This window comes from Vombatus ursinus, unplaced genomic scaffold, assembly GCF_900497805.2.
Source record: "Vombatus ursinus unplaced genomic scaffold, bare-nosed wombat genome assembly UNPS02014798.1, whole genome shotgun sequence".
Taxonomy (NCBI): Eukaryota; Metazoa; Chordata; class Mammalia; order Diprotodontia; family Vombatidae; genus Vombatus; species Vombatus ursinus.
The window spans coordinates 65,989,760-66,121,205 of NW_020954576.1; the positions used below are offsets into that span (position 1 = coordinate 65,989,760).

At 38.3% G+C, this 131,446-nt stretch overlaps 2 protein-coding genes across 3 annotated transcripts in view; both read left to right on the forward strand.

Moving 5' to 3' along the window:
- The first annotated feature begins 12,761 nt into the window (after positions 1-12,761).
- On the forward strand, positions 12,762-97,181 carry LOC114049505 (ectodysplasin-A receptor-associated adapter protein-like). The gene is given in 7 exon segments (XM_027870746.1): positions 12,762-12,960; positions 12,963-13,079; positions 31,707-31,765; positions 42,891-42,930; positions 48,495-48,553; positions 86,874-86,919; positions 96,550-97,181. Coding segments are annotated over 7 exon segments (810 nt in total). The 5' UTR covers positions 12,762-12,851; the 3' UTR covers positions 96,930-97,181.
- A 30,560-nt stretch (positions 97,182-127,741) lies between these two features.
- The window catches only part of LOC114050163 (galectin-8-like), a 20,634-nt gene continuing 16,929 nt past the window's right edge, over positions 127,742-131,446 (forward strand). Inside the window, exons 1-2 of one of the 2 annotated variants that reach the window (XM_027871781.1) lie at positions 127,742-127,872; positions 130,550-130,651. In XM_027871781.1, the coding sequence (XP_027727582.1) occupies positions 130,610-130,651 (42 nt within the window). In that variant the 5' untranslated portion in view covers positions 127,742-127,872; positions 130,550-130,609. The remainder of the gene's footprint in view (positions 127,873-130,549; positions 130,652-131,446) is intronic. The other variant, XM_027871779.1, reaches the window with a different exon arrangement.

Genomic DNA, 131,446 nt, shown 5'->3' on the forward strand with positions numbered 1-131,446 from the left:
TACAGCACTTAGCAATTAAGCAAAAATACCACAGGCATTCATTGTAAAACAAATGCAGCAATAATAAAAACATAATCTACTCATAAACCCAAATCACACTTTCCCCACAATGTACTTAATATCTCTGGGGAAGCACATGAGCATGAAAAACCCACATTCTGAAGGTAATTCTGTACTTCAGGTTTTGATTTCATTGGTCCATTCAGGAAATTTTGTATGTTGATCCTCATTGCACTCCAGCTGGGCAAATTCTCTTCTATTCCTGAACATAGTATTTATAAGCTTTCATCTTACAATCTCCCTTAAAGGAACATTGGAAAATGTTACCTCATAATTTGCATAGCAGTTCACTTTAAACCAGAGAATGACAATGCTGGGTAACTGGTCAATACAGACTAGAGGAGTCAGCTATTCACTTCCCAGGATGCTGTGTTGTACAATCAAATTGCCTCAAACAGAGCTCATGGCAAAACAGCTCAGGTTAACTGTTGAACAAAGCAAACCAACCTATCTTGTCAGATTTTTACTCACCAGGGCACTGCTCTGTCAAGTATATAAATAAAGTAAACCAATGTCAAGAAAACAAATTACAAACATTGTTTGTCTAATTAGAACAGATTCAATCTAAGTATCTCAGGCTGGCTTTTTGGGCAAGGCAAACCAGCCTCATCAGCTCATCATTCACTAGGATTCTACTTCATCCAATTAAATCTCAGCATCTCTTCTCAGCATTTCTGAGAAGCCTCACCTATCTTAAGCTCTAGGGGGTGCTGAAGAGCAATATGTGGAAAAGAAGCTTATGTCCAGTGATGTGGAGCTTACCTCCAATTAAAGCCTTCTGTTAGCCGCTCTTAATTCTAACTACTTTCCTATTCCCAGTCTTTACTTTCCATGATTTTTACTTATCTCCTATGTCTTTCACTGGCTTAAATCATAGCCTCCTGGACTTCAGTGATTCACTTTTTATTTAAAAGATAACAAATTACCAAATTTCCCCTACAAAATCAACAAACCTTTTAAAATTACCCCTCAGTCTCCAAATAGTTATATGAGCAAAGCATTTCTTTTTGAGTTTTACTTTCTTGTCTTAAAATGGTTATATGCAAATGAATGGAGAGATCAAAATGCCCTGTAGCTCTAAGTTCTCAGCCCAGATCAACATCCCATTCTGAGTCTTTGAAACTGTTTCTTCACATTCACTTTTCCCCCAGTTTCTAATAAATAAAGAATTCTTTCTCTGTCATCTGCAAGCCATCAAACTGTTTGCATAGAAACAAAAAATAGCTCTATAGCTTTCACAAGGTGTTTGTCTTTATTTTATATGTGTATAATGCCACATTAGATCTTCTGCCCCAAACTGCTCAAATTCCATCTAACAACTGTTTCTTCTTCCACATATAATACAATTTTTATTAAACCAAACTTCTTTGCCTGTTCTTTTCTTCCCAGTTTTTCCTCTACTTCTCTTACTTGCTTCTCAAAATCCTCTTTGAGCTCTTCTAAGGCCTGGGGCCAATTCATATTTTTCTTGGAGGCTTTGGATATAGAACTTTGACTTTGTTGTCTTCTTCTGGTTGTATGTTTCGATCTTCTTTGACACCAAAGAAAGATTCTATGGTCTGACTTTTTTTGTGAGGTTTGCTCATAATCCCAGCCAATTACTCGAGTTATAAACTCTTTGCTAAAGTAGGGGTCTGCTTCCAGTGTGAAGAATGTACTGTCCCAAGCTTCAGGGGTTTTATGTAGCTGTTTTCAGAGATACTTCTAGGGACCTGTAAATTTTCAGTTCTTCCAAGGTGGTATGATAAGGGGTGAGGTGTTTACTCCTTTCCTGGCCTGTGCTCTGGTCTGTGAGTGACCACAGGCACTGTTTTCTGCCTTGGAACTGTGAGGAGGATTTCCTCTCCACCACCACAAGCTCCATCATGCCAACACTCCTCCTCGCCCTAGGACTGCCACCCAGAACTGTGACCCAGGTCCAAGCAGGGCAAAGCAAGAGAATCCTGCACCAGCAAAGAGATCCCTGCAATCCCCCTCTGATCAGCCACTCAATTCCCCCTTAGTTTGTGGGCCAGAAGCTCAGGAAGCAACTGCCGCCCCAGGGCCATGTGCAGGGACTGGGGCTAGGACCCAGCCTCTCTCTCACTGCAGTCACAGACCCTTCTAAGTTGTCCCTGGCATTCATGGATTGAGAAGTCTGGAAACCACCACAGCTGCCCATAATTCAGTCCTCTGAGGGCTGCTCCAGGTTCTCTGAGGCCTGTTTTGCCTGCGCACCCATGCCAAACTGTGTTCCTCTCCCTGCCTGGAGCAATATACTTTTCTGATCAACCATCTAAATTGTCTTGGGCTGGAAATTTGTTTCACTCTGTCTTTTTGTGGGTTCTGCTGCTTTAGAATTTGTTTAGAGCCATTTTTTACAGATATTTGGAGGGGTTTGGGGGAGAGCTCAAGCAAGTCACTGCTTTTACTCTGCCATCTTGGCTCTGCCCCCTGCCTATTCTTTTCAAGCATCAAAATGTTCATCCTTATAAAAGCAATGTCTTAAATCTATTACCAGTTGATATACTACTCTTCTTCTTTACTCAAAAGTATTTTCCTGCTCCTTTTAGCATAAAACTATTCTATGAGGAAAAGGCATCACCTTCAAGGGACAGTATCTTACACAAGAAATCAAAGGAAAATTGGAATATGATATTCTGAAGAGCAAAGAACTGGTTAGAACTCAAAAATAATATATTCTAAAAATCTGAGCCTAAATATAAAAAAGTAAACTGGAATCCAATAAAAGGGAAGAATTTGTATGATTCCTTTATGAGACCCCAAAAATAAGCAGAGTATTCAACTTGTTAAGTGACCAAAAAGCTAAAATGTTAAACATTTAGATAGTGATGAAAGATCAAAAAATGAAATGTTTATTTTCATGTCACTTGGGTAGGATACAGATATAAGCATAATGGAAAGGGGAGTATTTCTATTTGATTTTTTTTTAAAAGAAAAAAACACATACAATGTCTAAGTGACTATAAAAATGGCAAATAGAGCACCAATGGATTAAATAATCTGAAAAGTCAAAGGTATAATAGGAAAAATTAGGAGGAATGTAGCAGGAAGTGAATTAATATTTCAGAGGAATCAAAAAATTCATACCCTCATTACCGAATCAATATTATGTATCTCCATTTAATGAGAGAGCTCAGCTCAGACCTCTCCTCTTTCTCACTTGGCTATACTACGATGGAACTTCTCTGACCGAGTACTCCATTATGCCCCAGAAAGCTCATTATTGGGGTAACCCCAACAATCTGTAAGATATCATTAACCTGTATGATCTTATCAGCTGGTTGATTGATTGATCTGAATAAAAGAATTTATGTGCAATTCAGGGTCCAGTTAAGTTTATAGTTGAAATTGTGGTGGATCCAGTCTTTCATTTTGTGATTTACCCTATCAGTTTGCAGATGCTCAAAAGTGGGAGCTAAGAAAGAAAATGGTGGCAATGATCTAAGATAGAGGATCAGAAGGTCCTGAACAATGTTCAGATAAGGTATGAGTGATTTATAGATTAAGAACAGGGCCCTATTGAACTATCAAGTCACGACTGGGAGGAAAGTGAGGGCAGAATAGGAATAATGGCCTCGGAGAAGGAACGATTGAGGGATCAGATATCAGGTTTAAAAGGAGTAGAAGAAGGGGAGAAGTGAATGGACAGAATAATGTAATCAATAACGAAAATTTCAAGAGTTCAAGAACTTGGATGGGGAAGCAGTTTGGGCTGATGGTGAAGTATGACAATCCCTGTGGGTAGCTGAGTAAGATTACAAAGAGACTATAGGAGTTGTGTGGCGGTGGGGAATTGTGGAGTGGGGAAGGTGATAAACTGAGGGTAGCATCATCTATGTGAATAACAAATCAGCAAAGATAAATGTTGGGGTGGAAAATCAGAGTGTGAGATAAGTACTGAATTCATTGAGGAAGAAGGGAGAATGATTTGGAAGTCCATAGATAATGGCATTAAGAATCTGGACAGCATGACATAATTGGACAGTGCAAACTTCAGAAGAAGAGGGATAGAAAAAGAGAGAGTCTGGAAATGAAAGTGAGGAGAAAGGAGTATGCCAACTCTGCCCCTTTGCTTGGTGAGGAGGAGAGGAACCTGAAAAAAAGGAGCAGCTGGCACTGAAGCAGGTGTTAAGGGATGAGGAGAAAGCCAGGTTATCAGTAAGGGCCAGAAAGTTGAAGGAGTGTGAGAAAAAGAGATTGAGAATGAAGGAGAGTTCATTAAAGTAACCTGGGTCCCAAAGCCCACTGGTACAGGGCTCTCTCCTCACTGCGTATGGAAATCAGTGTCCCACACCTGCATAAAGGGCAGAGTGGAGCTGGTAAGAGCAGCAGGGAGAGAGGTTGCTCTCTCTCTCTTTCTCTCAGACTTTCTTTGGGTCTCAAGAGTCTCTTCAGGTTCATCAGGTTTTGTAGTTGCTTTGGGCGCTTCTGCGCACTTTTGAGAGAAAAGCTGGAAAATGCCAACCCCACTTCAGGTTGCTGAAGGGAGACTAAAACTATGGGAAGAAGCTGACTTGAGAGGAGCTAGTAGTCTCCATTATGTCCCTGTTCCCAGTTTACTACACTAGAGAGTTCAGGGAATTTTCCCTTGGGTGAGATCTAAGATTTTGTCTCTTGGTTGAGCTGAGTTAGCTTCATCCCAATGGGAGAGCTCCTTCACTCTGAATTGTCTGGTATATATTCTCTTATGTATACTTTTTCTGATTTCTGTTTTGCTATCAACTTGGATAAATGAGTTTCTTTGCTACCTGCTATGTGGGTTCACTGTGAAACATATTTGGCGGGAAAGGGGTCAAGCCTTGAATATAAAGCTTTGGTCTTCCTTTCCCCATTAAGAAACATCCGATCAGAAGTTTAGCTTGAACCTGAAAACAACATCCCTTAGACTAATGATATTTAAGGGACCAGATACATATAATCCTACCCTGGTATCCCCTCCCTCTGAGGAGAGCAGAGTGGTCAAGCAATTGACCCCAACTTCTTGCTTCCCCCCCGGAAGGAATTAAAGTCTCCCTTGGTGAAGGGTTGGGAGAGAACAGGTTAGAGAAGCCTATTCTGTTCCCTTGATGCCACAAGGACACCTCCATGATACATGTAGGAGGACAGTCTCGATACATTAACAATAATGGAGTTGAGGATTATGTAGAAGTTATAGTGGGAATAAAAAGCAGAGGAAAATAAGGATAGGAAGACGTAAAGCTGAGCTGGATAGGTATGAAGGTGTTTTGTAAAAAGATATCGAATAGGACATATCTTCAGGGACCAAAGACTGAGCCCAGTTACCCACCAATAGAGATGCCCTACTACCAGTTGAACAAAGGAACACATGGAGAATAACAACTCTGAGGTTTCTTTGGAAGTACTTTCTTAAGTCAACAAGCATTTAAACATAAGTGCTTAATAAGTACCCATTGACTTATAGTCTCTTCATGTCCCGGATCTTCTTCCTCTTCTTTCTTCCTACTGGCCATTCTTGGTTCTGAGTGTTTTAAATAATATGCTGTACTAAGAATCAACCACAGATTACCTTCCCCCTCTGTGGCAAAGGAAATGCAGGCACTGTGGTTTCCAATTTGACTGTGCCCCTGCAATGAGTAATTTAAAGTAAAAAGGTATGAGTAGGCATTGGAGATTTAATCTGCTATTACTTAGAAAGGTAGAAAGGCTCTTTAAGCCTTTCAGTATCTTTAGAGGAAAGTTACAAGCTTATCTAAGAAGAATCAAGTGGTAAAACTCTTGGCTTGTCAACTTAATGCTTGAAGAAAAAAACAGCCATTCCATTAAGTGTACTTAAAGTTTTCAGGAATATGAATTATCCCACATTTTAAAGACTAATGATATTAAGAATTCACAATTAAATAGCATTTAAAATTTTATGAACATGGCTATTTACTCCTAAGCCCAACTGCCATACTAATCTTCCTAAAAGATTGGTTTCATCAAGTCATTTCCCTTCTGAAAAATTTCAAGTATAGAATAAAGTCCAAACTCCTCAGGCTGGTAGTTAAGGCTTTCTATAATCTAGTCCTAACCTACTTATCTTTTGTGACTTTTGGCAAAATATTTAGTCTGTGGGCTTTCTTCAGTTTTCTTACTTGTAAAAAGAAAATTTTGAACCTTCACAATCCTGTCCTGTTCTAAATGTATGATCTATATATGATCCAGCCTCATTGCCCACTATTATCTGCCCCCAGCCCCTGTACTTCTTTGAAGCTGGGCACCTCACTGTGGCCAAAACACAGCTATGTTAATTTCTAACTCTAATCCTTTGCTTTTGCTCCTCCTTTCCCTTTTCACCTTGTTGCCCTTCCCCCCCCCCCCCAGCATCCCCATATCTACCTATTGGGATATTGTATAGGACAACACTCTGAATGTTTAATTCTTACCCATCCTTTAATGACCAGCTCAGGTTCCATCTCATCTCCAAGGTCTTTCTGGCTCCAGCCAAAACTAGTACCTGCCATCTTCAAACTCCTATTTTTAGTGTTGCTTCATTAGGAGTCACTGGGGCTTTCACCCATATGCTGCCTTGAACTATTACTTATCTGTTTCACATGCAAAGGACTTGTCTCTCTCTGAGACACTGGAAGAAACAGATGATATGTTTTTAAATTAACATGCTGTTGATGCTTTTTAGCCCATTCTGCTGATTGGTGACTCCAGATCATTTCATGAAAATCCCCAGCCATGGTCCCTTCCTTCCCAATTCAACCTACCCTCTGGACTTCTTCATCTTCTTGCCAACCACCTTGCCCTTGCCTAGGTATCCTGCTCCCTGATAAGTTCTTTTCAGTTAGCCTTTATATATTGTCTTCCCTCAGTAGAAGGTAAGATCCTTGAGAGTAGGGACTGTGTTGCATGCTAGTATTTATATCACCAGCCCTTAGCACAGGGTTTGGCATATAATAAGTGCTTAATAAATGTTTGATCTATCTATCTATGTATCTATCTATCTACCTACCTACCAAAATCATAGTCATTTTGAAATATTTCCCTCATCTCTGTCCAATGAACCTTCCCTTGTAACAACGAGAGAAAGTTAAGCAAAAGTCAACTAACACAAAGGCTGTATCCTATAGTATATACATCTATTCATATAGTCCTAAAAGGTGTACTATATAAGTACATTTATTTTATATCCCTCTCAGGGCCTCCCCTTTGAATATGTAGCCTATAGCCTTGAATATGTAGCTCAAAAGATACATATTGAATGAATGAATTATAGTACATTAATTTATTCCACAAGCGTTTATTCAGTATACTCTATGTACTCTAAGCACTGGACTTACAAAGACAAAAATGGAATAGGCCATGGCCTGAAGGATATTAAATTTTATGGGAGAAATCTTTATTTTACTTTCTAACAACTTCTTCAAATACTGTTTCACAAAGGCCTTTGAAAATGGTGCCAATGTGTAAAGCCATCCTGGGTGAAAATTAATTCTGGGATTTGGGTAACTTCACAGTCCCCAAGACCCCACAGCTACTCCTGCCACCAAGGTGTACTATACCAGTAGAAAAAATATGTGTTTGTTGAATAAATAGACAAACAAATACACCTAAACTAGCATTACATTCTAGTTTGACACCTCCTTTATCAAATGCATATTCACAAAAGTGCTTTTTGTGTTAGACGTAAATGAGATATAAAATTAGTCAGGCTTACCACTAGAAATTCCAAGTACCTAAATTTACCTAGTCTATGTGTGTTGCATACCACACTATCCCATCTGCTACTTTAAATTTCAACAGCTCTCAACAGAGCTATATTATTTGAGACTTCCCTAGTGTGTTTTAAAAATTTTTTTCTGCGAAATAACAATGCACTTCTAAGCCCTCTTTTTTTTTTTTTTTTTTTTTGCTGAGGCAATCGGGGTTAAGTGACTTGCCCAAGGTCACACAGCTAATAAGTGTCAAGTGTCTTAGGACAGATTTCAACTCAGGTTTTCCTGACTCCAAGGCCAGAGCTCTATCCACTGCACCACCTAGCTGCCCCTAAGCCCTTTTTTCCAGACGTGGGAAACTATGGATTTGGAACATTGCATATATTGTTGGATCAATCAATAAACAAGTATTTACTAATAACCTACTATGTACTAGGCACTGTGCGAGTAGGCAACAAGGAATATAAGAACAAAGAATGAAACAAGAAGTTTACTGATAATGGGAGAGACAACAAAGTATAAATATATAGCATAGAGTGAATAAATAAAATATATATACAAAGTAGTTAAATCTAGAATAGAATAGAACAAAAGCACAAGCAACTGGGAGAAAAAAGAGACTTCATGCAGAAAATGGTGCTTGAGCTTCATCTTAAAGGAAGAGAGAGACAGAGGGAGTGAACTCCAGGCATGTGACCTTGGTTGTTGGACTTGGTTGACATGTTGGTAGTTTTGCTGAACTTCGCCCCCCAAACTTTTCTGTTTATTCTTTATTATAAGAATATAACAGGGTAGAAGCAGGGAGAGAGTTATTGGAGAGTGAAGGTGATATAAAAACAAAAGATATCAATAATTTTTTTTAAAAAATAAGGTATTTCTTCTGTTTCCCATTATATTTTAGTCTTCTCCTTAAAAGTTATTTGGTGATCTTTTTATTCCTTCTTTGATGATTTTGTTATCCCCTCTCACTAAGTTGAGAAGTACTGTGATAAATATTGGTTCAATTCTAATAAAAGAATAAAACTAACATGTGATTGTTTCACTAGTCAACCAGTCAATAAACATTTATTAAGCACTTATTTTCCAGGCACTCAACTCTTACCTGTGGCTCTAAGGAGCAGTAGCATGCATAGCAGCTACAACCCAGTGAAACCATCACCATTGATAGGCTAAACCTGGCGGGGGGTAACAGGGCACAAACCTGTCCATGAATTAGGGGGTGCCTACCCAAAGCATATGAAGACTGCTTCCAGTGGAATGGGTGGATGAGAACAATTTGTTCCAAAAGCCACAAAGGCAGCTGAAACTGATGCTCTGGAGCCCTTAGAGTTTGGTCAGACATCAAAGACAACAAGGTCATCTGCTGCATCCACGGCCTTCACCGTTTGTCCTGACTTTTGTCTTGCCACTGGACTTCTATGACTTTGGAAGAGAGAGTGAGGCTGACAACTTTGTGCAACTCTGCTTCACTTAGATCCAATTCATGGGCAAGTCAAGACATCACAGTATACCCAGGGTTTCATAGAACCATGGTGCTATTCAAATGCAAAGGTAAACTATATCTAATGTCAAAGAGATGATGAACATCCCTGGTGAATCTATGAGGTATGTCTCAACTTATAGACTGAGCTCACTGGAGTTCCATTGACAAATTTTGAAGAATCAAATTCCATTTAGAAGAATCAAAATGCTTGACTAAACAATCAAGTTCTTTTAGTCAACAAGTCAATATTGATTCGACAGACATCTGTTAATTGTCTCTGCTTGCCAGGCAGTCAGCACAAAGGAGGTTCAAATGAAATTAGGCATAGGCTGTGCTAGGAAGAATCAATGGAAATAAAATGCTTAACATAGAAGAAATGGAGTGCCATCAACTTGAGTTTGTATAAAAAAACCAAATTCTTAGGGAACCCCAGTGGATCAGAAAGGTTAAATTCAAGGAAATTTTTTTTGCATTGACTGATCATTTTGTCCATTTTTAGTGTTCTCAAGGGAAAGTGAAGATAATTACAGTGTATCTGTATGCAGTATTTTATTTTTGCAATGATTTATATCACTGTTATTCTTTTTTAAAAACACCTAGTCTAAACTTGACAAATACTAACTTTTCCATATATAAAAAAATAGAAAGAAGATTGTATATGAAACCATGAATATTTGTGTAAGGCTCCCTAACCTTTTGTATGTCATGGACTTCTTTGGTGGTCTAGTAAAACCTATGGACTCCTCAGAATAATGTTTTTTAGTAATGTTATATAAAATGAATACAGAGGATTACAAAGGAAATAAATTATATTGAAATACAGTTATCAGAATATCTTTTTAAAAAAACAAGTCCAGGGACCCCAAGTTGAGAACCTTTGCACTATTACATATTTATTTATTTATTTATTTGTAAAATATATAATAAAGTCAACACATCAGTTTCATAGTTATCTTGCTCTTTTGTCCCCCCCCCCAACCTTTTCCTGTTGTGTGAATTTTTTAATTATTCCAATACTCAAGCCACTGTTAGTTTCCTCTTTCATAGTGACCCACATGGTGGTTTAATTATTATTATCCCTTTTAGCATTCTGTTTTATAAATGGTGGTACTGAGACCTGAGGAAGTTAACAGGAATCAGAGGGAATTGGAAATACTAAGGTTTATCCTTGATCCAATCTTCATTTAAAAAAAAAAATGGTCATACATTCCCTCCCCCCTTACTAGTTTCTACTTGACATAATAAGGCATCAGAGTTATCAATAAGTGAGTCCTAATCCAAAGTTTGGGATTCCGGTTATAAAATCTTTGTTTTTAGAGGTTTATAGTTGTGAGTCAAGGCAACCAAAAGAAGTTTCTGGGTGTCCACTGAGGTTGTATTGATGGCAAGATCTCCTGAGTTGATTAGAAGTAGTTTCAGCTGATTTATCTCAAAAATTAGCCACTTTATGAGAAAAGCAGAACCACAATACAAACTTTCCAACCAGTCAACAATAGAAAATACCTATTTCAAAAATTTCCCTTTCCATCATTGGGCAGAGGGAGAAGAAGTTTGCCTTCCCACCCACAGTTTCCCCAGAGACATTTCATCTAGGCTGTTTTATTTTCCCTACACAAAGGATTTTCTTCCATTTTTAAAGCCTCATCTCTTCGAGTAATGTATTGTTTCATCCATGGCACATTTCTGAGACTTAAGAAGACATCTTCAAGAGTGCTATGGGACTCAGGACTACAAAGCAGCCTGGGCTAAGGAGAGAGCCACTCCCTGGGCACCAAGCTAGTATGTCAGTCATTTGCTGGTTATTTTTAAGCAGATCAGACCAGGTGATTAGGTCAATGCCAAGCACATAGTAAGTGTATGAAAAATATTTGTCAAGTGATTGATGTTAAATATGTACTTAGTCTGTGATATTAACAATATCATACACTGCTGCAAAAATGGTACAAATCCCATTTTTAGGCAGTGTTCATCCTTTGTAAACAATTTCTTGTGGTAAAGGGCAAGAATTCAATTTCATCCTCTTTCTAAATATGAATGGCAGGGAATATTACAATCCCTCCAAACTTCTATTTACTTCAATGTCACCACATGTGTGTGGAAGCTTTGTGATTAATAATGGGTTTTATGAATACATGGAAATGTAACTAATTTAAGTATATCCTTTATATATACATACATATATACTAGTATAGCTTATATACATACATGCACATATGTATGTACTTATGCATAAATATGCATATGTCTATTTATCTGTATGTATATCTTTCTATCTATCTATGTCTTTCAGCATCATGGTTTAACTTAGGACTTAGGAAGACCTGAGTTCAAGTCTTGTCTGTGACCTTTGATGCATATTAGCTTTGTGACCCTGGGTAAATTACTTAACCTCTTACTACCTCTGGCAACTCTGAAAATGCAAGTTATGGGAAATTTTCACACCAAGAGTTCCCTATACCAACAAAATCATAGGTCCAGACCAAAATACACTGAGTTGATTCAATTCAGCAAACATTTATTAAATGCTATTTGCTAGGTATTGGGGATAAAAAGTTAATGATCAAGCAGTCCCTGACCTCCAAAAGCTTACATTTTATTGAACATGTTTGGAGAAAATTAAATACAAAATATATACAAGGTGATTTTCATCAGAAAGCTATTAGCAACTGGGGTCTGTATTGAGGAGATTAAGATAGGGTTCATGTAGGAGGTGACATTTGAACTGAACTTGGAAGGAAGCTAAAAAATTCCATGAGGTGAGGTGAGGAGGGAGGGCTTTCCCAGCTACTAAGGAATCCCTTTAAAGTCTCAGCTACCCTTTCTACCAGTGAGACTTTGGGTAAGTCTTTTAACCTCCCTGAGTCACAGTGTCTTCATCTGCAAAATGAAGGTTCTGAACTAGATCCCTCTGAAGTTGCTCCCAACTTTATATCTGTTCATCATTACAAATGAAATCCTAAGCTTTCTTATAAGAATTAAACATCTCCACACTAATTCACAGTAGCTACTTCAGTAAAAGGCCTAGGTACTGCTAATGAGTTTTGCACTGAGAATCATCTTTTCATTCTCTTTGTTGTAGTACTTCCCCGGGGGAGGTCAGGTAATGACTAATGCAAAAAAGAAAAAAAATCAAAATAGAAATTATTAGCATGTACTATCATGCATCAGAACCCCGTCTACATAAAGAGCAGGAAATTGCTTAAATATCAGACTACCGTATATATCACAAACCGTGCCTGCTGCACACAGGTAGCCCTGGGGTCCTAGCTAGGGTAGCATCCAGTAAAGTTCACTGCCGTCTGCCTAAATATAGTGGGACTACGGCTACCGTTGGCTGAGGTTAATCATCTGGTTCACGGTACAAATCGAGAAGCCCGGTCCTGAGCAGCAGCTGAGCCGAAGCAATCGAGGGATCAGTGCTCGCGGCTCCGGGCAGCGGCTGCGGCAGAAGGGGAGTGCGGAGCGGGCAGCCGACGCGCTGGGCTTCGGCGGGCGAAGGGGGAGGCAGGGGTAGCGGCCGGCGGGGCCGGGGCCGGGGCCGGAGCGCCAGCAGGCAGGGAGAGCCGCGAGGAGCCCCCTCGCCAGCCCCGAACCTGCCGGGGGGAGGGAGCTAGAGACGCGCACAGAGGGGGCTCCTCTTCATGCCCAAGCAGGAAGTGAGTACAAGGAAGAAGCCAGCGGAGACACAAGGAGGAGGAGGAGTTGGGGTGTTTTTATCAGACCGACCCGGGAAAGCCGGAGTTTCCATCCTTCTCCTTCCACTTTCCTTTCGCCCCCCTTTCCCCACGCTTCCCCATTTGCCCCGAGCTGGTTCTGGTGAGCCCCACACCCCGCCTCCATGGCTTCTGCGGAGGACCCTCTGCTTACAGGTAAGTTGACATCGAGGCGGGGCGTACCCTCACCTGCCGGGCGGGTAGCGGTGCCCTGAGGGCTGGCCGCTGGCTCTAGCTGAGGGGCGGGGAGAGGGAGGAGGACCGAGTCTCAGCTGCTGCCCGGACGTGGGGAGGCGCGGGATGGGCACCCAACGTGGCACCCCCACCCACATTCCCCACCCGGGGCCGCGTTTGGAGCTGTCCTTGCGGTGCAGGACGGGGCCCCGTGGTCGTTTGGGAACTCTCGGAAAACAAGGTTTAGGGGGTGCAGTTGCCAATTCCCCTCCACCTCCCAACCCCTCACTCCCGCACACACTCCTTGTCTCCTTTCCCCATCCCCGTCTTCTTTCCTCTTGAGCCTCTTGCCCTCTTTTCATTTCTTGGCCCCAATCGCTTTTGTTCTGGACCGGGAGATGCCAGGTTGAAACACGTCCAACCCATCTCCCTGGCATAAAGCAGTTTAAGTGTTTGATTCCTTCTCTTATTTCCACCTTCCCTACTTGCATACTGTGTAGGTCCTCTCCCCCCCCCCCATCTCCTTCTTACCTTAGTCCCACAGTGGGGGTTGGGTGGGGGGCGGAGAAAGCGATATGTGTCATTCCAAACTGTAGTTACTAGAAAGTTTTAAAAGTCAGGATCTGGTCAGTCAACAATCATTTATTAAGCGCTTACTATATGCGAGTCCCTGTGCTAAGGGCTGGGCATACAATGAAAAGCACAGAACCAAAATAAATTCAGTGCACCGTGAGTTCACATCCATGGTGGGTTTAACCAGGATATTTTCTACTATATACTGCCTCTGAGAGTGAAATCGAGTAAAAACCTTCAATTGAACTCACCCTGAACTCATCACCTCTCCCAACTACATAGCTACGGGGATGCTCTTGGTCTTGTACTCTAGCCCTATATAGAGTCCAGACTATATCGATACTTTTTCTCTGGAAGTTTCTGGGGTTGGCCCCTCTAGGGAGGGCCAAAAGTAATTACTTGAAATAAGTATGCTTCATATTTAGTTACTTGAACTTTGACATAAAAGAGATCTTACTACAGCTACCTTGAGGCAATCAATAAATCAATAAACATTTATTAAGTACCTACTATATAGCAGGGACTGTGTTAAATGCTAGGGATACAAAGAAAAAGGTAAAAGACATTAAGAAATGGAGATGATAGTTGACCAAAAGTTTAAATCAGAGTACTGACTTATTTTTGTTAATGTGCTGTTCCTTGAGGAGTTTCCTAGAGTAGCAAACAAGTCAACAAGTATTTAAGGGCCTTCCATTTGCCAGCCACTGTCAAAAAATGTCTGATTATTAAGAAGTGGAAAGTGATAAATGGAAGAAAATGGATAAACTTGCCTAGATATCTCTGTAAGAAGGACATGCCCACCTCCAATTCACCTCTTTCCTTTGGAAAGAGTCAGGAAATGGAGATAAAGCATTATGGAAACTCCTGGAGTGGAGACCTGATCTTTTGAATATCCAAATGTAGAATTTAGTATTCTTCTGGCACAAGTGCCATGTCCTGCTGGGTGATTTTTGCCTGGCAAATTATTCCCTGACCTGCTGTTAGGCTATTACTGCTCATACTGATACTTTAGGAGAACATATTTACTTACTAAATTCTTCCTTCTTATCTCTATACTTTTTCCACCTCTTTTTGTGCTTGATATTAGGATTACCATCAGAGAAATATAAGCATTCAACTCTTGGCAACCAGCCTCCATCCTTTTGGCCTCTGGTGAATTCTAAGGCTAGTCTTGATAATGGATCTAGCTTCTATGCCTGGTACCCCAAAAAGTGTGAATGTTAGTGGTGGGGCAGCTAGATGGTGCAGGGGCCCAGAAATCTGGAAGACTTGAGTTCAAATTTGGCCTCAGGCACTTACTAGCTTTGTGTTCCTGAGCAAATTACGTAATCCTGATTACCTAAAAAAATGTTAATGGTGATGACTTTTTCTGATATTTCATTAAAACTTTTGTGATTTTCAGGATTCCCCCATTTATACAATGAAATCACAGTATACTACTTTAGTATCATATAATGTGGTATTATAACTTGAATCTGAAGAATAAAGATAGAAAAGTTAAACACTAGCTCTACCAAGCTGACAGAACAAACATACTCTTTTGTTTTGTTCAACAGGATCAGTATTTTAACTGGATTCACCCCTTAAAGTAAATATATGTGTCTATGTATTTTATGACAGATATAGACACATATCTACATATACACATATACATGAGCAGTAGAATAAAAAACATACAACTTTTTCCTATTAAGAAAACCCATGACAATTTTGGGTTTTCCAAAATAAAAAATTTCAGGACACATATAACCATTAGAAAACTAATTTGTTTTTATATCTATCTTACTAACTCTGTTAGTAATATGCAGTATAACACTGACTAAATCAGAATTTTTCTTCTGGAGGGGGAGAATATGTAATTTTGATTTTCTCTAGCAGTTGAAAACTAAAGGTGAAGAAAGGGTCTGTGATTTATATAATGGTGATAACATTCACTGATCCATTTTCATTCCTATGAGAAATTATATTCTTTGTGTCATTTCAGTGTTAAAATTTAAGATTTAAATTTTAGTTTTCCTATATCTTTTCCCAGAAAATTGACAGTTTTAGTGTTGGCTGTACCTATTGTACCTACCACTCCAAACCTGGCATCAACATGAGGAAAAGTTTCCTGTACTGTTGTATTCACCATCCAGTTAGTTATTTTTGTCTATCATACCAGGGCATGCTACATAAGGGCAAAGCCAGCAGCCTTTATCTCAACAGTTTGGGTTTTTTTTTTCACTTGATAGTATTTCATTTTTTCCAATTACATGTAAAGATAGTTTTTAACATTCACTTTTATAAGGTTTTGAATTCCAAATTTTTCTTCCTCTTTCTCTTCCTTCCTCCCTCCCCAAGACAGCAAAGCAATCTGATATAGGTTATACATGTACAATCATGTTAAACATATTTTCACATTAGTCATATTGTGAAAGAAGAATCAGAACAAAAGGGAAAAACCATGAGAAAAAAAATGCAAAAAAAACCACAAAAAAAAAGTGAAAATAGTATGCTTCAATCTGCATAGTTCTCCATAGTTCTTTCCTTTGGATGTGGATAGTATTTTCCATAATGAGTCTTTTGGAATTGTCTTGGATCATTGTATTGCCGAGAAGAGCTAAGCCTGTCATAGTTGATCATCGAACAATGTTGCTGTGACTGTGTACAATGTACTCCTGGTTCTGCTTACTTCACTCAGCATCAGTCCAAACAAGTCTTTCCAGGTTTCTCTGAAGTCTGCCTGCTCATCATTTCTTATAGCACAATAGTATCCATTACATTCATATACCACACTTTGTTCAGCCATTCCCCAATTGATGGGCATCCCTCAATTTCCATTTCTTTGCCACCACAAAAAGAACTGCTATAAATATTTTTGCACATGGGTTCTTTTCCCTTTTTTATGATCTCTTTGGGATACAGACTTAGTAGTGGTATTGCTGGATCAAAAGGTATGCACAGTTTTATAGCCCTTTGAGCATAGTTTCAAATTATTCTCCAGAATGGTTGGATTAGTTCACAGCTCCATCAGCAATGCATTTAGTGTTCCAATTTTCCCAGCTCTTCTCCAACATTTATCATTTTTCTTTTCTGTCATATTAGTCAATATGATAGGTGTGAGGTGATACCTTAGAGTTTTAATTTGCATTTCCCTAATCAATAGTGATTTAGAGCATTTTTTCATATGACATAGGTAGCTTTTATTTCTTCATTTGAAAAGTGCCTGTTCATATTCTTTGACCATTTATTAGTTGGGAAATGACTTGTATTCTTATAAATTTGATTCAGTTCTCTATATATTTTAGAAATGAGGTCTTTATCAGAAACACTGGCTATAAAAAATTATTTCCCAGCCTTCTGTTTTCTTTCTCATCTTGGTTGCATTAGTTTTGTTTGTGCAAAACCTTTTAAATTTAATATAATAAAAATTATCCATTTTGCATTTTATAATGTTCTCTATCTCTTGTTTGGTCATAAATTCTTCCCTTCTCCATAGATCTGACAAGTAAACTATTCCTTGCTCTTCTAATTTGCTTATGGCATCACCCTTTTTGCCTAAATCATGTACCCATTTCATCCTTCTCTTGGTAAAAGGTATGAGATATTGGTCTGTCTATGCCTAGTTTCTGCCATACTGTTTTCCAGTTTTCCCAGCAGTTTTCGTCAAATGGTGAATTCTTATCCCTGAAGCTGGAGTTTTGGGGTTTATCAAACAGTAGATTACTATAGTTGTTTACTACTGTGTCTTGTATACTAAACCATTTCCACCATTCTATTTCTTAGCCAGTACCAAATAGTTTTGATCATTATCTCTTTATAATATAGTTTTAGATCTCGTATGGCTAGGCTACCTTCCTTTGCATTTTTTTTATGAATTCCCTTGATATTCTTGACATTTTGTTCTTCCAGATGAATTTTCTTATTATTTTATCTAGCTCTATAAAATAATTTTTGTTAGTTCGATGGTTATGACACTGAATAAGTAACTTAATTTAGGTAGAATTGTCATTTTTATTATATTAGCTCTGCCTATCCATGAGCAATTGATATTTTTCCAGTTGTTTAGATCTCACTTTATTTGTGTGAAAAGTGTTTGGTGATTGTGTTCCTGGGTTTGTCTTGGCAGGTAGACTCTGAAATATTTTATATTGTTTACAGTTATTTTAAGTGGAATTTCTCTTTCTATCTCTTGCTGCTGGGCTTTGTTGGTAATATACTAATGATTTATGTGGGTTTATTTTATATCTTGCAGCTTTGCTAAAGTTGTTAATTGTTTAAGTAGTTTTTTAGTTGACTCTCTGGGATTCTCTAAGTATATCATCATCTGCAGAGTTATATTTCTATTTCCTCATTGCCTATTTTTATTCCCTCAATTTCTTTTTTCTTTTGAGATACAAGTATCATCTTCCCGTGTGGGGATGTAAACAGTTTAACCTTATTGAATAACATTTCTTTTTGTTTTGCTGTTTACCTTTTTATGCTTCTCTTGAGTCTTGTATTTGAAGATTAAATTTTCTGTTTAACTCTGGTCTTTTCATCAGGAATGACTGAAAGGCCCCTATTTCATTGAATGCCCATCTTTTCCCCTGAAAAATTATGCTCAGTTTTGCTGGGTAGCTGATTTTTGATTGTAATCTAAACACCTTTGCCTTCTAGAATATCATATTCCAAGCCCTCTAGTCCTTTAATGTAGAAGTCAGAATGTAATCCTGACTGTGAATTGAATTGTTTCTTGCTGGCTGCTTGCAGTATTTTCTCCTTGACCTGATAATTCTGGAATTTGGCTGCCATATTCCTTGGAGTTTTCATTTTTGAGCTCTCTTTCAGAAGGTGATCAGTGGATTCTTTCAAGGACTCTTTTACCCTCTGGTTCTAGAATATCGGGGCAGCTTTTTTTTCATAATTTCTTGAAAGATGTTGTTCAGGCTCTCTTTTGCATCATGGCTTTCAGGTAGTTTAATAATTCTTTTATTATCTCTCCTGGATCTATTTTCCAGGTCAGTTGTTTTTCCAGTGAGGTATTTTATATTTTCTTCTATTTTTTCATTCTTTTGATTTTGTTTGACTGATTCTTCATGTTTCATAGAGTCATTAGTTTTCACTTGCCTAATTCTAATTTTTAAGGAATTATTTTTTTCAGTTAGCTTTTTTACCTCCTTTTCGATTTGGCCAATTCTACTTTTAAAGGAGTTGTTTCACTTTTTGTGCTTCCTTTTCCAAGGTGTTGATTCTTTTTTCATAATTCTCTTGTATAACTCTCATTTCTTTTCCCAATTTTTCTTCTACTTCTCTTATTTGATTTTTAAATCCTTTTTGAGCTCTTCCAAGAGGACTTTTTGGGCTTGAGACCAATTCATATTCCCCTTTGAGGCTTCACATGTAGGCATTTTGACATTATTGTCCTCTTCTGAGTGTTTCCATAATAGCTTTTAATGGTTAGGACTCTTTTTTGTTTTGCTCATTTTAAAAAGTTGAGCTCTGCTTCTGGGGTACAAGGGGCACTATCCTAAGCTTCTTGTGCTGGGGGCCAAGGGTCAGGTCCCTGGCTTTCCATGCTGGGGCCTCAGGGGCTGGTGGCTTGCCCACTGTGCTGGGGTGGCCTTACCTAGTCTCACCTGTTGTGCCAGGGTTCTGGGGCTGGCAATTTGCCTTCCGCACTGGGGCTGGAGGCCTCACACTTGGCCTGCTGAGCCAGAATTGAGGGGCCTCAGTTGCTATCTGTGTGATGGTTAAGAACCTCCCACCGGCTTGCCTGGACACTGCCAGAACTGGACTGTGCTCACCTTTTACTCAAGTGAGACAGACCTTTCCTGAAGTCCTTCTAAGTTATCTTAAGCTGGAAAATTGTTTTACTCCATCTTTTTGTGAATTCTGTCTCTCTAGAACCTGTTTAGAGGCTTAATTTAACATTGTTTCTGAGGGAAACCAGGGAGAGCTCAGGCAACTTCCTGGCCTCTCTCCACCATCTTGGCTCCGCCTCCACTACTCACTATTTTCACCAACCATTAGAGCAGAAAAAAAATTTATCCCTCCCAGAAGCTTCCCTCCTTTCCAGCCCCTTTCCCTAGCCAGTCAGACCCTTATTGTGGATCTTCTGGACAGAGAAAGCACTGTTAATTTTATGCCTTGTTACAATGCTTATTTCACCTTTTTTTCATCATATTCTGCCTCTGTTTTCTTTTCCTCACTTGAATGTGTTCCCTTTGTCTAGGTCTTCCTTTCATGTCTCTTTGTTTTGTGTCTCCTCCCTCTTTCTTCTCCTCCTCTCCCCTCAGTTTGATCCTCTTGAGTATTCAGCATACTACTGACTGACACCTTTAAATCTGTGAAATACTGGCTGGGTAGGTGCCGGAGAAATCAAAGTTAGAGTCCTATTTCTTTATCGCAATGCCTTTCTTTCTTTTATCCCTGCATCTAGTTCTGAGAATGACGGTGCAGGGCTATTTCAAGAGACTGCAACACACTTGCACTTAAGAGTGAGCTGAAAGAAAGATTGGGTCGGTGGCCATATCCATCTGTCCTTGGTTTGGAGACTTTTGTGGTCATGGATGTAGTTCAAGACTTCAGGAGTTCTTTAAAACCAATAATGAAACAGCTGTAGATCAAAAGAAAATTCATGGTGTCCAGAAAATAGATTCTACAATCACATGTTCAAAGAATCACCTTTAATTCTTCACTAGAAAGCACAAAGAGCCGTGATTTTGGCTTATGGCACAGTGAAGATTGAAATCATCTGGTACATTCTCCTGCTTATCTGCATTTGCTCAGAAAGAAGTGAGCTAAGAGTACTTCTTTGAACTTACTTTGAGCAATTTGCAGTCTATCATTTGCTGTGAGAATCACACATTTATATAGTGACTTGATGTATCTACTGTCTCCTCTCAGGTTTTTCTAGCTTCATATGGAGAAAGGCATCAGAATGTTTGATATGGAACGAATGACTCCACTTGAAAAACTCCTACTCTAATGCTTCCATTTCCTCATCACTGACTCCCCTTCGTGCCCTGTAATCTGGCTTCTGCCTCTACCCTTCTACTGAAACTGCTCTCTCAAATGCCACCACTGACTTTCTAAATCACCACATCCAGTGGCCCGTTTCCATCTTCATCCTCTTTAATCTCTCTGTAATGTTTGACACAATTGAGTGCCTTTTTCTACTGAATATTTTCTCTTCTCTTGGCTTCAGAGATAACCTAATGTTGCCCCCTCAAACTTGGTAATCCCCAAAACCTGTCCTTAGCTTTCTTCTCTATCTGTCTGTCTGTCTCTCCCATCCCCTTTGACATTCTCATGTACTCCCATATCTTCAGTTACTACCTCTATAAATTACTGCCAAATGTGTATCTTCAGCCCTAAACTCCAGGCTTGCATCTCCAACTGCCTAGAGGATAAGCCCACCCAGATAATCTAACTTAAATCCAACATATCCAAAACATATTATCTTTCCCCTAAATGTGGTTCTGACTTTGCTGTTTCTCTCAGCGGTACCACCATTCAGATCTCAGAATTTCAAGGTTCGTTGGGATTCCAGAAGTCATGCAGTCTAAACAATATCTGACTGAGAATCTCTTATGCAACATCATCCAACGAATGAATATCCAGTCTCTGCTTGAAGGTCACCAGTGATTACCTTTTGAGGCAACTCATTCTTCTTTTGGGCCTTTATTTCTTAGGAAGTTTTGCCTTACATCAAGCCAAAATCAGATTCTCTGCAACTTCTACCCATTCATCCTAACTGTCCACTGAAGCCCAATTTCTCTTCCACATACCCTTCAAATGCTAGAATGAAACTATGATGATTCTCCTAAGCCAATTTTCTCTGATCAGGGAAAACTCCAGTTCCTTCAACAAGTCATTGGGTGGCATGGTCTCTTGTCCCCTCACTATTATGGTCTGGAACACTACAGTGTGTCAATATCCTACTTGAAATATGGAGCACAGAACTGAACATAATCCTTCAAGATGCATTTCGACCAGGAAAGAATACAATAGGACTATCCCTTCATTGTGGACATTATGCCTTTGAATTTCAAAGCCTAAATTCACTTTAGCTTTTTTGGCTGTTATGTGAAACTGTTGACTTATATTGAATTTATAGTCTATTAAAACTGTTAGTATCATTTATTGCCTGGCCCCACTTTCCCCATATTGTACTTATGAGGTTTTTTTTTGTTTTGTTTTGTTTTTTTGGCTAGGCAATGGGGTTAAGTGACTTGCCCAAGGACACATAGCTAGTAAGTGTTATGTGTCTAAGGCCGGATTTGGACTCAGGCCCTCCTGACTCCAGGGCTGGTGTTTTATCCACTGCGCCACCTAGTTGCCCTTGTACTTAGGAGTTTTTGAACCCAAGAATAGGCCTTTGCATTTATTCCCACTAAATTGTATCTTATTAGGTTTGACTCCAGTTGGATGAGATCTTTCTGGAACCAGACCAGTCATCCAATAGATTTGCTATACTTCTCAGCGTCATGGAGATAAGGACTAGATGTGTGATTTCATTGTTTAGGGAACTTCTGGATGAGGAAACTCCCTCCATCAAAGCGGTTGTCAATTTCTCTGTAATTTTTAGTCTTAAAAGAGTTGCCTGTTGGGGCAGCTAGGTGGCGCAGTGGATAGAACACTGGCCCTGGAGTCAGGAGGACCTGAGTTCAAATCCAGCCTCAGATACTTACTAACTGTGTGACCCTGGGGTAAGTCATTTAACCCTGATTGCCTCAAAAAAAAAGTTGCGTAGAAGAATAAGAGGTTAAATTAAATACCTTGTCTAGTGTCACATCACTGATATATGGGAGAGGCAGGGCTTACATCAGGTCTTCCTGACTTTGAGACCAGTTCTTTATTCCCTTTGCCACACTGTCTCTCATCACATCTGCAAATGTGAGAAGAATAGGAAAGACAATGCATCTTAGACACAGAAGGATGGATTTAGGAAAGAAGACCTGAATTTGAATGCATCCTTTAAGCGCTTACCAGCTGTGTGACCATAGGGAAGTTACTTAATCTCTCTGATCCTTAGTTTTCTCATCTGTAAAAAAAATTTAATACCTGTAGAACCTAAATCACAGAGTTGCTATAAAGCTCAAATGATGTATGTAAAGTGCTTTGCAAACTTTAAAACACCATAAATATGCCACTTTTTACTAAATATGCCTTTCATACTTTCATCCAAGTCATTTGTTAAACAGCACAGGGCCAGAGGTGGAGGGAGCACACCATTAGACACTTCCTTCCAAATTGACATTAGCACATTCATGACTGTTGGGTGCAGGTGTTTAAACAAGTTAGACTCTAAATTATCTTTTTTTTTTAAGGGATCCTAGTGTTCATCTAGTCTAATACTGCCACCTTCCAATTTTATTTTATTTTTTTAAATATTGTATTTATTTTAGTCAGCCAAGACCTGCCTTCTCACCCTCCCACTTCAACTCCTCCCTCCCCCAACAATTGAGAACACAAGAAAAACAAACTCATTACAAACATGTATAGTTAATCAAAACAAATTTCTACACTGGCCATGCCTAAAAAACTTTGTCTCCTTCTGTATTCTGAGTCCTTTCACCCCTCTGTCAGGAGGTGAGTAATATGTTTCAGCATTAGCCCTCTGGAATCCTAGTTGGTCATTACTCTGGTAAGAGTTCTGCCCAGTAATACTCCATCACATTTATATACTGTAATTTGTTCATCCATTCCCCAATTTATGGGTATTCCCTCAGGTTCCCATTCTTTGCCATCTCAAAAAGAGTGTTAAATATTTTTTACATCCTTTGAGATTGTTTTGCTTAGCACTAATCTCTCCCTTAGTCTATCCTTCCTCTAATTCCCCCTTCACCTTTCCCTTCCATTTTTCTGTTGAGTGAAATGAAGTTTTGTACCCAACTCTGTGGCGTGTAGGCATGCATATGTGAGTGTGTGTGTGCGCTCACATTTGTGTGTGTTCTTCCTTCTTTTGCTCAATTCCAATGTCAGCCATTCCATTCCGCCCTGTCCTTGTTTGTATTTTGTGCTGATTATATGAGATAATTTTTCTTCTTGTGCGTCCTGATCATATGAGATAATTTTCTCTAACCTCCCTTTCCTTTCTCCCCATCTTCACCTCAACACTGGTGTATTCCTCTTTTTCTGTTTTTCCATTCTTTTCTAAAGATCACCAAGACATAACAGAACCATTCCCAGGTCTCATCTAATTGAACTCTCATTATGAACCCTAATGATGATAAGGGTTCAGAGGGGACACATGTATCATCTCCCCATATCTGAATGTAAGCTTGTCCTTGTTTAGTCCTTTATCATTGTTCATTCATGTTTACCTTTTCACTCCTGTGTTTAAATTTCAAAGTTTCTTTGCAGCTCTGGTTTTTTCATCTGCAATTCTTGGAATTTCTCTGTTTTGTTAAAGGTCCATTTTTTTCTCTGTTGTTTTTTTTTTTTTTTTTTTTTTGCTGGATAAGTTATTCTTGGCTTTAAACCTATGTCTTCTGCCTTCTGGATATTATATTCCAAATTCTCTGATGCTTTATAGTGATGGTTGCTAAATTGAGTGTGAGCCTTACTGTGGTTGCTCAGTACTTTCTCAGTTCTTTCTTTTGGGCTGCTTGCACTATTTTTCCTTTGACAGGGAAGCTCTAGATTTTGGTTATGATGTTCCTGGAGTTTTTTCATGAAGTCAGTGGTGGATTCTTTCTATTTCCACTTTCCTCTCTGGTTCTAAGAAATTTGGGCCTTTTATCATTTTCTTGAAATAGGATGTCTAGGCTCTTACTTTTGGTCGTGGTGTTCAGATAATCCAGTGATTCTTAAACTTTTCTTCTCAATCTGTTTTATAGGTCAGTTGTTTTTGCTTTGAATTATATTTTCTCCTATTTTTTCAGCCTTTTGATTTTGTTTTAATATTTCTTGTTGCCTCGTGGAGTCATTGGCTTCTGTTTGGTCCATTCAAATTTTCAGGGTGTTTGTTCCTTGGGAAATTGGGAAATATTTTGTTTTGTTTTGTTTTTAACTTTTATGCCAATAAAAAAATCCTGTTCCTCTACCTTCTCTCAAGCTTTGTTTTTGTTTTGTATCTGTCAAATGCAGGTATTATGTAATTTTAAAGATTATTGTTAGATATATGTCTCATTAGCTTCATGAGGGTAGGAGCTGTGTATTATGTAAACTTTACATCTCTCTCAATTCCTAGCAGTGGAAATTAGTTAATATTTCTCTAATTCCACTACATATTGGTGTCTCATGATATGCCGACATATTTTTAAAAAGTCAAATAGTTATTTATGGACCAGAAATGGTCCATAGCAACAGAATGACAGAAATGTGTCATAGCAACCATCAAATGGAAGAGCTTTTCCTCATCTTTGACTGAATATGACTCCAGATGAAAAGGACCTTAGAGATTATTTAGTCCAAATGATTCATATTATGGAGAAACAAACTGAAACCCAGAGAAGTGACCTTTTCAAGGTCATGCAAGTTGGGACTTGACTTCAGCTCTCCTTGACTTAGAAGCCAGTGGTCTTCATACCATGCCATACTAACAGCAGACACACATCCCTTAGAAATATGGGCAATGGAGCTGAAACCTGATCTCAGATAACTGAGAGCCAGTTTCATGAGCCATAGAGTTAAATATAAGAAAGCAGGAGTGTATTTTTCTGGGGATGCCCTTCCGTTCAAGTACCCCTACATCAATGGCCAGTGATCTCAAAAGACTAAAGTTACAACCTGTACGTCAATCTCTTAAAGCCTCTATTCCCTTTAGTTAATTATCCAGCCCCAAAGAACTTCATCATGAGGCCAAAAAAATTTTTATGTCCTAATGCTGAGATTTAGTATTCTTTAAGGTAAAGAATTATAGTCTTCCCTATGACCTGCCCACTTGTTATTCTCTTAGAATATCTGCCTAGGTAAAATGCTAACTACTGTTGTTTATATGTTTTCCTTTTTCCTTCCCAAATTCACTCTTCTCTCTTTCCCATTGCTCTTCTATTGTAGTTCTTCTCACCTCCCACACTTCTGCAGCCAATACTCATTTTCTCTTGGAATGCAGGATTGGTTTCATGCTTAGGGAAAAGAGAAAATTGCTTGATCCATATAATTTCATGCACTGAGAAGGTACTTATCTTTCACTGTTCCCAAAACTCCTCCTAAAACTTAAGGAATTCCTGAATCTCTACTCTTAAAACTATATTCTTTTAACGTTAAGTCTGATTTTCTATTAAAATAACATAACTCTGAAAGAGATAGTAGTTTATCATCAGTCAATTATATTTTAGAGCATGAACTCTTAAATTTTTTTGTGTTAAGGATCCCTTTTGGCAGTCTGATGAAGGCTATGCACTCTCTTCTTAGCATGATGTTTTTAAATGCATAAAACAAAATATGTAGGATTACAGAGGAAATAAATTATATTGAAATACTACTTTAGTATAAACAAATGAAGCTTCCAACAATGAATTTTGATAGGAGAGTGAGAAAGAATTGATTTTGAGAGCATTTTGTCACTGATTTGGGGAAGGGAAGGATGTTCTTAACAATAAGTGTTCATTGAGGGGCAGCTAGGTGGCTCAGTGGATAGAGCACTGGCTCTGGAGTCAGGAGGACCTGAGTTCAAATCAGGCCTCAGACATAAAAAAACTCAGTAGCTGCGTGACTCTGGGCAAATCACTTAACCTAATGCCTCACTTAAAAAACAGAAACAAAAACAAAACAAGTGTTCATTGAAAATGGTCAAGAACGGGGAGATTTGAAGCCCAAACACAGTCAAATCAATCAATCAGTAAACATTTATTAAGTGTAACATATAAGAAGACTGGAAAGGTAGGAGGGGGCTAGGTAATGAAGGGCTTTGAACGCCAAACAGGTTTTGTATGTGATCCTGGAGGTGATAGGGAGTCACTAGAGTTTATTAAGCAGAAGGGTGACATGTTTAGACTCATGATTTAGGAAAATCACTCTAGTGGTTGATGGAAGATCAACTGGAGTGGGGAGAGACAAGCCAGGCAGACCTGCGGGCAGGCTGTTGTAATAGTCCAGGGATGAGGTTTGATAAGGGCCTGCATTAGAGTGATTGCAGTGTCATAGGAGAAAAGGGGGTTCATTTGAAAAATGGTGCAAAGGTGAAATCAACAGGCCTTGGTGACAGATTGGATATGGGCAAGGGGTGTGTCAAAAATAGTGAGGAGTCAAGGATGACTCCCAGGTTTGAAGCCTGAGGGACTGAGAGGGTAGAATCGCCCTGTATAGGGAAGGTAGAAGGGGTCGAGGGTTTAGGGGGAAAATAATGTTTTTCTATTTGAACTTGTTGAGTTTAAGATGTCTATCTAACATCAAGTACTAGATATCTGAAAGGCAGTTGTAGATGAGAGATTGGATGTCAGCAGAATAGGGGCAACATGGGTAGATTTGGAATCCTCTGAGAGGAGCATAAAGATGGTAATTAAATCCATTGGAGCTGATGAGATCTCCAAGTAAAGCAGTATAGAGGGAGAAGGGAAGAGGGCCCAAGACAGAAGACTGTGGGACATCGATGGTTAGAGGGTGTGATCTAGATGAGGATCCAGCAAACGAGAGTGAGAAGGAATGGACAGATAGGTAGGAGGAGAACCAGGAGAAAGAAGTATCACCGAAACCTAGAGAGATGAGAGTATCAAAGAGGAGAGCGTGGTCAGCAGATCAACAAAGGCTGCAGAGAGGTCAAGGAGAAGGAAGATTGAGAAAAGGTCATTGGATTTGGCAACTAAGAGATCATCTGTAACTTTGGAGAGAGCAGTTTCAGTGGGACAGTAAAGTGAGAATTGTTTTGTAAGGGATTATGAAAAGACTGAGAGGAGAGAAAGTGGAAGCACTTAGATGGCATTTTCAAGGAGTTTAGCCAGAAAGGACAAAAGCATTATAGGACGATAATGGGAACAGAAGGATCGAGATCAAACATTAACTTAGGCTATATCCTAATTTTGCTTTGGGTTAGTCTGTCTTGATGCCTTGTCCATATCATTTCTTTCTTTCTATCATCATAACACATGTATCAGAGGAAAACACAAAATAATGTAAAGGAAAGCCAAAAAAAGAAAAAAAAATCACCCAGTACGGATCTCTTTGTATCTTTCAATATGTATCTGATCATGTGGTCTCTTCTCTTATAGATAATCTAGGACCACAAATCTAACTGTCACATAAAGTTCTTCCATCTGCCCCTTATGAAACCTTTAGTGACTAAATTTATCAAATTGAACAAACGCAGTTACCTACTGTTTTCAAGGGTGAAAATACAATAACAGACACTACCTTCAATGCCAGGAACAGTTAGGTGGCATGGTGGATAGAGCACTGGACTAGGAATCAGGAAGACATCTTCTTGAGTTCAAATCTGGCCTCAGACACTTACTAGCTGTGTGACCCTAGGCAAGTCACTTAACCCTGCTTGCCTCAGTTTCCTCATCTATAAAATAAGCTGGAGAAGGAGATGGAAAATCTCTGCCAAGAAAACCCTAAATGAGGTAAAAAAGAGTTGGACACAATTAAAATGACACAACCACAACAACCCTCACGGAGTTTACTTTCCATTGGAGGGACACAATATATACACCAATAAGTGGAATCAAAGGAAATTGAGGGGAAGAGAGCATGGACACCTGGGAGGATCTAAGAGGACTTCTCTGAGAAACAGAGCACTTGAGTTTTGAAGGAAGATAACACTTACCAGAAGGAGATAAGGAAGATTACTTCAAAAGGCTTTGCAAGCTTTAAAGATCTCTAGAAATGCGAGCTGTCATCACGCTTACCACAATCATCACCATTACTTTCATCACTGTTGTCGTCATCGTCGTCGTCATAGACAAGAGGGACATCCTAGGCAAAGGCACTGACAAAAGAGATGAAGCATTTAGTCCAAAGAACAGCTGGTTTTGCTGTAACACAGAGTTCACGAAGTGGATTAATATGAAATAACTCTGGAAGCATGGGAGCCAGAGAGAGAAGGCTTTAAATGCCACGCCTAGGAGTTTCCATTTTATCCCATAGGCATTAGGGAGCTATAGAAGGTTTTTTGAGCATGAGAGTAATAGTCAGGCCAGTGTTTTAGAAAAAATTATTTTGGTACCTGTATGGAAATGGGATGGGAGAGGAAAGACTTCACTTTTGCAAAATCTCTCAAACAAACCCCCTTCTCTCCTCTAACACTGCCACCACTCTAAGGCAGGCTGGACTACTGCAATATCCTGCTGGCGGATCTGCCTGCCTCAAATCTCTCCTCTCTAATCCGTCCTTCATTCAGCCACTAAAGTGATTTTCCTAAAGCTCAGGTCCAATTATGTCACCTCCCTGCCCCATTCAGTAAACTCCAGGGGCTCCCTATTTCCTCCAGGATCAAATACAAAATCCTCTGTTTGGTGCCTTCATAATCTACCCTGCTGCCGGCCAGTCTTCTGACACCTTACACCTGGCCACACACTCTTCCATTCAGTGACACTGCCACCAGGCTGTTGTACCAACAAGACATTCTATCTTTTGGCTCTGGGCATTTTCTTTGGTTGTCTCCCCCGTCTGGAATGCCCTGTCCCCTCCTTCCCCCCCCCAGTCCTGGGAGACTGGAAGGGTCATAGATTTAGAGTAGGAAAGGCCTAAGAGGCCATCAATTCCAGACCCTTCATTTTACAGAAGGAGAAGGTGAGACCCATGAAGGTTAATTGACTTGCCCAAGGTCACATGGGTAGTAAGTGTGAGAAGAGGGATTTGAACCCAAGTCCATAGCAAGTACTCTTTCCACTGTACCATGCTGCCTAGTTCAAACCCTATTTATTCTCTAGATAAGGAAACTAAGGCCCATAGAGGTTAAAATGACTTGCCCAAGACAAATAGTAAATATCAGAACTAGAATTTAAAGCAAGGCTCTCAGATCCCAAAGTTAGAACTTTTTCCACTGAACCACATTGGATGGTTGTGCCCTCAACAGAAATAGGGAAGTTTGTAGGAAGGGTAGATTTTGGGAGAGGATAATGAGTTATATTTTGGACATATTGAGATGCCTCCTGGGCCACCAGGAGGTTCAGTTTCTGATTCAAGACTAGAACTTAAAAATAAGTAGGGCTAGATGTATAGATTTATAAGTGATCCACATAGAGGTGATAGTGAATCTACAGGAGTTGCTGAAATCTCTGAGAGTATTGTTTAACTCTCCACATAACCATCTTAACTTAAACATAGCAGAGTTCCTAGATGCCTGCAGCATTTCGGTGGTATCAGACCACATGACAGGAGAGGGCCTGAATTAGACTGGTGACTGACTGGGTAGAGAAAAGAGGACAAATTTAAGAGATATTTATTGTCAATAAGATGACTAGTGATTAGAAGTGGAAGGCACAAGAGAGGAAGGAATAAAGGATGACTTTCTTGAAGTCCCAAATAAAATCTCATGTTCTGCCAGAAACCTTTCCAAACCCTTCTTAATTCTAGTGCCTTCCCGTTTAAAAATATTTCCTGTTTATCTTTTAGGCAGCTAGTTTGTAGATACTTGCTTGCTTGTCGTCTCCTCTGTCTGACTGTGAGCTCCTTGAGGTCGGGGACTATCTTTTGCCCCCTTTTTAGATCCCTAGCACTTAGCACCATGACTGGCATATAGTAGGCAATTAATAAATGTTTATTGACTGAGAGACGAGAAGAAGGTAGAATAGTCAAGAGGTTCTAACAAGATTTCGACTCAGGTCTCCCTGACTGTAGGCCCAGTACTCTATACACTGTGCAACTTAGCTGCCCAAACTCACATCTACCAGGATTTAAATCCATATCCAGCATGTAATCTGTCTTCAAACAGCAACATGTCTGTCTCTCTCGCTATAATATGTATACATCTATATATCCCAAAAATGTATGGTTATGTTTGATTATCTATAGACTTGTAGGTTTTTATCAGTAACCTGTCCTAAAATTTAATTTTTACCGATGTATTTTATCTAACTTAATGTTATGGGAATATTTTTTCCCCGTTGAGTTTGTATAATAGGTATTGCTGCCAAATAAACTTATCATAATGCAGAAATTATAGAGATTAAAAACCTAAGTTTTATAATGTTTAAAAACAGGTTCAGGAGGTAGAAAAATAACCCTAAACAAAGATTAGAGTTTCTGACAAAGTCTTTTTGGTGATAACTATGTCAGAGAGACTGAGAAACAATTTTTTAACATGTAACAGTTTTTATATCCATAAAGGTTACCCTGGCTAGTCAAACAGATTCATCATATCATGTTTCCTTCAATAAAGGTTGAACAAACTGAGTTAGACACATCAGTAAACAGACTAAAGTTACAGATTTAAACAGTGAGTTTGCAGAAATCCTTACAAAATTACAAGGCTACATTTTAAAGAAGTCACAGTGGGCTAATTGAGAGGAAGAGATTTACATGTCATGAAGATAAGCAAAAGTTCAGTGTAAGGGAAATTCTTCCACAAATAAAATGAGCTCAATCTCCTTGGGAAGGCTTAAAAATTTCATAAATGCTATATTTCCTTCTTCCTCTTTTTTAGCCTCTTACCTCAGGAATGTAAAAAGTCTTTTCTTAATACTATAATTCTATGAGTCAGATTTTAGCCAAGTGAGATTAATATTAACAGGAAACAGGCTTCAGTTAGCCAAATGTTCCAGGAGGAATGGCATAATAAAACTGAATAAAAGGAAATTTAAAATTCTTATAAAATAGTTTTTCAATTAATTTTAAGCCTATTTCTTCTGATCTCAGAAAAGATGGGAGAGGGACCTGTGATTTCATCAGTATAATAAATTCCTGGGTGAGGAAGTTCCCTCTACCAATGCAGGTTAGCACCATCTCTTCAATATATAGCCTTAGAAAGTTGCCTAGAGCCCTTAGAAGTTGAATGACTTGTCCTGGGTCACGGAGCCTGTACTTGTGAGAACCCTGGTCTTCCAGGCTTTATCTATGTACTATGCCATGCAGGCTCTCAAAAGGAAAAAAAGAAATTGTTAAAAAAAAAATGTGACTCAGGTCCTGCGTCAACTTGAAAATCATTATCAGAAAGTGAATTTCATTATGCTTATTTATTTTTTACAGATCATGCTACAAGAGAACCAGTAGAAGATACTGATCCTAGCACTTTATCTTTTAAAATGGTATGTTGTCATTTTTATTTAAATATGTCATTTGATTTCAACTGGCTCATTATTCAGTATTTACCAAATGTATCAGGAACCTTAAAGTGATATTTTTCTGAGATAAACATCTCATCAAATAGGATATACTTTGTGATATAGTAGACATTTTACCCCTCAAGACTTAAAACAGAATTGAGCCCACATGCAGGAAATAATTAACTATTATGTATGTAATTATATATATATATATATATACATATACACATATATACACACACACACACACATAAACTTTTAAACAGAGATGTATCTACAAATCCTATTGCCTAAGACAAATTCACTTGGGGGGGGGTGGGAAGGATAGCTATAATGATCCCTAGACAAGGGGTTCTTAACCTTTTTTGTGTCATGGACCCCTTTAGAAATCCTGCAAAACCTATGACCTCTCTTAGGATAATGTTCTTAAATACATAAGATTAAAAGAAATTATGGGATTATAAAGGAAACAAATTGTATTGAAATGGTTATTTTAAAAAAATTTTAAACAGCTTTACAGATCTCAGGTTAAGAATTCCTACCCTAGAGAATATGGTTTGTGTACTCAAGGATTTTGATGGGGAAGGAAAGTGTGCTTGAGGAGAGTCCAACTATAGATATATCTGTGAAACAAGCAGGGACAGCCTTTTTCTTTCCCTCTTCTCTCAAACTTCACTGGCCCAAGATCTCTTTCCCTCAATCCCTCTTGGTGCTTGCCTTCCTCTCCAGTCAACACAGAGGCAGGAAACAATGGAGGGACACTAGGCATGCTGACAGAAGTCTATAGTCCACTTCAAATCAAGGATGAAATCTACCTCTCCCAAGTTGATTCCTGTCAAAATCATCAGTCACCCTGCCCTAGTTATGGCTTTTTATTAAATTTTGCTTGTGACTTCTGTAGCTCATGATCTGGAACTACATTGAATGGATTGGTGTGATTTGATGGATTTATTCAGTCAACCCCTACCTTATAAATCCCGAACTGTTTTTTTTTCCCCCTAGGGACTGTAGAAGAAAATAACTTTTTATTGATAAATCCATGTTTTAATATTTGGATAATAATACTACTCTTACTTGGGTATGGAAAATGAAATGTTAACAAACATTAAAATTGCTTACATTTATTGACTCTTATTAGAATATAAGCTCTTTGAGAATGGGAGCAGCTTCGGTTTTGCCTTTGTATCCCCCAATACTTAGTACAGTACAAATAGTAAGCATTTAATCAATGCCTTTTGATTGAGAGTAACAAACATTTTGTTAGTTTTTAACATATTATCTCATTTGGACCTAACAACATTCTGAGGCAAGTAGTCTTGGTATAATTATCTCCATTTTACAAATGAGGAAAGAAATTAAGGCTTGGAAAAGTTAAGCAACTTCCCCAAGGTCACACAGCTAATATATGGCTGATGGGGAGCTTAAATTGCATGTTTTCTGACTCCAAATCTGATATTCTTTTGACTTTACTACACTGTCTCTAATACGTGGGCACGAAAAGAAGTATAACAAAATGCCTTTGAAAAAGTTAATTTGTTTCTTACTATGAGTATAATATGCAGCAAATATTAGCATTGGTTAAAGAATGGGGTATTCTGTTTAATTAACTGTGTGGTGAATTCTAGTTTACCATATGCCACACATGGATTGCCAATTTTCAGAAAATGTTTATACTATAAAATATCCTTAGCACTAAACTAAACCAAATATAGTTTAATCTTTCCTTGATTATTCAGAATGCATTTTAAGAATCTTGCCATTTCTAAGGCTTTTCAATTAAGATTATTTAGTAGTATAGATATAGAAGGGTAGGAGATGAGGTTGAATATAGACTGATCATATGATGTATCCAAGGAAATATTTTTATTTTATTTGAGGGTTTAGGAGGTGTTTAAAGATAAACCCTGATAGCATTTTGCTTGTTAGTTACTTGCCTCTTATAAAAAGTAGACTGCAGAATGAATGCTTATTTTAAAGAAAAAGAGACTACAAAATGTCAGTGGTATCACCATTCTTATAGTCTGCCAAGCTAGACAATTTGGATTCATCTCTGGTGAATTATTATTATGCTATCCGTGGTGTCAAACTTAAATGGAAACTAGGGCCACTAAATCATACATAAGGACCTCTGTGGGCTACATATTGACTTAGAAAACCACATGTTAACATTACCTATGTTTTATTGCATTTTTATTTATTTCATTAATTATTTTCCAGTTACATTTTAATCTGGTCTGAACTGCACTTATGAGTGTGGTGGGACTCATGCAGCCCATAGTCTTTGTGTTTGACATTTGTGATCCTACTTTTATCCAGTTTGTCAAAGTCCTGTTATATTTTAAAAATGTATCCCAGATCCTCTTTTCCTTCTTCATTCTCATTGCTACTACCTTTTGCTCTACTCCCACCATGATAATCTCCTACTTGGTCTTCCTCACATCATTCTCATCTATACAATATACCCTGCACACTTCTACCAGACTAATCTGTCTTTATTCTGTGATTCCTTCCTATGGAAATCTTCAGTGGCACATAAAGTTAAATTCCTATGGAGGACTTGACTTTTGAAAGCTATCCATGATTTTTCCTCTGCCTACCTATCTAACTTTATTTCCCATCTCTCTCTCTCTCTCTCTCTCTCTCTCACACACACACACACACACACACACACACACACACACACAAGCGCGCGCACGCGCATGTGTGCATGCACTAAAATAACCTATTGATGTCCTAGTCAGATCAGGCCACTTTCATCCCTATCTTTAATATACTCAATGCTCATTCCTCTCTACTTGTCTACTTACATATATTTTATGGTATTCCCTCTTCCCTTCTCTCTGCCTATCAAAATTCCAGGCTGTATTCAAATCTCACCTTTTCCATGAAAACTTTTCGTTCTATCTCAGTCACCCTGGTCCAATTAGCCTTCCCTTTCTTTAGATTAAAATCGCTCACACGCAGTTAATTAATGGATTGTTAGATCTCATTTATCTTCTATGCTTAAATGCTAGGCACACAGTAAGTGATAAATAAATGCTTACTCATTTGTTGATTGAGACTGGGCCTCACCAAATCTGGTTATTTAAAGCTTCTAGCAACTTATTTTCTAAATAAACATGTGCTTCTTATACTTTTTTAAAGGTCAAGAAAAATCCATTTAAATTAAATGGTTTGTTAAAAAAACTCAAAAGATTAATATAACTTTCTAATCTTTAAAAAATGTTATTATAACAAACATGGATAGAAAACAGGTCTTAGATCCAGGAAGGCCTCTGAAACATGCTAGCTATAACCCTGTGCAAAACACTTAACCTCTCAGTTCTTTGGAAAACTCTCTAAGATTATAAGAGGCAGCAAAGTGTCACAAAAGGGAGGTAGGTAACACAGTAGATAGGGCACCAGGCCTAGAGTAAGACAGACTCATCTTCCTGAGTTCAAATTTAGCCTCAGACACTTACTAGCTATGTGACCCTGGGCAAATCACTTAACCCTGTTTGCCTCTGCTTCCTCATCTGTAAAATGAGCTGGAGAAGAAAATGGCAAACTGCTTCAGTATCTTTGCCAAGACCTAAATGGGGTCACAGAGAGTCGGACACAACTCACATGACTCAACCACCACCACAGGTGTCATTATGGGGCAGCTAGGTGGCACAGTGAATGGAGTACCAGGCCTGGAGTCAGGAAGACCTGAGTTCAAATCTGGCCTCAGACACTAGTTGTATGATCCTGGGAAAATTGCTTAACCCCATTTGTCTCAGTTTCCTCATCAGTAAAATGAGCTGGAGAAGGAAATGGCAAACTACTCCAGTATCTTTGCCAAGAAAGTCCTAAATGGGATCACAAAGGGTCACATACAACTGAACAACAACAAGAAAGTTGTCACAATGGATGTAAACTGCTGGACTTGGAATCAGGAATACCTGAGTTCAGATCTTACCTTAGATACTTATTTAACCATGTGACCCTGGGCAAGTCACTTAACCTCTCTCTCAATTTCAGTTTTCTCATCCATGAAATGGGCAAAATAATAGCACCAACCTCATAGGGTTGTTGAGAGGATCAAATGATATAATGGATATAAAAGCACTTTGTAAGCCTTAAAGCACTATATAATTGCCGGCTATAATACTAATTACTATTCCAATCTAAATTAGTAGAGGGAATTTACTAATCCAGAGTTCTATATAATAATGAAATCATAGGTCTGGTCCCTATTCTTATTACAACAAAAGAATCTTAAGCCCCAGTTGATGGCAACGTTTGAAACAAAAATCCAAGTACAGCAAGAGAATCTGTGATGTAACTTGGAATTTGTTGTAATCAGATTTATAAATTAGAAGACCTTATTACAATTCTGCTACGTGTTAACTCTTCATGTATCCTTGTGATTAAGGCCCGCCTGTGGAACATGTTACATCAATATTCCTCTTGTTGTACTGACTCCTCATTTTCCATTATCCCATCATTCTACCGTAGGAGTAAATGACATTCTATTAACAGCATTTTCCTGAACTCCAATCCCTGTCAAAGATTGCTACCAACCGGTTTGTTTATCTTCACTGTGCCCTAACACTAATCTATTGCAAACACTCCTACATTCTTAGATATTTCAACCAACATTCCTTATACCTCTTTTCTTTAACTGAAATGGGCTCTCCTCCGAGAACATTAGATACTGTGTACCTTCTCTATCAAAAGCCATTCATTCTCCTAGTCCCCCTGACCCTAAGGGCCAGGAAGTTGTGTGATCATTATCTTATGCTCCTCTCCTGTTTCCCTACCATTCCTCTCCCACTGTCTTTCAATGACCTTTTATGTGTTGAAGGCCACAAAATCCTTGTATACCACAATCTGTACCCCACTACATTCCCATGGCATTGCTCTATAGTAGACCTTACCATCTCATGGAATTGCGTCACTGGTATCTGCAGCTTTGAAATTCTGTTTCCAAACAGAGCCTCTCCTAACCTTTCTTCTTTCCCAGTCTTACTCATTCTATACCTATCCTTTGATTTTATTGCAATTTTATGCCCCTCTGCCCTTCCCTAGTCTCTCCATCTAGCTGACCCATTCTGCCTTCTTTTACCTCCATACTTAGCCTGAAGACCATCTTTAACTACTTTGATAATTCACCAGATACTTCTTTAGAATTTTTTGTTTTTTGACCTTCCCTCATCCATCAACCTGCAAATCATCATCCCTGGATAACTTCAACAATCCATTCCTACTCTAGGAATAAGGAGCATTGGCAGAGAAAATCATGAGAGTGGACTAACTTTAACCATTACAAAATCATAATGATGATGATGGTAATGATGAGAGCTGACATTTATACAGAGTTTCAAGATTTACAAGCTATTTTTTCAATCATTCTCTCATTTGAGCCTCACAACAACCTTGTAAGATAGGTACTCCATGTATTTTTATCTTCATTTTACAGACAGGGAAACTGAGGTTCAGAGAAATTAAGTTCAGTTCAGCAAGCATACATTAAGTGCCTACTGTGTGCCAGGCACAGTGCTGGGTACTTGGGATAAGGAGACAAAAATGAAACATTCCTGTCCCAAAAGGACAGTCTGTGGGGGTAGTAGTGGGGGTGAGGAGAGGGTACAACACAGTTATAGAAGATGAAAGGCAAAATGAATAAAAATGAATTGCTAGTGGAGCAATTATTGAAGGAGTGGGATCCATATAGGTTTCCTACAGCTTTGAAGAAATCAAGGGAATCTGTGAGGTTGAGGTGAGTGGGGGGTGCGTGCAACATGGGGACAGACTGCAAAGGCAAGGAGGCAGAAAGTGTTCTGTTGTATGGAGAGGCAGCATAGTACAATGGAAAGAACACAAGCCTTAGAGTCAGAACATCTGGGTTCATATCCAGCCCATCACTTCTACACAGAGATGTGTCATACCATCTTCCTTCTCCCCAACCCTTCTGCACCTCTGTTTCCCTGTATGTCTCAGAGCCTCAGTCCCTTTACCTGTGAAATAATGGGCTTGGACTAGATGGGCCTTCCTGCTCTTGATCTGTGACCTGATCTTGGAGCAGTAAGCAGGCCAGTTTGGTTAGAATGTGCCATTCATGAAAAAAACAAAAACAAAACCAAAACATGAGTGTGCGGTATCCCAGGAAAGGCGAGTTAGCTACAGATTCTGAAAGGATCTTATAAGCCCAACAGAGGGATTTGTATTTTATTCTAAAGGCTAGAGGGAGTCACGGGAGTTCCTTGAGCATGGGAGTGACATGATCAGACCTGTGGTTTTCGAAGATCAATTTGGCAGCTTTATGGAGGATGGATTGGAAATGTGAGAGATAAAGACTAGGAAGCTATTAATTAAGAGCCTGTTGGCATTTGTCTACGTGAGAGGTGTGAGGACCTAAATTAAGATGGCGGCTATGTGAGGGAGAAAAGGAAAGACACAAGGTTTATTGTAGAGGTAGAATCAATAAAACTTATCAAGTGATTGGACTAAGGGGTGAAAGAGAGGGAAGTCAAAAATGGCTGTAAAAACAGTGGTGCCCTCTGTAGAAGTAGTGAAGTTAAGTAGAGGGAAAAATTCTACTTCATTATAGTCAAAAAGCCAGTAGATTTCTTTCACAGATTTTTGCCCTTAAAGCCCCCATTGCCTTATTTTCCCCTAATCTACTAGCATTTTCACCAACTGATTCATGTTACTTTCCAGGTCAGCGAGAATTAGAAGAAAAGTGTGGAGGTGGGAGTGGGAGGTGAGGTCACTACCTCCTTTCTCCTATCAGGGTTTAGCTATGAGGAAGGACCTTTTTAAAGAAAAACATGTATTATAATGCCTTCGTTTCAGCAAGTATTAAGGGAAGGTGTATGAGCTGGACACACGAGGAGCTCGGAGAAAGAAAGGCAGCTTTGCCTAAGCTGAAGTATAGTCTGAGGAAAAATACTTTTCATTCCAATCATGAAGTAAAGAACAGGGAATTGAAGCAATGGTGAGGATTTCTGGGGGAGAGTCTGGGATAGGGAAGCGCAGTAGATATTTAGCCCCTCCCAAGTGTGTCACAATTATTTATTCTGAAGTGTCTTAAATCCCCAGGTTGTTAGACCTGCCTGTATTCCAAATATCCGTCAGTGAGTGTGTGATCTCATCAGTGTGGGCATTTCATCAGTTGGTGTGAATTATGACCTATCCATACTTTCTTATTATGTGTAGTTTTCATCCATGTTCTTCCATAACACCCTCATGGAGGATATATCCAACCTACTTTCCTCTAGTTGAGTCTTTTGCTTGATGATGTTGTGAATATGACCCTGGAGAGAGGGCCTAGAGAGCCTAAACTTTGGCAGCTTCTCTCATGCCAGAAAGGTTTCAGTTATAGTATCTGAAGACTGACCTAGCTAAGAACTGAGACAGACAAATCACCAGGAGGTTAACCACTAGGGGATGAATTTTTGGACCGTGGTAAGTCAGTGCATGAAAGAAAAGTAAATTTCTAATATAAACATGAAATTTTATTCCAGAGGTAAATATAAGGGATTTTAAATTATTTGTTCTTTGAAATAAGTAGTGATTATAGGAGCACAGGTACTAGAGTCAGAAGACTTGGGTTTGACTTCCATCTCCTTTATTTACTTAATATGTGACCTTGAGCATGGGAGTGACATGATCAGACCTGTGGTTTTCGAAGATCAATTTGGCAGCTTTATGGAGGATGGATTGGAAATGTGAGAGATAAAGACTAGGAAGCTATTAATTAAGAGCCTGTTGGCATTTGTCTACGTGAGAGGTGTGAGGACCTAAATTAAGATGGCGGCTATGTGAGGGAGAAAAGGAAAGACACAAGGTTTATTGTAGAGGTAGAATCAATAAAACTTATCAAGTGATTGGACTAAGGGGTGAAAGAGAGGGAAGTCAAAAATGGCTGTAAAAACAGTGGTGCCCTCTGTAGAAGTAGTGAAGTTAAGTAGCAAGTCACCTAACTCAACTAGAGGAAAGTAGGTTGGATATATCCTCCATGAGGGTGTTATGGAAGAACATGGATGAAAACTACACATAATAAGAAAGTATGGATAGGTCATAATTCACACCAACTGATGAAATGCCCACACTGATGAGATCACACACTCACTGACGGATATTTGGAATACAGGCAGGTCTAACAACCTGGGGATTTAAGACACTTCAGAATAAATAATTGTGACACACTTGGGAGGGGCTAAATATCTACTGCGCTTCCCTATCCCAGACTCTCCCCCAGAAATCCTCACCTTGAGCAAGTCACCTAACCAGTCTAAATCTCAGTTTTCTCAATTAGGATTATAATATTCTCACTATCTACCTTACAGGGTGGTGGTGGGGAAAATACTTCATAACTATTAAAACACTATAAAAATGTGACTTGTTATGGAAATGAGTTATTTTATTAATTATTTTTATAATTCCTCTCTACTGCTATTGATAAGAGCTGATTATAAATCTTTAATTAGATAGAAACTTCTTTTTTAATTTTTTTTAAATTTTTTTAGATAGAAACTTATATGAATATATGTATAAGCACTCAAATGTTTGTCCAATATAGAATAAATTGCGCGCAGAAATCATGACATGAATAGCATCATAGATTTATAGCTGCGAGGAACCTTAGAGACCATTCAGTACAAACTTTTCATTTTACTCATGAGAAAGATACATCCCAGAGAGGTTAAATTATTTGATGTTTATTACCTGTCCTTTCCTCAACCCTTTTCAGTCTGACTTCTCACTTCATCACTTAGCTGAAGCTGCTCTCTCACAGACTGTCTCACACAGACCAAGTGTGATGGTCTGGTTTTGGGATTTTGTTTTTTGTTTTGTTTTGTTTTGCTTTGTCTTCACTCTTCCTGAAGCATTGAACCCTGACTGATGACTCTCTCCTCTTAGGTATTTTCCCCACTCTGAGTTTTCATGACACTGTTCTCTTTTGGTTTTGTCTTCCCACCCATCTGACCACTCCTTTGTTGATTTATCATCTGTACCATGATCTCTGACTATGGGTGTTCCCCAAGGCCCTCATCTTTCCTCTTTACGCTCTCCCACTTAATATCGTCACCGGTTCCAACCGGTTAAATTATTTTCTTTATGCAGATGAAAACTGGGTTATATCCTGGTCTTAGTATCTCTCCTGAGCTCCAGCCCTGAATCACCAATGGACATTTTGCCTGATGGGCATTTTGTACTGGATGTCCTGTAAACATTTTAAACTCAACACATCCAAAGTAGAACTCATTTCCACATATCCCTTACAGAATGTTCCTTCTATTGTGGTTACCATGATCCTTCTAGTCACCTAGTTTTATATCCTTTATTTCATCCCTGACTTCTCCCTCTCATTCACCCCACATATTCAGTCATTTACCAAAACTTGTTTGCCAGATTCACAGTTCTCTCCCATGTGTCCTTTCCTATCAACTCACATAGCCAGCACTGAGTCACCCTGCCTCAATTCTCTCCCACCTCCAATCCAAGCTTCCCAGAACTTCCAGAATAATTTTCCTAAAGCACAAGTCTGATTATGGCAACAATACAGTAAATTCCAGTGGCTCCTTATTAATCTAGAATAATGTGTGTGTCCATGGTTACACAAATAGTAAGTAATAGAGCCAAGATCAGAACTCTTTTACTCCAAATTGAGTCTCCTTCAAAATAGGATTGTAACATTACAGATAGGGAGCTAGAAGAGACTTCAGAAGTCATCTACTACAGTTCCCTCATTTTGCAGATGAAGAAACTGAGGTCCAGGGAGTTTAAGTAACTTCTCTGAGGTCACACAGATAATAAGAATTAAAGGCAAGATTCAAATCTAGGTCCTCCAACTCCACATTCTGTGTGTACTCTTTCCACTGTTCCACCATATTGCCTTCTGTATCTGTTTATATAGTGGAGAAATGTGTAATTACAATCTAATTTGAAAACAAGTGCCTCTCGAAAGGGAAGCAGACAGAGGTGAAGTCACAGGTCACGTAACTAGTGAGGGTCTGAGATCTGATATGAGTTCAGGTCTTCCTGACTCCAGGCCTAGTACTTTAACCACTGTGTGCCACCTAACTGCTTGGCACATAATAAGCACTTAATACATGCTTGTTTCTTTCTTTCCTCTTTGAGGAAACCAGTTTATATTTGCAATCTCATACCAAACTATATGTTATGTTGGCAGTTCTCAAAATGTGGTCCAGGAGCATGTGGGGGGTCCTGAGATCTTTTCAGGGGGTCTGCAATGTCAAAACTATTTTTATAATAATACTAAGGTGGCTATTAAATAGGTCCTCGCTTTTCCAATTATGTATCTGAGACTGGATTTTCTTCATATGTTTCAACCAAAACAACATATGGCAACAGATTGAATGTAGAAGCAGATACGAGACCTCAGCTATCTTCTATTAAGCAAAACATTAAAGAGATTTTATGTATATGTAAATATACATATGTATGTATAAAATATGTATGTATATGTCAAAATTTATATAATATCACTTCTCATGAATTTGTTACAGAAGATAAAGTTATTTTCCATTAAAATGTTATCTCAAGAAAAAAAAGAAAACAAGTGCCTCTCAAATGATATGTAGATACTTAAAATACAGGAAGTAAGATATGGAGAAAAATACTATATAGAAGAGGGGAAGTGTGGTTTAGTGGTCAGAGCCAAAGCTAAGAACTTAGGAGCATTTGTTTTACCAACATTGACTCCTTGTCACATTAGACAGATTCCATGGTTTATCTGAGCCTTAATTTCTTCTTTTTTTAAAATAATATTTTATTTTTTCCCCAATTACATGTTAAAACAATTTTTAACTTTTCTTTTTAGTTTTGAGTTCCAAATTCTATCTTTCTCTCCCTTTCCCCTTCTCTCTCCCTGAGACAGTAAGCAATTTGATATAGGTTATACATGTGGAATCATTTCATCATCTATAAAATGGGATTGATAACAATAACTAAACCAATGCTGCTGATAAATCCTTAAGCAAAATACTTGAAATATTATAATTTTAATATTTATTTCCCATAGCAGAAAATTCCAATTTACCTTAATCTGATCTGATTATCAAATATTTTCATATTGATACAACTTTTCTTTCCTTTTTTTGTTGTTGTCGTACAGTCAGAAAAATATCCTGTTCAAGATACAGGTCTCCCTAAAGGTATGTACAATAATAGTTATTTTAATTTTAATGCAACTATTTTTATTTAATTACGTTTGGTTAAATGATAAAACTGTTTTGAACCATAGTTCAGCCAAAATACAATCCTTTTTTCTGAATTTGATAATATATCATGGACAATTTACAGCTCCCATTTGATAAGCAGCAGCATAGTTTAGTGGATAGAGTGATGGCCTCAGAGCCAGAAGAGCTGGATTCAAAACTTACCTCTGATACATGACTGCTTGTGTGATACTAGGCATGTCATTTGATCTTTCCAGTGGCTTAGGGAGCTCTTGAAGAGAAGGTGTTGATCTGTTTTGGTAAACAACTTTTCTCATCAATAAATCCCTGTTACAATAAAGTTGAAGATCTGGTCCCAGTTATGTATGTGTGTATATTCAACATACATACCCATACATCTACATACACATACATAAATATATTATATACACGTGTATGTTTCCATGTAAATAATTTGACATATGACTTACTACACAAATATCTCTAAAATGGATTTTGTCATCAAAATCTCTAAAATATTTCTCATTTTGTCTTCATTAAAACTTAAATAAAGTTTTAATTAGTTGAATGACATTCCATCTGTGGCCTGCTTGTGCCAAACTATAAAGTGTTCCACTTGTTCATTTAAAGCTAATGAACCTGAGCACTCTCTACCTCCAGTGCCAATACACGGCATAGACCACTGAAATCACGTGGCCTATCTTCTATTGCTTATACTGCAGGGCATCTTGCAAAATTAGATTTTGTCATTGAAGCAAGCCAGGCGATTGTGAGATCACAGGCCTGAACATGTATGTGGAACATTTGAACCTGACACCATTGCCAAGTCAGAAATTTTGCTTTCGATCTGAGGTCTCCCTTGGGGGGGAGGAATGGGTTGGGAAGGGAGAGAGGAGGGGACAGGTAAACTCCCTGCAGTCAGATACAGCTGCAGATACCTGTAATTTCTGCAGAAATGTCAGAGGTAGAAAATCTCTCTCTCCTCTCTCAGCATTACCCAAGTGGGCAATTTTGTTAGGCTCTATCACTACCATGGAAACAGTGGGAATTCCCACCCAACTTGGGTTTCCCCAACAGTTTTCTTATACAGGCAAATGATCTCAAAGCTGCTTCTTTGGAGAACTGGGAGGTACTTTCTGGGCTAAGAGTAAGTACAGGCAAAGTAGTTATCAACTGCTTTCCCCTCCGATCTGATAAAAATAAAACATAAAACTTATACAGAGTGTCCCCCAAAGACTCAATACAATTTAAGCACTAAGACCTTTGGGGACACCATGTCTGTACATATTATTGCCTGATGTTAGAATTTCCATAATTAGAGATTCATTCTTATTCTTCACCTCCACTGCCCTCCTCACCCCCTACCCTACTAACAACTCTGGGAAAAGTAACATATGATATTATTTGCTTAAGGTAAGGAAACACATTGCCAGGTTTTTATATTAGTGAGGAGGGATAGAAGCAAGCACTGTGTACTTGAATTGGAGGGAAATTAAAAGATGGGGCAGCAGGGAGAACACAAAGAGTGGCAGAAAGGGAAGTCTAGGAATGCCTAGGGTAAGCCCTACCTACCCACTGTATTTAAAAGGATTTTTCAGGAGGTATCAGATTTTCTAAACTGCTTAGAGATTTCCCCTAGCCTTTTTTTTTAGTAACTCCATTTTGTAGTACTACTCAAGAAAAATTGAAAACACCTCAAAATAAGGGTGTTAAACCAAATAATCTTTAATGTCCTTTTCAGCTTTAATTTCCATGACAAAAATAGCAGCTATTTAAACATACAACCATTTACCTAGAGCTGTTAAATGTCCTGATTGCCTCCCCCACCTCTGTCTCTCTCTCTCTCTCTTTCCATAGTCTATCTATACATACACACATACATAGTATATCATTTTAAAACTTCTTTGAAATGAATCACAAATATATGATCCCATTCTCTCTTTATAGATATATATATATGATCATACCTCTCTCCCTCTTTTGTATATAAATATGTGTGTGATTCATTTCAAAGAATTTTATGTATTTATATATATGTATATATACACACACCAAGAAAGAATGTGATCATATATGTGTGTGTGTGATTCATTTCAAAGAAGTTTTTAAATTTTCACTAATAAAGTCATTTTTCATGCCTGATTTATTGCATCCCTTCCCCCCCATCTCCACCCTTTTGATATTCCATGCCATAATAGTTGTTTCTCAGCCAGCTTCAAGGAGATAGTCTCACCTCGATGTGCTAAATAGCCAAATACTTATTTCAGTAAAGCAATTAAAAGTACAAAGTTGGGTTTATCAGAGTTAGCCTCACAAGCCTAGAGGTTTAATGGATTTAAGGAAATGAGGAGTATTGTAAAAAGAAAATTGAGGGAGAGATCAAGGCACATGAAAATAGAGAATAATCAAAGATTTTATTGTAATAATGCAAAAGCCAACCATCAATGATACAAGTTGAAAACAGAGTTGGCCAAGAAAAAGCCAAAGACCTTATCATGCAAAATCATAGTTTGACTCTTCTAAAGATATTGTATCAAATGTAAAGATTTCCTGTTTTGAAGGCTAAAGCTTGGTGTTTAGCATGCAAATACTCTGTTAAATGAAAATTCTAGAATCTCCTGAGTTTTGTAAAATCTTAAATGATTTAAAATTAGAGTGATATGCATTTGCTTGCCTTTACATACTTGATTTGAAGAGAATATGTGATTTATATCCTTTAAAATATCACTTTACAAAAGCAACAAATTCTGTAAGTTAATAGAATGTGTTTCCATTTTGCATCTGGTGAAAAGTTTTAAATTGTTAACCTGTATTTATTATATAAATTAAACCAACAGGAGTCAATTTTTATTTCACATTTAAAATCAGACTTCACTAGTTCAAAATAATTGGTTTATAGAAAGAAAGGCCTAAATGAATTAGTAAAAACAAAGCTAAACAAAACAAAAAAACCTTATAGTTTGTGTTTAAAAAAAAAAAAGGTTAATTACTTTCACCTTCACTAAATTCACCCTTACATGTGAGATGACTCAGTGTTCTCAAAGAGTGTGTCAGTGGGTCACAAGCTCTGGCAAGTCCTAACATACTAAGTTCTAACAAAATAGAGATTTCTTTGGGCCTGCCTAAATTAATAGATGAGTAATTTGTAACTGTACATATTTGTATATAGTTAAAATAAACTTATTTAAAAGTTTACTCTGAGAGGTAGGTTAAACATATACCCTGTGGAATTTTGGCTAATTTACCTAACAAACCCTGTTTCCGTAGATAATACAAAGGTGGTCTGTGGCCCAGCTTAAATAGAGGACTTCAGGTTAATATGATTTTACTATATATGTCACAAATAGACCTGATGGACTTTCAATGATCAACATCTTCAATGAGAAGAAAGGGTTTATCATTCCCTTTTTACAGTTGTGTCACTGCTGTTGAGTAAATGCTGAAATTTCTCCTGTGGCAGCACTCAGCCTTATCTGATCTGCTAAACTTTTCCATAAAGTACATGAAAACTTTGTACGGGCACCATACTGAAGTTTGGAGCAAAAGTTCAGAGAATTAATTTATAGGATACTTTTACTGGCATCTCATGGGAATGGCTGGTTTCCATGCTTCCAGTTTCCATGGCAACTGATGGAAAATCTTCAATTATTGGCTTAATAAATAGAAACATTTTTTAAGAGAGTGGATCCCACATTGTTGGAGAAACCTCCTTTCTGAGCCCTACGACCCCACCACTATGAAAATGAATAGATGTGTGCCCTTCAGTTATGCACAACTACATTATTAAATATTTTATGACCTCCACTTTCCCTAACAAATTATTGCCCAGCCTGTACCCTTGCCATATTTTTATAGCATTCACTAAAAATTGTCTTGGTGCCAGGTCTCTGAATGAATTTATAGTGTGTTTAAAGTTACCTCACAATAACCCTGGGAGGTAGGCACTATTACTATCCCCATTTTACAGATGAGGAAACTGAGACTGAGGAAATTTAGGTGACTTAGGGTTGAATAGCTAGAAAGTGTCCAAAGGCAGGATTTGAACTCATGACTTCATGACTCCAAGTCCATTCCTCCATTATCCACAATACTATGTTTGTTGTAATAGTATTAAAAAAAAACCTAGAAAATCACACCTGTATAGATCTTAATCTTTTGAGTTTTTCCTCAGCCTCTAAAAAACATAGTAAACACTCCTTTATCCACTGCCACACCTAGCTGCCACCAAGTTAAGTCTACATTACAAATATGATGTACACTATAGTCTACATTTGGATCTGATAATACTTCTTGCCCACCAATTTCATAGCTACTGGTCCAGTCTTAGGATGAGCACTCTTTGCATTTACATAGACCCCCTAACCCATACTCTTTCCATGAACACTGCTTCTCACACAAATGTTGACTTCTTTAACTCTAGTACCAATTTTAGGTCAAAACAGATTGATTAGAAACAATAACAAAAAGCAGAACAATATAGTAGAAAATCACATTTGAGCCACCCCTCTCTGTTTGTTTTTAATGGTTTTTGGAGGGAGGAGGGAAGGCAGAGAAGAACAACTAGGAACCTATGAGAAGTACTTCAAATGCCTTATTTAAATAAAACCTCCCAAACTCAAGTTGTTATAAAAATTGACCTAGGAATTCAGGAAAATGAACAGAAAATGCTGTGGATTTGTTGAAATTACAGTGTCCACTGTTATGAGAATCAGGGCTTAAGTCATATATCTAGGACCTTTTGAAGGAAGGTGTAGGAGTTGCTAAGATTCATGCTTCCTGTTGGCATGGTTCAAAAGTCAACAGTAATGGAGGAAAGAGAACAAAAATCACAATTCTTATCCCTAGCTTATTTTTTTCAATTGACAAGGTTCTAACCTTAAATGTGAAAGGTAAAGCCTTTACCTTTTCTTTTTAGAAAATTATACGTGTAGAGAATTAGTATGTCTGTTTTGAACTTCCCAGCTTTTTTAAAAAGTAAAAATAAGTTGAAGATGTACACTCAGCCTCAGTTGCATGATGTAGAAGGAAAAAAATTATCTTTGAGTTACATGATTCAAGCTAAAAAGCTAGCTGAACCTCATTCTAATTTTTAATTTATATTATAACACATACACTGTGGGCCTTTTATCACAGGTTGGAAGCTGTGAAATGAGATTATGGGTGGCAGAAACCCAATAATGAACAAGTCAACTTGAAGCAATTTTTGAAAGGTGTTATAAATTGACTCCCTACGTCCTCCCCATCCCCCTCCCCTATTCTTTTCTATCTTTTAAGTGTTCAGAAGGAAACCACAACAAAATAGAAACTATATTGCTTTGATCCTTTAGGGGTGAGTCCTAAAGAAGACAAATCTGAATGTACTGTCTAGTTTGTAACACAAAAGTAAGATACTGAGTAGTGACCTAGTATGACTTGTTCGAACAGGATGTTTGGCAAGCAAATGACCAAGCTCACCAAGAGTACCATTTGTAGGAGGGATGAATGTGTGTCAATTATGTTGGTATTCCTTTATATCAAGTTTTGTGTCTTATCTTTCTTAGCTGAGGAATATAATTCAATTACACTGAAAGTTCCACCAAGTTCTGACATAATACATCAGGTAAGGAAAATACTTTAAACTATATTTTTGGAACATTGTATACACTTATGATGCTGAAAATTTTTGTCTCAACTGAGGAGGTTTGGGTTTTTTTTGTTTGTTTTTTCTCCCCTTTGGCCTCCTTTAAAAATAATTGTGAGCTAAATTCAGAAATGGTAAATCAGTTCAAATATAAGAGAAAATAGAAATGAACAATTGGAAAACCAATAAAAGAAGTAAAGAGTAAATATTCCTGAAGCAAAATAAGCTCAATTATATTAGAAGAAGGTACATTTAAACTAACCAAAATTTTTACGGCAATTTTCATCAGAAGCAATGAACAGACAATGAAAACAGACTTTCTAAATAAAAATCAGTGGAATTGTAATTTTGGTTTTTTAAATGGTTTTTTTTATTTTTTTATTTTTTTTCCAATTACATGTAAAAACAATTTTTTTTCTTTTTTTTGGCTAACCAAAACTTAACCGCAGGGTTAAGTGACTTGCCCAGGGTGACATAGCTAGCAAGTGTCAAGTGTCTGAGACCGCATTTGAACTCACGTCCTCCTGACTCCAGGGCCGGTGCTCTATCCACTGCGCCACCTAGCTGCCCCTAAAAACAATTTTTAACATTCATTTTTTTGAAAAATTGAGTTCTAGATTTTCTCCTTTCTCCTTTTTCTCCCCTCCCCGTTCCTTCCCTCTTCCCTAAAAAGGTGAGCGATTTGATGTAGATTATATATGTGCAATTATGTAAAATATATTGGAATTGTGATTTTGGAATGAGCTATTATATTGCATCTCAGTAAAACCAGCCATCTCTACAATTTGTCTTTCTTCTAATCATTGTGGTATTTTTAAGTTCATAATCCTGATTTTGAAATAAATGTTTGTCTACTCGATGAGGGTAAATGATTTATGCTCTGTGAGTTAGAAACCATAGTTGCTTTCATTCATTTTTCACTTGGTGTGATGGGAAAGGGAAAGTGTGGTGATGTTTTGTTTTTGTTTTTGATCTAGTAAAAATCGTTGTGATTATTTACAGTACTATATTCTAGGAACCAGAGTTTCATTATGATTAATAAAATAACAGATGATGCATGAAGAATTAAAAGCGAAAGACAGCAATAGAGAAAATTAAACATAATTTAAAGGTTGGTCTTTTTTTTAAATTAGTGGGGCTACTTGGAATACTGGGTAGCTTGCTGGCCTCAGAATCTGAAGAACCAGAATTCCACTTTTACCTCCGACACAGACTGGCTGTATGACCCTGGGCAAAGCATTTCATTTCTCAGTGCCTGTAGGCATCTCTCTAAAATGATCAGTTCTAGAACTAGTACTTGGTTCTTTAACCAAAAGTTCCCCCAACAGTTGAAATCTTGGGTCTAGTCGCAGAGAAAAAAAATATGCTATTAATGTAAAGGTAAAGGAAGCTCATGTGAGATGTATTTGATGGCAAGAATTCATTCCTTTTGTGAATCAAAATACCATTGGGGCAAACATTTCAAAATGCTTATTTTGGGGGAAAAAATCAGATACTAAGAAGTTCGTAAACCAGAGAGTGAGATTTTGAAGTTCTTGTCTTACTTGTTATATCATCCTACGCAGAATTAGATCTCAAGAATAGATTCTGTCTTTTTAGTGTAGTTTGTTTTTCAAAGAAACATCTACATTTGTTATCAACAAGGAAGTAAAATCTCAGGTTGAGGTTTTGGTTTTTGTTGCTGGTTTTGGTTCTTTTTACATGGGTTGCACATTACTCAACTTACATAACTTTTAACCATAAGCCACTCTTTATTATTTTGTTGTTTTTTAGTCATGTTTGATTCTTTATGACCACATTTGGGGTTTTCTTGGCAAAGATACTGGAGTAATTTGCCATTTCCTTCTCCAGCTTATTTTACAGATGAGGAAACTGAGGCACACATTAAGTGACTTGCTCAGGGTCACACAGCTAGAAAGTGTCTGAGCCTGGATTTGAACTCACAAAGAAGAGTCTTTCTGACCTCAGACCTGGTGTTCTATCGATTGTACCACCTAGCTGCCCTCTATTGGACAGTAAATACTTTATATTTTCAAAAGTTCTTAAGAGCTCCTAGAATTTCATTTTGGTAAAGGAGATGTTTTATGAAAAGAAATAATTCTTCTATACTATAACCTTGTGAAATAGGGAGAAATTAATTGGTTTAGGGATGTTCACATTGGTCTCTCAGCACCTCATCACACTTTTAGTGTTGTCCATTTCAGTAACTTAAAACTCATTAGCAAAATTGTGCAATGACTAGCATGTGCTAAAACTATATTTAGAGTATTAAATATTTCCAAAAGCATGTCTAGCCTCAAGGTATGCTGGTTCTGTCCTGCACCTTCCATAAACATGAAGTAACTGCAAGACAAATTTGTTGGTTTGTTTAGTCTTGCTTTTAAAAATTAGTCTGTAATAAATCTTTTATTATTAAATTGTGATATTCTCGGGCAGGCAAAGTACCTTGGTAATAAAATGAAACTGTATATTAGTTGTGGAATAGGACATTGTATCCCACTTACACTTAAAACCTACTGCAGTTAATTCTATCTATCCTCTGGAATCTGTCCCTTTCTCCTCTTCTTTCTTAAACTTTCCCTGTCTGTATAAAAAGAACAACATAAGATGGCATAAAAAGGAAAAGTAAATCATTTTTAAAAACTTCATTTAATGCCGTTGTCTCAGATTTATTGCCTTTTATTTTAATCAGGCTCTCAATCACCAAGTGCCAGGCATTGTGATAGATACTGGGAACAAAAAAAAAAATTAAACATTCCCTGTCCTTATGGAGCTGACATTCTATTTGCAAAATAAAGTGTTTTGCAAACCTTAACACACTATAAAAATGTGAGTTATTGTTATTATTTTGAAAATGTAGACTAGTAAGGAAGCTCACCTTATTAGGGCAAGTTTGGCCTCAAGCCAAGGGGTAGTTTGATAATAGGCAATCTTTAAATTTTAGATTTATTGTTATTCAGTTATTCAGTCATGTCTGACTTTTTGTGACCTTGTGGACCATACTGTCTGTTTCTTGGTAAAGATACAGGCATATTTTACCATTTCCTTCTCCAATAGATTAAGGCAAACAGAGATTAAGTGACTTGCCCAGAGTTTTACAGCTAATAAGTATCTGAGGCTGGATTTGAACTCAGGTCTTCTAGACTCTAGGACCAGTGCTGTATCCCCTGAGCCACCTAGCTGCCTCCTAAATGTTAGATAGCATCCAAAAAAATTGGTACCGTACCTTGCTTAAATTTAGCTTGATAACAGAGTGTTGGATTTAAATTGTTGCTTAATAAATATTATTAATTCAGGTTAATTTTGAAGGGAAATTTCAAACTGAAAAGGTGGGGAATTCTGTTCCAAATTAAAGGAAATTGAGTTCACTCCCACCTCCAGTACTTCCCAACCATATGACTGTAGGGAGGCCAACTCTGTGAGCTTCAGTTTCTTCATCTATAAAATAGGGAAAACAATACTGGAAGCACCTAGATCACCAGAGTTTGTTACAGGGATGCAATGAAATAATGTATCACCTGTGGATCATTATTGAGAGATATATGACTTTTTGGATATTGGCCTGTCCTTGAAATCAGAAAGACCTGTGTTCTTCAGATATATATTAGCTGTGTGACCATGATCAAGTCACTTATTTCTTAGCTTCTCCAGGCAAATCTCTTAATGTTGTTAAGTTACAGGTCAGTTGCTGACCTGCATCAGTGGAAATAATTTCCAATCTGGGAGTTCTCTACCTGGATAAAATTCAAGGTCTTAGACAACAATGACCCCTATCATCATTACCATTATTAATAAAGTAAAAGTTTCCAAAGTACAGACTCTTTTAATGGTATCTTCAAATCCTGTCCTCCCAAAATGTAATTTTTCATAATGTTTTTGCTTCAAACTGTAATGATCACTAAATGACAATATTAGAGAATAAAAACATCTATATTTGTCCTTTACATGAAGCGTTCTACCTCTCATGTCCTACTCCATCAGAATACCTTGGCCTGGAATTAGTGTGCCTGTTTAGGAACTGAAAACTGAAAACTTAAGCTCTTCAAAGAAGTGTTTCCTCATTGTACAGATCTAAACATGTTCAAACCTTGAGTAAAGACCATTTATAAGTTTCTGTGGCTGAAATAAATCTTGACCTGATGGCCAACCTTTAGGCCTTTGAACTTAGGCTGGGTGAGAGAGAGGACAGACACATAGTTTATCATGGGGCCGACACTTGAAACTTTTCCCTTTTAGTGGCACCTGCCAGGAATTGTAGCTTTATGTTCTGCTGTCATAACCTTTGAAAATCCAGGGTCATTTCTATGCTACAAAAAGGCATACGAGTATTACTTTAGTGGAAGGGTTGATATCATAATTAAGTTGAAAAATGAAAATTCACTGATACTCAGAGACTTCAGAAGCCATTTAGTTCAGCCTCTGTCTAAATAGGAATTCCTTGTCGACAGAGGTTCTTAACACTTTCTTTTGCCAAGCCTGTGGGCCCCTTCTCAGAATAATGTGTGAGATGCATAATGTAAAATACATAGGATTACAGAGGAAGCCAATTATATTGAAATGTGGTTATCATAACAGAAAAATCAGTAACAAGAACAACACAGATTAAGCTGCACTACAACAATCCTGAAAAGAGATTATAATGCAATGCTTTAAAATCCCTGGTGAGAAAGGAATTCACCACCTCCTGTAGCAACCTATTCCACCTTTAGATAGCTCTACTTATAGAAAGTTTTTCCTGAAATCAAGTCAAACATTTGGCAACATTGATGATAGTGGAGGGAGGGTAGCAAGAGACTAAGAAGCAGAGGGCTCAGAGAGTTGAACTGTAGAGATGAATTTGGAAATGGAGGAAAATGAAGTTAGATCAGGGATGGTAGCCTGGGATAGGTACTGATGGGTGTGAGAATTAGAGGTTACAGTTAGGAAGAATAGGTTTGGTAGGGATAAGGCAGGATGGCAGAATTAAAGAAGTTATCACGTGATAAAGGGATTTGGGAGTTTTTGATCATTGAAGTGGAACACTTTGAGTGATAGTGCAATCAAGAATGTGACCACCCTTGTGTATGACTAAAGGAGGAGTGGAGAATCAGACTATAGGAATTGAAGAGGCTACAGAAGTTGAATATGGAGAACAGAGTATTCTAGGGGATTTCAACATATATATTCAAGTTCTGCAAATGAGAGCAGGAGTTGGGGTAGAGAGGAAGATTCTGAGCCAGATACTGAACTTTTTTCTTTTAAATAATATTTTATTTTTTCCAGTTACATGTAAAGATAATTTTTAACATTCATTTTTTATACAATTTTGAGTTGATACTGAACTTCTTGAGAAAGGAGTTGATTGCTCTGATCCTCAGTTTCCCCACCTGTAAAATGGAGATAATAATAGCACTTGCATTGAGGAGTCATCGTGAGGATCATATGAGATAATACATGTAAAACACTTTGTAAACGTCAGCTGTTATTCTCCATGATTTGAAAAAAAACTCTATGTCTATAGGTTCTTTCACCATTACTGGATGCAACTCATCCCGGCTTAGTAACTTGAACTCATTGAGGGCAGCTAGGTGCTTAAATAACCATTTCCTCACTTATCTTGGGTTTCAGTTCTATTAAGTATTCTTATTCTAAAATTTCCAGTGCGAATATTGTTATTCTTAAATAACAAAGGTAAACGGCAAATCAGTTGTTCTGACCTTTCTCCATCATTATTTAAATTTGTCCTGCCCACCCTAAGTAGTGTTCTGATACCTTCTTTGATGTACCTTTAATACCTGTCTTAGCTGAGTAAACCCTTTTTGTCTTAGCATTCGTTGCTCATCCTAGCTTTACAGGTCCTACCAGACAAGCCTACTTCTTTTTCTGATTATACATTTCCTGGGATATATCTTGTATACCAGTCATCATTGGTAATGTGCTGCAGCTTACTTACTCACCATTTGTTCATTCCACTAGCCTCTGGCTCACCCATAATTTTCATTCTTTGGAAATTGTGGTGTTCCGTGATTTGTAGGCATGTAACATCACCAAGAAAATATTACTGTTAAAGAGATGAATCATTTTCAAATAACTATAAATCATTAAAAATGCTATATGGTTCATCAGATTCTCTCTACCTTCTTTAGTCAGTATGTGACTATGAATATATACTCTGCTATACAATATCATTTGCTTGAGCCTTCCTGTTCATTTCTCATATGCTTATAAAGTATAATTTGGATAATAGATTCAGATAATTTGGATAATAGGATTTTGAATTCCAAATGCTTTTTTTTTTAAAGGCAGTTGAGGTTAAGTGACTTGCCCAAGGTCACATAGCTAGTAAGTGTTATGTATCTGAGGTTGCATTTAAACTCAGGTCCTCCTGACTTTAAGGCCAGTGCTCTATCCACTGCGCCACCTAGCTGCCCCTTAAAGTATGCTTTTAACATGCATTTAAAAGTAGTCATAAGTTCATGGAACTATATGGGAAGAAGGAAGTCAAGTTCCTGCTGCTGTCATCAGTCACCAGAGGGAAGATATACGATCTGGAGAAGTTGGCAAATAAGAAGGTGCACGTAGCAGCAAAATTCATCATTCGTGCCCCAACTGAGAGCGTTTGATAAAGTATTCAATAACATTTGGTTACAGCTTCATAATGATAATTTCAGGGAAGGAGTAGCTCATATATTTGTACAGTATAATGTAGACCATTTTACTCCAGGGAAAATTTAAAAATTTAAAGAACAGTATTAATAAAAAATGGGCAACTAGGTAGCGCAGTGGATAGAGTGCCAGACCTGGAGTCTGGAAGACGCATCTCCCTGAGTTCAAATCTGGCCTCAGACACTTTCTAGCTGTGTGACCCTGGGCGAGTCACTTAACCCTGCTTGCCTCAGTTCCTCATCTATAAAATGAACAGGAGAAGGAAATGGCAAACCACTCCATTATCTTTGCCAAGAAAATCCCAAATGGGATCACAAAGAGTCGGACACAGCTGAAACAAGGGAACAACAAAAGTTTGGTTGGATCATGAGGTTTAGCTAATCGGTCTTTGCTTCTCATTGTTGCTTCCTTGTGTTCCAAGAAGGTTGCAGATCACATTAGTTGAAAGGCTTTTATTTCTTAAACTGAAAAAAAGGTGAATCCTCAAGTTTTAGGTTAAGAAAAAATTAAAATGTACGAAAGCTATCTTTACTTGCAGTAACCCAATATTGATGTCTTTTGTGGAGTGGACAAGTTTTTTTAATTTTATCAGGTTTTTTAATAGGATCCTTAATGACCATTTCTAGTTTACAGTGGTTGATGAATTTAATTGTATATGTTGCTCAAAAAAAGTCTTTTTTTCTCTCTCTCTCCTCTTCCATGTATGTAAGATTGAATTTAGAGGGGAAGTACTTTCTATATTACTTATGTTTAAACCTTTCAAGATAGTTATTTAGCTAGCTTAGTGTTTAACTAAGCATTTTTTAAATGAGGTCAAGATCTAATGTTTGAGATTTTGAAATTAAACAAATATACTTACTTCAGGACTCTATTTAATATCTTCTTTCCAGTGACAATCATTTGATGGATTCATTCTACCCTCAATTTACTTTTTATTATACAACCAACTATTATACAATAGTAATTTAAGCTACCTTTGGTAGCTTAAAACTATACTCAGACTTTTGGGATATCCTGTATTTATAACCTTATATTCATGACTATGTCTCAGTTTTCTTCTTCCTTGGATTGAAATGTATTGAAAATCAATGTGACATTAAAATGCAAATTTCCCATTTATTTAAAAGTCACTAGAAAGTTAAAAAAAAAAGTAGGCATAGAGGTTGTTAGTTGTTGATGTCCTCTCAGTCACATTTTTCTAAAATAATACCATTCCTGATTTCCCCCCATTCGTTTGTAATGTATGTTCTTTTCTCTTTTTGAGATCTTGAAAATTGATTTCTCATTTCTCCCAAAATTGTTTTGCCTACAGAATGGATTTCTCCTATCTGTTTTTATCCTGGTCCAACCTGTCCTCCTAACTGCATCTTCCTTTCTCCACTCAATAGTATTTCATTTTTTCCAATTACATATAAAGATAGTTTTCAACATCCATTTTTATAGGATTTTGAATTCCAAATTTTTCTCCCTCCCTCCCTCCCTCTCCTTTCCCTTCCCCAAGGCAGCAAGCAGTCTGATACAGGTTATACTTATACAATCATGTTAAACATATTTCTGCATTAATCATGTTTTAAAAGAAGAATCAGAACAAAAGGAAAAAACCATGAGAAAGAAAAAAAAACAAAAAAAAACAACGAAAGAGAAAATAATATGCTTCAATCTGCATTCAGACTTCATAGGTTTTTCTCTGAATGTGGAGAGCATTTTCCATCATGAGTCTTTTGGAATTGTCTTAGATCATTGCATTGCTCAGAAGAGCTAAGTCTAACAAAATCAGTCATTGCACAATGTTGCTGTTACTGTGTACAGTGTTCTCCTGGTTCTGCTCACTTCACTCAGCATCAGTTCATGCAAGTCTTTCCAGGTTTTTCTGAAGTACACCTGCTCATCAGTTCTTATGGAACAATAGTATTCCATTATATTCATGTACCACAACTTGTTCAGTCATTCCACAGTTGATGGGCATCCCTTCAATTTCCAGTTCTTGGCCACCACAAAAAGAGCTGCTGTAAATATTTTGGTACATGTGGGTCCTTTTCCCTTTTTATGATCTCTTTGGGATATAGACCTTGTAGCAGTATTGCTGGGTCAAAGGATATGCACAGTTTTATGGCCCTTTTGGCGTAGTTTCAAATTGCTCTCCAGAGTGGTTGGATTAAGTTCACAACTCCACTGACAATGCATTAGTGTTCCAGTTTTCTCACATCTTCTCCAACAGTTATCATTTTCCTTTTCTGTCACATTAGCCAATCTGATAAGTGTGAGATGATACCTTAGAGTTGTTTTAATTTGCATTTCTCTAATCAATAGTAATTTAGAGCATTTTTTATATGACTATAGACAACTTTAATTTTTTCATTGGAAAACTGCCTGTTTATATCCTTTGACCGTTTATCAATTGGGGAATGATTCATATTCTTATAAATTTGACTTAATTCTCTATATATTTGAGAAATGAGGCCTTTATCAGAAACACTGGCTATAAACTACATCTTCTTAAAATGCTATGTTCACTTCCTCATGTAATGCATTGTCATGGATGATGAGAATCAATTGTCATAAACATGATGGCAAATCTGTTTCATTTGCTGTCTGTCTGTTATCCTCTTTTAGTTTCATCTTCCCATGGTCTTAGATAATCTGGTTTAGCCCAAACTTTCTGCATATGCCTTTTCCCTTCCACTGCTATTTGCTATTTTTTGAGATGATATTGTAAACAATCTTTAGACATATTCTCCTATAATGTTTTGCAAACAAGTTTGTACTTTAAAATAGTGAATCATTTTGCTGCAAGTCTCACTACCTGTCAAGGAAAGGTGCTATTTGCTGGGTAGGGCAGTTTCTGGGTTCCTTTGGCATGCCAATGCAGCACTTGTTTTCAGTGGTTGAAACTTTTGTATAACATGGTGATGGTCAGGGTCAATGTCTTTACCTTTATTTGTTGCCCATTTTTCAGAGTCATTGCTTGTTTGAATAGGTCATATTGGAACTGTTGTAACTGCACATAATATATTCCCATATTATCCTTTCTGCCCCTTGAGGGTTTATTTTTACCTTTTCTTTTTTAAAAAATTGATGTGACTACATAGACTACTGATTCAAAAATTATTTCCACATCATTAACAGCTTCCTATTTTTAAGATATAGTAAATTTTTTAATGATTATTCCATGTTTATTATAACCAGAACCTTTTGAGTACTTTCTTAAAAAAAGTATTAATGATATGTAAATGAGTCTTTTGAGCAGTCTATAAGTCTTCAAGTTCTTTCATTTCTGTGTGTGACCTATATTTTTGAACATTTTTTTCCTCTCCTCCAGTAAACCCTCCTTCATATTCAAGTTATCTAGTATCAAGGTATAGATTGACTTCGGTTATAGAGTCTTAGGTTCATAGTATTTCAAGCAGCAAAGGACCTCAGAGATCACGTCATCCAACTCTTTAATTCTATATTTGAGGAAATTTAGACCTAGCAAGGAAATATAGACCTAGCTTGACTATTCAGTCAAGCAGTTAGCAATTAGCACAGAAAGAACTTGAAACCTAGATCATGATTCCAAATCTGTGGTTCATTCTACTGCAGCACTGGTCTGGTCAAGTTTGTCATAGACTTTCTCTACTTTTTTGTGATTCTGGTTTTATTTATAGTGAGAAATCTCAATATTTATATAATCCATTTCTTTTGTAATTACTCTTTGGAGAAATATCTCACATTTAGAATTCTGGTTAAATTTAGAAATAGTTAAATTAACATTAATAAATGGTCTTAAAACTTTGTAATGTTTAGCTTTCTCTATCCCATTTCTCTGTCACAGTCACTATGGAAATGGAAGGGGAGACACAGAGAACTGAAGGATATTTAGTATTTTTCTTTGTTTCATAGATTGCCATAGCAAAATAATTCATCACCTAGTAGTTAACCTACTGATGATGAGTTTTTCTGTAGTTATCCAGGCTGGTCCTAGGATAGTAGATAACTTGTCACTAGGATCATGTAGGAAGCTTTTCTAACTTGATAGAATCTATGAGATTGTACTTCACTGGTATAACTTTCAATAATAATAATAATAATAACAATAATTTATATAGTGCTTTACATGTTATCTCATTTGAGCTTCATGAAAACTGTGTGTAAGTAGATACCACAGGCATTATTATCCCATGTTTTACAGATGAGGAAACTGAGACCCATAGAGGCTAAATGACTCACCTATGGTCATATAGCTTTGTTGTTGTTGTTGTTTTTCAATCATTTCAGTCATATCTGACTCTTCGTGATCCCATTTGGGATTTTCTTATGTTTGCCATTTCCTTCTCCAGCTTATTTTACAGATGAGGAAACTAAGGCAAACAGGATTAAGTGCCTTGCCCAGGGTCATACATCTAGTAAATGTAAGAGACCAGATTTGAACTCAGGAAGATGAGTCTTCCTGACTCTAGGCTGGGCACTCTACCCACTGCACCACCCAGCCACCTGATCACATAGCTAGTAAGTGTCAGTGTCTGAGGCAGAATTTATTCTGGGTCTTCCTGACTCTTGAGTTTAGCATTCTATTCATTTTGACCATACTACCTTTCAAGAAGACAGAGTGAGGCATCAAAGCAGGACTTTTGTGATGTAAATGACTATATCTTAATTTATAGACCTATTTTACCACCCCTTTTCTGTAGTCTATTCTTTTTTTTTTTTTTCAATAAAAGATAACCTCCTTGAAAGCAGGTACTACAGTGGAGAAAGCACTAGAATTGGAACCAGGGGACCTGGGTTTGAATGCTGACTACTACTATGTGACTTTAGCTCTTGGTGCCTCAGTTTCTTCATCTGCAAAATGAAGTAAACTGATCTCTAAGGTATCTTCTAGTCCTAAATCCTATAACCCAATGCCATTATGGTAAACTTAGTATAAAATATCTGATTCAACTATAAGATAGATACTTCATTGTGTTATGCCATAGTAAAGTGATTTTTAAGATCTAAGCTAATCAGACAACTAAAATTGTCTGCCTGCTTGGCAGATCCAGTTTTGGTGTATCCAGCAATTGTTGTAATTAGATAATAAAATACAAGTCATTACCCTTGCTCTCTATTAACATCTCGTTTTTCTGGCTCATTTCTCCAGTAGGTACAAGGATGATTGGTCTCCTCTCATTCTTTCCTGCCCAGATACTCTTCTATCCCTCTTCCTCCAGTTCTGCAAATAGCTCAGACAAGTGGCAGTTAGATAGTGTCCTCAATCCCTGGTATAATAGAAAACATACTAGACTTAAGTAAAGTCTTGGTTTTATTACCTTTGTAATCTTGGACTACTCATTAAACTTCTCCAATCCTCATGGTCCTCATTTATAAAATGAGGAGGTTGGGCTAGATAATCTCTAAGGTCCTTTTTGCTCGAAATCTGTGATGCTAATTCAGCAGAGGAGTTGGTGGGGGAAGTCGTTGGTCATTTATTATTTGGATAAGATGTGACAAGAAGAGTAGGATGGCAAGAGTAAGGACTTTTCATCAGGCAGGAGATAGGATGAGAAGAAGTTTGATGGATGCCAATGGTCATGGACTGACAATATTTTAGTTAGCTTATAGGAAAGAACCATTTTGACCATAGAGGAAAGACCATTCCTTCAAGCTGTGTTCTTATCTACTTCATTTGCTTGGGTCAAGTCATATGGAAAAACCAATAGGAGGGGCGGGGAAGGGAATAGTTTCTTTTTAAAAGGTCCTATTACAGAGACTTGGCTGAGTCTAGGAAGAGAGATAAACGTTTACTTTCTTCCATTATAACAACTTCCAATGTTTATCTTTTATTCCCCCAGTGGCAATCTGTTACTGATTGACTACTGTCCTGGCTGAGTTTGAACTAGCATACTAAACCTAGAATATGAATATCTCTTGTCTCTTTAACAAAAATTCTTCCAATTTCTTGGAGCAAATGACATTCCCTTAAAAATTAAAAGCTATATTGTTTGTTTAGCTACCTGTAAGCAATTTTCCAATGTTCTTTAAGGTATTTTTTTTAATAGACATGTGATTTGATAGATGTAGGCAGCTTCTGATGAGAAACTAAAGAATTCCACCTCTCTGCAATTAGAATTGTCTGGGGCCATTGAGAAATTAAGTGACTTCCTGAGCTTCAAACAGCTAGTTTATGTCAGAGACAGGACCACCCACAACACCATGTTGTCTGTCTCTGTTTAAGAGGCCTGTACCACACTGTAACTGATTTAAGATTAGGTACATAATATTCATCATTTCACCAACGTGCTTTTCATTGTTTAGGATAAATTAGGTTGAAAGAGACTCCTCTGAAAGATAATAATACATTTACCAAACACAGTAAGGGGTAAAGGTTCTACTTTGAAAATAAAATTCCCTTATTTTTTTGTAGGAACTGGAATGTAAGTAGCTATTTCATTAGTTTAAGGTGAAAATCAGATGAACTAATAAGGGAGAAAGATGTTAGGGAAGCTAACTAGAATAACCTCATGTCTTAAGTAAATAGGAAGTCAATTGGAAACAAGGGGAGAAAATGAGAAAGGGAACTATTTATGTGGAACTCAGAATGCTATTGGGGTGAAGAAGGTTGAGAATGACTGCTGTATATAGGGAGTGAGATTGTGAGTCAACACAAAGAGCTAAAAAAAGGATCATCAAGCAGCACTGAAGATCTAAGAATTTTGTTTCTTTTTAAAATTTATTTTAAAATAATTTTTATTGTTGTCTTCTTTTTTTTACATCATCATAGTTTTCCCTAGCATCCCTTTCCCTCCCCTCCCAGAGAGCCATCCCATATAGCAAATCATATTTTTTAAAGACAGAAAAAAAGAAGAAAAAGCACAACCAATTAATACATTGAAAAAGTCCAAAAATATGTATAATGTGCAACCCCTGCGGACTGCTCACCACTACAAAAGGGTAGGTTGGAGCTGTCCTCTCAAATCTCTTCATTGAAGTCAATAATTCAACTAAATAATCATTAATTAAGCAACTACTCTGTGCCAGGTACTGTGCCCAGCACTGGGGATACAATTAAGAAAAAGACAGTCCCTGCCCTCAAGGAGCTTACAATCTAAAAGGGAAAGACAACATCCAAAAGGAAGCTGGAAAGCCAGGGGTTGAGAGACAGACCGATGTGGGGGGCATCATATTCCTTAGAGTTCAAACCAAGCAGAGCTGTAGGTAGATAGTGGAAAGTAAGATGAGAGTCCAGATCCAGCCTTCTATAAAGGAAAGCTTTGGAAGGAGACTAGTGCTCCCCCTTCCTTTGAGCATGAGTCTCAGCAATAGATGGAGCTAGCTATCAAAGGACGAGTCTGGAAAAGAACAAGAGACTCATCCCCAGTTTGGCCACATGTAATGAATTCTTTGTCCATGGCCAGTCTGGAAACACAAAGTAAATGAAAAATGTGTATTGACAGTATTATACCATGTATTTTGACAAGCAGCCCATTGAGGGTGTGTGTGTGTGTGTGTGTGTGTGTGTGTGTGTGTGTGTGTGTGTGTTGGACAGACATTGCAGACAGATACTGAACCAGGTTCAGAATTGAGTTGGATTGCAAACCAGATTGCATTTGGAGAATTGTGCAACACTTTGAAGTTTCTTTTTCCTGCAAAAGGCTCTTATACTGTTTATTCTTCCAAGGACACCATATAGGCAACCTGGAATAATGAATATAATACTGACTTTGCAGTGAGGAAGTCTTGGGTACAAATCCTGCCTGTGACGTTTATTAGCTATGTGAATATGGGAAGTAAACTTTGTAAGACAACTGCTAAATCATAGATGGGTTGCAATTTTAATTGGTTGAAGGAGTTTCCGTACAGATAATTCCATGCCTCTCTCCTTAAAAATCTCCAGTGACTCCCTCTGCCGACATCTGTTTGACATTTAAAACTCTTCACAATCTGATTTGAGCCTCCTACCTTTCCAGGTTTCCTCATACGTTATTTCTCTTCCCTCACTTTAACTTCCAGCTAAATTAGCCTTCTTGCTGATCCTCCTCCATAACATTCCTTTTTTTGTCTCTGCAGTCTTCCATGTTCAGGCTGTCCTACATGCCTGGAATGCATCCCCTCAACTTCCTCCTAGAATCCTCAGCTTCCTTAAAAATTCAACTTAAATGCTACTTCCAGCACTTAAAATTATCCTATTCTGCATAGGATAGACAATTAATAAATGTGATTTAAATAGACAAGAAAATTGCAACCAAAAGAAATGAGTCTATTGCTTAGTTCATTGCTTTTCTCCTACATCAAAAATTTTTCATCCCGAGAATTCAACAGCGCTTTCATCCAAAAATCAATCAATCAATCAATCAAGAGTTTATTAATCATCTACTCTGTGTCAGGTATTGTGCTAGGTGCTATAGATACAAAGATAAAAAAGAAACAGTTCTTGCCTTCAAGGAATTTATATTGAACAGAAGTATATACAAAAATAAGTATATATACATATACACATATATGAATGTGTATGTACGTGTGTATATATGTATATATATGTGTGTGTGTAAATGTGTGTGTGTGTGTGTGTGTGTGTATTATATATACATACAATGTATTTTTTAAGTTCCTTTCTTCTTTTTCTCTCCTTAACTCTCTATAATCTGGCTTCCAACCTTATCATTTAACCAAAACTTCTCTCTCCAAAGTTATTCTTTTTGTTCAGTTGTTTCAGTTGTCTCTGACTCTTCATGACCCCATTTGGGGGTCATTTCTGTGCAAAGATAGTGAAGTGGTTTGCCATTTTCTTCTCCAGCTCATTTTATCAGTGAGGAAATTGAGGCAAACAGGGTTAAGTGACTTGCCCAGGACCACACAGCTAGTAAGTGTTATGTGTCTGAGGCTGGATTTGAGCTTAGGAAGATGAGTCTTCCTGACTCCAGACTAGACACTCTATCCACTGCACCACTTATTTGCCCCCAAAGTTACTAATGGTCTCTTAATTGCCAAACCTACGCTTTTTCTCAGTCTTCATCCTTCTTTACCTTTCTGTAGCTTTTGACACTGTTGATCATCCTCTTCTCCTTAATACTTTTTTTCCTCTTATGGTTCTCCTCCTACATATCAGACCACTCCTTCTCAATCTCCTTTGCTGGATCTTCATCTACATCATGCCCTGTTTATCGTAGACCCTCTTCTCTTCTCCCTCTATGCTATTTCACTTGGTGATCTCATCAGTTCCCAGGGATTCAATTATCATTCTCTATACTGTTGATTCTCAAATCTATTTATCCAGCACTAATCTCTCTGCTGACCTCCCATGTCCAAATGCCTATTAGACATCTCTCACTGGACATCCTACAACCACCTTAAATTCAGTATATCCAAAACTGAACTCATTATCTTTCTCCCTAAATGTTCCTCTCTTCCTAACTTCCCTGTTGCTGGTGAGGACATCACCAATCATCCAGTCACCCCGGTTTGCAACCTAGATAACATCCTCAATTCATTCTCTTTCACCCCCTATAGCCATTCAATTGCCAACTGTTGATTTTACCTTCATAATATCTCTCCCATAGGACCCCTTCTCTCCTCAGACACTGCCAGCACCTCACACCTGTATTATTACAATAGGCTGCTGGTTGGGCTCTCTGCCTCCAGTCTTTCCCTACTCCAGTTCCTTCTCCAATCAACTGTCAAAGTGATTTTCCTCTCTCTCTCTCTCTCTCACACACACACACACACACACACACACACACACACACACACACACACCACTGAATAAATCCCAGTGGCTCCCTATCACCTGCAGAATCAAATATAAAATCCTCTGGTTAGTATTCAAAGCCTTTTATAACCTGCCCTCCTCCTATCTTTCTAATCTTCTTACACCTCATTCTCATCCCCATGTACTCTGTGATCCAGTGACACTGGCTCCTTGCTGTTCCTTGAACAAGATATTCCTTTCCCAGCTCTGGGCATTTTTGCTGGCTGTTCCACCCATGCATGGAATTTTCACCTTCCTCATCTCTACTACCTAAATACCAATAAAACAGAAGACAGTGCTAAATTTTTTTTTTGAAAGGATATAAACTCCTTGACAGCAGGAATTGGATCTCACTTTTATCTTTGTAAACCCAGTACATAGAACAGTTTCTCAAATCTAGTAGGTGCTTAATAAATGCTTGTTGATTGACTGGTAAATAAATACAAAATTTATACAATATAATTTAAGTTTGGGGAGTGGGGTCTAGTGACTGAGGAGATCAGGATAATGTAGATGGGACTTGAACTAAACCTTGAAGAAAGCTAAGGCTTCTGAGAGCCAAGGGTGAGGAGGGATAGCATTACAGACAAGTACAAAGCCTTCAAGGATAAGGAGTGTTGTAGAGGACTCATGCTTCTGCTGAAAGTTGGACTAGAGGGGCAGATGGATGGCACAGTGGAGAGAGCACCAGACCTGGAGTCAGGAGGACCTGAGTTCAAACATGGACTCAGACACCAGCTGTATGACCCTGGGCAAGTCACTTCACTCCAATTGCCCCTCCCCCCAAAAAAAGTTAGACTATTGGTATGAAACTAAATGGAAATGGACCCCTGCTGCTGCGTATTAACATTGAAAACCATAAATTAATATTATCTATGTTATATTTGTTTTTATGTATTTTATCGAATATTTCTCAGTTACAGCACTGATTTTGACACCTCTCAACTAGATGACTCTTAAGGTACCATCCAGTTCACAGATTGTGGGATTTTTATGACTGAACATATGGTTCTCATTTTGGTTGTCTTTGATTACATTGGGTCAATATTATTCTTAGATATGGTAGAAATCCTTATGTGTTTAAGATGGTTTTTTTCAGTCTGGTGGTAAAATTTCACACATAGGTGGTAAAATCTTGGGTGGAATTTCCATTGATGAAGATCAGTGACTCATGTATAACATGTAGTTTTTTTTTTCAGTTAACAAAAATAATTTTTCTCTCTCTACTACATCACCCACCATTAAAAAATAAAAAAGAAAACCCTTGTAACATATATTCAGAGTTTTTTTTAATTACAAATGTGAATAATTAAGCAAAACCAGTTCCTGCATTGGCCATGTCCAAAAAAATGTATGTCTCATTTTGCACCTTGAGTCCCCTGCCCTATGCTTCATCGCCGGTCCTTTGGAATCATGGTTGGTCATTGAGATGTTAAGAATTTTTAAGTCTTTTAAAGTTGTTTCAGAGAGTGGCCTTGAACACCAAATAGATAAGTGCTTTACCCAGGATTATTGTGTCAGAGGCAGAATTTGAAGTCAGCTTTTTCAGCCTCCAAGGCTAGTCCTCCATTCACTATGCCAATCTCATGCATGCATTCAGGATAATTCAATTCAAATAATATATCAGGACCACAGATTTGGAGCTGGAGGTCATCGGCCTGGTAGATGGTGCAGTGCATGGAGTGCGAGACCTAAAGTCAGAAAGGCAAGTTCGAATTTGACCTCAGACCCTTACTAACTGTGTGACCTAGCCCTTACAACAATGCCTAACACGTAGTAGGTACTTAGTAAGTACTTAACTGATTGATAGATTGACCCCTGGGCAAGTCCCTTAACCTCTGTGTGCCTCAGTTTCTTAAACTGTAAAATGCAGATAATAACACCACCTACCTTCCAGGATTGTTAGGAGGATCAAATGAAATAATATTTGTTTCGCACTTTGCATAGTGCCTGGCACATATGTAGATGCAGTACAAATGCTCATTCCCTTCTCTTTCCCCTTCCCCCATCTAGCTTTTTACCACTTTTTAAATTCTCATTTTAGAGATGAGAAAACTGAAGTCAAGAGAAGTTACTTGGTTTCCTCTCTATCTGTATACCAGGTAGTGACAGAGGTGGAATTTGACCCCAGGCCCTCTGGCTCCACGTCTAGCACTCTTTCCGTTGTAGAATCATAGACTTTTGGAGCTGGAAAGGATCCTAGAAATCAATTAAGTTTGCCACATTATTTTGAAGATAAAGGAACTATAACCTAGAAAAATTAAGTGATTTTTCCAAGTTTATACAGCTAGTCTGCGAAAGACCCAGGATTAGAACCCAGCCCTTTTAACTTCCTACACAGTGCATCACAATGTCTTACCTATATTATCCTTACTTTTTATAGGAGGAAAGAAGGAAAGGAAGAAAAAAAAAAGTATTTATAAATGCCCACTATGTGCTAGGCACTTCACAAATATCATCTTACTTCATCCTCACAGCAACCCTGGTAGGTAGATGCTAGTATTATTATCCCTATCATATAGTTGAGGAAACTGAGGCATACAGAAGTTAAGTGACTTGTCCAGAGTCACACAGTATCTAAGGCTGGATTTAAACTTGGGTCTTCCTGCCTCCAGGCCCAGCATTCTATCCACTGTGCCACCCAACTACCTTTATAAAGTAACTGTTGTCAAGAAGATGGGTCTATTACTATTCTGATCACTTACTATGAGGAAGGACACAGGAAACAAGGAGGGCTGAAGTCCTTCAAGAAAGGTCCCAAAGCCCTTGGGCCCTGACAGAGAAAGTAGCTGTCAATTCACATTTTATCTATGCATTTTTACTTTTTTAAAAAACTCTAGAAATATATCTACCTTATTATACTAGTGTCACAATTGTCCATCTTCTGTAGCAGCACTGACCAAGGCATTACGAACCCCCCTGATTAAGCTTTTAAGAACTAAGGTCCATTATAAGTTATGCTCTTTAAGTCTGTATCTAGTATATATCCTGTAAATTGGGGACTGCCTATATTTTATTCCCTGGTAGCCTAGTTGGGAGATGGAGTAGATGGTAGGCAGCTACCTTGAGTATGCAAGGAACTCTAGGAGTTTTCACTCATTCAGTCATTTGATCATTCATTCATTCATTTGTTCATTCAAGAAACCCTTATTAAGAATATACCAAAAAGCATATCGAAGGTGTTTGCCAGCATCATGGAAGATCACCAGTGCAAAGTTCAAATAAAGACAGAATCCATATTGATTAAGAGGTTCTTTACATACTACTGCAGCTAGGTGGTGCAGTGTGGATAGAGCTCCAGGTCTGTACTCAGAAAGAATCATCTTCCTGAGTTGAAATCAGGCCATAGACACTTACAAACTGTGTGACCCTGGGTAAGTCACTTAACCCTGTTTGCCTCAGTTTCCTCATCTATAAAATGAGCTGGAGAAGGAAATGGCAAACCATTCCAATAACTTTGACAAGAAAACCCCCAATGGAGTCACTGAGAGTAAGACACAACTGAACAACAACACTTTGGGGATGACATTGTGCTGATTGTATCAAGCCCAGAAACACTAAAAAGTCTCTTCTCTGAAATATGTGGTGGTTCAAAAGAGATTGGTTTAGTCGTCTGTGCTGGGAGAAAAGAAAAAGTAGATAAAAATACATAATGTCTGCGTTATCATATGAAGTTGGATGGGAAACCCATAGAATGAGTTCATAAGTACATGTATTTTGAACATGCAGTGCAGATAGTAGGGAATAACAATAGTACAGGGGAAAACTCATCTGGTGCTTTAGAAAAATCACTTTGGCAGCTGTATAGAGGATGGATTGAAGTGGGAAGGGACTTGAGACAGTCTCAAGAGAGTAGAAAGAAAGGGACATAACCAAAAGATGGTGTAGAGAAAGAAACAACTTGGCCTTTCTAGGCTTCCATTTCCTCACTTCTAAAATAAGAGTGTGGGACTCAATGATCTCTAAAGTCCCTTTCAATTCTAAATCTAGAATATTAGGCTTCTCTGAAGATGTGAACACAAGTAAATATATTACAAACCCAAATATGATGATCTGTATAAGAGGAAAAATAAAATTAAATGTTGTGAGGCTCTGGGGCAGGGGGGGAAATCACTTTTTGAAGGAGTTGGGAGTTTTCCGAGGAAAAGATGACATTTGATCTGGGTCTTAAAGGATGAGTGAGATCAATCGATCAACCAACAAAGTATTTATTAAGCATATGTTATGTGCCAGACACTGCACTTAGTACAGGGGATACGTTTTCCTGGGAGGATGTACCATGTACACAGTATGTATATGACACAACATTTCTGGAATAGTTGGCCATTTTACATTTACATTTTATGTGTTGGGTACTATGGGCAGCTTGGGTTCTTGTGGTAACCTTGTAGGTGAGTGGTTTTACTTTTGCAGCCCACAAGCTCCCACTGGTGTGATTCCCATTAATAATCATACCAGTAAATTAATTAGCTTTTAGCAAAGACATTTACTAAGATGATATAATAAGAACAACTGGAATAAAACATAGCTCAAAAAATCTGGGGTACATTCACACAAATAGAGACACATCCCTGGGGAAGGTTGGGTCATACTTAAAGTACAGTGGTAATAAGGCACATCTGTAACAATGATAATTTACAACTCTTGGTACTTTTGGGCCTGGAGGCCCTTTTTCCCCCACAGAGTCCTTACATAGCTCTTCTTAAGTGAGTCGTCTCTGCTCCTTATTTGAGTTCATAGATAGTATTCTTCTGTATTGAGAAGGGTCACATTCCTTGAAACCAGTGTACATGGGCAGAGTGGCTGACCTGAGTTTAAATATGGCCTCAGACACTAACCATGTGACCTTGGGCAAATTCCTCAATTCATGTTTGCCTTAGTTTCCCCATCTGTAAAATGAGAATAATAACAGCACCTATGTCCCAGGGTTGTTGTCATCAAATGAGATATTTGTGAAGCACTTAGTACAGTTCCTGGCACTATATAAATAGTGGTAGTAGTAGTGGTGGTGGTGGTGGTGGTGGTCGTGGTAGTAGTAATTGGTTGTTGTTGTTGCTGTTGTTGTCCTAATTGTTTTGGCTCCCAACTGGATACATTGTTTCCTACTGAATCAGTAGCCCTGATGATGTGGACAGTTGAGGAGAGGGAGTCAGAGAGGAAAGTAGAGAGAATCCCCTCTGCCCCTCCTTGCTGCTCTGCGGTTCGTATGGAACTTACGTGTGGTACATTTGAAGAAGTTTACCTCCACAAAGTACTTTTCAAGTTTACATGTTGGGGAGACAGTATGTAAATAAGTAGGACATATATTATAGGCAGAGAGTAGAAAGAAAGTAAATCTGATAGGAGGACTGAATTGGGAGTACGGGAGGGAAACTGAGAATAGCTCCTGCAAAAGAGTGAAATTTGAACTGAATCTTGAAAGCATCCAGGAGGGTGCTGGAGGTAGAAGTGAGGAGGGGGAGAGTATTCCAGTGATTGAAAATATTCAGTGGTTGAAGCATAATCTTCCACCACCAAATAACTTGTTGCTTTTATATGTAGGCCTACATATAAAACATAACTGGTTTTCTCAATCAATCATGTGATATTTCCTGTGTGGTGCTGGTTGTCTTAATCCAATTGCCAAGGTTCTATAATTCTCTCAAATTGATCAAGTACTCATTCACACATTGTGTTAAGGTTGTGGGAAAATTCTTTGACACCTACTTAATATTTAGTGATTACGTTGGGGCCCTTCTGACCACATCAATTGTGGTGAGGAAGGAAATTCCCTCTCTTACGTGTATGAACCAAATGCAAGGTAATTTTTAGGGGAACCACCAAAGGCCACATGTAGGAAGGTGGTGTTTACTCTCTTCTCTCTGAGTTTTCAAGATAATACTATCTCTTCTCTTCCTGTCTGCTTAACCCCTCCTTCTTCTAAGTCTCCTTTGCTATATCTTTTTTTTTTTTTTTTTTTTTTTGGCTAGGCAATGGGGTTAAGTGACTTGCCCAGGGTCACACAACTGGTAAGTGTTGTGTGTCTGAGGTCAGATTTGAATTCAGGTCCCCCTGAATCCAGGGTCAGTGCTCTATCCACTGCACTACCTAGCTGCCCCTGCTGTATCTTTATTATCCTTGTCACTCCACTGATTGTGAGTGTCTCATACGTCTCTGTCCTGGGCCCTTTTCTCTATTCTCTCTATACTATCTCCATGGGTAATCTCATCAGCTTCCATGGGCAGTTATTAAATTTATGCAGATGATTACCATATCTGTTTTATTCAGCCCTAGTTTCTTTTCTGAGCTCCACCCCCGTGTCTCCAACTACATGTTGGATATTTTAAACCAGATGTGACGTAGGTATCTCAAACTCAACACATCCAAAACAGAACTTTTCATCTTTACCTTAAAATACCCCTCTTCCATATGTCCCTATTATTATTAAGGGCAACACCATTCTCCCAGTCACCCAGGTTTGTAATCTTGTCACCCTGTCATCTTTGACTCTCCAAACTTATACAATACATATACCCAATTAGTTGCTCCATCTTGTCATTTCTATCTTCACAACATCTCTTGAATAGTTCCCCTTCTCTCTACTCATGTATGTTCAGTTGTTTTAGTCATGTCCAACTCTTCATGACCTCATTTGGGATTTTCTTGACAAAGATACTGGAGTGGTTTACCATTTCCTTCTCCAGCTCATTTTACCAATAAGGAAACTGAGGTAAAGAAGTTAAGTAACTTGCCCATGGTCACACAGCTAGGAAGTGTCTGAGGCCAGATTTGAACTCAGGAAGATGAGTCTTCTTGACTCCAGGCTCAGCACTCTGTCCATTGCACCACTGGGCTTCTTCTCACATAACCACCACTCTAATTTAGGCTCTCATTGCAGTTGCAATAGCTTTCTAATTGGTCTCTTTGCCTCAGTTCTTTCCCTGCTCCAATCTCTTCACACATCTGCCAAAGTGATTTTCTTAAAGCTTGGGACTCACCACACCATTCCCCTGCTCAGTAAACTCCTCCACAAACTTGCAGTATTGGCATGCTTGCTTTTCTTTGTGCACAATGCTCCATATCCTCCTCCTTGGTACTGGCAGTGCACTCCCTGTGCAGGGAATAAGTCTCCCTCCTCACCTCCACCTGCTGACATCCCTATCTTCTTTCAAGATTCATTTCAACTGTTTTCCTTCCCAGTCTCCCCCAGTCACTTCAGCCCCCAGGGAGTTACCTCCCTTCCGTATCTATATTGTATATATCTCCTTACTTACATGTTGTCGGTAAACTTTCTGAGGGTAGGAACTGATTTTCTATACTTCTGCCTTTCTTTGTATGTGTGTGACACATAATAAGGGCTTTAAAAGCTTGTTGATTGAGTTAGCTTTGAAGGAAACTAGGGATTCTAATAGAACACCCCCCCCCGAGAGCTGGTTGTTAAACGTTTACTAGCACACCACTGGGTACACACACATCAGTAATAAGAGTTGAGGGAGGGATGAATTCTAGGCATGCACAGCTTGTGCAAAGGCACACAAATGGGAGATGGGGTGGTGTGTGTGAGAAACAGCAAAAAGGCACATTTGGTTAGCTAAAAAGTGTCTGAAGGGGAGTGAATATAATAAGTTTGGAAGAGAGGGCTTTAAGTGTCAAATGGAGGTGTCAGTGTCTGATTCTATGGGTTCATTGCAGTGTATAGAACAAGGAAGTGGAATAGTCAATATTGTTTTAGGAAACTCACTTTGGCGACTCTTTGGAGGTTGGTTTGTAAGGGGCAGAGAGTTGAGGCAGAGAGACCAATTAAGTGCTTACTGTAGTAGTCAAGGAGAGAGGTGATGAAGTCCCCAACTAGAGTGATGGCCTTGTGAGCAGAGAAAATGGGAAGGATGTGAGAAATATTTTGGAGATAGATTCAACAGCAGCTGGCCAAAGATTAGATATGTGGGGTTAGGGAGAGTGAAGGGTTAAGTGTGACTGCAAGGTTGTATAGTAGTACCTTAGAAAGGAAGAAAGAAATCTGAAAGAGAGGTAATTTTGTTTTGGGGGGGGAAGAGGAGAGGGGAAGAGATTAAGTTCTATTTTGAAAATGTTAAGTTCGAGATACCTATGGGAATATCCAGTTTGACATAGGCAGTTGGTGCTGTAAGAGGAGTTCAGGAGAGAAACGAGGGTTGAAGATATAGATCCGGCAGTCATCTGCTCAGAGATGATAATTGAATCCATTAGAGCTGATGAAGTAGGTCACCAAGTAAGAGAATGTAGAGGGAAAAGAAAAGAGGATCCAGAGCAGACCCTGAGGATATGCTCAGGGTCGTGCTGGAACCAGCTCTACCTGGCTTGAAATGGCTCTTAATTATTAGATTTTCAGTGTGAGCATTTATACCTTGGAAATCTGGCACAAATCAGGGCTTGACTTATTGTTGTATTGATTGTCTAGACTTAAGAAAGTGATCAAGAAAATGTTAATAATTCGAATTAAACTTAAAATTGTGCCCTGAGTGCATTCCCCCTCAGAGAGCTCGTTGTTAAACATTTACTAGCACATCACTGGGTGCACACACATAGGTAAGGTATCAATGGGTGGAAAATATGGATGGGAAAGGAATTCCAGCATGAAAAAAGATAAAATTAATAAAGTATCAGACATGTTCAGGAAATACCTAGTAGTCTACCTTGTCTGCAGTAGGGCACTAGGGGTGGGGAGAGAGAAGGCTAAAAGATTATAAACCTTTCACATCCCTCATGATCTTTCAGGTTTCCTATGTTTCCTGTATTTTTTGCCCGAGAATTCAGGATATTTTGTGTTTCTTTTCCACAGTACAGAAAATAAGTTTTGGTATTTACACAGGCTTATATCCTTAGAGAATTTTAGAATTGGAAGGGACCTGAAAAAGCACCTGTTCCAAACAGCTTATTTTATAGATGGAAAAAGTGAGGTCTGATTGGTTATCAATTCTTCAGAATTTGAATCAAAAACTGAGTTGGAAGGCATCCCAAAAGCCATCTCATCCTACCCATACCTGAATGAGAGTATCTCTTCTCTAAACATCTCAATTTCTTTTGATGGTATCAATACCTTCCCAGCCACCAAGGTTCACAGCCTTATCATCAACCTTCCCAGTTCCCTGACTCCTATGTCCAAATTGCCAACTCTTTTAACCTGTGGATCATCTATAAAACAGAAGATCAGTTTTGACCTCAAGCTGTTTGAGCATCTGGAAGGCAAGAGAGATTCCAGTGAAGGGAACAGGTCATTCCAGATAAATCCTCTGAGAAAGAAGTACCTTGGAAGAGAGGAGAGCACTTTGGCTTCAGTCTTTATTTCTTCTCCACCTCTCTTGGCCTGAGGATGACTTTGTGAGCTTTGAATTTCCAGAGTATTTTGGACTTCCCATATTCCAGTTGCTATCCTAGCGTCATCCTTTAGGAGAACAGTGGACAGCAGCAATGTCTGAATCAGGGATCAAGTCCACATTGAACTCAGATTCACAGCCTTACAAAGAGCCCAGCAAAAATCTATACCATGTCTTGGAGGGAATCTTCTTGAGTACCTCATGGAGTGGAGAAAAAGTCTTCAGAGCAGCCAGGAGTTGTGAGTTTTCACTTGACCATAAGTGCTCACTAAGCTTGATCCCACTTTCCACTGGATTTTGTATAGACTTGTAGGAAAGTATGTTACAGACTTTTGGGGGAAAGAGGGATGTTTTGTACCAGGTATTCTCACTGTGCCACTTTAGTAAATACCTTTTTCTAAAAACTACAAAAGTCTGGCTGACTAAATGATTCTCAATTAATAATCATAGCAGAAAACACACCAATGAGGGCTCATGAGCTATATAGCATTAGAAAACCATCCCCCAACCCCTCAGTGGCATAGAGAAGATGGGATGATAAAAGATGATGATCAGAAAAATAATTATGGAGTTCTTGAACATGAAAGGAGAATACTTGTGGTGGAGAGCAGGTTCAAGGATATAAGACTATCCTTTGTGTAGCTGGGATAAAATTGAAGAATAGGTCATGGGAGTTGAGTACATTGAGAAACTGCCAAGTTAGGGTATTTGAGGGAAGAGCAACATGTATACTGAAGTCCCCTAGTATAAGGACAGGAGTTGGGGAGGTGGGGAGAATGAAAGACAGAGACAGAGAGAGAGCTCCAGGTACACTGAGTTCATGGAGAAAGGAGGAAGGATATCCTTCTATCTGGAGTTACTTCACACAGGCAAGAGCCAGAGGTGGTATCTCCTAAGGGCCTCCTCAAGGCAAGCATGAGCAGGTCCTGGTAGTATTATGGCCCCTGCTGCTGGAACCTTGCTGAGGAAGTAGGAGGTAGTACATCTCTGTCAGGAAGCATAGTCAGAAAGCAGGAAGTGATGTATCCTGGGACCCACTTGTGTTCTTGTGTCTGAGGCACTCTGAAATCCTATCCAAGTATTTGAAGTCACGGGAGTAAATGAGATTTCCAAGGGAGAAAAAAAAGAGAAGACGATCAGTCAGGACCTCAGAGACCACCCACCTAAACTCAATAGAAAAAAGCATTAACGAGGCAGGAGGAAAGCCAAAGACACGCAGGGAGGAGAAAATACCCAAAGGAGGGCATGCATGGTCAAGAGTGTCCAGTGCTGCAGAGAACTCAAAAGAAAAACAGGGACTAAAAAAGACTGTTGAACTTGGCAATTATGAGGTCTTTGGTTACATTATTATAATAATACTAACATTTCTATAGCATTTCAAGGTTTGCAAAGTGCTTTACAAGTATGATCTCATTTGATCCTCACAACAACCCTAGGAGGTAGCTTCTATTAATTATCTCCATTTTACAGATGAGGAAACTGAGGTTAAGTGACTTGCCCAGAGGCCACTATGCATTTTTATGGTTGAATGAGATCTCAGAAATTAACTAGTCCAATATTTTTCATAGGCAGCTAGATGGTGCAGTGGATAAGAGCACTTCACCTAGAGTAAGGAAGACCTGATTTCAAATCCAGTTTCAGACAGTAGCTGTGTGCAAGTTACATACAACCTCAGTTTCCTCATCTGTAAAATGAGGATAATAATGGCATAACTTCCTCCCAGGGTTGTTGTGAAGAACAAATAAATTAATATTTGTAAAATGCTTTGCAAACCTTAAAGTGGTGTATAAATGCTAGCTTTATTATTAGGGAATGAAAATAGTAATTCAAATACATAGTCACTTTCCAGCTTACAAAATTCTTTATAAAAGAAGTTGGTGGGGCAGCTAGATAAAAGAAGTAAGTGGTGCAGTGGATAGAGCTCTGGCCTTGGAGTCAGGAGGACCTGAGTGATGTTAAATTCAAATAGGAAGAGGGGGCACTAATGTATATAAGGACCCCTACTAGCCACATATTGACTTAGATAATAATGTAATATTATCTATGTTCTGTTGTATTTTTATTTATCTTGTTAAACATTTCCCAGTTACGTTATAATCTGGTTCTGCTGGCCCTTGAGTAAAGTATATGATACCTCTCCATTAGATGATCTCCCTTCCAAACTCTGTTTATTTATATTCAGAGTGATTTGAGGCTTCTCTACAATTATAGATTTTTTTTTGTTCTGGCAGTCAGTCAATAAGTATTTATACTTGCAATGATACTGATAAATAATAAATCATCTTTTACATGGCACTTGAAGGTTTACAAAATGCTTTCCTCACAACAATCATGTAAGGGAGGTAGTACAGGTATTATTATTGTTATTATTATTATTATTGCTACTACCATTTTACAGATGAAGGGTCTGAGGCACTGAGAGATTGCCCAAGTTTGCACAGCTTGTAAGTATCCGAGGCAAGATTCAAACCCAAGTCTTATGATTCCAAGCCCTGAGCTCTACCCACTATCCCATGGGGCTCATCAGTAAATGAAGGTTATCTTTTAAATGATAGAGGGAGGAGGTAATAGGAAAACTGTCCACAAAACAACCTCTTTGTCTTGGCAATAGAACGATTTGCCCAGACTATCTGCAAACCTGAAGTAATAAAAAGAATTATAATAACATTCCCTGTTATTATAAGCTGGCATTTGCTACAGGTGATCCCTTCATGTGAGTCAACATAGCATGTTCTGACCTGCTCTTTTTCATACACTGAAATCTTTTCAAGCTTCAGCAAGATCTACTTAATAGAATGGTAAGGTCTGCTGGGTTCTGACCCTAAGGATAAAGCTATCACATTTGTCATTTTAGAGGATAGTTCCCCAGAACAATCTTTAATTTTAGCGGGGAGAAAACATGGAGAATTCATCCTTTTGTCTCCTCTTTCTGGGTAATGTAATTTGTGATTAATTCAGAACTCTGGGAAAAAAGAAATCTCAACTCAGCTTCCCACCCCTTATCTGCAAGTAGGATCAGACTGCCTTCTCAAGACAGATTATGGGAGTTTTCTTCATGCTCAGTTATACAGGGCAGAAATGGGACTAGGCCTTCAAAGCTATCCGAGATCTTTTCATCGACAAATCATATCGTCTTTTCTCTTTCCTAAACATCTCGACCTATTTGCTGCATTTGACACCATTGACCTGTCTTCCTCTCTGGGTTTTCATGACACAACTCTCCTGGTTCACTTCCTACCTGTCTAACCGCTCCTCAGTATCCTTTGATGGCTCATCATCTATATTATACCCCCAAACCATGGGTATTCCCCAAGGTTCTGTCCTGTGACCTCTTCTGTTCTCCCTCTGTGCTCACTCTCAGTCATCTCATTAGCGCTTATAGGTTTAACTATCATCTCTATGCAGATGACTCCCAGATGTACATATCCAGCCTCCCCAGAGCTTCAGTCCTATATCACTAATTGCCTTTTGGACATCTCAAATTGTATGACCCAGAATCATCTTAAATTCTGCATGTCTAAACCTGAACTCATTCTCTTTCCCCCTTAAACCCTCTCCTTGTCCAGACTTCTGCCAAAGGCATCACCATCTTTCTAATGTTTGAGGTTTGCAATCTCAGCGTCATCCTCAACTCATTATCCAGTCAGTGGCCAGATATTGCCCATTCTTGCTTCCCAATGTCTCTGACATCTGGTCCTTTCTCTCTCCTTATATAGCTAATCACTTTAGTTCAGGCCCATATCACTTTCTCATGCAGATTATTGCAACAACCTCCTAATTGGTCTCCTTGCCTAAAGTCTTTATGACTCCAGTCCGTCCTACACACAGCTGCCAAAGAAATGTTTCTTAAATGCAGATCTGACCATGTGACTCTCCTATTCAACCAAGTTCTCTGATTGCCTCTAGGGGAAAACTATATACTCCTCTGTCTAGCTTTTAAAGCCCTTCACAACCTGGCCCAAATCTATTTTTCCAGTCACATTGAGTATCATTCCTCCTCCCAGACTCAGCAGTCCAGTCAAATTGGCATTTTCTTTGTCCCTCACTGGCATCACTCCTCTCATCTGCATGCCCTTGCTCTATTTAGCCATTCCCCATGCCTGGAAGGTACTCCCTCCTCTCCTTCCTGCCTCAGTTAACCTTTCCCTTTAAGAGGCAGCTCACATAACTTCTTTTACCTGAAGCCTTTCCTGATCCCCACCAACTGCTAGTGCTCTCCCTAACTACCCTATATACACTGTGTGTGTATGTGTATGTGTGTGTAGATATATATATATGTATGTATGTATGTATATTTATTCACTACATGCATGCGAGTACACACACACACACACACACACACACACACACACACACACTTGTTTCCCTCATTAGAATGTAAGCTCATTGCAAGGAGGGATTGTTTCATTCTTTGTACTTGTGTCTGTACTACCTAGCATAGTGTCTGGCACATAGTAGGTGATTAATAAATATTTACTGATTGATTGACTGTGGATTGAACACTACCATTGGAGACAGACTACTTGAGTTTGAATCTTGGTTCTGCCACTTACAACCTGTGTGACTTTGGGGAGGTCACTTTACCTCTTGGGCCATCTCTTAAATAAGGGGATTAGAGTAAATGATCTGAAGTTCTTTACAGCGCTAGAATTTTATGATCCTGTATCCACATTTATCAAATGAATAATGCTAGAAAAACTTTATTAAATTCTTTAACCATGATATAAATCTATTGAAGATATATATGAAACATATATATTGTATATGTATACATACATACATACATATACATATATATATATATCCATGTATTAATTTAGTTTGGATGCCCTATATATCTTGGTGTGGGTAATCTCTCCACTAGCTCTTCATGCCTTCTCATACCATGTGATTTTTTTGTCTTTACATAAATTCTGCATCGAGTTATCTACCCAGTGTGCTAGAAGCCCTCTCTTGACCTTTAATATTATACAATTATAAATGCAGCGCTTGAGCTGTCTGTACGTTATACCTTGCTTTCACTACATGACTCATCTCCCTTTTCTGGTCATACATGTCTTTGATAGTGCCTTTTATGTGTGCAAATCATCACTGATAATGGGCTTCAGCCTACCTTTGTCTACCGTGGAACTTTCTATTACCCTTTGGGTTATCTGCAATTTTGACTCTCCTCAGATCATGGCATTCAGTGATTCACAGCCATAGCCATGCAGTATCACTGAGAGAATACTGCTGGTAAAAAGACAAGCTTTCATGGCAACAAGCAATTTGGAGTCAGTCATTAAAAACATTATGCAGTTTCCCAGATTCAAGTCACAAAACATCTGCACTGCTCGTCCAACACACACACACACACACACACATACACACACACACACACACACACACACACTCTCCCTCTCTCTCTCTCTCTCTCTCTCTATCTATCTATCTATCTCTGTCTCTCTCTGTCTCTCTCTTTCCCTGCCCAGCTGCCTGGCAAAAACTGGGGAATGTGGTGAGCTGAGATGCCCAGTAGAGTTTATCATTAAAATATAGCTTGATCTGAGACCTCTGCAGTCATTTGCATTTTTTCCCTTAGTACCGTTTCAACAAAGAAGGCCTGGAACACAGTAGTTGGCCTGCCTGTGGTGAACTTATAGAAGGTCATGGTCAAAGTCGTATAGGGTGGACAGGCAAGTATGTGCTGCAATTTGCGTCACTGGAGGGACCATCCACATCAATGAGATCGTAATGAATTCACCTGATCACTTTCTCAGCATGAAGCACAGACACTCAGAAAGCTTTGTGAGTTCAGGGGAACTCAGATAATATACGACCCAGCCAGTCCCTCTTTTCTCATTTTCTATTTTGTAATATACTTACCTGCATATGTACAGTGTCCCCCTACTAAACCGTAAGCTTCATTAGGAAAGGGATTGTGTCTTATTTGATCCTTGTATCTGCAACACCTAACACAGTGATTTGTGCATAGTAGGTACTTATTTAAAATTTACATGAAGAATTTAATAGGTGAATGTAAGTGACTATTAAGTTTTTTATATAGAAAAACTCTTGGGGCAGCTAGGTGGTGCAGTGGATAGAGCACTGGCCCTGGAGTCAGGAGGACCTGGGTTCAAATGCAGCCTCAGACACATAATACTTCCTAGCTATGTGATTTTGGGCAAGTCACTTAACCCCAGTTGCCTCACTTAAAAAACAAAACAAAACAAGAACAAAAAGAAAAACTCTCTTAGAATGTTCAAGGACACTTGAAACATTCAGTTCTCTTAGCTTTTTAAGTATTCCCCTATAATCTTATTTCCATGTAATTTGCGCCATGAAGAGTATGTTAAACAAACAGCTTAGCCCAGTCCTGTCTAAATGATCACAGATTCCTAATTAGTGGAGTTACAATTAACGAGGCTTATATACTTTAAAGGGAATTCCAGCTGATTATCTGAATGTGAATCTGACTTTTAAGTTGGATTTAATGTTCAGCTCATACTTTCCCAAGTACTTTCACTTAAATTTGGAATGTAAGTTTGTATATATAAAGTTCTAGTAGGGAAAATGAACTTGAGAAAGATGAAAGTAGGTATAAAATGAATGTGGTCCTCTCTCTGGTCTACAGTTTATCTGAACAAGGACTACCTTGAAGAAAAGATGACTTGAATTTTTTCCAAAGGAAATATAAATTCAGCACATAATTTAAAAAAAAATCTCAGTTTAAATCTTACCCTATACTAGAAACCTCTTAAATAGGCTTCAGGTCACCCAATATGTTTATCTCAGCATCACAAGCTTTTCCTGGGCTGTTTGTCCATAGCTACAGCTTCATTACATGTCAAATCATTAAGTTCAAAGCTCCATTTCTTTTTTTTGTGACAGGTGGTCTTAACTTCCCTAGTATGAATGAGCCCCAACTCCGTGCTTGTAAATTAATAATAGGGAAGTGTTCATTTGCTTTTGCTAATGTTCCATCTGCTCTAAGAGTTCCTACCTCTCATTGTTTCCATAGCCTCTCAGTTCCTGCTACCTCAGTGGGGCAGAAGCCAGAGAGAAAAAGATACCTGTGGTTCTTTTTTCTCAAACAGAAGGGTTCTACAGCTGCTTTGTGAAATTGCTCCAAGTTCCCCCTCTCGTTCACGCTTTTTGATCTTAACGAGGCTGTCCCTGAACTAAAATTTGTTTTGTTGTTTCCCTTAACAAGTAGCACTTTTACAACCCACTTTCTGATAGAGATTGTCTTCTTCTAAGGCTTCCTTTGTGGGGAGTAGGGCAGGGTTTCAGTAGAAGAAAAAGGGACCTAACAATAGTGTTGCCAAGAAAGAAAGACTGGAGGGTCATTGAAGCATTTTTTTTTTAATGGCAGAAGAGAACAGAAAAAGTTCAGAAGGAAACACAGAGAAGCAGGACAGCTTTGAAAGAATCGAGTTTATTATTATTTTTTTAAAGCAAGCTATCTGTAATTCATAGTCTTGCAGTAATCCCCTTTCTCTGTTCTACTTTGTGTGTGGAGTTATTATTTTAGTATGTGTTAAAATCAGGAAAATTTTTTAAAAATAAAGCAACTATTTATGTGTTAGAGATCCAAGCTTACACCAAAATCTATTATCTAAGAACCAGGATGTTTTGCAAACTAAAATATTTAGAAGATATTTAAATAAAATTTAGTGGAGTTTTTAAAAAGGAAATGAATTGTGGTTTCGTGACAGTAGTATTTTTAGAAAACTTTATAAAAAAATCATCCAAGTTTTTCTGGGCTCACACAGTTAAAAGTACAATCTGCGGAGTCAGAGAACCTTAGTTCAGATCCTGCCTCCTCACCTACCATGTGACCATAACAAGTCACTTAAACTTCCCCAGGTCTCAGTTTTCTTCAATCTGTAAAATTAGGCAGTTGGACTTTGACTTCTGAGGTTCCTCGTAGCTGTAGAGCCATGATACTGTGGTCCCATTTCAAAAGCCATCAGCCTCGAGGCCGCAGTTCCCCACCTTTGGCCCTAGATTACATTTGAATTTGGAGTCTAAAATCATAAATTGTGAGCACCGCCTCCCTTTCTAAGATAAATGGATCTGTCTTCTCAAAAATCAGTGATATCATTAAAGCAGTTTAATGAACCACAAGCATTCCTACGACCCAAGTGAGAACAAAAAACAAAACTACTTTATTTTATAATTGAGAGGTTAACTGAAAACTGTCTAAGGTAATGGTCAGAGCAGATATAATTCTAGATTCTTAGATTCTAGTAGGGCAGCTAGGTGGTGCAGTGGATAGGGCGCTGGGCCTGGAGTCAAAACGACTCATCTTCTTGGGTTTAAATCTGGCCTCAGACACTTCCTAGGTTTGTGACCTTGGACAAGTCACTTCACCCTGTTTGCCTCAACAACGAGTACAGACTCTTCCATAATAACCTTAAGTATGAGGTCATGTGTAGTAGTGGACAGTCACCTTCATAGGGAAAAAGCCCTGGGTTCAAGACCCTCTTTGAAGAGGTTTTTGGGAGTGCTGGGACCCCAAGAATGCCAAGACAGTTGCCTGGAAGGAATTCAGACATTCAGATCTTCTCTTAGTCAAGTGGCAAAAAGTTTATTGTAACACTTTAGCAAAAGCCGGCAACAGTCCTTAGGGAACCCAAGAAAGAGTGAGAATGGTGCTGGGGCTTGTATGGAAAAGGGAAAAGGGCTTGTATGGAAAGGAAAGCCAGGGGTGCTAATTAGGTAATCTAAGGGTCCAGGTGTCTGGGAGGTATGGGTGGGAAAGTGTAGGGAGCATACCAGACATTGAGGGAGTTGTCAGAGACATGGATCTTGGAGATCTGGTGGGAGGGAGATCCTTGGGCCAGCCAGGGACAAAAATCCTTGAGCCAGGCACCCCTCTGTCTGTTGTGATAAGAGAATGTGTTCTGCAACAAGAGATAATTTTCTCATAGGACAGGGGCCTGCTGAGAAATTGGAAGGCATCCAGAGACATGATCTTAGGGCACCCCATCACCTTCTAACACACATTGGTTGTACCACCCTAAGCAAGTCACTTAGCCTGTCACTTTCCAAGGCAACTCTCAAATAACTCTAATTTTTTAGAAAAGTTGCTGACCTATGTTGAAAGAGGGAGTTATCTCCCTGAGAGTTCCCTAAACTAATGAAATTGTAGGTTCAGTTAAAAAAAAATTTAGAAATTTTAAGCAAGTTACTTAATGATCCTTTTAGCTATAATCCCCACCTGTATATATATGTATACATGCCCCAGGCATGTAGCTCAGTAAAGTACTTTCAGGATAAAGGTTAGTAATACCCCAGTAGAGTTGTGATCTCATCAGTGTTCATCAATGTGGGCATCCCCTCCAACATCATAGCTCTCAAATCATCCACACTTTCTCATCGTGTTCAGCTCTTGTCTATATCCTCCTCTAAACCTCCCATAGAAGTGATCTAATCCAAGTTTACTTCAAGAACTACCCATCCAAAAGGCCAGTATCTCTTCCTACAGTTTTTAAACAACATTCAAAAGATTTAAAAAAAAAAACCAGTGGTTTTAATTCCAGTAAAAATTACTGAAATATTTTACATTTCTCTAATTAAATGTTCCATATAACATATTAGTTATTAGTAGTTTCATTTATATTTATAACCACCCCTTCTTGACAAGAGGTATCTAGGTAGTGAAATGAATAGGGCATTAGACCTGGCATCAGAAAGGCCTGAGTTCAAATCTGGCCCCAGACACTTACCAACTGTATGACCATGGGCAAATCACTTAAGTAGCATCTGCCTCAGTTTCTTCATCTGTAAAAAAAAGAAAGTGGGTAATCATAGCAACTACCTCCTAGGGTTATTGAGAAGATCAAATGAGATATTTGTAAAGTACTTCGTGAACCTTTAAAAAAAGCTACAAAAATGCTACTATGAAATGTGAACAAGTGCTAACCATTCATGTCTCTTAACATTACCTTAGAAAGTTCCTGCTTCCATTCCTTCAGCCCAAGTTTTAAATTCAGTGGTGGTAAGGAAACCATAACTAAGATGGAAAAAATCAATGTACCATGATCCTCAGTTTCTGAAACCATGCAAGATGTGAAAAGGCAGGCCTCTGCATGACCTGGTGAATGAGGTCCCTAAAATTTTAGAATGTACATGTTTAGCTTTGTATAGAGCTAAAAGGTCAGATGGAAAAGGATCTATTCTGTTTCTTCAGCAACTGTCTCTGTACACATTACAAAAAAATGCTACTAGGCTGGAGGGGCTGAGGGGAAATTACAGCCTTCAAGTTCATGAAAAGATATTGCATGAGTGACAGCGAGGAGTTTTTCTTTAGTCCACTAAAGACAGTTTTGAGGGGAGGAGATTTAGTTGAAGCAGGTGAGTCATTTAAAAAAAAAGTCACACACACAAAACACCTCTCCAACTGTTAGACATGTGAATGCATTTATCAAAGAGTTTAGAGGAAGAAAAGGGGGCGAGTCTTCTTTGAAGACTGTTAAGGAAAAAAAAATCGTAGATTTAGAGCTAGAAGGGACCTTAGAGGTCAAATCCAATTTTCTCGTTTTGTAGAGAAAGGAAAATGAGGCCCAGGAAGGTTACAGTGATTTTAACCCAAGGTCAGAAGGAAAGGGGACTGCACTAGCCTTGGAGTCCAGCTTCTCTTATGTCAAATGCAGGGGTCTTTCCATGAACAAATCTTTTGTGAAATGTCTTCGATATAGCTCCTTCTAGAGACAAGGCATTGGACTTGATAATTTCTTGAGCTCCCTTCCCCAGCTTTTCCCATGATGCTATAATCCTAAGTAATAAAAATAAGAACCTTGATGTTAATACTGAAGCTGAAACACAGATGTAAGTACAACTGCAAATTTAAGGATCAAGTGAGATCGTAATTGTAAGGCACTTAATACATTCTTGTTCCCCTTCCTGTCTTAAAAATAGTCTCTCAAGTTGGAGCTAATAGCAAAGGGCATCAAATTATAGATTTTTAGTGCTGGAAGGAATGACCTAAGATCATGTCGGCCAACCCCTTTGTTTTATAGATTAGGAATCAGCATCTCAGAGAGGCTAAGCAACCTATTCAAGATCACACAGCTCGTTAAGACTAGCTGTCCTAGTTGTCCAGTTCCCTAGAGGTTATAAAACACAAAGCCTTGTCTCTGGAAAGAACTATATTGGAGACGTCCCCCACTCAAATTTTGTTAATGGAAAGACGGCATTTGGCAAATGAAGAGCTGGGCTCCAAGTCTGATTCAGTCCCTTTTCCTTCCAACCTTGGGTTAAAGTCACTGTGATATTGCTGGGTCTCACTTTCCTTTTCTACAAAATGAGAGCACTGGACTTGACCTCAAAGGCCCCTTCTAGTTTTAGAATAGATGTATGATCTTTTTTTGTTTTTGATAGTCTTAAAGACTAGTGCCCCTTTCTTCCTCCAAATTCTTTGGCAAAATGCATTCTCTTGTCTAACAATTGGAGGTGTAGTTTTTTGTTTGGTTTTGTTTGGTTTTGGTCCTTCTGTTCACCACAGGTGGAAGAGGAATGGGTACTACAGAGAAGGGGGCTTTGTACTGAGGTGAATTTATCATAAATGTGTTGCTTTTGAATATGCTGAGACTGGGATACACTAGAATTAAAAACATTTTTTTAAAAATCTTTTAAAATAAAAATAAACTACATTAAGTTAGGACCCATAATATGGTCCAGATTATTCTTTCTCTTTCTCTCCACATATACATGCATATGTTTACACACATATATACATACATATATGATATATAAAATATATTCAAATCTACAAATATGTAAAAATATATAAATACATGTAAATGTTATATTATGTACAACTCATATATCCATGCGTGCATACATAATATATACATACATATATTTATATATTTTACATATTTATATATTTAAATATATTTTATATATTTATAATATATTAAATATGTGTGTATGTATATTTATGTGTGTGTATATATATGTGTGTGTGTGTATGTGAGTATATATGAGAAACATTTTATTTATGGTGAAAGGCAATATGGTAGAACATGTATAAATAATTAAATAAGCAATGTTCTATTTTGGAGACAGCTCTGACTGGTTAGCTGATTGTTAGATTTTCACTGTGAGTGTTTACACCTTAGAAATCAGCAAACTCTTGAGTTCAAATCTGGCCTCAGACACATAACACTTGCTAGCTGTGTGACCCAAGGCAAGTTACTTAACCCCATTGCCTAGCCAAAAAAAAAGAAAGAAAGAAAGAGAAAAAAAGAAATCAGCAAACTCTACAAATCAGGGCATGATTTATTGTTTAGATGATTGTCACTTAAGAAAAGTGTTAATAATGTAGATTGAACTTAAAAGTATGTCCTGTGAGTTTTTTTGGAAAGCATACCCTTGTCTATAATGTAAAAAGAAAATTAAGCGACTCATGCTTTAATTTTTGTTTAAAAAGGATATATCCTTTAAATTTAAAATATATTTTACATCATTGAAGATTAATTATCTATGTTTTCTCCCTTATATAGTATATATTAACCTATAACAAAATTCTACATTTTATAGCCATCTTGCTGATTAGCTAGGATAATTATCATTAGCTTTGTTCAATAGTACGTGTAAGTTTAATAAAGTTTGCTGTTTTTGTTTGCAGCAAGAAGAAAATGGCTATCCAGACAGTACTGGGGATCCACTTTCAGGTAACCTTTTGGCCTTAATGATGTCTAAGCTGCAATGACAGCTTAAAACGTGCCAGTTTTAGGAAAAGAAAAAAGGATTTGACAAAATAATGTTTTCCAACTGAAAACGAATCTGTAAAACAGAAAGAAATATTTTGAGAAATTGCCAAACTACCATTTGCTAAAACTTGGTTTATTCTAATGTGAAGTTTCAAATGTCTTGTCCTCAAGGAGGCATCATCACAGTGTAAGAAAAGAACTCTGGATCTAGGATCAGAGATTGTTGTTATTGTTCAATCATTTCAGTCATGTCTGACTTTTCCCGACCCCATTTAAGGTTTGGTTTTTTTTTGGCAAAGATACTGGAGTGGTTTGCCATTTCCTTCTCCAGCTCATCTGATAGCTGAGGAAACTGAGGCAAATAGAGTGAAGTGACTTGTCCAGGGTCACTTAGCCTACTAAGTGTCTGAGGCCAAATTTGAACTCAGGAAGATGTCTTCCTGACTCCAAGCTGGGCACTGTATCCACTACACCACCTAGACATGCGGCATGTGCCTGTAGCTAACTTACATTAAGATAAAAATTACAAAAGATAAAATTTAAGATAAAAACTCTTAGAGACAGTGAACTTTTAAAATTGAACAGCCTTAAAATTATTTGGCAGTGCCAGTTTGACTCACTATGTTATGTGTTAATTTCAGTTTTTAACTCCCTTTGGGTTTTCTATAATAAGTTAGTAGCCTCCAAGATCCCTGAAATAGCTTGGTTGATGTTTGTCTACATATGAAAGCAAGACTTAATCTTTGTCCACATAGTCCTTTCTTTCTTTCTTTTTCTTTCTTTCTTTCTTTCTTTCTTTCTTTCCTTCTTCTTTCCTTCTTTCTTTCTTTTTTTTTTACAGACAAGCCCAAACTTATTTTAAACTAAGTCATTAAATAAATCACAATGAAAAAAATTGATTACAGTGGAGCAAACTTTTGTGGATGTATCATATAAATTTTAAGAGACAATCTTAATCTTAAATTCACTACTAAAAGGCAATGTGCTGTTAGTGGAAAGAGCATTGAATCTTGGAATTAGAAGACTTGGGTTCAAATCCTGATTGCACCTCTACCCCCAGTTACTATCTGTATGACTTTGAGTAATTCAGTTTAACTCAACAAACATTTATTAAGCTCCTGCTTATGTGCAAGGCATTTTCGAAGTGCTGGGAATAATAAATAACACAATAATAGTCTTTTACATGTGTTATCTCATTTCATCCTCACAACAACCCTGAAAAGTAAGTGCTATTATCATCTCTATTTTACAGATGAGGAAATTGAGTCAAATACAGGTTAGTAACTTGTTTGGGGTGACACAGTAAGGATCTAAGGCAATATTCAAACTCAGGTCTTTCTGACTCCAGGTCCAGTGCTCTGTCCACTGGACCACCTAGAAAACACTGCCTTCAGGCATCTTATATTCTGTTGGGGGATATGACTCATTCATAAATGAGTAAGGATAATTTGAGAAGGGAGAGAGTGTAAATAAATTAACTTCTCTGAGCCTTGGTTTCCTCAATTGTAAAAATAGGTTAATTGGACCTAAAATAGGTTAATAGACGGTCTCTCAGATCCTTTCCACCTCTCGAGCTTATGATTTTTCCTAGTGTATTTTTTGATGATCTGCAAATGATCTTTCACAATCCTTAACAGATTAGAAGCAGCTCATTGGAGTTGAGAGATGGGGAAGGGTGAAGATTGCTAGACAGTAGTCTAGTTGGAAATGAAAGCCTGATTGACTATGAGATGGGAGAAAGATGAGAATTAAAATACTGACATAAAACCCCGAAAAGTCAGTCACTTTGGGTTATATGATGTAGAAATAAATAGTACCATTAGAAAAATCAATATTCATAATGTCGACCCTAAGCTATTAAGAAACCCACCAGAGCTGGTAAGCCAGTTTCTTCTGGATAAAAAAAAAAAAATCATTTTTTATCTCATCAATATGGGTACTCCCTCCAGTGATGCAACTTGTAGCCTATCCATGTTTGCCGCTTCTGTGTCTCTCTTCCCCATGTCCTTCTATAAGCACACCAAACTGGCCTCCTGTTGCTGGGTTGAGATTATGATAAGAATAATTCTTTATCACCTTCCAGCTCTCAACGTAGCGACTGCATCTGTTGTGTGTGCACACATGACTAGACAGTTAATTTGTCAAAACCATGAAGTGGCATTTAAATAGTTTTGCTATCAACCACATTGGAAACCACACAGAGAAAAGCTGTGTGCTTGCACATCCGTAATGAAAAATAGTTAACTCAACTTTGATACACAGATACATTTCATTTTACAAGTCCTTTAAAATTTAAAGTATCTTATATATGATAAAGAAACATTTTCTCATCCATAGACTTTGACTTCTCCAAAGTCCCCAATATAAAAATGCTAACTACATCTTTTTTTTAATATATGCCAAAGGATCATTTTGTCATCCATCGACTCTGTCTCCAAAAACCCCAATATAAAAATGCTGAATGCTAACCACATCTTTTTTTTAAGTTGTCAGATGTCTCAGCTCCAGCCTCAGTTAACCTGGGGAGCATCACTAGGAGTGGTTTGAGATCTAACAATTGTGCTTCAGTGCCTCTATAAAGTTCTGGGAAACACCCACATGGTAATAGTTCTCTAGCAGCCGGAACATGCAAGATAAAAGAGCATCTCACCTGCAAGTAGATCTATTAACTTAATCTGTGATCCACTGCCAACATCCTGATTGCAACCATTTTCTAGGCACAATTAATAATGACCTTTGTGATTTCTGAGTCTTGTTCAAATGCCCAATTAACTGTTAATTGACCAGTATTTTGCAGTCTGCAAGCCAAAAAAAAAAAAAGCTAAATGCAGTCTGATTTTACATTAGATCTTACTAGTTGCTTCTAACTGCATGCATATTTGGTGCCTGAATCCCTCATAAAGGTGTAAATTTCCACCAAGGCAGCACCTAAAAAATAATACATTCAGCAATTTTCTGAATTACGTGAGCACTGGGAAACATCTTCCACTCTTGTATAGTTGGTTCAGATTTTTTTTCATTTGAAAAATAGTACAGGCATGAATGCTCAAGTCATAATTCCAAACTGTCATTTAAAGTAATATTCTAAATAATGAAAGATGACTCATTATTTTTGAAGCAAATAACCATACCATTTTGATAGAAGCGTGCTCTCTAGAAGGCCTTCCAGGCCCCATTCTACCTGGGAAAGTGCCTGTTAAATTAGAGTTCCCTAATACTTGAATAATTGAATTAAGCAAGGACAGAAGTAATATAAATAGGCTCAAGAGTTTCTAGTCAAGATTTGTTGGAGAGAACTTTTTGCGATATTGACCAGAGACCAGCAACTTTATTATTTCATCCTTTTTGTTCTTCTCCTGTGTCTGTCCTTTAAAAAATGACATTTACATGCTGTATACTCTGTGATGCTATAGTACATTGACAGGAAGTGTGATTTAGGGATAGAAAGCTGGCCTCAGAGTCAGAATGACCTGGTATCAAGGATCACCCCTGACACATACTAGCTATGTGACCATGGACAAGTTATTTTTTAACCTCTCCATAATCTAGGTAATTTTCCAAGACTGTCAACTGAAGTGAAGGTGTCCACTTGCATTGGTAGAGAGAGTTTCCTCACCTGGGAGTTCCCTATGCCAGTGAAATCACAGGTCCTGTTCCTCTCTTTATATATGTTCATTGTGCCTTTCATTTAAAACTCTATACCCCATGAAAATGGATTCTCATCGTGTGTTTTCTAAAATGGAATGAGAGAGCAAAAGATTGAAAGGGGGAGAGGAGAGAGAGAGAAAAAGGGAGAGGAGAGAGAGAGACAGAGACAGAGGGAAACTTAAATGTTTGAAATGTGTCAGGTACTGTGCTAAGCGTTGATGATACAAATAAAAACTAGCAAGATAGTTCCTTACCTGAAGCAGGTTACAATATAATGGGTAGCAAAGGGAGAAAAGATTTAACAAGGTCTTTTATCTCTGGCAATTACAATGAAATTTAGAATTTGTCAGTATTCTCTTTCTACCCCTATAATGCAGTGCAGGGTGTCCCAAAAGTCTTAGTTCCATTTTAAGCTAGTTTAAGCACCCTGTAGTTTACCTCGCTTCCAAAAAAGACAAAGATTGGAAGTCAGGATCATAATTGTAAGTGCTGTCGAGGACCTCTGAGTTCATCATGTTCACCTCCGCCCTTATTTCAGATATGAGGAAAATAAGACCCAAGAAGTTCAATAACTTTCCCAGGACCATACAGCTAGTAAGTATCTGAGATAGGATTCAAAGTCAGCTCTAATTGACTCTTAAGTCCGATGCTTAATACCCTACTCCACCCTACTCCGCAGTGGATATGCATGATATTTCCAGTTTTTAATTTTATAAAGATTTCTACCATACTTGGGTGTATATATCCATAGGGGACAATTTGATCTTGATGTAAAATCTTATAAAAATCCATTTGAGCTGGATTTAGATAGACAGATGGCATAGGCAGACTTTCCAAATGTAGAAAATGTAAGACATTTCTCTCTCATCTAAATAACAAGCATATAATAGCCCTTATGGTTTACCTACCTAACTGTACTGTGGCAAGTCACTCAACCATAGGTTAGAGAATTTCTGTAAATCTCTCTCCTTATGATAGATTTGTTGTTTTCTTTGTTCAGTCGCTTTTCGGTCACGTCCAACTCTTTGTGATTCCATTTGGGGTTTTCTTGGCAAAGATACTGGAGTGATTTGCCATTTCCTTCTCCAGCTCATTTTACAGATGAGGAAACTGAGGCAAACAAGGTTAAATGACTTGCCTAAAGTCACACAGCTAGTAAGTGTCTAAGGCCATATTTGAACTCAAGATGAATCTTCTGGACTCCAGGCTCAGAACTTCATTCACTTGTGTCACTTAACTGCCCTATCATAGATTACCACAATACTATTCTCAATATTCTCTTTCTAATCCTTCTTTATATTCCCAAATAGTATTCAAACTAGTGTCATAGGTATCAAATCTTCTCAGAGTTTTGGCTTATTATAAGAAATGTCCATCGTATCTTCTGTACTTAATAAGGGTTAATTAATTCTCTGCCTAATATGTGAATGGTGGGAATTATTCTTGCTTTCAGCTTCAAAGTTCAAAATGGGGGGGGGCACCAGGCCATAGCAAAACTAGATAATGGGGAGGAGACCCTGTTTAGGTGATTGTTATTATAGAATCCAGATGAGTTTTGACCATTAGTAGCCTCATTCCTTTAATATCAACTTTAAAAAAATTCAAAGAGCACCTACCCCTTTGAATCTAAATCTACCCCTTCAATGAATTCTCTGCTGTTTTCCAAAAATACCTCTGTTTATGTATTATTAAGCACTAACACCTTTTCTCTCATCATCATTTTTCCTTTAGGTTCTAACATCTCTTTAAGCAATAATAATGAATTTGTCCTATTACTTGAGGAAAATAGAAATCATAATCAATGAACAATTAATGAGTGCCTTTTCTACCTGCTAATAAAATTTTGCATGACTTTAGACAATTATCCAACATATTAACATTCATTAAAATTGTCGATTGACTTGGATTTTGTGATTTCCAAATCGCCCCTCCCCCATTATTATTTTTTCCTTTTGGCATTACCCACTCTATCCTTTCATGTGTGACTTTACATGATGGGTTTTTTAAGTATGGCAGGACAAAATGTATCTGGTAGATAAAACATGTTCCACCTCCCACACCCCTCAGAGGGGCTAATTATAGTCTATGACTCTTACGAGCTGCTTTAAATTCACTGATGTTGCCAGCTCAAGTGAATTCCAATATACTAACTGGTTTGTCAATTTAGTGATTGAAGTACAAAGAACAAAACAAAACCCACAAAGGCAATCACTCTTTTGGCTCATCATGCCTTTTTAAACCGAAACTAGTGCATGCTCTCACCAGTGACTTAAAGAAATAAAATTATCTTACAAAATGAAGATTTAAAGTACTTCTACTAACACATTAATAACTGGATTATTCTTTTCCTTTCTTATTTCTTTTTCTTGAATATAAAAACAAAGGTAGCATAGAATCATACAAGTACATAGCCAGAAGAGATTATTTAAAACTTTTACACCATATTCACACAACATTATACATAATCTTGCAGTGATGGGCATCAATACTACTTTTAAAGGCTTCTAGAATAAATTTGATAATACCCCTTATTAGTTCATTCTGATCTTATGTAACTCTCATTGTTGGGAAGTTCTGTCCTACATCTAACCTAAATCTCTTACATTACAGCTGAAGTCTGTGTCTCCTTTCTCTGCCACTCATGAAGATAAGGGTGATTTTCTGTGTATTTATTTCATTTACTTGAAGAAGATTTCTCTCTTTAAGCTACTTAATCTTTGGATGTTGGTGTTCCTCAGTGTTGTTATTTTCCAATCTTTTAGTCCATTCTGATTAACAAATATATATATATATATATATATGAATATATCATATATCAAGTGCCACAGCACCATTTATCAATTCTCTCTTAACAAAACTCTTCCCTAGGGGCCCAAGCACTATTCAAACTAGAATTACTTTTACAGATATCCAGTCTTCCCAGAACATTGACCATTATGCAAAGTGCCCCTCTTTGCAAAATGGTGGAGGAGGTACACATTTTAAACATGGTCTCTGTCCCTGGGGAGATTACAGCCAAATCAAAGTACAACAAATATATATAAAGTACATATTATCAAGTAACAGTAGTGTAAAGTAACACATGATAATGATAAGAGAGATAATGTGGCATCATGAATAGAGTGGGGAGGGTGACCTCAGAACCAGGAAGACCAAAGCATACAGGCTGTGAACCAAAAACTTTTCAGTACATCCCAGGCAAAGAAGGTGCTGACCTTCATTGGTAGAGGGAGTTTCCTGTTCCAGTGGAATCATAGATCCAGGCCTTATCCCTGCCACTACATGAGAAGGCAAAGTGCTTTTGTGAGTAGAAGGGAGGCATTAGTAACTTGGAAGGGTCTAGCATGGCTTCAGAGAGGAATCATAAAATATGTCACTCTGAGATACCTATTTCTTCCAGTTAGAGAGGCCAGAACGAGATGTGATATTCACTAAGGGTCCTTGTGGCCTCTACTCACATGGACAGGAGCTAATGCCTTAATAGTCGATCACAATTTTAACCTGACCCAAGTGGAATCTTTTAGATGTTTCAGAGTATTGTGGCAGAGTTAGCTTCTTTGCCCTGGTTATGTAGAGATAACTAAAGTTAGCAGGTGTGAATTGCTTGCCAACCACGATCACCAACTAGCTCCATTTTCCTTCATCCTCTCAGTAAGATACTTAAATGTACCTTCAACGTAAAAAGCATCCCATATGTGAATACTGTCTTGCATTGAATCAGAAAACTCAAGCTGCAGAAGAATTGTGTTTTTATATGGGAGAAGAATCTACAGCTGTTGGGTTTCTTTTTTCTCTTTTTTTTCAGCCTGATTCTCATCCCATGTACATAGCTAAAGTTTTGGCTCGGCTTCAAAGAGAGCCCCATGGGTGAAGAAAAAACAGAAGAATGATAAATTGGCCATAATTTTTTTAAAATCAGTATTTTGACATTGTCAATTATCACTCATTTTCAAATATGTGTACAGGGTGGATTTTCAAGTTTGTGTGTATGTTTTTAAAAAACTGTTTAAGGGTTTTTCAGTCATTTACACCCTAAAGTACCGTGTTTGGCATTTAAAAGCTGTCAGGCTTGACTTTAAAATTGGAAGGGGGATGGGGCAGGGAGGAGTGGGGCTATGTACATGCCTGGGCTGGTTAGTTCAGATGGGGTAGAGCATGGTGCTAATGAGGGTAACTTTGATATACAGATGGGCAATTTATCTTAGTTCAGAGAAAACCCTTTTGGGAATTCCTAACTCAGTCCAACTATCTCACAAATGCATGTTACTAGTTACTCTGAAAAAGTTATAAAAGGACCAGGAAAGGGGTTCTTCTGCCAGAGTCCTCCTCTGATGCCTAATTGTGCCATGGAAGTTACTCCTGAACTTGGAAGGCTGTGCCAGCAGCATACAAGATCTGACAGGCACATCTTACCAAGGAAAAAAAGGCTTTACATACAGACCCAGCAGCAAACCAACCATACTTCTGTCATCTGAGGACCAGCCTAGCTAAGTTCAAAGAAACTCATTGCCAGGGCGGCCACAAAGGGATGAAGGTTTTTGGCCACAGCAACTCCCAATGACCATCTATCTGTTGACTCATAGAGGATTGGCCATCTCTGTCAAGGAAGGGAGTATGATCCTTGAAGTTCTTAAGAAGGAAGTGGTTTAGGGGCAGTTAGGTGGTGCGGTGGATAAAGCACTGGCCCTGAAGTCAGGAGGACCTGAATTCAAATCCAGCCTCAGACCAAACACTTGACACATACTAGCTGTGTGACCTTGGGCAAGTCACTTAACCCCGATTGCCTCACACAAAAAAAAGTGGGGGGGAAGAAGGAAGGGGATTGTGGCTAGTTAAGGGCAAACCCTTCCTCATTATTGGGACAGCAGCTGATCCTCATGGAGTCACCTCTGGCTAGAGGGCCATTTGCCTGCATTTGTACTGCCTGAGAGCTAAAAATTGTTTTTACATATTTAAATATGATGAAATATTATTTAAAGTAAAAACTGTTTTCAGCTCTCATGCAATACAAAAACAGGTGGTTATAGTTTGGCAACCTCATTGTAGAGGAATGCAAATTCCTGGGTATGTAAAAGGAGATACATACACATATACACATATGTATTGGATATTATGGATACATATAATATATGTGCATATATATCCATAATAGCCAAATAGGTGTATATATATATATTTCCATTATATAGCCATTATTTATAATATGCATCTCCATTATATACATGTGCAGAAAACAGTGGCAGCATGGTGTGATAAATAACGAGCTGGACTTGGAATAGAGAAGACCTGGGTTCAAGTCTCATTTCTGATACATACTGACAATATGACCTTTAATTTCTCCAGGTCTCCCTTTCCTTCTCTATAAAATGAGGGGGCTGAAGTGAATGATGGTTTGTTCTGGCTGTAGAGGAAGTTCCTCCCTGGAGTTCCCCCACATTGAGGAAATCATAGATCTAGTAAAAAAAAATGCTGGAAATATTCATTTTCCTTGACTATCGCATGTCATGTTTATTTGAATGCCACTGACAACTCAGAGTATAGTGGAATTAAAGCTAGAAGAGATAGCCAGGCGTGTTGAGGCACACCTATAACTTCTGATATCAGAGAGAGACTAAGGCTAATGGATCTCTTGAGCTCAGAAATTCTTAGCTGCAGCGAGCTAAGCCAGTAGAGCATCCATACTAAGTCCACTGCCAATATGGTGAGCTCCCAGGAGTGGGGGGCCACCAGGCTGCCCAAGAAGGGGCAAACCATTCTAGATTGGAAATGGAGCAGATCAAAGCTCTCTGGTTGATCCACGTGGGAGTAGGCCCATCAGTAGCTCTTGCAGCCATTCCAGCCTGAGTGAGATGGGGAAAACCAGTCTCAAAAAAGGAAGCAAAAAACCCACCTGTGTGTGGTTTTCTTGTTGACTTACTGGAACTTACTATTTCTCCCCTACAGATATAAAGAACAGCACTTGCCAAGAAAATTGCACATGTTCCTTATGCTCACCCCAGGCCCCCAACATCAGTGACTTGCTCAACGACGAGGACTTGTTAGATGTGATCAGAATAAAGCTGGATCCGTGTCACCCAACAGTAAAAAACTGGAGAAATTTTGCAAGCAAATGGGGAATGCACTATGATGAATTGTGTTTTCTGGAACAGAAACAACGGAGTCCTACCTTGGAGTTCCTGCTCCGGAATAGTCACAAAACTGTGGATCAACTGATTGAGCTGTGTAGGCTCTATCATAGAGTCGATGTGGAAAAAGTCTTGCGGAGGTGGGTGGAAGAGGAATGGCCAAAGAGAGGGCATGGAGCCTACCATAATCACTTTTAAACACTTTCTTCCATTATTCCATTGGTTCTTTGGACATTAAAAAACCACTGTAGCTTGGGATGGAGGGAGTACAGGACATTCTCGCTTTTTTTTAAGTGTTTACTTCAAAAAAGATGACATTTGTCTCCCTCTATGCAGTTTATGGTTTGGTTTTTGTTGTTGTTATTGTATGTGTGTTTGCACATCTGTATTTTGATTTAATGTTTGAATCCAGAACTTCAGGAGGATAAAATAAAGTGGTAGGCAAGCTCATGTAGTAGCCAATCCCTATAAGCAAAATGCTTTTGTTTCGTCATAAAATCAGATTATCCATTGCCTTTAATGATATAGACTATAATAACAATTCCCAGGCCCCAAAGCTGTTGATGACCCCAAAGGAATCACATACAGTGTCTGCCATCAAAAGCCCTGATTTCCATTGCTTGGAGGCCAAACACCATTAAACGATTGCTCCATTTTATTTTCATATCATTGTTGCTCATCCACTGTAAGGTGCTATAAGGTCCATTTACCGGGATATTACTATCATCTTGAGGTTGCCTTCAGTTGATATGCCCATCTAGTATCATTTAATACCATTGTGCCCTTTCAGGGATCTAAATATAGATGTTATTTGCTCACCTTTTCAAAGAAAGAAATTTTTTTAAAAATACAAATAAATACTGTAGAGGTCAGAGCAAAGCCCTAGAGCAAGAACCTAGTTCTAGGTATTTGCACTCTAGAAGGAGAGTTTTCCATCAGTGGCTTTCAAAATGCTCTAATTTTAGCTATGAATTATTTTAAATTATTATAATACTCATTTTTGCATCTTCCACATGAGACTGAGACGGAGTGTTTTGCTAGTGAAAAGTTTTAAGACTCCATTAAGAGGTCAATATGGATCCATTGACCTCTCATAAAAACATAGCTATCTCTAGCATCTCTTGTACCAGCTAAGACACGCCCTAGCAACACTATAAAAGCACTTAGCTAAGAAGTAAAAACCTCCACCAGTGAGAAAGAGAATCCAGGAATCCAACCAAGTTAATTAATGGCTTAGCTCAGAGACTTTTTCAGTATTCTGGCTTGATGGCTTAGAAAAAAACATAGAAGCTACACTGAGTCTATATAGATGCTATGGAAAGGCTGCCCAGTTCCTCAAACTATCATCTTTTCTTTATTCCTTAGAGGGAATAGATGGCATCACCTCTCACAGAATCACAGAACAATAGAGCTAGAAAGAATCAAGAATGTCATCTAGCCTTAAGAGCTAAAAGGAACCTGAGAGGTAGCCTAGTTCTAACCCCTTATTTTAGACAAAGAACTTTAGACAAAGATCTAGTTAAGTTCCTGTGTTGCCCATGGGGAACACAAGCACAATAGGACGTCAAACCCACTTCCTCTGACTCTTTCCATTGTACCATGCTGCCTCCTAGCCCTTCATTTTACAAATTAGGAAATTGAGGCCCCAAAAGATTAGATCATTTGCCCAGGATCACAGAGTGTATTAGACCCTAAATGCTCTGACTCCCAGTCCAGTGCTTTTCCCAGTATACCAAATTATCATCTGAGCAGGACTGATTAATTAGGCAGTAGTAATGTGTTTTTTAGGGAAAAACAAAAACTAGTTCATTTTTTGAAGTATAAATATTTAGATTTAGTTCTGGGCTTAATACATATTAGGGCAGTTCAATCTGATATCTGATATTCAGCTCAGTCCAAATTTTATATATATATGTATATTATAAATATACATATATAATATATATATGTAAAAATAAAGGCCAAGAGTCAAAATTAGGTACCCAAAGCCCTGAGACTAACACTTTTTTCTTTTTCTTTTTTTGAAGTACAGTGCCTTTCAACATCAATAAAGTTTGCTAAGCTACCAACACTCTTTATAACAATGCCTTATGATAGTTTTCATTTAGAGCCTAATATTGCTAATTTAATCAACTCCACCATGGCAAGATGAACTTTAACTTTAAAATAGAAGAGACAATCCCTAAAATTTCTGATCCATTCTTTATTATTCCCAACTCACTTTTTTCCCTGGTTAGAGTTACTATAAGATGTGATTGAAACAATTTACAATGTAATGTAATTTTAAAAGATAGATGCTTAATAAGTTGTTAAACAGAACCGATAAACTATTTGTTGAATTTTTATTGAATGGTGATAATGGAATAGGCTCTATGCTGAGCATTTAAGTGAAGGTTCCCCTCTGGGTGCCTGTTTAACCTAAATATGATTTTCTCATACTTCTTCCTACAGTTTATTGAAGGAAAATGTAATTGTAATTGGTATTCATTATAGACCTTGTAAGTATATGAAACTAAAAAGTCAATGGTGCATAAAGAGTAACATAGATCCAGGTATGGACCTTACTCACAAGCTAGATTCTCATTGCCTCTGATGTCCCTTTAGCCTTCTTAAGGTATTAGGTTTTTAGAATATAGACTCTCTTCAACATACTTCCAACCCCTTTGTAAAATGCCCTTCTCTGCTGCATGGGCACAGGAATTTCCCTTCCCTCTCCACTATTCCAGGAGATTTCCTTCACATTTTTCCTCACTACTGTAGACTCCGTGCTGCCTTAGACTCACATTTAGTCAACCCCATTTCCAGGTTTTCACTTTGTCCTGGTGGCCGGATCTGTAGCATATGAATTTATTCATCATGGTCCCTATCCTACCTTCTCAGCCACTGACATTCCAAAACCCATATTTCCATTCCTCAGCCTTCCCTAAATCCAACCTTGCTGGAGCCACCATCATAGACTGGGTTCTGTGGGAGCCCCAGACCCTAATATCCAGCAGATGTAAAGAGGTTGAATCTCTGTTGTCTTGTTAGGGCGTTAAGTGGAAATAAGGGGAGTCTGTGTGGTACATTTTTTCCATAGAAATACTGCCAGTGCATTGTTAGGTGTGATACAAATAGTACAGTAGTATTAGTATAATACTCTTCTTTAGGTATATTATAGGTAATTGTGAACTAACATGGGAATCCACCATATGGGACATCAATTCCCTGGGAAAATGTATTCAGCCCCAAACAATCCACTTACAAATGAATTTTTGTAACATACACAGCCCTTTTATTAGTTGGGTATGGCCTGTATTAAGTCATTTTATAGACACCTCATGAAATGATCTAGATTACCTTTCCTTTCTTAAGTTAGGCCAGAAATCTTAACTGAGTTAAACAGGATGTAGACCAAAAGTTGTCTTTATCTTTTCATTTAGGAATTAAAGAGAATCCCACTGAAACCTAAGTGAGATATGAACCACAGTACACAACCCACTCATTTGCATCATTTTTTCCAAAGTAGGTAGATACTTGCCACTAACAACTTTCACTATTACATCTTCCATTTCCTTATTTTACCAGCATGGTTATAAAATTTTAAAGTTCTTGGTGTTTTCCTGCCCATAGCAAATATAGAAGTTGACATCTATTTACCACTATATTAATTTTTTTTCTGCCCATTTATTCTAAAATCTGGCATAGTCTGATCCTTTTGAGACAATGTTGACTGTATTAGCTAAAGACAGAAATTAAACACATGCACTTATTAAAAATTTATTGCCACAGGGCAATTAAATGTAGGGTGAGTTTTGCATATATAGATCCATGAGATCAAAAAAGTAGTTTGAGCCTGAAAATAAGTGTAGGCAAGTCAGGTATGTATGCTAATCCAAAACTACTTAATAATAATTCTTTACGTTAGGTAATCACTACAGTATTATAAATATGCTCGGGGAGGTTCTATGGACTAGGAGAAACTCAGGCAAAGAGAAAGTGCAGTAAAGAAGAGGATGGGAAGGTAGGAAATAACTTCATAGTAAATTAATCAAATTATTTCTCATTTTTAAAAGTCTAGTACAAGACCGATAGCTTCATTCTAATGCTGTCCTCAGGGTCCATGAAGGACGACCATTTTATCAACTAAATTGCCTTAGTATTGTTCCCCTTCTCTCCCTAAAAAAGGAGGGAGATTATGGTGAAGTGCACTATAAGACTGTACATTTTATGGTATACAAACTCCCTCTCCCCCCAACTTGTTTTACAGAAGAACATTAGATTGGTATATCTCATGTGAACAAATAGAAATGGTGAGTTGAAGGCAGCAATGAACAGCTGATGGTGAAGCTTTTTTAATGTTAAGATAGTAATGAATTTTGATGTCATACTGCCCTCTCCTGGAATTTAAAAGCTATGGAATTGGAAGCGTTGTTTCTGAAATGCTGCTAATTAAGCTCTATAGTGATCATAGATTTAGAGCTGGAAGAGGCCTTAGAGATCATGTGGCCCAACTCCCTTAATTTACAGAAAGGGTAACTTACCCGTACAGCTTTAGTAACTTATCCATGAGGCTACCACCAACAGCCACCTTGTCTTATGTACTTGACTGCCTTCTCTAATTCTTACAGGTACCACCCAAAGAACTCCTAGAATACCTCTGTAATGCCCCCATAAGATAAAAAGAAGCCAAATATCCACATTTTACAAATGGAGCAATACAGAGTTTAAGTGCTTTGTTGAGCATCTCGTAATGAGTCAGTGGCTAAGTTCTGGTCCCCCGTATGTGAGGAGTATGTCTAGTATCAGTAGGTCACCCTGCCTTTCTTAGTATCAACATGTCACTCATCTGCTCTAATAGAGGTTGAGCTGGAAGTCAAAGTACCCAATGGCCACTGATAATAGGACCTTCGTTCTGGGGCTTATTTCATTAAAGTTTCTCCCGTGTAGATCCTGGGCTTGCTGTCTTTGACATTTCTTCTTTCGGGTAAATGAAACTTATTTTGATACAACCCACGCAATTAAATGGTGCAAAGGCCAAGGGTAACTTTTCATTTTAAAAGGTAATAAGTGTGGATCAGTAGCAGTAACCTCTCTGACTTGTCTTTAGGATGTAATGCAAAAATGTGATTTATTTTTTTACATTTATATATGCTGTTAATAGCTTACACATAGCCAACTCTTCTGCTCACCCTTCCTTCTAGGGGAGTAAGGCATACTTTTATTCAGTTTTGACTAAAATCTACCATCTCTGTTGAAAAGAATATTTCACATCTGCAAGGCTACTTTCTTCTTCCTCCACTCTCCCTCTCCTTAGTTCTTCTTCTCACTGATCTTGGTGATATGCACTTGAAATTTTTCTCTGGTTTTAAGCATCAATATCTTTTATATATGCACTACAGCCTCCTTCCTTGGTGGTGTTTTATTGTCTATTTGCTGAACTTATGAATGCAGATAGGATTTGTTGAACTTTTCATTTAACAAAGGGTCATATTTAATAAATGGTCATATGGCTTGATAACATCATAAATTTTTACCCATTTTTGTAATCAGAACACACATACACACACGTATCAAAATCCTAGAAACCACCTTTCAAGTATATTCCATGGATGCCAGCTTAGTTAATTCTGTCTGTGACTCCACCTTTTAAACCACATGCCGCCAGTGGCAAACTGGGTATGGGTACCTCTCATTCCTGCTATATTCCTATGTTTAGAGTGATGTTGCCAGATTTTGTATTGGATGTCCTTAGGCTGCTCTGAGTGTTTCTGGCTGGATCTGAATGGCTCTGGTGATGAAATCAGCCCCAGCAGGACAGATTCATATTTTCTACTTTCTTGTGTGCACATGGCAAAAGCTAATAGACCCTTTCACTATTGTTCATGATTTCTGCCCTACCAGCCTTAGTTGGATCCAAGAAAATTGAATCTAGATGTGGAAATGCACATCGTACAATCAAAGACCAGAGTTTTTACCAACTATTTTAGTGATTTGAAAGGGGGCTATCTGTCTCAACTTCCTAAGCTAAGCTAGATTTTCTTTCTTGTATCATCTTGTAAAAAAAATATTGCAACTGATGAAAAATGGTTTATTTGTTTTAACTTGACAAGTACCCTCTGAGACTCCATGGAGGATATTTCTCCAGTGATTAAGGAAGATTTCAGCTTCTAAACCATGAGCACTCTTTGTGGCATTCTCCTATTGCGGGTCTTGGTACTGTACTTTTTAATTTGTGTTGTATGTGAAGCTTTATCATGGATCTCCTTTGTTATTTTGTATTTTTCTTGCAAATAAAGACTTTTTAAAAAATCAATCTACATGGTGATAGATGCTATCATAGCTTAAGTAAAGGTCAGCAGCACCCAATAGAACTGTGGTTTCCCCCCCACCTGCATACAGGGAAACTTTTCCATTACACTTTCCAGGGCACAGAAGGGTGAAATGTGACTAACAGTGAGGGAACTTCACTTGTCAAAGCTCCTGCTTCCTCTGCATTTGCCCTCCTACCTCTGCAGAGGGAGCTGCTTTGGAGGATCACAGGATTTATATCTGGTGGGAAGCCCAAAGAGCATCCAAGTCATTTCTCATTTTAGACAATAAGAAACTGAGTCCAAGGGGGATTGGCACTAGCCCAAGGTAGCAGTTAATTAACTAACATTTATTAGTCACGCAGGTAGCAGTCAGTCAACCAACTATTTATTGTGTCAGGCACTGGGCTACTTAAGAAAAGAAAACCTGAGAGTCCTTGCCCTTAAGGAGCTTATCCTCTTCCGGGGGTAAACTTCATGGTCACAATGTAGTCTATATGCAAAATAAATACAAAGTGATGAGGAGGGAGGAGGGAGGAACTAACAACTAGGGGAAATCAGGAGAGATCTATTAAAGAAGGAGGCAGTTGAGACGAACCTTGAAGGGAGCTGGGGGTTCTAAGAGAGAGAGGTGAAGAAGAAAAGTCTTCAAAAGATCGGGGTCAGCATATGTAAAGGCATGAGGGTAGGGAATGGAATTCCACGGACTAAGCAAGTAGGCCAGTTTGCTGGAATGTAGAGTTTATAAGGGGGAGTCACTGTGCAGTCAACCTGAAAAGATGGACTGGATCCTAGGCAGTAAATGTCAAACAGAAGTTTTGTATTTTGTGCTGAAGGCAATGGGAAACAACTGAAGTTTTCTGAGCAGAGGAATGCCATGGTAAGATCTGTTCTTAAGGAATATCTGTTTGATAGTTGTGCAGAGGACGGTTAGAAGTAAAAGACTGGATGTTGGGAGATCAACCAGGTGGGTAGCCTATGTAAAACCTCTTATCCCAATTCCTACTCCCAATGACAAGTCGGGGCCCCAGAGCTTGACTAGCTACATCTTCCCCCTCAGGAATTTAGGGGTACCCCTGAGAGGTCAGGGTGATTCTCTAATGCCATCATCTCGATTCCCCCACCAAATTGTCAGTTGAGAATCATTTCATTAGCCAACCTTAAAGTAGCTTTTAGAAAAATATGTGTACCAAGGTGGTACAATAAAAACAGTGGATACAAAATATCTCCACTAAAGTCTGTGATACATTCTCCCATAGAAACATACAGAACCTGGGGGAAGCAAAAATGATGGGGGGGGGGGCAGTAACTGCTACTTGCTAGAGCTTCTTTTCTCTTGCTCCTGGTACGCAGTAAGTTTTCCATAAAGCATGGTGAATCTACATCCATCTGTCCATGGCTCCTGATATAGACACCAGCTGATCCAGGAACATTGCTAGGACACCGATGAGAAGATGAGAAGCCCAAAAGCTTTCAAGTGTCTCCTCTGGTCAGAGAGGAAGAGAGAAAAGGAGATACAGCCAAGACTGAAGCCAAGGCTCTCTATACCCACCCTTCCCCTCCACCCAGTTCCTGGGAGGGCGTAGGAGATATAGGAGGTTTAGCCAGAATGCCAGGCATGCTCCAATTTCTGGAATTCAATCACTTCTCAACTTGCTTGATAATTTATAAATAATCCCTGGGGCAAGTTTCCTAAGCCTATCTAAACATTGGTGGCACAGTGAATTTTTCCTGGAATCAGGAAGATTCATCTTCGTGAGTTCAAATCTAGCCTTAGACACTAGTTATGTGACCCCGGACAAGTTACTTAACCCTGTTTGCTTCAGTTTCCTCATCCATAAAATGAGCTAGAGAAAGGAAATGGCAAATCATTCTATTTTCTTTGCCAAGTAAACCCCAAATGGCATCACAAAGAGTCAGACATGGCTGAAAAATGACTCAACACCAACAATCCAAACATGATTCTTGTGCAAAGTCAAAAGCCTTAGTTTAAGGCCCATGCATGTTTGATTGATTGAGGTATGTTCTCACCTAGTTAAGATAGCAAGGAAACAGTGGAGTAGTGTGGTTGGGACCCCTTCCTTTCAAGTAACTATTTTAATAATCCTGATAACTGACAAGAGATTGAACTATAGCTGAACTATGGTAGTAGTAGAGAAAAGGGACTCATTTGATTCCAAATCCATCATTTTCTGCTACCCTTAGGCTTTGGAAAGGGGATGTCCACCTTCAGAAAAGAATGGAGATGAGCAGGGCTTCTTTGGGACAGATTTGGCCACTAGTTTATCCCAAATATACAATCTGACTTCCATGTCATTTTTACAGGGGCAGTTCAGAGACTAAAATGTCATAGAGTCCCTCTTTGGCCCTATTCTTCCCAACTCCTGTTGACATCAAGTAAAATGTTTTCCTTAGCTAAAGACAGCCCTATTTCCTAGCTGTTGTATAGTATTTCTATGCAATGACTCCTGTAGCCTTCTATGGCTGCCCAAGGTTCACAACTCTTCACTTTCCTGTATGAAAAGTAAGAATAGGACAAGCTAAAGAGAAGGAGCTGAAATGAAAGTTAGAATGGGGGTGGGGAGAGGGAACAAGGGTAATGGTTGTGGTAACTGGACTATTGTGAATTGCAGGAAATCCTGAAGGGCCTAGGAAGTCTTATCCCCCACTCCAAAAAAAAAGGGGGGTTATAAATGATTGGAAAATATAAACTGTGTTCAAATAAATAAGGAGTTTTTCATTGAAAAAGTTGGGATTTGAGAAGTTATCATCAGGCAGTTCACCTCACCTGGATTGCATTGTTCTTAAATGCTCTTAGGTCTAAAGAAACAAATAATAAAGAAATTATCCATATTGTCTATTTTTAAAATATTATTACATAAGAAGACTAGAGAGTGCTTCTCCAATGATGTCATTTTTTTCTGATATATTATCTTTAATGCAGACTCCAAAAGAAATTGGATAGAGTATTATACCCCTTAGGAAGAAGAAAATTTAGATAAGAAAAAACACTGGAAATCGAGCAGGGTAATACAGGGTAATGCAATATAGAAGCCAGTTTTACCAAATAAAGTAGAACACAAAGATCAAGAAGAGATGGAAATAACAAAAGTAACTCACATTTGTCTGGCCCTTTACCATTTGCAAATAACTTTCATATACATTATCTCATTAAGCTCCACAAAAAACTGTGAGATTTTCCATACAGATATCATCTCATTTTACTGATGAGAAAATTGAGGCTCAGGTAAGTTAAGTGATGTGCCTAGTCAGTTAGTGCAAAGTGTAAAAGAACTGGCTTAGGAATGCATTGGATGAATTATACAAAGCAGAAATTTCAGCTTTCAAATTATATTGTGCGGAGGCTAGGGGTGTGCAGGTAAATTTTTAACAACTGGCTTTATGAAAAAATATACACGTGATGCACTTTTTAAAGTTTAATCTGCATCACTAACATTTCCCCCATCATTTTTATTAAATCTAAACAATCAAAAAAGTAATGAATCAAGCCTTGGCTTATAGAGTTTGCAGATTTCCAAGGTGTGAATGCTGTCACTGAAAATTTAACAATCAGCTTTCTCCAGCTGGTACAAGCTGGTTCCAACACACCGCTGGTTGAGACTAATATTGATATTGCTTATATCCTCTGAATTTGCACCATCAGGATGGTGAGGGGAAGTACCCAGTACTGTCATAGATAGCAAAAGGAAGCCACCTATAAATATTTTTGATGGGTTTCTTGACCAGCATGGCTCATTGACAAATAGGTGGGTGGTGATGTTAATGGTTGATTGGTTTGTAAGATAATAATAACAGCATTTCACAACTAAGGAGCTATTAAAGAGCCCTTTAAGGTTTTCAAGGTGCTTAATCTTCACCACCTTCTTCACCCATTTTACAGATAAGAAACTGAGGCTCAGAGCAGTTAAGACTCACCTTAGGTCACACAGCTCATAAGTATCTGAGACAGGAATAAAAACCCAAGTTAGTTCTCTAGCCATTATTCCACACTGCCTCTCAAAACATAAGGAACCATTATTGGGATTGTTGTGAAATCAAATAAGATAACCTATGTAAATCACTTTGCAAAACTTTAAGCACTACATCAGTGCTAGCTATAATAACTATTACTCTCCGTGCCCAGGGCAAGATTCTTGGAGGAGGAAAAAGAATTTAGGGTTATGTTTTAAATGAGAGAAAAGAGAAGATGTCTTAATATATCTAAAGGGAATGGTGGTACTACCTACTGTTTTAAGGTACTTCTTCCTTGGATTAAATATGGGTTGCCATTTTAGACCCATCCTGTATCAGTGAGCTAAAACCTGAGCTGCATCTCTTGTTGAAGGAGAATTGATGGTGGTGGTGGTGGGGAGTGTTGGGGGAGAGTGGACTTGGAAGCACATTTCATGTTTTCATTCAAGTCATAAATTGTAGCCCATAATTGTCGCTGGAGCCTAACTGCATTTCCCAAACTCCATCCAAGTCAAACAAAACACCTGTGGCCAGAAGCAAGAATCTGTTCAGATCTTTGAAGAATCTATTTTTACTTCCTTTCATGGAAACAAAAAATCCTTTTACACCATATCCAACAGAAAACTACATAATGGACAGTGGCTTAGTGGTGTTGGCAAGAACAATAAAGGAAGCTTTAGACAAGTTGGTAACCAAGAAGAGGGGCTGTGTTTTGCTCCAAGCTAACATTTGAAATTCTATTTGTTTCCCTAAACTGGGGTTTCACTGGGAAGTTGCCAAGGGCTTGGAGACCAGTCTTACCCACTACTCCCTTATTCCTCTCCTTCCACCAGCTACCCCCAACCACAAGCTGCCAACTTATCATCCACAGCAGCTCTTTGTTTTGTCTTCTAGTCCCATCATACTCCGTCTATTAATGCCATACAAGCTGCTGCTAGCCTGAGTGAATGGGATAGAAATTGATTCCAGTCTTCCTCTCATACCCTAGGCTAATCACGGATGACGTATGTAATGCTTTACGGTTTATGGGGTACTTTCCTCATAACAGTCCTGTGGGGTGGGTGGTACAAGCATTATTAGCCCCATTTTTACAGATGAGGAAAAGATGAGGAAATCGAGTGTCTGAGGAATTAAATGTCCTTCCCATGATCACACTACTAATAAGAATCTTATGATTTGAGCCCAGGTCTCCTAACTCACAGCAAACCTTTGAAACAGATAGTTCAAATAATACTTTTCCTATTTTATAAAAAGAGTAAACTGAGACTCAGAAAGGTTAAATGGTTTGTCTTAGCATCATTCAGCTAATAAATGTAAGGCCCCAAACTTGATGTCTTCTTTCTTCTAATTCCAATGTCCTCTGCTCCTTGATATAAGGTACTTCTGGACTCTTACCAAGATTTTTGCGGAGGTCAGTGACAATAGTTTATTTTCTTTTTAATGTGCAATGTGGCTCTTATAACCAGGCGAACTCAGAGCAAAGGACTATTAGGTGGCATGGTGGTTAGAATGTTGGGCCTTGAGTCAGGAAGACTCATCTTCCCGAGTGCAAGTCTGGCCTCAGATACTTATTAGCTATATGACCCTGGGCAAGTTACTTACCCCATTTGCCTCAGTTTTCTCATCTGTAAAATGAGCTGGAGAAGGAAATGGCAAACCACTACATTATCTTTGCCAAGAAAACCCCAGATGAGGTCACAAAGAGTTGGACACGACTCAAAAATGACTCAACAACAACAGCAAATCAGTGCAAAGAAGTTCTTTAAAAGGTTGGCCATCAGGTGATGATTTTGTTGTTGTTGTTGCCTCCATCAACTCAGAAAACATAAAAACATTTTTCTAAAGATGTGTGGGGTTATGCAAGGGTCACAGTTAGGAGACATTTAAGAACCACTAAATTTACTGAATAGAAAATATTTTATATGATCAAATATAAAATAAGTTCTTTGTAAATCACAAAGCATTTTATATAAATGTTGGCTATTAATATTATTACTATTATTTGCCTATACATGTATGTGTTCTCTCCCTGTCAGAATGTAAGTCCATTGAGGGCAGAAACTGCTTCAGTTTTGTTTTTCTATCCCCAGAAGCTATCACAATGCCTGACATAGAATAGAGGTTTAATAAATACTTGTTGACTAATTGATTATTTTCACTATAATATGACATGTATTATATAATATAATAACAAATTATTATATAATTATATAACATAATTATATAATAATACTTATATAATATGACAAGGATCCGAGATTTCGAAGGGAATCAGGCAGCAATTTCTCTACTTAAGTGGACAGTCTTTTTTTTTTTTTCGTTTGGCTAAGCAATGGAGTTAAGTGACTTGCCCAGGGTCACATAACTACTAAGTGTCAAGCGTCTGAGGCTGAACAGGTCTCCTGACTCTAGGGCCAGTGCTCTATCCAATGCACCACCTAGCTGCCCCTGTGAATAGTCTTTTTGCAGAGTTACTGTGGCTGAAAAATTCATTATCCTGCAGCCAACTTGATAATGAGTCTCTGAACTTAGCTAGACTGGTCCTCAAATGACAGACATGATGCAGGCAAGCAGGCTTCTACTTGAAGCCTTTCCAATATGGCAGAACCTGCCAAGGTTTGTGCTTTGCTGGCATCACTCTTAAGTGCTCAGGGTCATCTTCACACCATGATGAGCCATCAAAGGAGGACTTTGGAGATGTTCCATTGTGAGTGAAGATGCCCAAGTAGATGTACCCCCGGCTATGCTTCTGACCTTCTGCCTAAGTGGCAGTCAGATTCTACTTACAGCATGATAACATTTCATTACATTCATGTACCACAATTTGTTTAGTTGTTCCCCAATTAATGAGCATCTACTTTGTTTCCAGTTTTTAGCCTCACAAAAAGTGCTGCTGTAAATATTTTGTTGTTTATGGGGACTTTCTTCTTATTGATAGCTTCTTTGGGGTATAAGCCCACAAATGGAGTTTCTGGTTCAAAGGTTATGGATATTTTAGTCACTTAGTTGGCATAATTCCAAATTGCTTTCCAAAATATTTGTACTATTGCACAACTGCACCAATCAGGATGTACTTTAAAAATAATAAAAACAAAAACTCTCAGTGATCTTATAACACCTTCCCAGGTTACCCAGATCAGACACCGGATTTTCCATGTGAATACAAAAAGTGACTTCTTGAAATGCCCCAGCTACAATCCAAAGTGAGAAATTGCTAAAGGCTCCCCCATTCCACATAGGTAAAATGATAAATTGGGTATCCAATGATGTGGTCAATTGCAACAGAATATACTGGTCTCTACATCAGTGGAACTTTGCCAAATAACCCAGTTGAGTAAACACAACTCAGGAAAAGGGTTAGGGGGAACAGAGAAGGTCCATGATCCAGACAAAAAGCAAGACTTAAAATCCTGAGGCACTCCAAGCAGGTAGTGTAGTGATGGGAAACCAGGGCATTTTAAGGTTGGCATAGGCAAAAGAGCTGGAAGAAGAGGAAAGGGAATATGGTTCCTTTGGAGGTATGGAGGGCAGTGCCAACCAAACTTCTATATTGATGTCTGGAATGAAGCCAATCATTTTGCTCGGCTTTCAATGTATCTTTGGCAAGGTGCTCAGTTAATAATGCCAAGAAATGAAGAACTAAAGAACTGAAAGATCTTAAATATTTGGACACGCTCTCTTCCTTCCAACATTTCTTACTTTTGACTTGGTCTAGATGACTACTAAGGATCCTTCCAGTTGCAAAGCTATAAGCCTTCCCCTATTCCCCACAAATCACTGAGCATGGGCCCACCAGAATAAAAAAATACATATGTACCTCCCTCAGTTTTACTTGTATTTGCTTAGCACTCCAATGCGAGACTGTGTAAATAAATCAGTGACTCTGTGTACATATTCAGAGCTTAATCTTGCTTGCCACAATGTCTATGTATTATAGCAGTTGGTGATGGTGGTGGTTGTCCTTCATATTTGAAGAAGACCAAAATGACATCACTATTTTGGGGTCAATGTACAGTGTGTCTAGCTGTGGCTGATAATACCAATAGGGGTTCACAAGGTTCTACCACAGGTCAGGCATGAATAGCCCATGTGAACATGGATGTCTCTAAACATCTCTAAATGTCTAAAGGTCTCTAAATTTGTACATCTCATGTTTCTTTTGAGCTGCTGCAATTCTGCTTTGCTCAGAGAGTGCAGTGCCTTTTTTGATGTGGGCATGCCATGCTGGGCAGTCCTGTGCCAGCATCAACCATGTCTAACAATTGATACCAGAAAAGTTCTTCAGAGACACCTTGAGAGTATCCTTGTATCACTTTTGACCTCTGTGTGAGCACTTGCCTTGTGTGAGTTCTCCATAAGATAATCTTTTAGGCGAATGTGTGTTTGGCATTGGAACCAAACGGTCAGCCCATCAGAGTTGTGCTCTCAGCAGTAGAATTTGAGTAATTGGCGGTTTAGGTAGAGAAAGGACCTCAGTATCTGGTCCCTTATCTTGTCAGGTGATCTTCAAGATTCAAATGGAAGCAATTCATTCTCCTGGCATAGCACTGGTAGACTGTCCAGGTTTTTCTTCAGAGTCTCCCAAATACTGAGCGAGCTCTGGCAATGCATGCATCAGCCTCATCATCTATGTGGACATGCCAGGAAAGTATACTGCCAAAGTAAGTGAACTTATCCACAGCATTGAAAACTTCCCCATTTGTTGTAACCAATGGTTCCACATATGGATGGTGCGGTGCTGGCTGATGGAGGAGTTCTGTTTTCTTAATGTTCATTGTTCAGAATTGTAAGGCCTCAATGTCCTTTCTGTCTTCACAAAGTCTTCATAAAATTCACTACCAGACGTAACTTCTATGATGGATGAGTCGATGCACTTGCTCCTCACAGGGCAGAGTATATCAGCTAGATAGATGGTTCAGAAATACAGCTCCTCAGAGGGCATGATGCCTCTGCTGAATGGATGGCTTAATTAGACTTGCATATCCCAGGACAAAGCTCAGCTGCAACTGTCTCTTCAGTGCTCTTTCAGAAAGAAAAGATACCCTTAAACCAGGATTGGCAGATGCCTTTCCAATTCTGCTCTCTCTGGCCTCAGCTCATAGCTTTGAGCTACCACTCACTCCCTGGTGCAAATTGCATAATCTCTTTATTCCTCAGTTTTCTCATCTATAAAATGAGGGAAACAATACCTATTTTCTTTCCCTGACATTTATTGTGGAAATCAAATGTAATGAAGTAAGAGTACTTTGTGAACTATATATGGTACAGTACATAGATGTCAGCTATTATTATTAGACAAATGAAATGCTTTTATTCTTATATTATTATAAAAACAATGGTTCATTATGAAAAGAACTAATAAAAATCTGAAGCCTAGTGACAATGAGTTGCCTTGATCCTAACAACACTGCTCAGAATAGCTATAATTAGCTACTAAGATGTTTACCAAAGACATACCATTATCTTTTTTTGCCTCTCAGGAATATTGTTCAGAGAGAATTACCCCTTTGATTCCCAGTTGTTGTTTTTTTCTTTCTCTTCTCTTCTCTTCTCTTCTCTTCTCTTGCCTCATTTACTTGAAAATAGTTATATTTCTTTTCTGTGCCCCAAGGGAAAACTGTAGATTTGAGACCTGAGTGAGCACTGGCTTTGAGTTGTAAAGCCGCATGGGTCATGGTTCCTTTGTACCCTTTCACCTAACTCCAAGGAACAATTGACAAGTACTTTCTGTTTCTCTGAGTGTATCTCCCTTGGGGAAAAAATTTCAGATTTTCCAGTAGAAAAATAGACCATTTTAACTCCAACTCTTTTTCTGGGATGATAGATATGGACTGGTTGGGATTTGTCTCTTTGGGTACTCTCTGTTTATAGTTCAATGACAGATACTATAAGTCACGGGAGAAACAAATTACAATTTTAAGAGATGGAGGCCACTTTGTGGAAACTGAAGTTTATAAATGAAATATTCTGGCCCCTTTCAGTGCCCAAGAGAGATGAACACATCCACCTGCATTTTTCCATTTAATGGCTCTACTCCTTAAGTGGTTGTTCTATGATTGTTCACCTATCCTTGCTCTCATCAGCTATAGACCACAATTAATCTGTGCCTCTTTTAATCCCATCCTTTCCTCCTCAAATGGAATAGTTCAGAAAGCCTATAAATTGTTCCAACATAAGGAACTCGGCCACTATGGCTTATCCTAGTTCATGTGATACAAAGTACTTAATAAGGCTTATTGAATGAATGAATGAATGAATGAATTGATGAGTGAATGAGAGACATGGCCAAACATGGTGTCAATAATAAATAATAATAATTCACATTTATAGAGCACTTAAAACTTTACAAAATAGTTTATTCCCAACAACCTTATGAAGTAGTCAGTCAGGCAATGAACATTTAGAAAGCACCTGTGCCTGGCACAGTGCTAAGCAATGGAGGTAGAATGTTTAATCTCAAGCCCTAGTTAATTTATTTTTCTGTATATGTATATGTTCTCAATCACATTTCCTTTCCTGGAAATCAGAAGAATTGAAAAACAAATGCAAAAGATTCAGGTCTTCTTTCTTTCTTTTTTTTTTTAAGCAATTGGGGTTAAGTGACTTGCCCAGGGTCACACAGCTAGTAAATGTCAAGGGTTTGGTCTGAGGCTGGATTGGAACTCAGGTCCTCCTGACTTCAGGGCCAGTGCTCTATCCACAAGATTCAGGTGTTCTAATCTTCCTGTTTGGCTTGACCATAATCTATCCATAGCAAAGGATAACTGATGGATAGCCTTTGTGCTCCATTGCTAGAAAGGCCCCCAAGTATATTGGTTGGTCCCCCTGTGATAGACCTGTGGAAGGACATAGATGAGAGTCATCCAGGTTGAGAAGGCATAAATGGATTGCTATCTGCATTGTAGGCAGGATTACCCATATAGATCAGGTCACTGTTCATTTGGAATATTGGAACCTACAGGACTGACTGTGAGTAAGATTTCAGCCTCTCTTTTTATCTAGCTATTCAACAAAGTAACTTTGATAGCTGTAAGGAGGGTCTACCCACTTTTATCCAATAATACAAGACATAAATTAGAGATACATACAAAGGTAAAATAAAGGGCAGGAGTAGAATTTAGTATGTAAAAAAAAAGCAGGAATAGTAACCATGATCTCAGATAAAGTTGAAGTTACAATAAATTTCATCAAAAGTGAAAAACAGAGAAACTACACTATATGTCACAATATTATTCAATATTGTTTTAGTTCTTATAAAATACCTGAGTGTATATCTGCCAAAACAGATACAGGAACTATATAAACATAAACACAACTTTTTATACAAATGAACTCAGATCTAAATAACTGAAGTAATATTTATTATTCATGGGTAGGTAAAGCCAATGTAATTTTTAAAATGACAATTTTACCTAACTATTTATTCAATGTCATCCCAATTAAATTACTAAAAAGTTATTTTACAGAGTTGGAAAAAATAATAACAAAGTTCATTTGGAATAACAAAAGGTCAGGAACTTTAAAGAAACCAGGGAAAAAAGATGTAAAGGAAGTAGATTCATCAGTATCAGACCTTAAACTATATTATAAGGTGAGAGCATTGTTGAAGTATAAAAAGGATAATTTTGATTATTTTAAATTAAATTATTCTTTTATAAATAAAGCCTATGTAGCCAAGAATAGAAGGAATGCAGAAAATCAGGAGAAAAAACTTTCATAGACAATCTCTCAGAAAGGATGTGATTGGGTTGGAATATTGATGAGGAAATGATGAGCTGATTGATTTAGAAAAACATGGAAAGACTTGGATTTATAAAGGAAGATGCTATCCACATTCAAAGAAACGTATGATATGAGGAAATAAGCATAGTATGATCTTACATATATGTGAGTATATATGTATGTATGTTTATGGACATCCATGTATATGTGTGTATATATACACACATACATGTATATCTCCATGCTTAACTGTAGCCTTCTTTAGTATGGTGGGGGGAGGGAAGTGAAAAAAAATAAAGTAAAAAGTGCATAGCTGACAACAAAAGAAAACCAACAAGAAGGCAAAGCTAGGAAGCTTTGAAAACAATGTATAATATTTATTATATAGGTTTTCTTGAAATGGAATTTATTGTTTTACATTAAATCCTCTCTTATGCTCTGCTGTGTACATAGCAATGTTTTTTTTTCTTTTCTCATTTTGTATTTAAGTTTAAAATAAGAAGAATTACAAAAAAATAACATAAGACATATAAAAACATTGATCTTCAGAGTTACCTTATACATACGAGAACATATTTCTCCTAATCCTATCTATTTCCCTGGCAAGATCAATTTTCCACATATGTATATGCATTTATATGTGTGTACATATATGTATATGTTGGGAGGAAACAAGATTTTCCACTAGTCAAAATACTGCACTATTATAGTAGGATTTTGCTATTGATAAAAATTTATAATAAAGTCAGGAATCTGAGCTTCTTGAGTAGAAAATTATGACCTCCTTAGTTCACTTTTTTTTGGTGAGGCAATTTGGGTTAAGTGACTTGCCCAGAGTCACACAGCTAGTGAGTGTTATGTGTCTGAGGCCAGATTTGAACTTAAGTCCTCTTGACTCCAGGGCCGGTGCTCTATTCACTGCACCACTTAACTGCCCCTCAGCCTTTGTTTTAAATCACATTCATTTCTGTGCTAAACCAGAGAGAATTTCAGGATTGTCTAACCTAAATTAGAGAATTATCTGTAACAAAGGATTTTGCTCTCCTCTTAGACGTAGAGATAGAAAAGATTTCATCTTAGCCTGTGGCTATTCTGCCTGACTTTTGTTAGCTAAGTATTTTGGCTATGACAAAAAAACTGTTAGCCTAGATTTATCAAGAACAGGTTCTATTCACATATTGTAGCCCAGTGGTCTCAAATTCAAAGAGAAAGAGGGACCACTAAACCCTACCTAAGGGGCAGCCAGGTGGAACGGTGGATGAAGTGTCAGGCCTAGAATCAGGAAGACCCTGGGCAAGTCACTTAGCCCTGTTTGTCTCAGCTTTCTCATCTGTAAATTGAGCTGGAGAAGAAAATGGCAAACAGCTCCAGTATCTTTGCCAAGAAAACCCCAAATGGGGTCACGAAGAGTTGGATACAACTGAAAACGACTGAACAACAACAAACCCTTACCTAAAGATCCCTGATGATGGCATATTGACTTAGAAAACCAAATATTAACATTATCTATGTTATATTATATTTTTATTTATTTTTAAAAATATTTCCAATTATATCTTAATCTGATTTGGGAAGCACTTGGCAGAGTTGGCAGTGCTGGCAATGTTTTTGACACCTCTGGTATAGCAGACTGGAGCTATATTGGCCAGCTAGTGGTCTGAAAGAGATAAGCCTGGAAGCTGGTAACAGGGAGCAACACCTGTCCAAGACCAGTAGATCAATCCTCCATATTGCCTACTATACTCAGTAGCCACTAGAAGACAGTGGAACATCTTTCAGTTTATACTCTCTGCCTAGCGATGACCATGAGACCGTCAGAGACCAGTGGAATCAACTGTCCTGTGCAGATGCAAATAGTGGGATTAGGCCCACGGAGAGCATCTTGATGCTGTTCTCATCCAAACATATCATCAGTGGTCCTATAGCATCAGAGGCAAGAGTTGTTCCTCTATGTACATGCTTTGTTCCTTATGTATATGCTCCTTATGTGATCTCTATGCCAACTCTCCCCACAGATGGTATGTGTATTTATGGGAGCGTATGCAGTAGGTTTATAGGAGAAATGTTCTACTGGGACTCTTCTTACTATGCTGTTTCATTAAATGGCTTTCCTTTGAAATTATTTTGTGATCTGGGTGACTAAAAAATAAACAAAAACATTATTTGGGGCTTGTGAACTCTAAATTTTAGTGGATTCAGGCACACAGAGCATCCTGAATCTGGGGTAACTATTCTAGGGGCCTCACATGAGAGAAGTGAATGCCCTGCGTACCACATACACATAGGTGTATATATAAGCATACATGCCTACATATGTGTATACAGGCATATATGGCGGCCGGCAGCACAATGCTGAATAGTAAATAGAGTGTAGACCTAGAGTCAGGAAGACCAGAGATACTTACAGACTCTGAGACTGTGAGCAAATTGCTTAATCTTTCTCATCCTGTTTCCTGGTTCATAACATAGAGATCATAACTCCTCTAGCACCAACCTAATGGAGTCGTTGGGAGGTTCGAAGGGAATGGCATATGGCAGACTTTAAAGCACCATATAAATGTCAGTTATAGGCAGATAAACCCATAGTATTTATACTAGTGATTTAAGGTTTGCAAAGTGCTTCATATATTATCTCATCTGGTCTTTAAAACAAACCTGTTAGATAGGTGTTATTATCCCCATTTTATGAAGGAGGAAACCTATAAATAGAATTAAGTGATTTGTTCAGAATCACATAGCTAGTAATTAACTGTGGCTAGATTTGAACTCAGGTCTTCCTGACTCTGGGTCTACTCTATTTACTGGGCCACCTAGTTATGGGTATGTATGTTGTATGTATATATATGTATGTGTACATATACACAGATATGTATGTGTATATATAAATATATTTATTACATATATAAATATTATCTGTTGTTCAGTCATTTTTCAGTCATGTCCGACTCTTTGTGACCCCATTTGAGGTTTTCTTGGGCAAAGATACTGGAATGGTTTGCCATTTCCTTCTCCAGCTCATTTTATAGATGAGGAAACTGAAGCAACCAGGGTTAAGTGACTTGCTCAGGGTCACACAACTAGTAAATGTCTGAGGCCAAATTTCAACCCAAGAAGGTGAGTCTTCTTGACTCCAGGCCCAGGCAAATCCACTACACCACCTAGCTGCCCTACATCTGTATGTGTGTATATATGCATATGTATGTATGTATGTATGTATATGTATGTATATACACACATATAAATATATACTTACATATAAACGTGTATATATGAACTACCCATTAATTTGAATAGTAACTCCTCAAGTGGATAGGATCAATGTGATATTCTTCTGAACACAATATTCCCTAAATATCCATCAGCTAAAATCATAAATCTGGGAGATCTGAGCATTAGGATCGTCGTGACTTTGCCAAGACTTCATCATTAGTAAATCTCAATTGAGCCATCTCTCTTGAGCCAAAGAAAATATCCAATTAAATTTATTTATCATTACAACCTTACAAGGTTCAAAGGAAGCCTCTGGGACAGGCCTAAGGGGAAACTCATATATATCTTTAACCAAGACAGCTGTATTATTGACTGTTTCATAACTAGCTCTCCATTGCTGAACTTCATTCTTAGACCATGCTGAAATTGATCATGTACCCTTTAAACTTATCCTAACCCTCAATATTGCTGAGTCTGAGTTTAGCTACAGGCACGTTTGGAATGGTGAGGTTATGGGAATGAGTTGTCAAACCAACCCTTATTTCTGTTCTCATCCTGTACTTTTGAGAGCTTTTCCACTGGAAATAAGCTGAAATAAGAAGGTAGGTAGGCAGTTTTCGTTGTTGTCCTTGTTGTTTTTCCACCATTCATTCCTTCTTGGCCTCTGCCCCATTCATTGTTATTTTCTTTGCCCCTTAGTTACCCTTCCAGAACATGACTGCCCCAGAAAATTATACTTTTGCCATTGTATTTGAACATGCATGGTAAAACAGCTGACATTCATATAGCACTTGAAAGTTTGCAAAGTACTGTGCATACATTATTTCCTTTAAGCCTCCAACAGCCCTGAGGAAGATTCTAAAGCTAAAGGTATTATCCCCATTTTACAGATGAAGAAGTTAAGGCTCAGAGCAATTAAGAGATTTGTCCATAATCACAGCAGTAATAAATATCTGAGTCAAATTCAGTGTTTTCTGATGTCAAGTCCATCATTCTATCCCCTGTGCTACTCTTTCCTTTCTCAACTCCAGCAAAGGTTTTATGACCCACGTTATAACCAGTAACACCATTGTTTGAACTCGTAGATTTTCTGGTTAATAAAAACAATGTTAGAATTAACTGGTTTTTTTTAAACATTTTCCTTTTTTCTACATTTAAGCAAATCATATCTGTTTTCATGAAAGCAGTACCTTTCCCAATCTAAAACCAAAGAGGCGCTTGTGAGTGAGGAAAGGGTCATCCAGACTGCAGACTTGATTAATGGGGCCAGTAACAGTCATTGAGGGAGAGGGTGTTTGGAACTCAAAATTTAAAAAGAAAAGAATGTTTAAAAATAAATTGATATTAAATTAAAATGTTAAAAAGAAGAAATCCATCCAAACTCAAGGTCAAGGCCGATACAACTTGAAGAATGCCCAAACTGAACACCTGAGTCCCCCAAAGTTTCATGTCAATGCTCCTGTGGACAGGGTCAAGCCTGTGTTATGCTAATAAATCATAGAATCATAGAATTATTACTAGATCATCTAGTCCAACCTGCTCCTTTTTACCCATGAAGAATTGGAGGCCCAGAGAGGTTAGGTAACACACCCAGGTCACACAGTAAGTGGCAGAGCTGAATTTGAACTGAATTTCTCCAAATCTGAATTCCATCATTCTACTCTGCCTCTTCACAGTTCATCAGCCTAGCCTGTTATTTTAAAAATGTAATGAAAAGTAAAGACTACCTTTCTTTAAAGAACATTACATAATTTCACTACTTCAGATAAGCCTTGTTTTTAAATAGTCTAAATCAGTAACATTTTTATTCTCTCTATAGATACACAGGTTTATAAGATCATAGATTTAGACCTTGAGGGAATCTCAGAGATCACTTAATCCAACCAATTCATTTTACAAAATGGGGAAATGAGGGCCAGAAAAATGAAGTGACTTCCCAAAGTTTATATAGTGATCTAGCAGATAAAACTTCTTTTAAAAAAAGTTTTTATTGATGTATTTCGGTTTTTTCCATTTCCATAATTTCTCCCAATATCCTTCTTCCCCTCCCTGAGAACTATTCCATATAACAAATAGTATTTTTAAAGACAGAAAAAGAAAAGGAAAAGGACAAAAATCAGCATAACTGAGCAAAGCATTGGAAAAATATCTGAAAATATGTGCGAAGTGTAACACTTATGGACCTCCTACCTCCTCAAAGAGGTATGTGTGATGGGAATATCTTCTCCTATTTCTTCTTTTAAGTCATGCTTGTTCTTTATAATTTTGCAAGATTCACTTTTGATTTTTTTAAATATCGTTCTTTCCACTTACTTTGTCGTACACAGGATACAATATACAGTGTGTATATTATTTCTTGGCTCTAGAAGATCTGTCTTAATTAGAACCTAAGTTTCTTGACTCCCAGCCTCTTCCTATGCTTCCTTTTAAACCGAGAAACTCAGAAATTTCTTCACACACTCTAATTGACTGAACTTGTGAACTTAACGCCAGAAAGTGGTGCTGGCCACACCTTTCACTCAACCCAACCAGATATTACCCTCTTCCTGAGATCCCTGGAATGATTGCCAGTGGGAGTGGCCATAAGCGAACGCTGCTGGGGTAAGCCATTAGCCAGAACGCTGCCTTTTTGAACCTGGGCAGAACCAGACCAGACTTGTGAATGAAACTAACTAGGGTTCTGAGAGCATGTCACATTCCACTCTCCTTTTCTCCGGTGCATCATTTTTCTAGCCTTGCCTAATAATGCTGGAATCGGTATTCCTGTGAGCAGGGGCAGGAGAATGATTTGCTCCCCAAAGAGAGAACAAGAAATTTTCCCTTGCAAATATGGGTGGAGAATTATTCATTATCTTTACTACCTGCTGATGTTTAGAAAGAGACATTCATCCCTGTAATCTCATGTGATATAATCAATGAATAAACCCTAGAATAAAAAAGATTAAGCTAAATTGTACACAGAGGTAATAGTCAATAGGGTTCAATCTTTCTATATAGCAGAAATGTCACCATGAAACTTCATTTCCCACAATACCTGGAGCTAAAAGAGCATCAATCATTGGTTGGGATTCTCTGGAATGTATTTCCCAGAGGGCTGTTTATGTGCCTGTGTGATGACATCACTAGGTGGAGAGCTGGGAAGTATGCTCCCAGATCAGGGGTGGAGGGAATAGTCCTGGAGAGACAAGCCAGCAGAGACCATTGTGAAACAGTATAACCATCGTGGCTCTGGAAATAGTAGTTATAGCTAGACCATCATATTCCAGAGCTGAGACAAAAATTTTCAGCCAATTTTCCAGTCTGCTGCAAGAAATGGCTGGAAAGGAGGGGATGGAGATAAGCATTTATATAGCACCTAGTATGTGCTAGGTGCTTTACAAATATTACCTCATTTGATCTTCACAACAATGCTGGAAGGTGGGTGCTGCTATTATCCCCATTTTACAGTTGAGGAAATTGAGGCAAACAGATTAAGCCCCACTAGTAAGTATCTGAGGTTGGATGTGAATTCAGGTCTTCCTAACTCCAGGTACTCTCCCTCCTATTTACCTAGCTGCCTCATGCTGATGACATTATACTCTGAACATTTACCACTGAAGCTATGAGATCAAATGAGATAAAAAATGTAAAGCACTTTGCAAACCTTAAAATACCAAATAAATATTAGTGATGATGATGATGATGAAGTGACTGTCCTCCCATTATGCTAGGGAATCAGGAATTAAAGAATTAGATTGAAAATCCCCTGGACACATAGGATAGTGCAGAAAACATTTTCCCTTCATTGTTTGCCCTTTTTCATGTCTTAGTTAAGGACCTAATAAAACCCTGTTTGCCTCAGTTTCCTCATCTACAAAATGAGCTGGAGAAAGAAATGGCAAACCACTCCAGTATCTTTGCCAAGAAAACCTCAAATGGGGTCACAGAGAATTGGACATGACTGAAAAATTACTAAACAACAACTACAAAATGCTTAATAAATACTTGTGGACTCACTATCCTTAATTGGATGCAAATATTGTCCTATGATATAGCAAGAAAGAGAAACTTTGCATTGCATGGGGGCTTGGCATGTGTTCACTAGTCTGTTTACCCCAAACAACCACACTGAATTTGGGAGTAGCATGGGGTGCTACAAACACACCCATGCAAACATTATACTCAGTAAGAGATTTTTAAAATACCTTTCTAAGATTAATGACTATTTTTCTGCTCATAACTCACAGTCCATTTATAGGAACTTGTAATAACTGCCTTTTATGAACACAAATGTTTATAGGATGTTCATAAGTCTTAGTACAGTTTTAAACTATTAAGCCTTAAAACTACACTAAGACTTTTGGGACACCCTGTATTTACTAGCATCCCCTATAAAACAGATATTATCACATTTCTATATGCTGGATTACTGTACCTTTTATTACTGAAGTTTGTTGGTTTTCGTTGGGGTTGTATGTAGTAAGTTTATACCTGAGACTTCAGGGAAAGAAAGAAAGGAAGGAGGGAAGGAAGAAAAAAGAAGGAAGAAAGAAAAAGGAAGGAAGGAAGGAAGGAAAGAAAGAAGGAAGGAAGGAAGGAAAGCAAGAAAGAAAAAAAGGGTTATGGAGTACATAAAAATGGAAGCAAAATATATGGAATTTACCAAAGAGAAGACCCCTCCCTCTCCTTGTTGCCACTAATGTCGTTGCATTAGTTCAGCATTGGATGGACCTGAGATGATTTTAATTGATTACTATAGCTGATAGATTAGCCTGATGCTGACTGACAGCCAGTCAGTGATAGGAGATACTGGAATGCTGAAGAGAGTATTGGACTCATCCCTTCTTTCTATTCTCCCTTTCCCCCTTCCCTCCCTCCCCCCCCACTTCCTGATTTAGTACAAGAATTAAGGTCACAGGCTGCAGTCAGGATTTGCAAAGTATCTTCTACTGTTGAGGAAACCTGGAAACAATAGTGGACCCTACTGAATCATAGTCGTTTTTCTTTTCTTCTTGTCCCATGAGTAACTTCGGGAAGGAGAGGGAAGACGTATGAGGGTAGACTTCCAGGTGATACTTGGGCACTTCCAAGTGGAACATATCAACCCATCAATGGCCATAACACTTCCCTGCTCAGAAACTTCAGTTGCCTCTAGGATCAAATGAAACACCATTAAATAAAGTGCCTTGCTAACCTCAAAGCTCTCTATAAATGCTAGTTATCGTTATTGTCATTGTCAGTTGTTAAAATACAAACTCCTGTGTTTGACATTTAAAGTCCTTTACAGTTTAGTTGCAGTCTATCTTTCCATATTAATTTCATATTACTACTCTCCCTTACCAACTATACATTCCAACCAAACTCCCCTACTGACTTCTTCCCATCCATACACATTTCATCTCTGCTGTGCCATTGAATGAGCTTTCCTCCACTTCTTGGAATCCCTAGCCCCCTTCAAGGCTCAATTCAAATGCTACCTTTCACATGTACCTTTAGTGATGCCCCCATCTTTTCAAACTTTTCCCTCTCCTCAAAATTACTTTGTTTTCTTTGTATATATCTTGTATTAATTTCAAAGTGTGGTATAGGGCAGGGATGTGAAAATCATGGCATGCCTAGCTGAACCAAATTAAAATGTAATTGGGGGAGCAGCTATGTGGCACAGTGGACAGAGCACTGACCTTAGAGTCAGGAGGACCTGAGTTCAAATCCAGCCTCAGACACTTGATACTTGCTAGCTGTGTGGCCCTGGGAAAGTCACTTAACCCTGATTACCTAGTCAAAAAAATATAATTGGGAATTGTTTATCAAAATAAATAAAAATATAACATAATATTTATTTTTATGCATAACATGTTTTATATGTCTATATAAACAAACATAAGATAATGTTAAATATATATATGTAACTTAGATAATGTTAATATAATTACATATACATAAAATAATGTTAATTTGAGGTTTTCTAAGTCAATATGTGACCAACAGAGATCTGTGTCTATTTGAGTTTGACCCACTGGTGTACGGGATAGAGGACTGACCAGGCAGCCATGAAGACTCTTCAGCTCTCTCCTCTGACCCTATACTAGTTGTGTGACACTGACCAAGTCATTTAATGTCCAAGTGCTCTAGATAGCTCTCTAAGACTATAAATTTCAGAGAAGGTGTCTATTTGCATGGGTAAATGGAGTTCTCCACACCAGTGACATACCAACTATAGCCGCTATCTCCTATCTGGTACCGCATCAGAACAAGTGTTTAAGCTCTTGGAGAGAAAAGAGTTTATTGTTTTTCCTTTGTATCCACAGTGTCTTGCACATGGTAGGTATTTAAATATTTGTTAAATCAAGCAGTTACTAAGTGTCTGCTGTGTCGGCAGAGGATTGTTGTGGAGTTAGTAGTAGCCACTACCTCATGAAGCTTGTGCTCTAATAAAATAGTAATGAATCAATCAGTATTCCTCTTCTTATGCAAACCTCAACCTTTCTAGCAGTGGGAGTTGCAAGGGTTAGACGGAGGATGTGTTAATTAAAACTGCCTAACAAGCAGAGTTCTCCAAAAATGAGACTAGGCTAGTTGGGGGAGTCTTTAAATGAAGCCTTGGGTATGCTGTATAGACTGAGGAGATTCCTGTTCATATATGGTCTGGGTTTGATGGCTCTGGGGACCCTTCTAAAAGTGAGATTCTGTGACTTTCTTTTTTGACAGTCTTAAAGAATGGCTGTAGCTGAAAAAGTCATTACCCTGAGGCCAACCTAGAGATTCTTTCTGAGATCCAAATCTAAATATATATGTTCCTATGCTTTATTTAATACTTTGACATTTATAAAATAGTGTTTTCCAGTGAGGTAGGTAGTACAAGTATTATTGCTCCCATTTTAAAGATGAGGAAACTGAGGCACAGCAAGAAAGATGAGGTGACTACCAGGGATACACAGCTGGTCAGAGTCAGCCTGACTTCTAGGCCTAACTCTAAGGCAAACATTTTTGTTTTTCATTTTTTAATTGCATCATGCTCTCAAGGACATATCTCCATTTCTCTGACATTGTCTAATGTAGGTAGCTCTCAAGATTCTTATCCAGCCCTGAGATTCTCTGATTTTATGACATGCAGCCCAAGGTTCTAGAACTTTGTATCTTGAATGCCACTATAGGACTCAAGGGGAACATATATGGTATGTTTTCTGCACACCAAAGCCCAAGAGGGACAGAGTGAAGAACAAGAAAGTTTGGAGAAATCTCTTCTTGAGGATTCTTTCCCAGTGGCATCAGACTTGTAGAGAAGATAGGGTGTGTTGAACTTGACCTAGGAAAGATGGATAGAATGAAAAAGATTGAGTCTGGCCAGATTGGAGAGGATTAATCAAGAGAAGCAAGTAAGACCAGTGAAATTTCCAAGAAAGGAGCAAAGAGATAAGAAATGTTAAAGGTTGTGGTTTAGCAAGTAAACTGGACCAAGGAAAGAAGAGACAGAGAGACAGAGATAGAAAGAGAGAAGAGAGAGAGGAGGAGGAAAGAGAGAAAGAAAAGGAAGAAAGCAATACTAGCCTGTGGTAATGTTTCCTTCTTCTAAACTCTTGTGAGTTATTTTCAGTGAAATTCATTTGACAGTTAGTCACATACAGCCTTACAACATCTCTTCTGTTGTCTGAATTATTCAAATCTTTCATCATCATTTGATAGTCACATGTTGGTGCCTTGTTTCCCATCTAAAGGCTAGGTGCCCCTAGAACATAGGCCTTGCCTCTCCCTGGAGCCTTAGAGCACCTAGCACATAAGGGGTAATCAATAAATATTTGCAGTTTGAAAGGAGAATGAGAGAATAAAGCAAGGGCCAGGGCCCAGCGGGGAGCCAGGTGTGCTAATGAGGGATATTTTGTAGCACATGTTCTCAGGAAGGACAAATTCAGGGGCTAGCTTGCCTGCCTCATCACTTGATTCAATCCTGTGTTCCCTCCTCTGAAGTCCTAAAATCATAGATCCTGAACTGGAAAAGACTTTAAGCTTAACCCCTTCATTTCACACGTGAGGAAAATGAGGCCCAGAGAGATTAAATGACATCTGGCCCAACATCACATCCGCTAGTAAATATCTGGGGCTGGATTTGAATCCAGATCTCTCTGACTCCAAGTTTGGCACTATCCACTAGACAACACTGCTCCCCTCAAGGTTCTCCTTTTAAGCCACCATCTTCTCCAGAAAGATTTCCCTTCCCCAGCTACCCAGGTGAAAATAATCTGTTCCTCTTTGCTCTTTTATCTGAATTTTTTTTCTTTTTTTAAAATTTTCTTTTTTTTAATTAATTTTTTTGACTTATCAATAATCACTTCCATATGCTTTTGAGTTTAAAATTTTTCTCCCCCTTCCTCCCCACCACTCTCCCCAAGATGGCACACAATCTGATATAGGCATGAATTTTTCCTTCTCAAAATATCAGTCATTGTGTATTTAACTACCCTACCTCCCCATCTTAAGCTCCTTGAGAATAGTCTTTGTCATAGCTATCTTTGTGATAGCAGAGGGTGCTCTTCTTTCAGCCTCCCCCCTCCATGCCAGATGAGCTCTTTGCCTGGCTTCCCCTCTCCCTGCTCCCTCCCCTGGCTGTGGCATTCCCAGCAGTGACTTTGCACTTTTCTGAGGTCTCTTTCCACTGGTGTCCTGGAATCCACTGTATCTCATTTTCATGCTTTTTTTCTACTAGCTTGTATTTTTGTGCTGGCCTCCTGGTCAAAAGTGATGGTTAAGATTCCGATGCAGTTCTGGGCTGGTGAAGATTATAGCAAGACCAGTGACTGCATTTGGATGTAGCAATCAGTCAGTGAACTGACATTTATTTAGGTCCTATGTGCCAGGCACTGTGCTAAGCGATTGGGATACAAAGAAAGGCAAAACAACAACAAAAAAAAGTTATATAGGAATTAGGAAATTCTTCAAAAGTAGCGATTAAAAGTTCATTGATGAACCTGGAGAGAACAGTAGACAGCCAGATTGTGAGGAACTAAGAAATGAGTTGAGAGTTCCAATTTCAATCCAATGTTTTTCCCAGTATGCAGTGCTGCCTCTCAAAGCAACTATCTTGGGCTAGATTCCTTTTAAGCAAAATAATTAGCCTCTGTTTACCTGATTATAAGTATATTTTCCTTTTGGAAGCTTTTTTAAAATCTGATCTTACAATACTGGAGTGTAAGAGCAGTTAACACAGTGTCAAATCATGGAGGGATATAACACTTTAAAATTTATGAATTATGATTTCTTGTTTCTGCTCTAATGACAAAGAGTCCCGAGGGTCACTTCAATAAAAACAACAACAACAACAAAAACCCAAACTATAAAGACAGACAGATGGACAGACAGACCACTCATTGCTAAGGTGTCAGACCACTGGCCCCGACAGGTTGAGATGGCTAAGCAAAGAGAATACGACCAGGGTTGGCCGCTGGTGCTGCCCTGATCAAGGGGCCGCTGGCACCGAGCTGTGTACTGTCCTGGGACTGGGGGAAGAGGGTGAGCTGGTGCCAGGATGCTGGGGAAGAAGCCGCGATCTGCTTACGCTCTTTTTAGTCTAATCTCCCTTCCACCCCGCCTGCCTCTAGTTAGAAAACAGACTTGTACAGTAAGATTTGTTTATTATCATGATGATGATTTTTAATAACACGTTTCTGCTTCTCTTTTGATATACCTTTGCTCATTTTGAGACTACAACCGGCCAGACTTCCAGGAAGCTCGGGTTAGTAACAGGTCCCTGGCTCACCAGGTTGTGGGCGAAAGTAGGAAAGTCAGCAGACCAGACTCCCTTGGCTCTGCTTCAAGACCATGACGTCACTGAGGAGGGACGCGTGAACCAGGAACTGGAAGCCGACTCATTTTTGCTCTCCTTAGCCACCCGTGCACAGCTAAGTTATACCTTCAGAAGACAAGAGACTTGCTGGACAAACAGGCTTCTGCTGGGATCTTCTGGAGGGCCCTGGGTAAGTAGGAAAGAAATGTATCTTCCTCAGCCGTGATGACTGTGCTGTAGCTATAGGAGAGGTGGTGGAATTTGTACAGGACCAGACCCGTGGACAGTGCCCTCTGACACTGTCAAGGCAGGATTATGAAAAGCGTTAGAAAGAGGCTGTTACCTAAACTCACGATTTATTTGTTTGGGTCTGGCTGCCACTGCTGGAGAGATTTCCCTGTGCCCGGTCCGGTAACAAATTACTTTGCAACGGGTAACTTGGAATGCAGTTCTCCGCGAATTTCTTCTCGCCTGTTAGGAGGCAACCTTTCCAGCACAATTGCACAACCTCCCTCTACCTATCAGGAAGTGGGTTTGTTTAGGAAGGAGGTTTTACCTTTTAAGGAAAAATTCTGTTATCAAAGAGAGTAGTGGGGATGGAGAGATGTTGGGAAAGAATTGTCCTAGAAGAGTAAAGATCTGCTTAGGCTGCTTTTGATGGGGTAATGGGGACCTGGACCCCAAAAAGCCCTAAGACCATATCTCTGCAAGTAACCCAGCTCCCCCACCCCCACCCCATGAGGAAATTTTCCCTTGTTGAAGGTCTGACTCTGTAATTCCCTTATCAGGACAAAGACAGGCTACTAGCCCAAGGGTTTTTGTCCCTGGCTGGCCCAAGGACTCCTCCTCTCTGCAGATCCCCAAGGTCCATGCCTCTGACAACTCCTTCAGTGTCTGGTATACTTCCTCCACTTTCCCATACATAACTCCCAAAGATACCTGGACCCTTAGATCACATATTTGGCATCCCTGGCATTCCTTTCCCGTGCCCCTTTTCTATATAAATTCGCTTCGATTGAAGTGCAAGTTTCCCAAAGGGACTTCACCTGCCATAAACTGTCTCTTGATCGAAAGATGGCTTGAGTGTGTGATTCATTCCAGACGACTCTGCTTTGGCATTCTTGGGATCCCAGCACCCCTCACTTCTCCCCAAACCTCTTCATTTTTAATCCTTCTCAACTTGGTTTGCACTGAAATATCATTACATGTAAAACCACTCCCCAAATTCCCCACCATCTGGTTCTTTCCTCCCTCCATTCTTCTATGGGACCAGGGTTCCTTGCCCCCAGTCCATGTGTGGTGAAGGGGCCACAGATCTGGAAAGAACTCAGAAGTCATTTAGTCCAATCCCCCCACCCCCTTTATACAGATAGGAAACTGAAGTTAGGGGACTTGCTCAAGGTCACACAAGCAATGAAACAAGAGGCAAGATTTGAACCCAACTCTTGTGCTGGTGTTTTTTCCCACTGTTCCTAACTTCTGTAGTAAAGCCAGTGTTTGCAGGGATGTTACAGTACTCCCTTACAGCTAGTTTCATGGCAACTTTCCAGGCTTCCTGTTAATTGCTTTTCTTTTCAAAAGCACTTGACCTCAGCTGCTGAGTCACCTTGTGGTTAATTAAAATAATAATAATAAAAGATTAGAAACAATACACAGGGAAGCAGAGTTTCCCTCTCCTGACTTGTCTGAAACCCTACTTACAGCTCTCATCCTATTGAAGGAATGAAGTGGGAGTAATGGCTGTGCTTGGGTCCTCCCTGGCTGATCCACTTAAAATAAACTTTTCACCAAAAGAAATGTTAATGGAATGTGCCTTTAAGTAGCTCACTGCATTCTTAGCAGTTTCTTTCAGTTGTGAATGTGGACATATAGCTCACTGACTTCTTGTTGAATATTGTCTTCTGTTCCTGAAAGCTTTCTGAATTTTGCAGAGATCCAAAGCATTCTTCCTGGAAGGACATGGGGGGAAGGAGGAGGGAACTGATTTGGTTTTGGTTTTGATTTTGTCTATTAAGTTGAGGTGTGGAGCAAAGGAAGATTTGCAGTTTTTAGCTGAGAGAGACCAAGCTATGGTTTTGGTTGGTGTGTGGAGACATACAGGAAAAAAAAAAGAAAGAAAAAGCAAAGTTTCTGAAAATAGACTCATGGGAGCTTTAGTTTATTTTTCTGCTGGTGGTCAGTAATTAAGCAGTGCTGTGCGTGAAGTTCAAGTGGCTGGTTTTCTCTTGAAAGCCCTGCCTGGGTCTCATGCATCTTATCTGGACCTTGCACTTCCCTTGCCAAAGAACTTGTTTTTATTGGTAAAGAGATAGAAAAACCAACCAAACCAACCAAAACACCCAAAGCTTTACCTGATTGGCTTGCTTTTTTTTTTTCTCACCTACCCAATTACCGCTTCTGCTAAATGTTCCAGGTAATTAGGGGCTGTGGCTTAAGTGTTGTTTGATATTACATTTCTATGTTTTTCAAGAGAGTTTATTAAACTCTGTGTTGTATGGTGTGTACTGGTTTCTACCACTTAAATTAAAGGAATTTCATTTGTAAATAAACCAGATAAAGGTTTGGAACAATTCTTTAATTGTTCTGAGACCTAAATTTCACTGTGTTATATAAGTATGATTAATAACAAGAAGCTTGCATGAAAAATAGTTATAGATGGAGGAAAGTGGTGAATTACATTCATTAGAATGTAAGCTCCATGAGAGTAGAGATTGTTTCTTTCTTAGTATTTGTCTCTCCAGTGCTTAGTATAGTGTTTGGCATATCAAGGGCTTGATAAATATTTGTTGAATGATTGTTTGATTAAATGTTTTCATCTCCATTTGAGTTTTTTAAATTTTCATTTTATACTGGGGGAATTCCCCAAGTTTTTCCATAGGTCAGTGACAGAAGAGAGACCCAAATCAACAATCATTTGGAAAGACAACATGATGCTCTCAAATAATCTACAAAATGTCATCCACAATCCGGTAACTGACTTCCATGAAATTAGTTTTTATTTATGGAGAGAGTACTACTTGATATGGCTATGTTTAATTTATTTATGAGGTTGTGAATGAAATCAGGAATTATCTAATGCCAAAAATCTCACTTTATCCAAGAGATATAACTTCTTCCCTCATGTTTTTCCTCAGACATTTAGTAAAGAGCAAAATTAACAATGGTATCAGCTCCTCTCTCCTTCCTCTGTGGAAGTGTATGGTTAATAAACTTAGAGCTGGGAGGGATCTAATCATAGGATTATAGCTCTATCTAGAGCATCAGAAATTGGCTAGTCTGATCTCCTCATTTTACAGAGGAGAGAACTGAGGCCCATTGAAACTAAGTGACTTTAGGGCAGCTAGGTGGTGCAGTGGATAGAGCACCAGCCCTGAAGTCAGGGGGACCTGAGTTCAAATCCAGCCTCAGACCAAACACTTGACACTTACTAGCTCTGTGACCCTGGGCAAGTCACTTAACCCCATTTGCCTTAAAAAAAAGAAAGAAAGAAAGAAAGAAATTAAGTGACTTTCCCAAGGTCACACATATAATAAATGGTTGAGTCAAGATTTGAGTTCAGGACCTCCCTCCAAATACAACAGTCACATCACTGTACCACAATGAAATGGAAGGTTTTGGGACGAGAGGATATAAATAAAGGGTCTTCCCAAGCCACAGTAGGTTTAATTGTCCCCTAAATCATTGGGGATTGGCTGCATCATAGATAGATAGATAGATAGATAGATAGATAGATAGATAGATAGATAGATAGATAGATAGATAGA